Source organism: Lucilia sericata, unplaced genomic scaffold (assembly GCF_015586225.1).
Source record: "Lucilia sericata isolate MDLA Ls3-8-SP2 unplaced genomic scaffold, ASM1558622v1 Contig001496F_arrow, whole genome shotgun sequence".
Lineage (NCBI taxonomy): Eukaryota > Metazoa > Arthropoda > Insecta > Diptera > Calliphoridae > Lucilia > Lucilia sericata.
In genome coordinates this window covers 1-102,500 of record NW_023995424.1, presented here as the reverse complement: position 1 = coordinate 102,500, position 102,500 = coordinate 1, and the positions used below count along the sequence as shown (strand labels likewise).

General features: G+C 29.6%; 2 protein-coding genes and 2 pseudogenes across 2 annotated transcripts; 2 read left to right on the top strand and 2 right to left on the bottom strand.

The window, feature by feature from the left end:
* Window positions 1-4,659, bottom strand: part of LOC119611622 — a 5,919-nt pseudogene extending 1,260 nt beyond the window's left edge.
* Window positions 4,660-11,291: 6,632 nt separating this feature from the next.
* Window positions 11,292-19,384, top strand: LOC119611624 (annotated as a pseudogene).
* Window positions 19,385-26,621: 7,237 nt separating this feature from the next.
* Window positions 26,622-29,639, top strand: LOC119611623 (larval cuticle protein A3A-like). The gene is made up of 3 exons (XM_037967256.1): window positions 26,622-26,851; window positions 28,471-28,603; window positions 28,660-29,639. Exons 1-3 carry the CDS (start codon window positions 26,837-26,839, stop codon window positions 29,148-29,150), a joined length of 639 nt encoding a protein of 212 aa, XP_037823184.1. The 5' UTR covers window positions 26,622-26,836; the 3' UTR covers window positions 29,151-29,639.
* Window positions 29,640-38,008: 8,369 nt separating this feature from the next.
* On the bottom strand, window positions 38,009-66,894 carry LOC119611619 (dystrophin-like). The gene is given in 14 exon segments (XM_037967253.1): window positions 38,009-38,247; window positions 41,836-42,156; window positions 44,549-44,819; window positions 44,881-45,441; window positions 45,518-45,673; window positions 45,833-45,963; window positions 48,576-48,672; window positions 48,744-48,872; window positions 48,933-49,296; window positions 50,363-50,563; window positions 50,637-50,896; window positions 65,604-66,227; window positions 66,230-66,669; window positions 66,717-66,894. Coding segments are annotated over 14 exon segments (3,939 nt in total). The 3' UTR covers window positions 38,009-38,041.
* Window positions 66,895-102,500: the final 35,606 nt, after the last annotated feature.

The window sequence follows — 102,500 nt, the reverse complement described above, 5'->3', positions numbered from 1 at the left end:
TTAATTATACATGAGCACAAAAAATGTATCCGTTGCTAGGCCGCAAATAAAACGGGTCAAAGCAAACAGTTCTACTGAGTTGACAAAAGAAGATAAAAAATCTCCCAAACCACCGGTAATAGTAGTCAAACAAATGGAAGGTAAACGACCTATGCGATCAGCCAAGACCCCAAATGAAATGGTACCAATAACAGCACCCAAAAAATAAATGATTGACCCACAGCCGACTTATAGGCTGAGCCACAAACTAAATTTAACTAAAACAATGAGACACAATAACTTTACTTTCCACATAGGTTCCAAATTTCGTGAAAGCTCACCTCAGTAGTTATACTTTCGTAACCATTTTCTTTCATATAAAACCATTTACGACACTCTCCCACCTCTGCTGGCTCAAAAACACCCTCATTATAGTCCAATAAAGTGCAATGAGGTTTTGAGAAATTCTTATAAATATCGTTCAAATCCTTAAAGGATTTATTCTCCAATTTCTCATGATAACACCAATGATCGGGTGTAAATGTTATGAGAGTTTGTGAATAATAATGCATGGAGGCCATAAAATTGGTAAAACCATATAGAAGAAGGACCACAAATTGAAAACGTCCATAATTACCGCACTTTTCTAAAGCGCGATCGAAATCCATTCTGATTTTTTATTTTATTCGACTATAAAGCTGCTGTCTTTAATGTTATTGCGGGATTTACTCCCAATCAACTGATTTCATATTAAAAGTCAAATGTTAATGTTAGGTAAAGTACTTTGATTTTAAGTAGATTTTTAACAAGTTTTTTTATCCTGTTATGATTTTACGATCATTTAAGAATAAAGAGTAGATGGGGGAGGTTTGTTGTCTGTGTAATTCTTTGAAATGTGAATGTTTTCTTTGAATTGTTGATTGATTGCATACAAATTATTTCGTTTGCAGCATTTTTGATGCAATAAATACGTAAATTGTTATAAAAACACGTGTTTTGGTTTAATGTTAATTAACCCATTAGGGGAAGTACAAGTTTATTTAAAAATAAAAGCAACATGTCTAATTTTCAATATAAAGAAAAATAATGATTTCTTAAATTTTATGGAAATTTTTTAGTTTACATTAAAATTACATTCTTTACACAATGTCAACAATGTAAATTTTGGAGTTTAGCAAATATTTTGTTAAATATTGGCTAATTTTACCAAGAATTTGTATTGTTTACGTAAAATATACATTGTTTACACAATGACAACAATTTAAATTTTTGATAAAATTTAAGAAATTACATAAATTTATTATAATTTAAATGATTTTATGTTATTTACACATAAAATAAATTGTTTACATAATGTCAACAATGAACATTTTTGTAAATCCAAAGAAAGCTTTTAAAATCTTTAATTTTATGCAAATTTTGTTTAATTTACATTAAAATCATATTGTTTACACAGCGTCAATAATGTAAATTTTGGATTTTAAGAAGTATTTTGCTAAAAATTTACTGGTTTTACCAAGAAATTTTATTGTTTACATACAAATACATTGTTTACATAATGTCAACAATTGAAATTTCTAATAAAATTAATTAAATTACTAAAATTTATTATAATCTAAATGGTTTTATGTTATTTACACATAAAATACATTGTTTACATAATGTCAATAATGAAAATTTTGTGAAAATCTAAATCTTTAAATTTAAGGTAATTCTGTTTTATTTACATAAAATTACATTATTTACATAATGTCAACAATGTAAATTTTGTAGTTTAACAAATATTTTGTTAAATACTGACTGATTTTACCAACAATTTGTATTCTTTACTTAAAAAATCATTGTTTACATAATGTCAACAATTACAATTTCTTATAAAATAAAGGAAATTACCAAAGATGGAACTACTTTAAATAATTTCATAAGTTTTACACTCAAAATACATTGTTTACATAATGTCAGCAATGGCATTTTTTGCAGATGTAAAGAAAAACTGTATAAAATCTTGAATTTTAAGCAAATTTTGTTTAATTTACCTTAAATTTACATTCTTACATTATGTCAACAATGTCAATTTAAATATTTATTTAAATATTGACTGATTTTACCAAGAATTTGTATTATTTACTTTAAAATACTTTGTTTACATAATGTCAACAATTAAAATTTCTTACAAAATTAAGGATATTACCAAAGAAGGAACTACTTTAAATGATTTCACATGTTTTACTCTTTAAATACATTGTTTAAATAGTGTCAACAATGGCATTTTTTGCAGATATAAAGAAAAACTGAATAAAATCTTGATTTTTAAGCAAATTTTGTTTAATTTACATTCTTTACACTTTGTCAACAATATCAATTTTGAAGTTTAATAAATATTTTGTTAAATATTGACAGATTTTACCAAGAATTTGTATTGTTTACTTAAAAAGTACATTGTTTACGTCATGTCAAAAATTGATTTTTCTTATAAAATTAAGGATATTACCAAAAATGGAATCGCTTTTAATGATTTCACATGTTTTACACTCAAAATACATTGTTTACATAATGTCAACAATGGCATATTTTGCAGATATAAAAAAACTGAATAAAATTTTAAATTTTAAGCACATTTTGTTTAATTTACATTAAATTTACACTTTTTACACAACAATGTCAATTTTTTGAAGTTTAATAATATTTTGTTAAATATTGACTGATTTTACCAAGAATTTGTATTATTTACTTAAAAAATACATTGTTTACATAATGTCAACAATTGATTTTTCTTATAAAATTAAGGATATAACCAAAAATGGAACCACTTTAAACGATTTCACATGTTTTACACTTTAAATACATTGTTTACATAATGTCAACAATGACATTTTGCAGATATAAAGAAAAACTGAATAAAATCTAATATTTCAAGCAAATTTTATCCAATTTATATTAAAATTAGATTTTTTACATAATGTCAATAATGTAAATATTAAAGTTTTTAAAAAATTTCTATTGTTTCCTTAAAAAATACATTGTTTACATCATGTCAACAATTGAAATTTTTTAAAAAATTATGAAAATTACAAAAATTTTGTTAAATTATGTCAAAATTTCATTGTTTACATAATGTCAACAATTGAAATTTGCAGTCAAATTATACAAAATCTATAATATTATATAGATTTTACATGTTTTACACAAAAAATTCATTATTTACATAATGTCAACAATGTAATTTTTCTAGTTATTACACATATTTTGCCAAATTTTTAAGAATATATAATATTTTTTCATAAAAATACATTATTTACATAATGTCAACAATGAAAATTTCTTTTAAAACTAAAGAATTTCTCAAAATTTTTATGATTTTTGTTATTGCTTTTTAAATGGGTTAATTGCAAAACAAAGACTTTGTCTAGATTAGTTCAGAAATGAACTGATCATAAGTTCATTACTTGTTTGGGGAGAAATGATCAACAAGATTTAAAATTGACATGCTTTTTAAATTGTTACCAACTGGTCTTGTCTGTGGCATCTTGCATAGATTAGCAAATCATTAATAATTCCCATAAAAAAAGTAATACTTAATTTGAAAAGAAATCGGTTAAGGGGGATAAATATTAAGAAACCGGTAGTTTTTTTTTTTTAAATATAAAAACTAGATTTGTTTTTCAAATAAATTCCAGCAAAAGATTTTAATTAGCAAAAGTTAATAAGACATGAATAATTAAAACAAACAATATTTAAATTGCAAACAAAACCATGAAAATATGCGTCGTCTTGGCTGACAGACATTTTTGTAAAAACAAAATAAACGCACATGTAGAATATTTTAGAGAAAAGACACACACACACACACATACAAACACTAAGAATGATCTCTACTTACTCAGTATATACATAAGCATTAGAAAGGTATCCGTTGCTAAGCCGGAATAAAACGGGTCACAGCAAACATTTCCACACTGTAGACAAACGAGGATAAAAAGTCTCCCCAAACCTCCAGCAAAAGTAGTCAAACAAATGGCCGGTAAACGGCCAATACGATCAGCCAAAACACCAAAAGAATGGTACCAACAACAGCTCCCAAAAAATAAAAAGATTGACTGACAGCCGACTTATAAGTTGAGTCGCAGACCAAGTTAAGCTTAAACAAAATAATTAATTTAACAATTAGTTTCTTACAGTGTATTTACTGTTAGTTATTCCCAAAAGTATAGCACACTTTAAGGAATTTTTTAATTTGCTTTACACTCACTTCGGTGGTAACAGTTTCATAACCATTTTCTTTTTTATAAAACCACTTACGGCACTTTCCCACTTCCGCTTTCTCAAACGCACCATCATTATACTCCAGCAGAGTGCAATGAGGATTTGAAAAATTCTTATAGATTTCATTAATTTCCTCAAATGTTTTATTTTCCAATTGCTCATGATAGCACCAGTGTTCGGGTGTAAATGAGATCAGTGTCTGTGAGTAATAGTGTAGGGAAGACATAAAATTGGTGTAACCAAATAGCAAAAGCACCACGAGTTGATAAGGACCATAATTGCCACACTTTTCTAAAGCTTTATCGAAATCCATATTGCAGATCTATTATCACTTCACTTTTCTTTTTAAACTATTTTTTTTAATTTAATTTTTTATTTAGAATTTATGACTTTTTTATCTCGTTTTCAATGTTGCTGCTAGCCTTTCCCCGTCTGTACTAATTTCTCAAAAAATATCAAAAGTTTATTTCGACTAAAAAAAGTCTTCACAAAGTAGTTTTAATTTTAAACACGTTTTTTTTCGAACTTGTTTTAAATTTCTAATTAATTTCTAATAATGTCAAAACTAGACGTCTTTAAATAGAATCTGTTTTGTTTATAGTAAAGAGACAACCGATCGTATTAGCATAAATTCAAATATTTTCAATTTCTTCATTTCATTTCAATGTTTACATAATGTCAACAAATACATATTTCTCTCCCTTATTTCTTTACACTTTTTTCTGCTAAAATTAATAAAAGCAACAAAGAATGTTCTATTTTAATAGATTTTATATTATTATTTAGAAATTATTAAGAAAACCTAATAAAACATTTAATTTTGTGTTTTTTACCCTAAAATTACATTATTTACATAATGTCAACTATGTAAATTAATAAGTTTAACAAACATTTTTCTAAATATTGAGTAAATTTACTAAACATTTTATAGTTTACTTGAAAAAATACATTGTTTACATAATGTCAACAATTGAAACTTTTCACAGTATTAAGAAAGTTATAAATATAGTTAAGGTTTAAAAGATTTACATTATTTACTAACAAAACCTTTAATTAGTACTCTAACCTAGTAGATGTTCTAAGCTATTTGCTTTGATTTAATACATTGTCAACAATAGAATTAATACTCATAAATTTCTCTCATAACAATATTAAAACAAACAGAATCGCTAAAAACCGGTAGTTTAAAAACAAATAAAAAATTGTTTGTTAAACATGCATATAATTTATAATATTTATAATAAATTATGTACTGCTAATCGATTAAATAGCTTTGTTTATTATATTGTACCAGAGATGGAAAACTCAGTACTTTTTGCAAACGAAAAACACCGATCTTATGACACTTTAAATCGTGTTTTGTAGGAATTTTGAATAAAAACCTAAAATTAAATAATTAATATCTTTGTGAATACGAGGCTAAGTTCAATAAACTAGCAAACAGTTAATCATTAGTCTAGTCAATAGTTTAGCCAATTGAAAAGTTAAATAGAAATGAACTAGAACTGAACTAAAACTGAACTAGAACTGAACTAGAACTGAACTAGAACTGAACTAGAACTGAACTAGAACTGAACTAGAACTGAACTAGAACTGAACTAGAACTGAACTAGAACTGAACTAGAACTGAACTAGAACTGAACTAGAACTGAACTAGAACTGAACTAGAACTGAACTAGAACTGAACTAGAACTGAACTAGAACTGAACTAGAACTGAACTAGAACTGAACTAGAACTGAACTAGAACTGAACTAGAACTGAACTAGAACTGAACTAGAACTGAACTAGAACTGAACTAGAACTGAACTAGAACTGAACTAGAACTGAACTAGAACTGAACTAGAACTGAACTAGAACTGAACTAGAACTGAACTAGAACTGAACTAGAACTGAACTAGAACTGAACTAGAACTGAACTAGAACTGAACTAGAACTGAACTAGAACTGAACTAGAACTGAACTAGAACTGAACTAGAACTGAACTAGAACTGAACTGAACTAGAACTGAACTAGAACTGAACTAGAACTGAACTAGAACTGAACTAGAACTGAACTAGAACTGAACTAGAACTGAACTAGAACTGAACTAGAACTGAACTAGAACTGAACTAGAACTGAACTAGAACTGAACTAGAACTGAACTAGAACTGAACTAGAACTGAACTAGAACTGAACTAGAACTGAACTAGAACTGAACTAGAACTGAACTAGAACTGAACTAGAACTGAACTAGAACTGAACTAGAACTGAACTAGAACTGAACTAGAACTGAACTAGAACTGAACTAGAACTGAACTAGAACTGAACTAGAACTGAACTAGAACTGAACTAGAACTGAACTAGAACTGAACTAGAACTGAACTAGAACTGAACTAGAACTGAACTAGAACTGAACTAGAACTGAACTAGAACTGAACTAGAACTGAACTAGAACTGAACTAGAACTGAACTAGAACTGAACTAGAACTGAACTAGAACTGAACTAGATCTGAACTAGATCTGAACTAGAACTGAACTAGAACCTAACTAGAACTGAACTAGAACTGAACTAGAACTGAACTAGAACTGAACTAGAACTGAACTAGAACTGAACTAGAACTGAACTAGATCTGGACAAGAATTGAACTAGAACTGAACTAGAACTGAACTGAAAACTAGAACTGAACTAGAACTGAACTAGAACTGAACTAGAACTGAACTAGAACTGAACTAGAACTGAACTAGAACTGACTAGAACTGAACTAGAACTGAACTAGAACTGAATAGAACTGAACTAGAACTGAACTAGAACTGAACTAGAACTGAACTAGAACTGAACTAGAACTGACTAGAACTGAACTAGAACTGAACTAGAACTGAACTAGAACTGAACTAGAACTGAACTAGAACTGAACTAGAACTGAACTAGAACTGAACTAGAACTGAACTAGAACTGAACTAGAACTGAACTAGAACTGAACTAGAACTGAACTAGAACTGAACTAGAACTGAACTAGAACTGAACTAGAACTGAACTAGAACTGAACTAGAACTGAACTAGAACTGAACTAGAACTGAACTAGAACTGAACTAGAACTGAACTAGAACTGAACTAGAACTGAACTAGAACTGAACTAGAACTGAACTAGAACTGAACTAGAACTGAACTAGAACTGAACTAGAACTGAACTAGAACTGAACTAGAACTGAACTAGAACGAACTAGAACTGAACTAGAACTGAACTAGAACTGAACTAGAACTGAACTAGAACTGAACTAGAACTGAACTAGAACTGAACTAGAACTGAACTAGAACTGAACTAGAACTGAACTAGAACTGAACTAGAACTGAACTAGAACTGAACTAGAGCTGGACAAGAATTGAACTAGAACTGAACTAGAGCTGGACAAGAATTGAACTAGAACTGAACTAGAACTGAACTAGAACTGAACTAGAACTGAACTAGAACTGAACTAGAACTGAACTAGAACTGAACTAGAACTGAACTAGAACTGAACTAGAACTGAACTAGAACTGAACTAGAACTGAACTAGAACTGAACTAGAACTGAACTAGAACTGAACTAGAACTGAACTAGAACTGAACTAGAACTGAACTAGAACTGAACTAGAACTGAACTAGAACTGAACTAGAACTGAACTAGAACTGAACTAGAACTGAACTAGAACTGAACTAGAACTGAACTAGAACTGAACTAGAACTGAACTAGATTTTAGTTTTTAATTTAAATACATTTTTGTGGGAAAAAGGAAGGGGTCACTCTTGAATATTTATTTTAGAGTTTTCCTGTAAAAATCCACTTTTGATCATTAGCTTGTCAATGGAACGTTTCTTTATTTTCGATTTTTGAAATTGAAATAGTTTCCAATGAGAAAACGAAATTGATCATTGATTCTCAGTATTTCGAATATGAAAATGATCGTAAATTTTTGTTATGTTTTCAATCCGCGCGGTGAGACAGTTTCAAGTATAAAACATTTGATACATTTTTTTTTGTTTTCTTAATTGGACTCATCTATATGTTTAGTCACAATTTTTGGCGTTTCATTGTCTAGGTCTTTTGTTTAAAGCGTAAATTTAAAATCGTGTAATATTAAAATCAATATATATTATTAGTTATATGTAGATAGAAAATCGTATATTCTTCTAATTTTAGAATGTGTGCTCAAAAATATATAAATACAAATTAAGTTAAAAAGTTGTGACTTTTATACAACGAATTGCAAGTGCACCGTACACTAAACTTTTTAGTAAAAGAAAATTTCTCTAGTTTTAAGGCTTATGCTCTATTTGGAGAAAAATACCTATAACTAAACTATTTAGGGAAATATCGCTTAATTAACTTAGAAATGTTTAAGGAAAATATAGTGAATTTTTAAAAAAGTCTGTATTGCATCTCTTTACTAACTAATATGACAGTTATTTCTATTTTAACTTCCCCCTATAGGCACAGACCACAAATTATAATGCATTACAATGGAAACAATAAAAACTATAATAAAATCGCGTGCAACTGTTTTCAAATATTTATTGGTTTTTGGTATTAAAAAAAAATACAAAAAAATCTTAAACTACTAATTTATAAATTTTTATTGTTTAGATCATTTTCTAATAAACAAAATACAACAACAATTTTCAAAAATACTTAGTTTAAGTTTAAACCTGAAGGCAGTGAAAAACATTTCTTAGAAAAGTGAAAATAATTAAAAAAAATATATAAAATAAATCTTATAAATTGGAAGTGAATATTGTGATAATTGGAATGGATTAAAATTATAATTGAAAGAAAAATTGATTTATAAAAATTCCGCCAAATAGATATTAGGGAAATCTTAAGTCAATCTCAATAACGTCTTTTGTATAATCTCAACCTTGAACAAGTTAGATTTTCAGAAGTTAACCTTATATAAGAGCTAAGACAACTTATGGACCGGTCCGAAAAAATTCCGTTTAATATACCAAATACACATTTATGTCAAATTTATACCTATGTATAAAATGTACGTTTAAGTAATTTTCAGAAATGGTCCTTATATTGGAGTGTGACCAATTATGCACCGATCAGGAACAATTTCGTATAATAATTTATATGCAGAAAAAGATCAAGTTTAATATTACTCCAATAGCTTTATTAATCAATGCAATATGTGCGTTTAGGTGATTATGGCAAGTGGACTTTATATAGGAGCTATGAGCAATTAAGGGCCTATCTGGAAAGGTTTCGCAGACTGATTCATATGTACACAAAACATATTTTATCAAGATATCTTTATTTGATATTGAAATATGTGCGTTTAAGGGATTTTTTGAAGTGGACCTTATATAGGAGCTATTACCAAATATGGACCGATCCAGAAAAAATTTGGTAGAACTTTTTATGCCTATCCGGAAAAATTTCGTAGAGTGATTTATGTAAAGACAAAACATATTAGTGTCGAATTTTCTCAAGATAACTTTATTTGACAATGAAATATGTACGTTTAAGTGATTCTCAGAAGTGGACCTTATATTAGAGCTATGAGCAATAATGGACCGATCCGAGAGAAAAGTGGTAATAGAATGATTTATATGTACACAAAACTTATTCAAGTCGAATTTCACCCCTATAGCTTTAGAATTTAATGAAATATATGCGAGTAAGTGATTTTCGGAAGTGGACCTTATATGGGAACTATGACCAATTATGGGCCTATTCGGGAAAAATTTCGCAAAGTGATTCATATTTGGACAAAACAGTTTGTGTCGAATTTTATCAAGATAGCTTTATATAATGAAGTATGTGCTTTTAAGTGATTTTCGTATGTGGGCCTTATATGGGAGTTATGACCAATAATGGACCGATCCGTAAAAATTTTTGTAAAATGATTTGTACGTACACAAAACATATTTGTGCCGACTTTTATCCCAATAGCTTTAGAATTCTATGAAATATATGCGTTTAGGTGGTTTTCGGAACTATACCTTATATGGGAGCTATGACCAATTGTGGACCGACTGAGATCTACGTTGACAGTATGATTTCTGTTCGTATTATATTCGTATGTACAAAATTTGGTATTGATACCGATATATTTGAAGGAGTTATTAACGATAAACTAATTTCCGGGAATATATACCTTTGTATGGGGGCTATGGGAAATATTGGATCGATTGTAAAGATTTTGAACAGAATTGATCACTGCCCTGAAAAATAAAGTGTGACAAAATTCATCGCAATATTTTTGGTAGTTTCTGAGAAAATTTCAAAATAATTACGAAAAAAACGTCATTTTTTTCGTGGTAGTCTGAAATTTTTACTCATAACTTTTAACGTTGTGAACCGATTTTGCTGATTTTCAATACCAAACTGCTTTTTGGTAAATTTGGTTTATTTCTTTTGCTTAGTTTTAACGTGAGCGTGTTCTAGGCAGACAGACAGACAGACGGACAGACGGACATAGCTAAATCGACTCAGAATTTCATAAGGATCAAGAATATATATACTTTGTTGGGTCTCAGATGAATATTTCTAGGTGTTACATACGGAATGACAAACTTATATATACCCTCTATTACCACTGATGGTGGTGGAGGGTTATAAAAACATTTGTTCTTCTTCTTGAATTATTTTTGTTAAAAAATATGTTTCTTTTGCATTGTAAATAAATAAACATTTAATTTTGTATTTGTCTTTAGTCGCCAGTTTTTTTTCAATTTTCTATTTAATTTCAACAAATAATTGCACATTTTTTTTTTTTTTTTGCAAAATTTTCAATTTAATAAAAAGACATTCATCCCATTTCTTGCGCATTTAAAAACAAAATAAAAAGAATTGTCTTTGAAAAGAAGAAAAAACACAGTCAACGGACGGTCATTGTCTTAAGAAAATTTTTCGAATGCAGTTTGTTGTCGACCAAAAGCGGCAGATGCGTTTTAAAATAAATTTTATAAAAATATAAAAAAATATAATAAATTCACCCAAAAAAGTGTGATAATGAACTTAAAATTTTTAATATAAAAAAAAATAAATTATTGCCTAAAAAATTTAAATTTATTTAGTAAAATTTACCTAAAGATTTAATTTTGTTTACCTAAAATCTTATCTTTTTGGTTCTTTTCTTTTTGTCTAAAAATATATGTAAATTTATTTAATAGACAAGTAAAGCATATTATGCTAAATAAAATTGTGTCAAATTTTTGTGAGTAACGAGTGAAAAATGTGTAAATAATTTAAATTATTTGTTAAAGATTAAATTTTTTTTTTTGAAAATTTATCACGTATATGCAGTTTTATGTTTATTATTAAGTTATTAAGTAAAGTGTTTATTTAAGTGTTGAATTTCGCTCACATGTTGTATTTTTTTATGATGACGAAAGAATTAAATTGTAATCGGATTTATACTTACGCACGCAGTTTGTTAAATCATTCATTTTATAAAAAAATTCTTAGTCCTTATTAAACTAAAATTTTTACTAAAGAATTCTAGAAAAAATTTCCAATATTTGCTCAACTTAGAAAATATTCGCGAATAATTCCAGAAATTCCCTTATATACAACTACACTACATTATAGACTACACTAAAAATAATCCATGTCTTGTTGAAGAAAATGCTTGGTCATTTCGCAAGGGTTATATTAAATAATATTTCGTATTATATACGAAATTTTCGTAAACATTACGAAAAAAATATAATCGCGAACGTCACATAATAAGCGAGATATTCGTAAAAACAGATTTTTGTGACCTTTGACCGCCACTATTTGGTGCCTTTCCATGACATTGAATCCAGTATATAAAACTCCGCAGCAAAACCCTTATTTTCCCGGTTTAATATTTTTTGCACATTATTATTATATTCGTGTTTTAGACCGTTATTTTTTTGTCAATATTTTAATATCAAAAATTTATACAATATATTGATGTATTTGTCGCTAATGTTCCTAAAACATGCAATAATTAAAAAAAAATTTAAATTTTTCGGCACCTTTTTATACAAAGCGTGCAAAAAATCTAAATTTAATCTAAAATCGCCATTTTTAGCTTAATTTGAGGTGCAAAAACACCATTATTCGGAAACAACGAAAATGTATGATCATGATTGACATATCATTCAATGGCCCTACGTAGGAGCGTTCATATGATACCCAGACTATAGACTAGAGTATAGACTAGACTATAGAATAGACTATAGACTAGTGTATAGACTAGACTATAGACTAGACTAGACTATAGACTAGACTATAGACTAGACTATAGACTAGACTATAGACCAGACTATAGACTAGACTATAGACTAGACTATAGACTAGACTATAGACTAGACTATAGACTAGACTATAGACTAGACTATAGACTAGACTATAGACTAGACTATAGACTAGACTATAGACTAGACTATAGACTAGACTATAGACTAGACTATAGACTAGACTATAGACTAGACTATAGACTAGACTATAGACTCGACTATAGACTAGACTATAGACTAGACTATAGACTAGACTATAGACTAGACTATAGACTAGACTATAGTCTAGACTATAGACTAGACTATAGACTAGACTATAGACTAGACTATAGACTAGACTATAGACTAGACTATAGACTAGACTATAGACTAGACTATAGACTAGACTATAGACTAGACTATAGACTAGACTATAGACTAGGACTATAGACTAGACTATAGACTAGACTATAGACTAGACTATAGACTAGACTATAGACTAGACTATAGACTAGACTATAGACTAGACTATAGAATAGACTATGACTAGACTATAGACTAGACTATAGACTAGACTATAGATAGACTATAGACTAGACTATAGACTAGACTATAGACTAGACTATAGACTAGGACTATAGACTAGACTATAGACTAGACTATAGACTAGACTATAGACTAGACTATAGACTAGACTATAGACTAGGACTATAGACTAGACTATAGACTAGACTATAGACTAGACTATAGACTAGACTATAGACTCGGACTATAGACTAGACTATACTAGACTAGCTAGACTATAGACTAGACTATAGACTAGACTATAGACTAGACTATAGACTAGACTATAGACTAGACTATAGACTATACTATAGACTAGACTATAGACTAGACTCTAGACTAGCTAGACTAGACTAGACTACACTATAGACTAGATAATAGACTACACTATAGACTAGACTATAGACTACACTATAGGCTAGACTATAGACTAGAATAGACTATAGACTAGACTAGACTATAGACTACACTATAGACTAGATAATAGACTACACTATAGACTAGACTATAGACTACACTATAGACTAGACTATAGACTAGGACTATTGACTAGTCTATAGACTAGACTAAAGGCTCGACTATTGACTAGTCTATAGGCAAGACTATAGACTAGAGTATTGACTAGAGTATAGACTCGACTATAGACTAGACTAATGACTCAACTATTGAATAGTCTATAGACTATAGTCTAGACTATAGACTAGACTATAGATTAGACTATAGACTAGAGTATAGACTAGACTATAGACTCGACTATAGACTAGACTATAGACTAAAGTATAGTCTCGAATAAAGACTTGACTATTGACTAGTCTATAGTCCAGACATTAGTCTATTTTGCGGTCATAGACTAGTTTACAGAGTGTGGTCTAGTCAATAAACTAGACTATAGACATGACTATAGGTTACACTATATGTAGTTATGCAGTTCTTGAGTTATATATGGTAAACTTTTATGATATGATTTTGATAGATCTATAGTCTAGTCTATAGACTAAAGACTAGACCATAAACTAGACTATAGACTAGACTGCAGACTCTACTATTGAGGATACTATAGACTAGACTATAAACTATACTACATCTAGTCATATAAGTAGTTCTTCAGTTATATATAAGTACATAGTAAAATTTGATGACAAACTGATATGATTTTTACAGATTTTAATTATTTTCGAAATTTTACAGAATGTTTTTCATTAATTTCAGCATTTCGAGAATTATTTTCTTATTTATTCTCTTCTCTTCCCGGTGTCTAACATTCTGTCTGTTTGTCTGTATTTACTTTAATAAATCTTATTGTTATTAATTTTTCTACTCACGCCTACACTAATTTAATTTGTTGCAAAATAAATTATATATTAAATACAAACAAATTATACCCCTTGACAAAGTTCATGTTCATGCTTTGCATCATCTATTTAACCACATCATTGTGACCCAAGCAAATACAAAATCAAAAAACAAATTCATACAAAAGAAAAACACAAAAAGCGATTCATATCTATAAATCAAAATAAATCAAAAAACTGTTTTACTAAAGTACGACAACAACAAAAGCAACAAAATAATTTACTAACTCTATTCAACAGATGTTTTTTTTTTCTATTATTATTTTTTCTAAAATTCATAATTTTGCTTTTGTTTACATTTTTTTTGTTTTAAAGTGACGTTTTAATTAGATGTGACGACAACATATCTAAATGATAGAACAACAACAAAAACTTTACTTTAACGGAATAGCTACGGCAACAATAACATTAAGCAAATAATAAATACCGGCAAAATTAAAAAAAAATCCACAACAACAGCAAAAACACTAAACAAAATCACCGCAATATGTTAGAAATTGATAAGATTTTAGAAAAATGTGGCGATTGTCATCGTTTGCAGGCCTTGATGTTGTGTTATTTTGTGCATTATTTGCTCTCTTCGATGCATTATTACTCACAGACAATAATCAGTTTGACACCGAAAGAGGAGAAAGGGGAGAGGGAAGGACGAACGAACGAACGAAGAACGAACGAAACGAAACGAACGAACGAACGAACGAACGAACACGAACGAACGAACGAACGAACGAACGAACGACGAACGAACGAACGAACGAAGACAACGAAGGAACGAACGAAGCACGAACGAACGAACGAACGAACGAACGAACGAAACGAACGACGAACGAACGAACGAACGAACGAACGAACGAAAAGAACGAACGAACGAACGAACGAACGAAACGAACGAACGAACGAACGAACGAACGACGAACGAACGAACGAACGAACGAACGAACGAACGAACGAACGAAAGAACGACGAACGAACGAACGAACACGAACGAACGAACGAACTAACGAACAAACGAACGAACAACGAACGAACGAACGAACGAACGAAGAACGAACGAACGAACGAACGAACAACGAACGAAAAACGAACGAAGAACGAACGAACGAAGAAACGAACGAACGAACGAAAGAACGAACGAACGACGAACGAACGAACGAAGAACGAAGAACGAACGAACGAACGAAAGAGACGAACGAACGAACGAACGAACGAACGAACGAACGAACGAACGAACGAACGAACGAACAAACGAACGAACGAACGAAACGAACGAACGAACGAACGAACGAACGAACGAACGAACGAACGAACAACGAAAGAAACGAACGAACGAAGAACGAACGAACGAACGAACGACGAAAACGAAGAACGAAACGAACGAACGAACGAACGAACGAAACGAACGAACGAACGAAACGAACGAACGAACGAACGAACGACGAACGAACGAACGAACGAACGAACGAACGAAGAACGAACGAAGAACGAACGAACGAACGAACGAACGAACGAAGAACGAACGAACGAACGAACGAACGAACGAACACCGAACGAACGAACGAACGAAAACGAACGAACGAACTAACGAACGAACGAAGAACGAACGAACGAACGAACGAACGAACGAACGAACGAACGAAACGAACGAACGAACGAAGAACGAACGAAACGAACAAACGAAAGAACGAACGAACGAAATCGAACGAACGAACGAACGAACGAAACTACGACGAACGAACGAACGAACGAACGAACGAACGAACGAACGAACGAACTAACGAACGAACGAACGAAACGAACGAACGAAACGAACGAACGAACGAACGAACGAACGAACGAACGAACGAACGAACGAACGAACGAACGAACGAACGAACGAAACAAGAAACGAACGAACGAACGAACGAACGAACGAACGAACGAACGAACGAACGAACGAACGAACGAACGAACGAACGAACGAACGAACGAAGAACGAACGAACGAGACGAACGAACGAACGAACGAACGAACTGAAGAACGAACGAACGAACGAACGAACAACGAACGAACGAACGAACGAACGAACGAACGAACGAACGAACGAACGAACGAACGAACGAACGAACGAACGAACGAACGAACGGAACGAACGAACGAACGAACGAACGAACGAACGAACAACGAACGAACGAACGAACGAAGAACGAACGAACGAACGAACGAACGAACGAACGAACGAACGAACGAACGAACGAACGAACGAACGAACGAACGAACGAACGAACAACGAACGAACGAAACGAACGAACGAACGAACGAACGAACGAACGAACGAACGAACGAACGGACGAACGAACGAACGAACGTAACGACGAACGAACGAACGAACGAAGAACGAACGAACGAACGAACGAACGAACGAACGAAGAACGAACGAACGAACGAACGAACGAACGAAACTAAGAACGAACGAACGAAACGAACTAACGAACGAACGAACGAACTAACGAAACGAACGAACTAACTAACTAACGAACGAACGAAACGAACGAACTAACGAACGAACTAACTAAACTAACTAACGAACGAACTAACGAACAAACTAACTAACTAACGAAAACGAACTAACGAAACGAACGAACGAACGAACTAAACTAAAACTAACGAACCTAACGAACGAACGAAACTAACGAACTAACTAACTAACTAACTAACTAAACTAACAACGAACTAAACTAAAACTAACTAAACTAACGAACTAACTAACTAACGAACTAAACTAACTAAAAAAACTAACTAACTAACTAACTAACTAACTAACAACTAACTAACTAACTAACTAACTAACTAACTAACTAACTAACTACTAACTAACTAAACTAACTAACTAACTAAAACTGAGAAATTTTCTATTGAAAGACAATTTTAGGAAATTGGCTTCTATAGCGAAAAAACTTTTAAAGAAAATTTTGATAGAATGAACATTTCAAGAAACTTTTAACAAATGCATCTAGTTTATCTCTCCATCTGCTCTTAATATATTTATTCCATTATCCTAACTTCTCTATTTGCCTTAATTAGGTGTGCTACCGATACCTTAGAAAATGAGACTTTTACCATCCAAGCTCCCCTAACATCTTCATGTTTACCCATAGAAAATGCCAATACAAACTCCTGTTCCAGCTACAATTATGAATTGTATATGGGTTATGAAAGTTTTACCAGTGAATTGGATTGGATCTGTGATAATGCCTGGAAATTAACATTGGGTCAAAGTATGTTCTTTGTGGGGTCGGTAGTGGGTTCTTTGGTATTTGGTATCTTGGCCGATATAGTGGGTGAGTGCAAGTTAAAATTAATACAAAAATGTCATTAATATTTTTCTTTGAAGGACGTTTACCCATTCTAATAGTGGCTAATATGGTGGCCATGATGGGTAATATTTTGACTATATTCGGTACGAGTTGGTAACATTTTCGCTATGTCGGTTTTTATCGGGCTTGGCCACCGATAGTAATTTTGTAATGATGTATATATTGGGTAAGTTGTATGGAATTTGAAAATTAGGAGTCTAGACAACTGATTATAAAGTTTTACTTTTTAGTTATGGAATATCTGAGACCCTCATTGCGCACTGTAGGCCTTAGTATCTGTATAGGTTTCTTTTATTGCCTGGGCTCTATGGCGGCACCCTGGATAGCAGTGTTAATGCAAAGTTGGCGGGGTTTTCTAATGGCCACCTCAATACCTCTAATCACAGTGCCCCTCTTCTATTTTGTGGTGCCCGAAAGTGTTCAATGGCTGATATCGAAACAGAAATATGACAAAGCGGTAGAGTGTTTGAAAAGAGTGGCCAAAATAAATGGCAAAGTTGTGGATGAATCAAGTTATATTGAATTCATTGAAGAATGTAAACGCAACCAGTTGCATACAAAAGTTGCGCCCAATTTATGGGGACTCTTTGCCACACCACGTCTAAGGCGCAATACATTGATATTGTTTTTTTAAATCGTAAGTTGTACTGTGTCTGTGGCTGTAACAGACACTAATGAGTTTGTTATTAATGTTCAATTAATGTGGCATTTTGTTCATTTGTTCTTTCGGCTTTTTTTGGTTGGATTTGGTTGCATATTGTTCCTCCTTGGTCTGACTGCATAGAATGGTAATTACTTTGTGCTACGATTGCAGTTTCACGTAACGTACAAGGTCTTGGCATTTCCCCATTTGTCATGTTTACTTTGAGTGCCACTAGCATATTGCCAGCTTGTTTGCTTCTAATTGCTTTGCAAGATCGTATCGGTCGCAAAGCCATGGCATCAATGTCTTTGCTACTGAGTGGCATATTTATATCATGCACCGGAATTATACTCTTTACAAATGTGGGAAAGTTCAACGGATCAAAGTAAATTTAAATAAATAAATATTTAATTTAAATAATTGTTAAAATATCCTCCCCCCTGTAGGCGTTGCTGTGTGGTGGCTCTCTCGGTTATAGGTCGTTTTGGTGTTACGGTGGCCTATAATTCTGGCGCCCAGTACGCCACCGAATTAATACCCACCTGTGTGCGTGGCCAGGGTGTGGCTGCTGTGCATGTCATGGGTTATGCTTTTACTTTTTTCAGTTCCTACATTCTTCATACGCGCCAATATTTTTCACCTTTACCCGAAATTATTTTGGGTTTAATTTCTCTTTTAGGTGGTGGTTATGTCTGCTGCTGCCCGAAACCTTAAGTCGGTAGGTTCTTATAAAAAATTTCAAAGAGAATGATACAATTTTCAAAATTCCCTTTTTCAGCACTTACCCACCTCCCTGGAGGATGGCGAGAATTTTGGCAAAAATGAACGTTGGTTTATGTTTAGCTTTATGGAAAGACGCTCCCAATCGGTGGATACTCTGGCTCCCTCCACCTCTACAAATCTACATCCAGATAGTGCTTCCTATTTTTAATATCTTTGTTTTTGTATTGAAATAATTATCGAATTTTTATATGTTTAAGTATTATTTTTAAGGTTTTAGGGTAATTTTGCATTTGGAGTTACATAAGTAGTTTTTTTTTTTCAAAATAGTTCCTTGTTTTCCATGTGATTTTTGAACATTTTACCAAAGAAATATATTAACAACTAATTTAAACTAAAATTCCCCAAAAATGGAATATGTATTTGTAATAAAATCGGGAATTTCGGCCCCTAAGAAAAAAATTCTATTATATATTCCAAAAATTTTCCTGTGATATTTCCATTAATAACTTCCGAGTTTAAAATTAATCTACTAGAACAGAACTAGAACTGAAAGAGAACTGAACTAGAACTATAGAACTGAACTAGAACTGAACTAGAACTGAACTAGAATGAACTAGAACTTAACTAGAACTGAACTAGAAGAACTGAACTGAACTGAACTAGAACTGAACTAGAACTGAACTAGAACTGAACTAGAACTGAACTAGAACTGAACTAGAACTGAACTAGAACTGAACTAGAACTGAACTAGAACTGCACTAGAACTGAACTAGAACTGAACTAGAACTGAACTAGAACTGAACTAGAACTGAACTAGAACTGAACTAGAACTGAACTAGAACTGAACTAGAACTGAACTAGAACTGAACTAGAACTGAACTAGACTGAACTAGAACTGAACTAGAACTGAACTAGAACTGAACTAGAACTGAACTAGAACTGAACTAGAACTGAACTAGAAACTGAACTAGAACTGAACTAGAACTGAACTAGAACTGAACTAGAACTGAACTAGAACTGAACTAGAACTGAACTAGAACTGAACTAGAACTGAACTAGAACTGAACTAGAACTGAACTAGAACTGAACTAGAACTGAACTAGAACTGAACTAGAACTGAACTAGAACTGAACTAGAACTGAACTAGAACTGAACTAGAACTGAACTAGAACTGAACTAGAATGAACTAGAACTGAACTAGAACTGAACTAGAACTGAACTAGAACTGAACTAGAACTGAACTAAACTGAACTAGAACTGAACTGAAGAACTGAACTAGAACTGAACTAGAACTGAACTAGAACTGAACTAGAACTGAACTAGAACTGAACTAGAACTGACTAGAACTGAACTAGAACTGAACTAGAACTGAACTAGAAACTGAACTAGAACTGAACTAGAACTGAAACTGAACTGAACTAGAACTGAACTAGAACTGAACTAGAACTGAACTAGAACTGAACTAGAACTGAACTAGAATGAACTAGAACTGAACTAGAACTGAACTAGAACTGAACTAGAACTGAACTAGAAGAACTGAACTGAACTAGAACTGAACTAGAACTGAACTAGAACTGAACTAGAACTGAACTAGAACTGAACTAGAACTGAACTAGAACTGAACTAGAACTGAACTAGAACTGAACTAGAACTGAACAAACTGAACTAGAACTGAACTAGAACTGAATAGAACTGAACTAGAAATGAACTAGAACTGAACTAGAACTGAACTAGAACTGAACTAGAACTGAACTAGAACTGAACTAGAACTGAACTAGAACTGAACTAGAACTGAACTAGAACTGAACGAGAACTGAACGAACTGAACTAGAACTGAACTAGAACTGAACTAGAACTGAACTAGAACTGAACTAGAACTGAACTAGAACTGAACTAGAACTGAACTAGAGAAGAATTAGAACTGAATTAGAACTGAACTAGAACTGAACTAGAACTGAACTAGAGAAGAATTAGAACTGAATTAGAACTGAACTAGAACTGAACTAGAACTGAACTAGAACTGAACTAGAACTGAACTAGAACTGAACTGGAACTGAACTAGAACTGAACTAGAACTGAACTAGAACTGAACTAGAACTGAACTAGAACTGAACTAGAACTAGAACTGAACTAGAACTGAACTAGAACTGAACTAGAACTGAACTAGAACTGAACTAGAACTGAACTAGAACTGAACTAGAACTGAACTAGAACTGAACTAGAACTGAACTAGAACTGAACTAGAACTGAACTAGAACTGAACTAGAACTAGAATGAACTAGAACTGAACTAGAACTGAACTAGAACTGAACTAGAACTGAACTAGAACTGAACTAGAACTGAACTAGAACTGAACTAGAACTGAACTAGAACTGAACTAGAACTGAACTAGAACTGAACTAGAACTGAACTAGAACTGAACTAGAACTGAACTAGAACTGAACTAGAACTGAACTAGAACTGAACTAGAACTGAACTAGAACTGAACTAGAACTGAACTAGAACTGAACTAGAACTGAACTAGAACTGAACTAGAACTGAACTAGAACTGAACTAGAACTGAACTAGAACTGAACTAGAACTGAACTAGAACTGAACTAGAACTGAACTAGAACTGAACTAGGACTGAACTAGAACTGAACTAGAACTGAACTAGAACTGAACTAGAACTGAACTAGAACTGAACTAGAACTGAACTAGAACTGAACTAGAACTGAACTAGAACTGAACTAGAACTGAACTAGAACTGAACTAGAACTGAACTAGAACTGAACTGGAACTGAACTGGAACTGAACTAGAACTGAACTAGAACTGAACTAGAACTGAACTAGAACTGAACTAGAACTGAACTAGAACTGAACTAGAACTGAACTAGAACTGAACTAGAACTGAACTAGAACTGAACTAGAACTGAACTAGAACTGAACTAGAACTGAACTAGAACTGAACTAGAACTGAACTAGAACTGAACTAGAACTGAACTAGAACTGAACTAGAACTGAACTAGAACTGAACTAGAACTGAACTAGAACTGAACTAGAACTGAACTAGAACTGAACTAGAACTGAACTAGAACTGAACTAGAACTGAACTAGAACTGAACTAGAACTGAACTAGAACTGAACTAGAACTGAACTAGAACTGAACTAGAACTGAACTAGAACTGAACTAGAACTGAACTAGAACTGAACTAGAACTGAACTAGAACTGAACTAGAACTGAACTAGAACTGAACTAGAACTGAACTAGAACTGAACTAGAACGAACTAGAACTGAACTAGAACTGAACTAGAACTGAACTAGAACTGAACTAGAACTGAACTAGAACTGAACTAGAGAAGAATTAGAACTGAATTAGAACTGAACTAGAGAAGAATTAGAACTGAACTAGAACTGAACTGGAACTAAACCATTTATAAACAAATAGTTGTGTTACTTTGCCTACATTTTATCTTATTTGAAAACTTTCAGGATCTTAAATATTTCTTAACTGATCTATTTTTAGCATCACGAAATTGTTACAATATTCGTGCATTAAAATAAGATTTAATTCAATATGTATGTTCTTTCTGCTTGTCACTTGACAATTTGGTCTCCTTTTATGAACCACTTCTATGCATAGATTGTTGTTCCGTGAACTGTTTTAAAATTAACAATTTTGCTGAATCACTAACATTTAGCACCTGTGCTTAAACATACATTTAAGGCAATAAATTTACGAAACTAAAATTGTTAGCAAAAACTAAATGACAGATAGTTAACAATAGAATATGAGAATACAATTACCATTGGCTGACTTCAATTGGTAGAGCCAGGTTGTTGGTACCTAAAAAAAGCGTGTTTTAAATAATGTTCTGTTATTTTTATTAGACCATAAAAACGAAAAGGTTACTTACAAAACACATTGAAATTGTATTACAACGATCCATTTAAAGTTCCCCAAAAAAAACTTTTTTTTTTCTTTTAAAAAGACTTGAATTAAAGTCATAGAGTAGTGAAAAAATAACAACAAAAAACGACGCATATCTACGATTAAAAATGCAATACATGTCAATAAATGTTTAATACGAATAATAGAGCTTTTTTCGTCTGTACACATGAATACATTTAAATGAAAATCGAATTAGAATTGGAACGACAAGCGGCAAATCATATTGTCATACTTGCTTGCGAAGTAGCAGAATACGGAAATCATACTGAGTGTTATTTGAAAGATACACAGACGCACAAGTATGAACTAGTTCCTGCTTGGGTGTTGTTGTTCTTAAAAGCAAAAAACTAGAGAGATTCTGCTTGATTGTAGTTAAACGCTTTAATTCTAATTCTAATTCCACTTACATTACATTTGATCATGTTAGAAAAGGTCAAGCAAGCAGCAGCATTAGTTCTCTAAAACGTTTAATATTTTTCCTATTAAAATTGAGATTGTAAACGTTTAACATTATGATCACATAAACATTTATTCATTCATATGTTTTCTTGGCTAAAGACAATCAAATTCAACTCCGTCTGTATGTCTTAAACTCTAAGTTTATTATGCAAAATCCAACAAAAAAAATATATATTTTTCATTCAATTTTATAATTTAATTTATTTGCCATCAACTAATGCATGTGATGAAAAAAAAAAACTTAAGTAAATGGAAACGTTGACATGTCTCACATCAGAATCTATAAAAAGAAATAAGTTTTAATCGCGAAATGATCTTGTATATAGAAACAAAAAAAAAAAAACAACTAACTTTTCAATACATTTCAGCTGGAATTCAGCTTCACTATGATGAAGTCTGAAAAGCCTGAAGACAACAATGAAGACATACAAAATACGTTTCGCTTGTTATTTCGCGCAGTCGTATTATCATAAGGTTAAGAGATGTAAATCAATGACAATTACAAGACAATTGAAAGTTTAAAGTTGGTGTTTTTCTTTGGTTTCAATTTTTTCTAGGAAATTGCAAAAAAAGTTGTTGATTTTTTTTTGTTCATTTTGACTTTTTTGTATTATTGACCCAAAGACCAATTTTGTGTTTTTTCTTTTGCGAAATGTGGGCAAAGTCACTCTACTTTCATTAAGAAAAAATTCAAAGGAAGTCAAATGTTTGAGATGTTATAAAATTTATCTTAAACAATCTTCTCTCAGAAATTTGTAATGTTGAAATATTCTATAAGATATAGTGTTATTCGAAAAAAGTTCTATAAGAAATTTCAATGCTCGAAAAATGTTTTATCTAAAATTTTTAATGTTGAAATTTTTTACTATACAATTTTTTGTAAAAAACTTAAATGTTCGAAAATTTTCTTATAAAATTTTAATGTTCGAAAAATGTTTATGTAAATAAAAGTTCAAAAATTTGATTTTCGAAAGTTTTTCTATAAAAAATTTTAAGAATTAAGAAATTCCTATAAAGAAATTTTATATTTGAAAATTGTATATAAGAAAATTTGATGTTGAACAGAAATAGAGCAGAATAAGAACAGATATAAAAATGACTAGAACCGAACTAGAAGTGAACAGAAACTGAACTAGAACTGAACTAGAACTGACTAGAACTGAAACTAGAACTGAACTAGAACTGAACTAGAACTGACTAGAACTGAACTAGAAACTGAACTAGAACTGAACTAGAACTGAACTAGAACTGAACTAGAACTGAACTAGAACTGACTGAACTAGAACTGAACTAGAACTGAACTAGAACTGCCTAGAACTGAACTAGAACTGAACTAGAAACTGAACTAGACTTACTAGAACTGAACTAGAACTGAACTAGAACTGAACTAGAACTGAACTAGAACTGAACTAGAACTGAACTAGAACTGAACTAGAACTGAACTAGAACTGACTAGAACTGAACTAGAACTGAACTAGACTGAACTAGAACTGAACTAGAACTGAACTAGAACTGAACTAGAACTGACTAGAACTGAACGAGAACTGAACTAGAACTGAACTAGAACTGAAACTAGACTGAACTATAACTGAACTAGAACTAGAACTGAACTAGAACTGAACTAGAACTGAACTAGAACTGAACTAGAACTGAACTAGAACTGAACTAAACTGAACTAGAACTGAACTAGAACTGAACTAGAACTGAACTAGAACTGAACTAGAACTGAACTAGAACTGAACTAGAACTGAACTAGACTAACTAACTGAACTAGAACTGAACTAGAACTGAACTAGAACTGAACTAGAACTGAACTAGAACTGAACTAGAACTGAACTAGAACTGAACTAGAACTGAACTAGAACTGAACTAGAACTGAACTAGAACTGAACTAGAATTGACTAGACTGAACTAGAACTGAACTAGAACTGAACTAGAACTGAACTAGAACTGAACTAGAACTGAACTAGAACTGAACTAGAACGGAACTAGAACTGAACTAGATCTGTTTTCTGTAGAGAAAACTTTTAGAGAAACTTTTTGAAAGCTTTTTGAAACAAAGTTTTCAATTAGTAAAGCTTTCCATATTAATGATTGTTTTAAAAGTTATCAGTAAAGAAGCATTCGAAAAGCTTCTTAAACTTTATAGTGGATTTTATTGACGCTTTAAAACGCTATTATTTTCTATTTGCCTTCGAGTTTGTCTGTAATTTTTAACAAGTTTTAACAATTGTATAACTTAAATTGAAGTCACACCAAAACTTAAATTAAAAAGAAAAAAACAAGAAATAGCCCTTTTACCTACATTTTTTAAAATTTGGCGGAAAACTAACCTTTTGCTATTTAATAGCTTTTTTGTGTATTTTTTCCAAATAATTTTAAACAAATGTTCACTTACAAATAATGTTTAAATCCCTAAAGAGTTTGAAGAAAAATTTCTTTCTACACACATGCACAACATCAAATAAACAGACACAGGTTGGACAGACACTCAATACAATTGAAATATTGCAGACAAAGTTTAAGACAACAAGACAAGATTTAAGTTGCACTTAAATTGGTGATTATTTCTATTAAAGTTTTTTTTTTAATTTTGGCCAATTTGTTGCATGTGTGTGTGAGTGTTTTTTGAAGTTTTAAATTAGCGCATTGTTTTTTTATTTATTTTTTTTTTTTTTGCCTTAAAAAACAACTTAAAATTCCAGTAAAAAACATTTGTTCAATAGAAAACTAACAATGTTCCTCTAATAAACAAAACTTTATACCCAATACAACAAATATAAAGTGTTCGCTGTTCATTCAATAAAAGCCAAACTTTATGCCCCTCATTGTAATATGTTCGAAATATTGTAAGATGTTTTGTTATTGTTTTTTGTTAGTATTTTGTGGCACATTGTTGTTGTTGCATTAATAGAAGTTTGTATTGAGGAGCTGCTGGATCGCTAGTGGTCGTTGTTGTCGTCGTGCTGGTTGCATGTGAAGCTGGCGACATTTAAACAGTTTTGTGATTTAAACTTCTTTCAGCGTTTATTTTATTTTATTCAATTTTTTTCTTTCAATTTCATTTGCTGTCTTTGTAATGCTGCTTTTTTTTCCACCATCATCATCATCAGTTTCCATTTCTAAGCTTGTTTGTTGTTGTTTAGACTATAAAAGTTAAGAATTGTTCAGGCATCTGTCTCAGTAATTGTTAACGCTTCGCAAAGTGTCGTTGTTCGCCAAATCAATTAAACGGTTTTAAGTTTCTTTTTACGAAAATTTCAAAGGGAAGTCGCGTTTTAAGGCGACATTTAAATTGGTGTGAATATTTCCCTTAAATAAAGGATCTAGATAAAAGGATTGTGCTTATTAAAGGGATATGTTAATGTTAAAGGTGTGTTAAAGAAAATGCAAAAAGAAAACATCCTGTGGGAAATTTAAGTTAAAAAAAGAAACATTTTAAATTGAAAATTGTGCAAAAAAAAGTATTACATTCGAAAGAAATCAAATTGTGAATGTATTAGACATGTCCTGGCTGTTCAATATCGTATTTAAAAGGACTAGTTTGTAAACAATATCCGAAGCATCTCAATCTACTCAATTTTCATAAAAAAATAATAAAAAATAAAAATTTGGAACATTTTGTTTAAAAGTTTCTTTTAAAAAAACTATGTTATTAAAAGGATTTCTTAGAATTTTTTCTAACTTTTTTTAAAAAAATAGTTTTTGAAAGAGTTTCCTTAAGAAAATTCTGTTATCGGAAGAATTTCTTTAAACAAATTGTGTTATCGAACAAGTTTCTATAAGAAATATTGTTATCAAACAAGTTTCTTTAAGAAAATTTTGTTATCGAATAATTTTCTATAAGAAACTTTTGTTATCGAACAAGTTTCTTCAAGAAAATTTTGTTATCGAACAAGTTTCTTTAAGAAAGTTTTATTTTCAAATAAATTCCTTTAAGAAAATTTTGTTAACGAACAATTTTCTTTAAGAAAATTTTGTTATAAAGCAATTTTCTATAAGAAAATATTGTTATCAAATAAGTTTCTCTAAGAAAATATTGTTATCGAACCATTTTCTTTAAGAAAATTTTGTTATCAAACTAGTTTCTATAAGAAAATATTGTTATCGAAAATTTTGTTATAAAGCAAGTTTCTATAAGAAAATATTGTTATCGAATAAGTTTCTCTAAGAAAATATTGTTATCGAACCATTTTCTTTAAGAAAATTTTGTTATCAAACTAGTTTCTATAAGAAAATATTGTTATCGAATAAGTTAATCTTGTTATCGAACAAGTTTCTATAAGAAAATATTGTTATCGAACAAGTTTCTTAAAAAAATTTGTTATCGAACAAGTTTCTCTAAGAAAATATTGTTATCGAACAAGTTTCTCTAAGAAAATATTGTTATCGAATAATTTTCTTTAAGAAAATTTTGTTATCAAACAATTTTCTATAAGAAAATATTGTTACCGAACAAGTTTCCTTAAGAAAATTTTGTTATAGAACAACTTTCTTTAAAAAAGTTTTGTTAGCGAACAAGTTTCTATAAGAAAATTTTATGTTCAAATAAGTTTCTTTAAGAAAATTTTGTTATCGAAAGTTTTCTATAAGTAAATTTTGTTATCGAAAATTTTCTATAAGTAAATTTTGTTATCGAAGAAGTGGCTTAAAGAAAATTTTGTTATCGAACAAGTTTTTCTAAGAAAATATTGTTATCGAATAAATTTCCTTAAGAAAATATTGTTATCGAGCAAGTTTCTCTAAGAAAATAGTGTTATAGAACAATTTTCTTTAAGTAAATTTTGTCATCGGACAAGATTCTATAAGAAAATTTTGTTATCGAAAAAGTTTCTATAAGAAAATTTTCTTATCAAACAAGTTTCTTAAGAACAAAACATTGTTATCGAATAAGTTTCTTAAAGAAAATTTTGTTTTCAAAAATTTTCTTTGAGAACATTTTGTTATCGAATAAACTTCTATAAAGAAATGTATTTTTCTCTTAAATTACAGATACTCTTTTTCATAGTTTACATAGCTTTGGCTAATTGTGGTGTTATAGGTCCCTATGGACCCCATTATGCCCACGAGGGTCCATTACACTATGGACCATATGCACCTCATGCTCCTGTAGCATATGCCCCTGGTAAGTTAAACATGTTTTACTAAAATATAAACAATTGAAAAACTTGCCTTCATTAGCTCCCAAACCAGCTGCCCCGGAACCTTATGATCCCGCTCCTAAATACAGTTTCGGTTATGATATACAAGATGGCTATACAGGCGACTCAAAGAGTCAACACGAAACTCGTCATGGTGATGTAGTCAAAGGCAGTTATTCGGTGGTAGATCCTGATGGTACTAAACGTACTGTTGATTATACTGCCGATCCTCATAATGGTTTTAATGCTGTGGTGCGTAAAGAACCATTGGCTTATAAGGCTCATGCTCCGGTATCAGTAGTACCAGTACCGGCTCCTGCTCCTCCCTTACCACCAGTGCCTAAAGCTCCTGCCCACATACCGGTTGCTCTGCCAGTACCAGCACATTATGGTCCAGCTCCCGCACCAGCTCCAGCACCCGGTCCCTTGCCAGGACCTCATTATGCTGCTTATCCAGCCTTGCACTATGGTCCCTATGGCCCTGGTCCAGGGCCAGATGGTCATCATTTGGGTGCCTATTATCATAAGTGAATATATTTTATATTCTCTCGACGTTAAACAGCATACGGCGACTTTTTTCAAATACTTTTTTTCACTCAGTTTTTTTTTTTCAAATCTAGTGCTTGAACTCTAGTTTCCAGTCTAAACTTTCTGTATAAAGCTCTTAAACTTTTACTGTTATTTAGCCTTTTGTTATTTTCCTTATTTATGTGTATCTTTAATTGCTAGTTTATGTTCTATTTTATCTTACTACCTCTTTTAGGGTTGTTTTGCTTTACAACTTTTTGCCTATAAATCGCGTTTCCTGTTTCGCGTAAAAGCCTTTTCCGTTTATATGGTTCATTCAGTTCAGTGTGTAAGTTGTGCTTTTGTATTTAATATTTCCTTCTTGTCTTATTTCCCTCTTTAATTTAATTTCCTTTTAAAAAACTGCTGCTTACTTGTACTTATTTCTAGCAAAAAACTTTTTGTATAAAACAAAAAATATTTTTAATTTAATAAAGACAATGTGTGTGTTGTTGTTTTCAAAAAAGAAAGTTAATATTTGGTAAAAAAATTTTTTAAAATGGGTAAGTTTGGACATGCCAAATTAAATTTTTTCGAATATGCAGACTTTTATAAGAAATTTTTTCGTTATCGAAGGGTTCCGTAAGAAAATTTTGTTATGAAACAAGTTTCTTTAGGAAAACTTTGTTATCGAACAAGTTTCTTTAAGTAAATTTTGTTATCGAACATGTTTCCTGAAGAAAATTTTGTTATCGAACAAGTCTCTTTAAGAAAATTTTGTTATCGAACAAATTTTATTAAAAAAAATTATTATCGAAGAAGTTTCTTTATGAAGAATATGTTATAGAAGAAGTTATCGAACATGTCTCTTAAAGATTTTTTTGTTATTGAAGATGTTTCTTTAAGAAAATGTTATCGAGCAAGTTTTTTTAAGCCAATTTTGTTATCGAACAGTCTTTTTTTAAGAAAATTTTGTTATCAAACAAGTTTCTTTAGGAAAATGTTTATTTATTGAGAAAATTTTGTTATAGTACGATTTTCTTAAATAAAATTTTGTTATCGAACAAGTTTCTTTAAGAAAATTTTGTTATCGAACAAATTTTATTAAAAAATTATTATCGAAGAAGTTTCTTTATGAAAAATATATTATAGAAGAAGTTATCGAACATGTCTCTTAAAGATTTTTTTGATATTGAAGATGTTTCTTTAAGAAAATGTTATCGAGCAAGTTTTTTTAAGCCAATTTTGTTATCGAACAGTTTTTTTTAAGAAAATTTTGTTATCAAACAAGTTTCTTTAGGAAAATGTTGTTATCGAACAAGTTTCTTTAAGAAAATTTTTTTATCGAACAAGTTGCTTTAGAAAATTCTGTTATAGATAAAGTTTCTTGTAGAAAATTTTGTTATTGAACAAGTTTCTTTACGAAAATTTTGTTATTGAACAAGTTTCTTTAGCAAAATTTTGTTATCGAACAAGTTTCTTTAAGTAAATTTTGTTATCGAACAAGTTTTTTAAGAAAATTTTGTTATTGAATAAGTTTTTTTAGAAAATTTTTTTTATCAAATAAGTTTCTTTCAGTAAATTTTGTTATCAAACAAGTTTTTTTTAAGAAAATTTTGTTATCGAACAACTTTCTTTAAGAAAATGTAGTTATTGAACAAGTTTCTTTAAGAAAATTTTGTTATGGAACAAGTTTCTTTAGGAAAATTTTGCCCGTCTTAAAGAACATTTTGTTATCGAACAAGTTTCTTTAGAAAAATTTCGTTATCGAACAAGTTTCTTTATGAAAATTTTGTTATCGAACAAGTTTCTTTAGGAAAATTTTGTTATCGAACAATTTTCTCTATTAAAATTTGTTTATTGAACAAGTTTCTTTAGGAAAATTTTATCCGTACATGTTTCTTAAAAAACATTTTGTTATCGAACAAGTTTTATTAAGATAATTTTGTTATCGAACAAGTTTCTTTAGAAAAATGTTGTTATCGAACAAGTTTCTTTAAAAAAATTTTGTTATCGAACAATTTTCTTTAAGAAAATTTTGTTATTGAACAAGTTTCTTTAAGAAACTGTTGTTATTGAACAAGTTTCTCTAAGAAAATATGTTCTCGAATAAGTTTCAGTAAGTAAATTTTGTTATCGCACAAGTTTCTTTAATAAAATTTAGTTATCGAAGAAGTTTATTTAAAAAAAATTTGTTATCGAACAAGTTGCTTTAGAAAATTTTGTTATCGAAAAAATTTCTTTAAGAAAATTTTGTTATTGAACAAGTTTCTTTAGCAAAATTTTGTTATCGAATAAGTTTCTTTAGGAAAATGTTGTTATCGAACAAGTTTCTTTAAGTAAATTTAGTTATCGAATAAGTTTCTTTAAGAAGCTGTTTTTATTGAACAAGTTTCATTAAGAAAATTTTGTTATCAAACTAGTTTCTTTAAGTAAATTTTGTCATAGAATGAAATTCCTTAAAACAAACTATGTTATCGAAGAAGTTCCTTTTAGGAAATTTTATTATCGAACAATTTCCCTTAAAAAATGTCTATTTGTTTCTTTGATATCCTTTTATTTGTAATAAATAAAACTCCTTTTTGCTTTCTTTTTAATATTTAACGATTTTTTATTATATTTTTATTGTATAAACTTTTTTTGTATTTATTTATTTTTTATTATATTTTTATTTGATATAATCATATAGTAAATTATATATTTATATATATATTTTTATTTAATATATGAAAGGATTATTTAATATATTGTTTATTTTTTTTGTTTAATATAATTTTAGAATTTTTATATATATATTTTTGTATTTGTTGTAATTATTTAGACGATATGATTAATATATAAATATGTATGAATTTCGTTAATAATTTGTTTGAAATGTTTTTTCTTTATTTTTTTGACTAATTTAACCCATTTTTTAAATTATATGTGGATGATTAACCTAAATTTGTAAGTTGTTTGTATAAATATATGTATAGGTATATTATGTAATAATTTAGTTAATTTAATTTAATTTGTTTATAGTTAAATCATATACAATTAGCAGAAATTAGGAAAGAAATAAAGGTTTGCAAATTTAAAGGTTTAGTAAGGAAATATACATAATTAAAGAGAGTAGTAGTAAGCTTTTAATTTAGTATAATTTTTTATTATAAAATAGGTGGTCTTATTTTAACATAAAGCCTTTTTTTGTAAAAAAATTGATCAGATATTAGTTTTTTTTTATTAATTTAACTAAAGGACTACATTAAGTGGTCGGGAGTATATTTTGTTTATTTTAATTGATTAATTGTTTTATTTTATGTTTATTCTTTAATATAAAGCTTAAAAGCTAATAATGGTTTTTTTCTCTTTTTGTTTTTGTTATTCATGCAAAACATATAAAAAGAACTTACAAAAGAAATTTGTTATTGTTTTTACTTTTATTACAGCAAAAGCAAAGCTGTGTTTACGTTTTTTTTTAAGTGAGAGTTTTGAAGTTGAGCTTAAAAACGTGAAAGAGAGAGTAAGAGAGAGAGAGAGAGAGAGAGAAGGATCATGCAAAATATGTAATTTGCTAAGCTCTCTGTTTACAGTAAAAGAAATTTGTTATTGTTTTTGCTTTCATTACATCAAAAGCAAAGTTTTGTGTTTTATTTTGAAGAAAGGAGAGTAAGTGTAAGCTTTTTTAATATGCAGGATCTCTGCTTTGGTTTTTTTCCTGTTATTAATTGATTTGCTTCTTGTGTTTGTTATTTTGAGTGTTTTTTTTGCGAGTATCGAAACAAAACTGAACATGTTTTTAATCAGAATTTGATTTGTATGATTTTATTTGATTTATTTCTCTGTTTAATTAGTCTTTATTAAGAAGTCGTGAAAGGAGTTTGTCGTGGTTTTGAATTCGAGTGCGTGGTTGTTTGTTTTTTAATAAAATAAAAAAGTGATTTATTGTTGTGTTTTAATACTCAGCCAATATTTAATGAAAATGTGGAAAAATTCTTGAAAAAAAATTTACAATAATTTTGAAACCGATATTTTTCTTATAAAGTGCGAAATTTTTTTTTAATAAAAAAGTGTTTAGTTAAAAAAGGGGCTAATGTGCAATTTGCTTAAAAAAGAGTCAAATAAAAAATTTTGAAAATGATTGGAAAATTTGTCGAAACAAAAAGCCCCCTTTTATTTTAACCCAAATTAAATTCTCTAAAACCATTTAAAACATCCTTCATTAGTGTTAAAAGTGTGCTATGTCCTATAAATTTGTTATCAATATTTTAATTTTGCTTTAGCTACATTTAACAATTAAGGTAAGTGTATTAAAATTTATTATATTTATTTTCTTTAAATTTAATTTTAATATTTTTTAAATTTTCTTTTAAAAAAATCGTTGTAAGAAGACTATTTTGTTCTTTTTTTCATTTGGGGGATATGTTTTAAGTTCCATATTATGGCAATTATTTTGAATAAATTTCTTGTTTTCAGTTGGCAGTTAAATAAGGAATATCATTTTAATTTTGTTGTCTTTAAATCAAATAATAATAAAAAAATTAAGCTTTTGAAAAAATTTGTAAAAATTTTTCTATAAATGATATCATTTAATTGTTTTTAGTTTAAATATTTATTTTAGATATGTTTATTCTATATAAGTTCTATATAAATATGTAATTATTATTGGTAATTGTTGAAACATTCCAAATATGTTTTTTAAATTTTTCAATATTTTGTCTTATTTTTTCTCGGTTTAAATTCGTTTTTATCTAATTTTTCAATGCATTTTATTTAAATTTGTGTTTTAATTTATCTAAAAAAATTTATTATTATATTGTCACCATGTTTAGTTTTAATATTTTTATTAATTTTATTTTATGGGGATATTTTTTGTAATAAAACATTTAATTAGTTTTCTTTAATTTTGCTTTTTTATGATTCTTGTGCCAGATCAATAGGTTTTCATGTTTGGTTTTGTTTGTTTTTATCAACATGTTTGATTTTGTCCTGTTGTTTATGCTCTTAATAAAAGATCAGCAATTTCCAGCTCTCTTTGTTTTCATTCATTCGCTGTTGTTCTCTCACTGAAAACTTTGATAGAATCAGGGTGGCCAGACTGTTACAAATTTATGTTTGTTGAAATTAAGACAAAACTGAACTAGAACTGAACTAGAACTGAACTAGAATTGAACTAGAATTGAACTAGAACTGAACTAGAACTGAACTAGAACTAGAACTGAACTGAACTAGAACTGAACTAGAACTGAACTAGAACTGAACTAGAACTAAACTAGAACTAAACTAGAACTGAACTAGAACTGAACTAGAACTGAACTAGAACTGAACTAGAACTGAACTAGAACTGAACTAGAACTGAACTAGAACTGAACTAGAACTGAACTAGAACTGAACTAGAACTGAACTAGAACTGAACTAGAACTGAACTAGAACTGAACTAGAACTGAACTAGAACTGAACTAGAACTAAACTAGAACTGAACTAGAACTGAACTAGAACTGAACTAGAACTGAACTAGAACTGAACTAGAACTGAACTAGAACTGAACTAGAACTGAACTAGAACTGAACTGAACTAGAACTGAACTAGAACTGAACTAGAACTGAACTTCTAGAACTGAACTAGAACTGAACTAGAACTGAACTAGAACTGAACTAGAACTGAACTAGAACTGAACTAGAACTGAACTAGAACCGAACTAGAACTAAACTATAACTAGAACTGAAAAAATTTCGAAACATTTCTTATTCGAATTTTCAAAACAGATTTTTTATTGAAAAATTTGGAATTGTAGTTTGAATGAAAACTTCTAATTCGATATTTATTTCTAAGTATTAAGGACCCTTGAATCAAACCTATTAATCTCAAGCAGATAGATGTTGTTTTTTATTATTTGTTGTTTTTGTATCTAATAAGTAGACAACTATAAAATTTGTATTTTTAATACTTTTTAAATTTTGTGGTAATATTTTAGACAGGATATATAATTTGAAGTTATTATTCATTTAATATTTTTTATCAATGAGCAATTAATTATTCATTTATTTTTAGGTTATAAATATTTTTGAGTTATTTTTGCATTTATTAAATTTTGGAATAACTTTGATATGATTACTATTTATGTATGTGTTTGTGTTAATTACTATTATTAAAGATTTGAAAAAGATTTTCTTTTTATTGTTGTTATTTTATTATTATTTGTATGCTGTATTATTTAATATTATTTATAATTTGTTTAAGAAAAAAATTGTTTTAAATTAGTTTCTATAGTAGATTTATTTAATTTAATTGTTTTTTTTTGTAAGTAGAAAAAGGTGGTCCATTTAATGATCGTTTTCGTCAGCGTATTGATTTGAGTTTTTTTATTTTTTTTTTTAATTTTTGTTACTTTCTTTGAAATTAATATATTTTCTTTTTGTTTTAGTTTTATTATAGGATTTTTTTTCTTGTAGGTTTGAAAATTAAATTTTATATAGTAGGTTTGGTTTTAGGTTAGATTAGGTTTAGGTTTGTGATATGGTTAGGAAAATAATTGAATATGTTTAAAATTTTAGAAAAATGTTTTAAAATAATAATTAAACTTTTCTTTAAATTAAATTATTTCGATGCAAAAAATAAAAATCGGAAAAAATTAAATCTTTTCTATGAATTTTGATCTGAATTCAGTCTAGTCTATATTCCAGTCTATAGTATAGTATATAGTCTAGTCTATAGACGAGTCTATAGTCGAGTCTATAGTCTAGTCAACAGTCTAGTCTATAGTCTTGTCTATAGTCTAGTCTATAGTCTTCTCTATAGTCTAGTCTATAGTCTAGCCTATAGTCTAGTCTATAGTCTAGTCTATAGTCTAGTCTATAATCTAGTCTATATTCTAGTCTTTAGTCTGGTCTATAGTCTAGTCTATAGTAAAGTCTATAGCCTAGTCTATAGTACAGTCTATAGTCTAGCCTATAGTCTGGTCTATAGTCTAGCCTATAGTTTGGCCTATAGTCTGGCCTGGTTTGTAGTCTAGTCTATGGTTAAGTCTTTAGTCTAGTCTATAGTCTAGTCTATAGTCTAGTCTATAGTCTAGTCTAGTCTAGTCTATAGTCTAGTCTATAGTCTAGTCTATAGTCTAGTTATAGTCTAGTCTATAGTCTAGTCTATAGTCTAGTCTATAGTCTAGTCTATAGTCTAGTCTATAGTCTAGTCTATAGTCTAGTCTATAGTCTAGTCTATAGTCTAGTCTATAGTCTAGTCTATAGTCTATAGTCTAGTCTATAGTCTAGTCTATAGTCTAGTCTATAGTCTAGTCTATAGCCTAGTCTATAGTCTAGTCTATAGTCTAGTCTATAGTCTAGTCTATAGTCTAGTCTATAGTCTAGTCTATAGTCTAGTCTATAGTCTAGTCTATAGTCTAGTCTATAGTCTAGTCTATAGTCTAGTCTATAGTCTAGTCTATAGTCTAGTCTATAGTCTAGTCTATAGTCTAGTCTATAGTCTAGTCTATAGTCTAGTCTATAGTCTAGTCTATAGTCTAGTCTATAGTCTAGTCTATAGTCTAGTCTATAGTCTAGTCTATAGTCTAGTCTATAGTCTAGTCTATAGTCTAGTCTATAGTCTAGTCTATAGTTAGTCTAGTCTAGTCTATAGTTTAGTCTATAGTCTAGGCCTATAGTGTAGTCTATAGTCTAGTCTATAGTCTAGTCTATAGTCTAGTCTATAGTCTAGTCTATAGCCTAGTCTATAGTTTAGTCTATAGTCTAGTCTTTAGTCTAGTCTATTGTCTAGTCTATAGTATAGTTATAGTCTAGGCTATAGTCTAGAGTATAGTATAGTCTATAGTATAGACTATAGTCTAGTCTATAGTATAGACTATAGTCTAACCTAGTTTATTGAATAGTCTGTAATAATTTCTATAGTCTGGTTAGTAGTAGAGACTATAGTCTAGAATATAGATATATAGTATGAGCTGCATTTTCTATATTCTAGACTATGGTCTAGTCTATATTTCATATTATTGTCTAGTCAGTAATCCTGTCAATAGGCTATACTTTTATAATCTGAACTGTTGTAGTCTGTGGTCTGCACTATTATGGACTAGTCTATGGTGTGGATTTATATTTTGAAGGCTTTAAAAATCGAAATTAAAAATATAAATAAAAATCAATCAAGTTTTTTTTCTGGTAAAATTAAATTAAAAACTTTATTTAAAACTTAAAATTTAATAAAAAATAATATGTTTTTTTTTTTATTTTAAAGAAAAAAATTACAACTACAATTTGTGTGTTTTTTGTTTATAAATTTTAAAGATATACAAATATAAAGAATAAAGAAGAAAAACAATAAAATAATATTTAAAAATGTGGAGTAGAGGAAAGAGAGGATAAAATAATATTTTGTTAAAAAAACTTAAGACTTAAGAACTAAAATTAGAATTCAATTCTTATTTTGTTGATTTAAATTGTTTAACATATTTATATGTATTAAAGTTAAAAATTAAAAAAAAGTTTATTTGTGTGTAAATGTTAATGATATTTTTTGTTTTATATTTAATTTTTTTTTTTAATTTAAGATATTTTATTTTTCATATTTTTCAAAATTGCTTATTTCATAAATATTGCAAACTTGTTTTGTTTTTTTTAATTTCTGTTTTTTTTTAGATTTTTGTTTAAGAATTATTACACAATTTTCAGTTTCTTTTTTTATACAACAAATATTGATTATGTTTTTAGGTTTTCTTTTGTTTTTAATATAAAATACAAATACAAGTACTTTTTTTATCTCAATTTATAATTATTGATTGATATTTTTGAATTTTTTCTGTTTTTAGTTAAAAAATTATATTTCGTTCTCGTTTTTTTCTAATATTTTGAAAGATGTATCGGTGTTAATCGGAACTTGGTTTTTGTTTCAAAGAAAGATTTTTTTCTTTTTCTTAAAGAAAAAACATTTATTTATTTATTATAACCATATGGTGTCGATGTGGCATTGGGTGTTTTTATCGCTTTATTTGTGTTTATAGAAGTTGTGGTTTCATTTGCTGTTTGTTCTTGCTCTATCTGATTCTCCTCTTCCTCCTCTAGATCTTGTTCTAAAGTTTGCTCGATTTCTTGTTCCGTTATAACTGTTACCAATTCCTCCATTGCCTTGCCTATGGCCGCTATATTAAAACAATTAAAGAAAATTTTGAAATTAGTACAAGTTTTATATACAATTTTCTAAAAAACCATAAAATAATTTCATTACAAAAGCCAAAACATTTTCTTTTAAACAACATTAAACAACATGCCTTTAAATTTTTCTGGTAAACCAAGAAAAATACTAAAAAATAACAAAAAAATACTTTTTTTACAACACCAATATTTTTTGTAAATAATTGAAATTCAAGTTACCCTTTATTTAAAATTCAAGTAAATTTCCTTTATTTTATTTGTTTGCTGATTTTTCGTTTTCTTAATTATGATCTAATGTATGGAATTATTTTTTTTGATCCAGTTTTTAGCGTAAATGGTAAAAAATGAAAAAACAAAGAAGAAATTTTTTTTATTAATTTAGTTTAGCAATATTTTTAAATTAGCAAAATCAATAACATTCAAAAATTCTAGCACTAAAAAATTTTAACAAAAGTTGCAAAAAACTTAAAGCAGCCACTTTTTAAATAAAAAATGAATATATTTTTAAAATTGTCAGAGTTAGAAGTCAAAATATCTCCTTCCAAGTGTCTAATTACTTAACTGATCTTTTGTACAGCAACAATAGAACCATTGATTACTTTACTTATTCCAGGTTAACTAACAAGTAAACAATTCCCAATTCAATGCCATTAGAGTGTAATTTCTAATTGCACTACTAGTCAATATCTTAGTCTGTAGTCTGACATATATACTAGTCTACAAGTTGGATTAAAGTTTAGTAATCTAATTCGTAGTCTAGTATATAATAGGGGTTGATCAATTGTCCGGCCTATATTCTCTTCTCTAATCTAAACTGTAGTTTACTTTAAGGCCTTTAGTATAGATTATGAGCTGATATGTATATAGTCTTGTCTATAGTTTGCACTATAGTCTAGAATCAAGACAATAGTATAATAATCTGATCTATTAACTGAATTGGAGTCTGATCTATAGTATATAGACAGGACTATATTCTAGTCTATATTCTATATAACAGTTTAGTCTATATTCTTTACAACAGCATAGTCTAGTCCACAACAGTTTGGACTATGGTCTGAACTATAAATAAAGTATATAGTTTAGTCTCTAGTCTAGTCTATAGTCTAGTCTATAGTCTAGTCTCTAGTCTAGTCTCTAGTCTAGTCTATAGTGTAGTCTATAGTCTAGTCTATAGTCTAGTCTATAGTCTAGTCTATAGTCTAGTCTATAGTCTAGTCTATAGTCTAGTCTATAGTCTAGTCTACAGTCTAGTCTATAGTCTAGTCTATAGTGTAGTCTATAGTCTAGTCTATAGTCTAGTCTATAGTCTAGTCTAAAGTCTATAGTCTAGTCTATAGTCTAGTCTATAGTCTAGTCTATAGTCTAGTCTATAGTCTAGTCTATAGTCTAGGCTATAGTCTAGTCTATAGTCTAGTCTATAGTCTAGTCTATAGTCTAGTCTATAGTCTAGTCTATAGTCTAGTCTATAGTCTAGTCTATAGTCTAGTCTATAGTCTAGTCTATAGTCTAGTCTATAGTCTAGTCTATAGTCTAGTCTATAGTCTAGTCTATAGTCTAGTCTATAGTCTAGTTTATAGTCTAGTCTATAGTCTAGTCTATAGTCTAGTCTATAGTCTAGTCTATAGTCTAGTCTATAGTCTAGTCTATAGTCTAGTCTATAGTCTAGTCTATAGTCTAGTCTATAGTCTAGTCTATAGTCTAGTCTATAGTCTAGTCTATAGTCTAGTCTATAGTCTAGTCTATAGTCTAGTCTATAGTCTAGTCTATAGTCTAGTCTCTAGTCTAGTCTCTAGTCTAGTCTATAGTGTAGTCTATAGTCTAGTCTATAGTCTAGTCTATAGTCTAGTCTATAGTCTAGTCTATAGTCTAGTCTATAGTCTAGTCTATAGTCTAGTCTATAGTCTAGTCTATAGTCTAGTCTATAGTCTAGTCTATAGTCTAGTCTATAGTCTAGTCTATAGTCTAGTCTATAGTCTAGTCTATAGTCTAGTCTATAGTCTAGTCTGTAGTCTAGTCTATAGTCTAGCCTATAGTCTAGTCTATAGTCTAGTCTATAGTCTAGTCTATAGTCTAGTCTATAGTCTAGTCTAAAGTCTATAGTCTAGTCTATAGTCTAGTCTATAGTCTAGTCTATAGTCTAGTCTATAGTCTAGTCTATAGTCTAGTCTATAGTCTAGTCTATAGTCTAGTCTATAGTCTAGTCTATAGTCTAGTCTATAGTCTAGTCTATAGTCTAGTCTATAGTCTAGTCTATAGTCTAGTCTATAGTCTAGTCTATAGTCTAGTCTATAGTCTAGTCTATAGTCTAGTCTATAGTCTAGTCTATAGTCTAGTCTAGTCTAGTCTATAGTCTAGTCTATAGTCTAGTCTATAGTCTAGTCTATAGTCTAGTCTATAGTCTAGTCTATAGTCTAGTCTATAGTCTAGTCTATAGTCTAGTCTATAGTCTAGTCTTAGTCTAGTCTATAGTCTAGTCTATAGTCTAGTCTATAGTCTAGTCTATAGTCTAGTCTATAGTCTAGTCTAGTCTAGTCTAGTCTAGTCTATAGTCTAGTCTATAGTCTAGTCTATAGTCTAGTCTATAGTCTAGTCTATAGTCTAGTCTATAGTCTAGTCTATAGTCTAGTCTATAGTCTAGTCTATAGTCTAGTCTATGTCTAGTCTATAGTCTAGTCTATAGTCTAGTCTATAGTCTAGTCTATAGTCTAGTCTATAGTCTAGTCTATAGTCTAGTCTACAGTCTAGTCTATAGTCTAGTCTATAGTCTAGTCTACAGTCTAGTCTATAGTCTAGTCTAGTCTATAGTCTAGTCTAGTCTAGTCTAGTCTAGTCTAGTCTATAGTCTAGTCTATAGTCTAGTCTATAGTCTAGTCTATAGTCTATAGTCTAGTCTCTAGTCTAGTCTATAGTCTAGTCTATAGTCTAGTCTATAGTCTAGTCTATAGTCTAGTCTATAGTCTAGTCTATAGTCTAGTCTATAGTCTAGTCTAGTCTATAGTCTAGTCTATAGTCTAGTCTATAGTCTAGTCTATAGTCTAGTCTATAGTCTAGTCTATAGTCTAGTCTATAGTCTAGTCTATAGTCTAGTCTATAGTCTAGTCTATAGTCTAGTCTATAGTCTAGTCTATAGTCTAGTCTATAGTCTAGTCTATAGTCTAGTCTAGTCTAGTCTAGTCTACAGTCTAGTCTATAGTCTAGTCTATAGTCTAGTCTATAGTCTAGTCTATAGTCTAGTCTATAGTCTAGTCTATAGTCTAGTCTATAGTATATTCTACAGTCTAGTCTATAAACTAGTCTGTAATCTAGTTAATCTAGTTATCATTGTCAGTATATTATTCAAAATTATAAATACCGAGATTTGTTGCCAATAATTCGTTTTTTCCGAACCATTATCAACGCTTTTTTTACAACAAAATTTTCTTAAAACAAAAGCTTAAAAATTCATTTCAAAACAGAAGAAAAAACTCTTTAAAACAAAAGAAACGAAACGAAAACAAGAGAAAAATAAAACCAAAATTTTATTGTCTCAAAAACCATTAATTCGTTCATTCATTGCATTGCAATCATATTCCTACCACTTTGATTATGTTGTTGCAACATCATGCTGTTGTGAGGTGGTGGTGGTGGCCTACCATCATCCGTTAAATATGCACTCATTAAACCTCCAGGATTTCCGGTTGCCGTTTGCATATCCATGCCACCATTGCCACTTAATATATTACGTTGATGTTGTTGTTGTTGCTGATGCTGCTGCTGTTGCAAACTATGTAAATTAGCTGCAGGATTACCGGCATTACCCATTAAATGATGCTTTCCTAAAACACCGCCGCCGGCGCCAACAGCTGCTGCTGCAGCAGCCGCATGATGATCATTCATACCGGGCAACATTAGACCCACTTTTGGAGGGGCATTTATGGTTGTTGTTGTTTTTTTTGGGGTTTTTCATTTAAATGAATGATGTTTTTTTTGTTTTAGTTTTAATGATGTGGTTTGGTGGTGGTGGTGGATATGATAAATAAGGACGAAGGAGTTGAACGTTGATGTAAAATACACATGTTTGCAATTAAAATTACAAATAGTAGGTGGAAGATAGAATACAAAAAAGGAGAAATACAACACAAAATTGTTGTTTTTTTAATAAGCGATTTTTTTTATATATTTGAAATAAAAATAATATTTTCGAAAAAACTGAGATTTTTTAGCGATTTTGATATAAAAAGCTTTTTTCTTAATTAAAATGTAAAAAAAAACTTTTGAATTAATTTAAAAAAAGTGAATTTATTCAAGCTTTCTTTACACTAGCTGAGCAAAAAAATGTTCTTGAAACAAAATTTACTATTTCCTAAAGTTTTTAAATCATTATATTATTTGTACTTGATCAAGGTCTTGAGAACTTTTGGAGCAAATCTATATATATATTAATTTTTTTTTTAAATTTGATTTAAAATCTTTTTTATAACTTAAAAAAACTAAAATTTTTGATTTTTTAAAAATGTTGGAAAAAAATACATACGATTTTAAACAAATATGGATGTTTGATGGAAATGACAACATGACACATCAACATACAATCTAACACACACTTTTTTTAACACTTTTGATATCCAAGTGGTTTTATGGATTCATTAATTGATTTATATTACGAACAATTTTACAAAATTCCAATTCAATGATAACTGCCAATGTTTTGGATTCAATATAAACGAAGTTTGTTTTTTTTTTTTTTGGAATAAAAGTAAAGAAAAATTCCAACAATAATAATAGTTGACCTCTGTGCATTTTCTTCGTTTTAGGAGTAGATCCAGTAGCAAGAGTTACATTAAAAATTTTCCATTATTCTGGACTATAACATAGTCTATAGTCAGAACCGTAAGCCAGTCTTTTTTGTTTTCTAGTCTGGACTATAATCTAGCCTATAGTCTGGACTACACTCTAGTCTATAGTATGGGCTATAGTCTAGTCTATGTCTGGGCAATAGTCTAGTCTATATCTGGACAATAGTCTAGTCTATTGTCTCCTCTCTAGTTTAGTTTATAGTCTGGACTATAGTCTAGTCTATAGTCTGGACTACACTCTAGTATATAGTATGGACAATAGTCTAGTCTATGTCTGGACAATAGTCTAGTCTATGTCTGGACAATAGTCTAATCTATTGTCAGATTTATAGTCTAGTCTATATCTGGACAATAGTCTAGTCTATTGTCTCCTCTCTAGTTTAGTTTATAGTCTGGACTATAGTCTAGTCTATAGTCTGGACTACACTCTAGTATAGTGTATGGACAATAGTCTAGTCTATGTCTGGACAATAGTCTAGTCTATGTCTGGACAATAGTCTAGTCTATGTCTGGACAATAGTCTAATCTATTGTCAGATTTATAGTCTAGTCTATATCTGGACAATAGTCTAGTCTATTGTCTCCTCTCTAGTTTAGTTTATAGTCTGGACTATAGTCTAGTCTATAGTCTGGACTATTGTCTAGTCTATAGTCTGCACTATAGTCTAGTCTATAGTCTGGACTATAGTCTAATCTATAGTCTGGACTATAGTCTAATCTATAGTCTGGACTATAGTCTAGTCTATAGTCTGGACTATAGTCTGCACTATAGTATAGTCTATAGTCTGGAGTATAGTCTAGTTTATAGTCTGGACTATAGTCTAGTCTATTGTCTGGACTACACTCTAGTCTATAGTCTGTTCTACACTCTAGTCTATAGTATGGACTATAGTCTAGTCTATGTCTGGACAATAGTCTAATATATTGTCAGGTTTATAGTCTAGTCTAAAGTCTGGACTATAGTCTAGTCTATAGTCTGGATTATAGTTTAGTCTAAAGTCTGAACTTATTCTAGTCTATGTCCTGGTCTATAGTGCAGTCCTTAGTCTGGACTTCAGTCTAGTGTTTAGTCTGGACTACAGCCTAGTCTATACTCTGGACTATAGTCTAGTCTATAGTCAGGACTATAGTCTAGTCTATAATATGTCCTGGACTATAGTGTAGTCCTTAGTCTGGACTACAGCCTATTCTATAGTCTGCACTACAGCCTATTCTATAGTCTAGTCTACAGTCTGGACTATAGATCAATCTATAGTCAAGACTATTTTCTAGCTAGAGTCTGGACTATAGTCTACTCCATAGTCTGGACTGTAGTCTAGTCTATAGTCTGGACTGTTTTATAGTCTAGACTATAGTCTAGTGTAGTCTATAATCTATAGACTAGTCTACTCTTGCTACTAAATCCATCATGGGCTAACAATTTTAATCCATTATTCTAAAATTTGTATACTCACTCGAGTTCTGGTCATAATGGCCATTTTGTTGATTCATTTTAGCCGGCGAATCGGTATTAAGTTGTGAAGCAGTCACTGAACGGGTTTGTAAAGTATTCGGTTTTGAATTTAAAGCCGAACCGGGGGTAGCACCATTATTAGGATCATTAAGCAATTGGCGTAAACGTTGTAATTGAGCCTCCAATTGACGATTATGATCCTCTAGGATTTGCATGCGTGACTCTAAACGGCCTTTGTGTTGTCTCAGCAATTTAGCCTCGGCCATCATGTCCTTAAAGGGAAAATTTTCCGTTAAATTTTATTTTAAAGGGATATTGTAAAAAAAAACTTACTTGACCATGTTCTCCCTGAGCATTGGCACCCTGCGCTAAACCACCCACAGATGAATTGGAATGTTGCATACCACTGCTCTCATCGGGTGTTGTACTCTGTTTCGTTAATAATTGTTGATATTCGGCCTGTAAACTAGAATTTTCTTCTTCTAAATCCCGAATAATGGCTTCCAGTTCCTCGCGTTGTTCGGCATCCATGGCAGCCATTACTTGCACGGGAGATTTGGGAGCAGCACCATTATTTGTAGGCAAAGCCATACAATATTGAGCTATCAGTTGATGTTCATCATCACTATCGGGAGTAGAGTTGGAACCAGTGCCACCACCATATTCCACTTGAGCCAAACGTGTAGCATACATTTCCAGTCTTGAGTGCATATCATTTTGCAGAGTATGTGTAGTATGTTGGGGACTGGGTGCAGGTGATTCTAAGGCATCACCCTCTAAAACACTTTGTACGGGTAAATAGCCCACACGTGGATGTTTTTTGAAATATTTGCGTGATTTGAATTTGTTCTTCAAGGCACGCGTAAAGTCTCTAACATCTTCAGTGGAAGTGGTCTAGAAGATTAAACATTTTTAAATTATATAAGAAACTGGTCACCTTATTTGTTTTTTATTGGAAAAAAACACTTACCGTTGTACAGTATTCATGCATGGGATGACTAAGTTTATGATTTTTGGCATTACGTCCAAAGAAGAAACACTTTTGGCACATGTCGAAATTGAAACACTTAAGGCAGCGATAACGGAAGCCAACAATGGGATACTCTTTGCAAATGTTACACTTCGCCTGTTAAATACATAAACAATTGTATTTAAAATGGTTTTTAGAAAAAAAGTGTTAATTAAGTGCCAAGTTAACAGTGAGACGAGACACAAATTATTAGCAGTTGTGTGCCAGTTTAATTTGTTCTTTTTTTTTTTCATTTTCTTGGCTTTCACTACTTACCTGATGTTTAGCTGCCTCAGCAGCTGCCAAACGATGTAATACTGGTAGCCACACTAAACTTTGTGGTTCATGTTGTAGCCAAGCAAGGAAGTGATGTAATTCAATCGTAAGTTCTTGATTAGAATCAATTGCTGCAAAAGAGAAATGGATAATAAGTAAAAAATATTGCAGACTCAAGATTTACGTACAACTTAAGTAAGGGATAATAAAATGTAATTAGTAGTTAAGTGTTAAATCTTTGGTTTTTGTTTACAAGTTGGAGTTTGGGTAAATTTAATTCAAAGTTCAAATGAGGATGTTTAAACATTAAGGGAACTAACAACAATTATTCAATTTCAAACACTTTTGGTCAAAGGTCATGATATTCATAAAAACATTGTATTTTTTTACTATTGAAAGATCTATATAATCTAAAGTCTGTATTGTAATCTCTTATTGAAACTAGAACATAGTCTGGACTATAATCTATATTGGGGACAGTAGTTTAGTTTATATTATAACTAATAATAGTCTAGTACATATATAGTATAGTCAGTAGTCTGGTCAATAGTCTAGTCGATAGTCTAGTCTATAGTCTAGTCTATTGTCAAGTCTACTGTCTAGTCTATTGTATAGTCTATAATCTAGTCTATAGTCTAGTCTATGATATAGTCTGTAGTCTAGTCTATAGTCCAGTATATAGTCTAGTCTATAGTCTAGTCTATAGTCTAGTCTATAGTCTAGTTTATAGTCTAGTCTATAGTCTAGTCTATAGTCTAGTCTATAGTCTAGTTTATAGTCTAGTCTATAGTCTAGTCTATAGTCTAGTCTATAGTTTAGTCAATAGTCTAGTCAGTCTAGTCTGGTCTATAGTAGAGTTTAGTCTATAGTCTAGTTTATAGTCTAATCTATAGTCTAGTCTACAGTCTAGTCTATAGTCTAGTCTATAGTCTAGTCTATAGTCTAGTCTATAGTCTAGTCTATAGTCTAGTCTATAGTCTAGTCTATAGTCTAGTCTATAGTCTAGTCTATAGTCTAGTCTATAGTCTAGTCTATATTCTAGTCTATATTCTAGTCTCTAGTCTAGTCTATTGTCTTGTCTATAGTCTAGTCTACAGTCTAGTCTATAGTCTAGTCTATAGTCTAGTCTATAGTCTAGTCTATAGTCTAGTCTATAGTCTAGTCTATAGTCTAGTCTATAGTCTAGTCTATAGTCTAGTCTATAGTCTAGTCTATAGTCTAGTCTATAGTCTAGTCTATAGTCTAGTCTATAGTCTAGTCTATAGTCTAGTCTATAGTCTAGTCTATAGTCTAGTCTATAGTCTAGTCTATAGTCTAGTCTATAGTCTAGTCTATAGTCTAGTCTATAGTCTAGTCTATAGTCTAGTCTATAGTCTAGTCTAGTCTATAGTCTAGTCTATAGTCTAGTCTATAGTCTAGTCTATAGTCTAGTCTATAGTCTAGTCTATAGTCTAGTCTATAGTCTAGTCTATAGTCTAGTCTATAGTCTAGTCTATAGTCTAGTCTATAGTCTAGTCTATAGTCTAGTCTATAGTCTAGTCTATAGTCTAGTCTATAGTCTAGTCTATAGTCTAGTCTATAGTCTAGTCTATAGTCTATAGTCTAGTCTATAGTCTAGTCTAGTCTATAGTCTAGTCTATAGTCTAGTCTGGTCTATAGTCTAGTCTATAGTCTAGTCTAGTCTAGTCTATAGTCTAGTCTATAGTCTAGTCTATAGTCTAGTCTATAGTCTAGTCTATAGTCTAGTCTATAGTCTAGTCTATAGTCTAGTCTAGTCTATAGTCTAGTCTATAGTCTAGTCTATAGTCTAGTCTAGTCTATAGTCTAGTCTATAGTCTAGTCTATAGTCTAGTCTATAGTCTAGTCTATAGTCTAGTCTATAGTCTAGTCTATAGTCTAGTCTATAGTCTAGTCTATAGTCTAGTCTATAGTCTAGTCTATAGTCTAGTCTAGTCTATAGTCTAGTCTATAGTCTAGTCTAGTCCTATAGTCTAGTCTATAGTCTAGTCTATAGTCTAGTCTATAGTCTAGTCTATAGTCTAGTCTATAGTCTAGTCTATAGTTTAGTCTAGTCTATAGTCTAGTCTATAGTCTAGTCTAGTCTATAGTCTAGTCTATAGTCTAGTCTATAGTCTAGTCTATAGTCTAGTCTATAGACTAGTCTATAGTCTGGTCTATAGTCTAGTATAAAGTCTAGTCTATAGTCTAGCCTATAGTCTAGTCTATAGTCTAGTCTATAGTCTAGTCTATAGTCTAGTCTATAGTCTAGTCTATAGTCTAGTCTATAGTCTAGTCTATATTCTAGTCCATAGTCTAGTCTATAGACTAGTCTATAGTCTGGTCTATAGTCTAGTATATAGTCTAGTCTATAGTCTAGTCTATAGTCTAGTCTATAGTCTAGTCTATAGTCTAGTCTATAGTCTAGTATATAGTCTAGTCTATAGTCTAGTCTAGTCTATAGTCTAGTCTACTCTAGTCTACTCTAGTCTAGTCTATAGTTTAGTCTAAATCTAGTCTATAATGAAGTCTATTATATAGTTCACTCTATAGTCTGGACTATAGTCGAGTCTGTAGTTTCAACTATATACTCTAGTCAAGACTTGTCTAATAAGTACTGTAGTCTAGTTTATAGAATAGTCTATAGTCAGGACTAGTCTATAGTTTGGTCTAGTCTATATATTCGACTATAGTTTATATTAAGGATTATATAATAGTCCCATTTGCTCGTTTATTTTCAAATTACCTTCTTGAGAAATACCAGCTCTCTCTAAGCAGGAACGAACAGAAGGTTCAATATTAGATCCACCAAAAGCTGCCACCTCACCCAATTGACGGGGAACCTTGAAATCGAAAAAAAAACAATTAAATATATTTCAGATAAATATCAAATACAAAATAAATCAAAACTTACCTGTATACAATCATGTAATAACAAGCCCAATTTTCTTTGATCAACTTTACGTTCTGGATCCGCTACCAAACGGAATAAATAACGATATTTTTCCTCTAAATGGCCGCGACATAATAAAACCAAACCCACCTAAAAAATTACAAGAAATTTGTAATAATCTTGTAACAATTTTAAACATTTAGAACACACCTTAAAACTCAACACCCTTATCTGTCCCGTGCGCTGTGAATCATATACATTCAATATCCAATTAATCGCTAGATCTAAGGATTTTGTCAAATCGATTTTATCCAAAGTCACATAGAGTGAATGTAAAACGGTGGTCATATCGGGTATATCAATTAGTTTATCATTTTGTGCCCTTAAACCATGATTATCGAAAGATTCTATAGCTGCCGACATAGGGATACGATCTAAACCTAAAGATTTTTGTACAGATCTCAATTTCATGGCAGTACGATAGGCTGAAAAGCGTATTTCGTTAAGATCGGCTAAGCTCTTCATTAGTTCGATCATATCGGGATGATCCCAGTGGGTGGTTTCACGTTCATGGCTGGAAGAAAGGGGAGATTTAAGTTAGAGTGAGCTGATTTTCTAAAGATTTTTAAAAGTTTTTTTTTTTTTTTTTTATAGAACTCCTGTTTAATGGTTTTCTATAAAAAGTTTTTTTATGTTTTTCTATAAAAGTTATTCTAAAGCTTTTCTATATTTTTTTTTTATGATTTTTATAAAGATTTTTCAAAAGCACGATTTATTAAATATTCTATAACAAACAGCTTTTTTATGCTCTGTCTCCAAAAAGCATTTTAAAGCATTTTATAATTTGTTTTTACCTTTTCTATAAAAAGTTTTTAAAAGTTTTTCCATAAAAAAGTGTTTAAAGCTTTTCTATAAAAAGCTTTTTAAAGCTTTTATATAAAAAATTTGTTTAAAGCTTTTATATAAAGAACTTTTTAATGCTTTTCTACAAAAAACCATTTTAAGCTTTTATATAAAAAGTTTTCCTATGAAAATAATGTTATAGCTTTTCAAAAACAAAAGTTTTATAGCTTTTCTATAAAACATTTTTTAATATAAAAGCTTTTGAAAAGATTCTATAAAATCCAATTTTGAAACTTTTCCATAATAATCATTTTTAAAGCTTTTCTATTATTTAAGATTTTTGGAAAAAGAGTGTTTGTGCTTTTTTAATAAAAAGTGTTTAAAAGCTCTTTAGCGTTTCCATTAAATGTTTCTTAAAGCTTTTCTAAAAAAGCTTTTTAAAGCATTTTTAAATTTGTTTTTACAAATGATTTCTAAAGCTTTCTTATAAAGAGCTGTTTAGAGCTTTTCTATAAAAAGTATGTTAAAGCTTTTTATGTTTGTTCTATAACAAGCTTTTTGAAATCTTTTCTTTAAAAGCTTTTTAATGCATTTCTATAAAAAGCATTTTAAAGCTTTTCTTTAAAAAACAATTTTAAAGCTTTACTATAAAAAGTGCTCCAAAAAAAACTTTTCTACAAAAACTTTGTTATAGGTTATAGGTTGTTTTCCATAAAAACTTTATAAAGCTTTCTAGGAAATCTTTTCGAAAAGCTTTCTTAAATTAGGTTTTTCGTAGCCAGTTTGTTTTGACTTACTCTATATAATAAGGCACATTAGCTGCTGTTGTAGCTCTTTCCCATGGTGGTTTAACACTTTGTCCTAGATTTGGTATTGGGCCAATTGTGCCACTATTCGAAGTACAACGACCATCTTCACCATTCTCCAACGATTGATTGCCGCCAGCATTTAACAAAACTTTTTGTCTTTCATCCATAGCAATTTGTAAGAGTTTCATTCTAATTGTAAAAAAAATAGAAAAAATTGTTTTAAATAAAATTTAATTTGTAATAATAAAAAACATCCTCCTACCTAGTATTCAAATCTTCCAATTTGGATAGACAATTAGCTGGCACCAACACCTGATTGGCGGTGAAGAATGACTGCTGTTCATTACAATCATCTAACAATGCACCGGCAGTGGTCATTTTATCTCTGAGACGTTGTAGATGCTGTAATTGTTCACTGGCTTCCGAACTAGTGGGTGGTACAACCCAGGAATTTGTGGTAGCTTCAGCTGAGGCTACGCGAGAACTTAAATCTTCCAATACTTTTTGGAATTGACGCATTTTCTGTAAGGAATAGGAAATAGTTAAAGAAAAAATTAGTGTGGGTTAAATTGAAATGGATAAAAGCTTTAAATACAGAGTTTGCAAATTTCTTAAATATAGTTTTATGTTTAAACTAACAATAGAGGGAGGAAGTTTTTTTGTTAAAAACACATTTTAAATTATGTTTATTGCATAATTTAAATAAAATTACACTTGATTAAACATAAAAACCACAATTTCAATGAATAGCATTCAGTCATTCATTTATTACTTTATATAGTTAAGGGGCGTTGTTGTAAGTACTTTGTGCGTTCCACCTCCTACTCGGGTTCGCTTTCTGCCTTTTAAATATTATTGATGCAGCAGCTAGCACGCTTCTTTTATTGAAGTGCCAAAGTAAATATACATAAACTGACAATAATTTATTACATTTACATGTAATTTAAATGCCAGGAAAAAAGTCATAATTGTATAAATTTTATATTACAATATTACAGAAATAAAAATGGGAAATTCATATTTCATTGTGTGCCAAGTAGAGGAGTCGTCCATTTAATAATAAGCCCACACTAACGCTCAAAGCAATAAATTTCCCCATAGTTTAGGGTGTTGATTATGTTCAACTCATTTTAATTTTAAGCTATTGTAAAAAGCTTTTTGTTAAAAACTTTACAAAAAGTAAAGCTTTTTATAGAAAAACTTTTTTGTAAAAGCTTTTTACAATAGCTTTTACCAAAAAGCTTTTTTATAAAAATCATTAAGCAAGAAGCTTTTTTTAAATTTATATCAAAAAGCTGTTTACAAAAAACTTTACCAAAAAGCTTTTTTAAAGTTTTTAGCCAAAAACAAAAACTTTATTATAAAGCTTTCACCTAAAAGCTATTTATAAAACTTTTTCCAAAAATAAGCTTTTTATAAATCTGTTATCAAAAAGCTTTTTATATAAAACTTTTACCAAAAAGCTTTTTTTTATAAAAATCATTAAGCAAGAAGCTTTTTAAAAATTATATCAAAAAGCTTTTTATAAAGACTACCAAAAAGCTTTTTTAAAGTTTTTAGACAAAAAATTCCCTTAAAAGCTATTTATAAAACTTTTTCCCCAAATAAGCTTTTTATAAATCTGTTATCAAAAAGCTTTTTATATAAAACTTTTACCAAAAAGCTTTTTTAAAGTTTTTAGCCAAAAACTTTATTATAAAGCTTTCCCCAAAAAGTTATTTATAAAACTTTTTCCAAAAATAAGCTTTTTATAAATCTGTTATCAAAAAACTTTTTATAAAGCTTTTATTAAACAATTATATTAAGCTATTGCGAAAAAAAGCTTTTCTATAAAAAGCTTTATTTTTTTGTAAAATTTTTTAACAAAAAGCTTTTTATATAAAACTTTTACCAAAAAGCTTTTTTATAAAAACCATTAAGCAAGCCTTTTAAAAAAATTTATATCAAAAAGATTTTTATAAAGACTTTACCAAAAAACTTTTTTAAAGTTTTTAGCCAAAAACTTCCCATAAAAGCTATTTATAAAACTTTTTCCAAAAATAAACTTTTTATAAATCTGTTATCAAAAAGCTTCTTATGTATAAAACTTTTACCAAAAAGCTTTTTTAAAGTTTTTAGCCAAAAACCTTATTATAATGTTTCCCCCAAAAAGCTATTTATAAAACTTTTTCCAAAAATAAACTTTTTATAAATCTGTTATCAAAACGTTTTTACCAAACAACTCTATATAAAGTTTTCCCCAAAAAGCTATTTATAAAACTTTTTCCAAAAATAAGCATTTTATAAATCTGTAATCAAAAAGCTTTTTATAAAGCTTTTACGAAACAATTCTATATAAAGCTTTTTTATAAAAAATAGCTAGCAAAAAGTTTTTGTAGGAGCTTTTTTCATATATGAGATCAAGTACAAAATAAGCTTTTGACTCCTTGTAAAACTGTTGGGTTGCTGACACACACACACACTCCATTGTGAGAACAATAAACACATTGTTGCAATTGTGTAACTGTCACTTAATAATAAAACTCTGCCAGAGTCTGTATTTTATTTTTTCATTTTATTACATATTATTTTACCAACTTTTTTTTATTATTATATAAAATATAACTGGGAGAATAAAAGCTCAAACAATAAATATAAAACTGTAACTCAATTCTTATGTTATTTACTCATATGCGTCGTTTTTGTTTAAATAGACAATTTGCAACAATACAAATTTACAACTCCAGCTTAAAATACAAAAAAAAAAAACATAATTAAGTCCAGAGTATAGTAGTTTTTATGGAGTTAAGTGGGGAGGAAATCCCCCTGTCCCTTCTTCTCTTTATGTATTTGTACACTTAATACATACTTCAAATTTATTATGAAAATCCTTGTTTTACACTTATGTCAACAATGAAGTTTTTTTTCGTTTTATTGTAAAAAACACGAGATAAATTGCATCCACAAACAAAGGCTTGTCAATTTTGTTTATAATAATGAACAAAAAAATATATAGTTAATGATAATTGTGTTTTAAAGCCTGTAGTAAAATATAATTGCAGAGAAACTTTAATTTTTTTAGCTCGAAGTCATGTTATATTAATTTACCCTATAAAAAAACTTTATGACATTAAAAGCTTTTTTTATAAAAATTTTGTCTATACATTTTTTAAAAGTATTTTTTTCTAATATATAGAATATTTTTTATTAAAGGATTAAGAAAGAAGCTTTTCCATAAAAGCTAAAGATTTTCTAAAATTTTCTCTTAAAAGCTTTTTTCGTAACAGCTTGTCTTAAAAATGCTGTTTTGCAAAAAATTTTCTATAAAAACGCCCTTTTGCCAAAGCTATTCTGCAAATAAAGCTTTTTTGCTAAAACTTTTCTATAATTTTTTCCAAAAGATTTTCTATTAAAAACTTTTTCACAAAAACGTTTCTAAAAAAATAAATTTTTTCGAAAAGCTGTTCTATAAGAATAAAATATATTTATAGGAGATTTTTATTAAAAGCTTTTTTTTTTGCAAAAGCTTGTCTGTAAAAATATCGCTTTTTTACCAAATTTTTTCTAGAAATAAAGGTTCTTTGCAAAAGCTTTTCTATAGAGTTTGTTTGCGAAAGATTTTCTGTTAAAAGCCGTTTTTACAAAAACGGTTCATAAAATTAATTCTTTGAAAAAGCTTATCTATAAGAAAGATTTTTCAGAGAGCTTTTCTATACAAAGCTCATTCTTAAAAGATTGTTTATTGCTAAAGCTTTTCTATAAATAGTTTTTTGTAGTGTCTGTTAAAAGAATTTTTTCTCAAAAACATTTCTATAAAATGTATTTTTTCGAAAAGCCTTTCTGTAACATCGTCTCTACTAAAAAGCTTTTCTTTAAAAAGCTACTTCCGGAAAGTTTTTTTATAGAAAATTTTGTATTAATATTTTTTTTCGCAAAATTTATCCATAAATAGTTTTGTTTGCAAAAGCTTTTATATAAAAAAGCTTTTTTGCTAGAGTTTTTCTTTGAAAAAGAAAAAATTTTCTTCTGGAACTGCTTTTTTGTAAATGTTTTTCAATGAAAAACATGTATGAAAAAGCTTTTTATGGAAAGATTTTTTGCAAAAGCTTTTATATAAAAAAGCTTTTTTGATAAAGTTTCTCTATGAATAAGAAAACTATTTCTATGGAAATTCTTTTTTGTAAAGCTATGAAAAAGGTTTTTTGCAAAAGCTTTTCTATGTAAAAGCTTTTTTGAAAAACATTTTCCAGAAAAAGCTTTTTCCTAGGCTTTTTTCGTGTTTCTAAAAAAGTATATTAAAAGCTTTTTACTTAAAGCCTTTCTAAAGAAATCATTTTTTTCCAAAGCTCTTACTTAAAAAAGTTAATTTTCAAAAAGCTTTTCTATAACGAACTTTTTCCTATATAAGTATTATTCCGAAAGTTATCGTAAAAACTTGTGATTAGAACTTTTTTGAGTTGAGTTTTATAGCTTTTTTCATAAAAACTTTTAATTAATCAAAATCTCAATTAAAGCTTTCTTTTTAAAAAATCATAGCTTAAATCATCAATAAGTCATGCTTTAAGCTATAATCAATTAATCATGATGCAGCTTGTTATTTCTCCAAATGGTTCTTAATGTTTAAATGTCTAGTTAATCAAGTGTAGCGTACACACTTACTTAAACATTGTAATTCAAAATTATACGAATACAAGAGAACAATGGATAAATTAACAACGGATGACTGGAATAAAATGAAGATGAACACAAATTGTATGAATAAAAAATATATAAAGTTACAAATTTAATGATATTATTTAACTTATATATGCATGTTTTATTTAAAATATGAAGTAGCAAGTAGGAAAAGTTACAAAAAAGCTTTTAATGAACTCATATTAAAAAAATAGTTGAACATTTTATTAATTTTAAAATTTTGAAAACTATGAAGCTTTTTTGAAGCTTAAGTATTGTAAGTTAAAAATTTATCATTTCTATTTTAATGATGTCCTATTTTTATAATAAAAGGATGGATTTGATTGATTTTAAACAAAAATGCTTTACAATAATTCAATTGCAGCTTATTGTCTTTCTAAGTAGACTCGATATGAGTTTTTCTAGATTTTGAAATTGTATACAATTTGCATTTAAACTTTGCATTATAAAGCGATTACCCTTAAATACATTATTAGCTTTATGCATGTTTTCCACCCCACTGCACCCAGTTCAACCACTACCACCCCCTAACTTATTTAGATTGTGGAATTTAATACTTAAAAAAACAACAACTAAACAACAGCTAAAGTCCTCCTCCCTTATAGTTTTATCTCTGCAGTTTACAATTTGCAACGACTAAACATAAAGTTTATCCTCTTGATAAGACTACAACAAAGTAAAATACAGAAATAGTTTTATGGTATCCCATTCAAACAGCCAACCAACCAGGTAAAATTCTACTCTGCTTCTTCATTTAAGTATCTATTGAGCAAAACTCTAAACAACAGACATAATAATATAGCAGTAGAAAGCTTATTAAAAACTTTTTTTACATGTTACGAAAAAAAACGAAAGAAATACTGTTACAAGGTTTATCTTTGGTTTTGTAGACAAAAACACAATATTCACAACTTTAGCTATACGGTGCAAGGTGTAGCTCTAAAAATATAGTTATTAGAAATTTTATATTTCAAAGAGTCAACAAAAAAACATTAAAAATAAACCCGAAACCTAAAATAGAGAAGGCTTCTTTTTATTTTACTGCAGCAGTTGAAAATCCTTGCAATTTGAAACCACAACAGAAAAACACACGAAACAAGTAGAGCTTAACAGCAACGACTGCATAAGTAATATTAACCGCTACCACATAACATAGTTAAAAGTTATAGTTAATATATATTTTAATAATAGTTATTAGATAGAAGAGAGGAAGACAAAAAGAGCTTTTGGAAATAAAAGACTTGTATGTGAAAGAAAATTAAAGCGAAATGTTTAACAGGATTTAAAATGATTAAGAAATTATAAAATCTATGGAAAACTATAGTCTAAACTATTGTATAGTCAAGACAATAGACTAGACTAAAGTTCTAACTACAGACTTGACTTTAGTTTAGACTAGACTTAAGTCCGGACTGTTAACTAGACTAAAGTTCATCTATAGCCAATACTATAGAATAGACTACAGACAAGACTATAGTCCAGAATATAGAGTGAACTGTAGTCCAGACTATAGACTAGATTATAGACTAAACTATAGACTAAACTTTAGACTATAGACTAGACTATAGACTAGACTATAGATTAAACTATAAGCTATAGACGACACTAGTGACTAGAATATAGACTAGACTAGTGACTGGACTATAGACTAGAGTATAGTCAAGACTATAGACTAGACTATAGGCTAGACTATAGACTAGACTATAGACTAGACTATAGACTAGACTATAGACTAGACTATAGACTAGACTATAGACTAGACTATAGACTAGACTATAGACTAGACTATAGACTAGACTATAGACTAGACTATAGACTAGACTAAAGACTAGACTTTAGACTAGACTATAGGCAAGACTATAGACTAGACTATAGACTGGACTATAGACTAGATTATAGACTAGACTATAGACTAGACTATAGACTAGACTATAGACTGGACTATAGACTAGACTATAGACTAGACTATAGACTAGACTATAGACTGGACTATAGACTAGATTATAGACTAGACTATAGACTAGACTATAGACTAGACTATAGACTAGACTATAGACTAGACTATAGAATAGACTATAGACTAGACTATAGACTAGACTATAGACTAGACTATAGACTAGACTATAGACTGGACTATAGACTAGACTATAGACTAGACTATAGACTAGACTATAGACTACACTATAGACTAGACTATAGACTAGACTATAGACTAGACTATAGACTAGACTATAGACTAGACTATAGACTAGACTATAGACTAGACTATAGACTAGACTATAGACTAGACTATAGACTAGACTATAGACTAGACTATAGACTAGACTATAGACTAGACTATAGACTAGACTATAGACTAGACTATAGACTGACTATAGACTAGACTATAGACTAGACTATAGACTAGACTATAGACTAGACTATAGACTAGACTATAGACTAGACTATAGACTAGACTATAGACTAGACATAGACTAGACTATAGACTAGACTATAAGCTATAGACGAGACTAGTGACTATAATACAGACTAGACAAGTGACTGGACTATAGACTAGACTATAGACTAGACTATAGACTAGACTATAGACTAGACTATAGACTAGACTATAGACTAGACTATAGACTAGACTATAGACTAGACTATAGACTAGCCTATAGACTAGACTATAGACTAGACTATAGACTAGACTATAGACTAGGACTATAGACTAAGACTATAGACTAGACTATAGACTAGACTATAGACTAGACTATAGACTAGACTATAGACTAGACTATAGACTAGACTATAGACTAGACTATAGACTAGACTATAGACTAGACTATAGACTAGACTATAGACTAGACTATTGACTAGACTATGACTAGACTATAGACTAGACTATAGACTAGACTATAGACTAGACTATAGACTAGACTATAGACTAGACTATAGACTAGACTATAGACTAGACTATAGACTAGACTATAGACTAGACTATAGACTAGACTATAGACTAGACTATAGACTAGACTATAGACTAGACTATAGACTAGACTATAGACTAGACTATAGACTAGACTATAGACTAGACTATAGACTAGACTATAGACTAGACTATAGACTAGACTATAGACTAGACTATAGACTAGACTATAGACTAGACTATAGACTAGACTATAGACTAGACTATAGACTAGACTATAGACTAGACTATAGACTAGACTATAGACTAGACTATAGACTAGACTATAGACTAGACTATAGACTAGACTATAGACTAGACTATAGACTAGACTATAGACTAGACTATAGACTAGACTATAGACTATAGACTAGACTATAGACTAGACTATAGACTAGACTATAGACTAGACTAGACTATAGACTAGACTATAGACTAGACTAGACTATAGACTAGACTATAGACTAGACTATAGACTAGACTATAGACTAGACTATAGACTAGGCTATAGACTAGACTATAGACTAGACTATAGACTAGACTGTAGACTAGACTATAGACTAGACTATAGTCTAGATTATAGACTGGACTATATACTAGACTATAGTCTAGATTATAGACTTAAACTATAAACTATAGACGAGACTTGTGACTAGAATATAGACTAGACTAGCGACTAGACTATAGACTAAAGTATAATCCAGACTATAGACTAGAATATAGTCCAGACTATAGTCTAGAATATATTCCAAACTGTAGACTAGAGTATAGTCCAGACTATAAACTAGACTATAGTCCTTACTATAGAACTTTTCTTTAAGCTTTAAATTTTCCACTATTACTGTTAAACAATTTCCTTAAATATTTTCTTCGTTATTGATGTAAAAAATCCTTTTTTTTCTTAATATTCTCTTCCAAGAAACTAATTAGACATACAAAGGCTTCATTCATAGTACACTTTACCTTTTGTGTTACACTATTAAGGATATTTTTTGTCTCTCCTGTTTTTTTTCTAGTTTCTTTCCTTTCAGTTGCAAGCATTTTGCAAGTAGTTTTTCATAAATATTTATGTTGTGTTTTTTTTGGCTATTGTTGCAACATTGAGAATTTGTTGTCAAGTTTGAAATACTTTTGAACATGTAAAATGAGATTTGTTTGTTTGTTTGTGTTTTTAAACTTTCTGTTAAAGGTTTAGTTAGTAGTAAGACTGCTGCAGAAACATTAAAAATGCTAATTAGTTAAGAAAATAACAAGTTACTTTAACATACACATAAATAACTACTGCTATTGCTGTGCTGAGCAAGTTGCATATATGAATTTTTTATATGTTAAACAAATATAAAATTTATGCAAGTTTTGTTTAAAGAATAGTTAGTTTTTTGGAAAGGTTTAAGAAACTTGTGTAAAGTTTTTCTATAAGGGAGAGAAACATTTCTAAAAGTAACTTAAACATAATGTTTTAAATTAAAAGTAAATGAAGGAAATAAGAAAGTTTTTTTTAACAGTTTTTGGTTTTATGTTTACTTTTTTTTATAACTTGTAATATAATTTTAATTATTTCCTTTATATTCTGTCCGCAAAAAATTCTTTTAATTTATCTTTAATTTATTCCTTCATTTCTTAGCTTTTCAATCCTTAAAATAATATTCATGAAAAATTATTTCTAAATGCAATTTTTTTCTTTGTTATACTTTGGCAAAGATAAAGTCATTTCATTTAAGCATTTCATTACAAAAACTCTGCCAAAACCCCCTCCTCCTTTTGCCTTTAACTCTATTTTATTTGAAGAAAATTAATAAAAGAATAGAAACTAAGACAACTATGAGACATTAAAAAGACACTGCTCAACTAATTATATAAAATGCAAATAGACCTTAGAGCAAAAGAGAGGGAAAAGAGAAACGTTGAAGTGAGAAAACTAGTAAAGTAAATATCTTTCACATTTACTTAACCACCATCACCAGCAGCAGCAGCGACAACGGCAGCAGCAGCAACACTTGTTTATGTATCCTGCCAAATGACGGGAAAGGATCATATGCTTAGTTTTGCCTTTAGTTTACAACATTATTTAACGGAATTTAACTTTCAGCCAGAGAAAATGTTTTTTTTTTCCTTTTGGTGGGAAGAGAAGAGCAAAAACTTTTTCTCTTTCCCAAACTTTAGCCATGTTTATATGCGGTTATACAGTCTATTAATTAGTGCAAAACTTTTTAAAGTTTTAACTTTGAGGAGAATGCTCATTTTGTCGTTTTAGGGTATTTTTTGACTTGTACTATTTGTAGTTTTATTTTCAAGTAATATATATATTTTTTTAAACTATTTCTGTTGTTATTATCTTAAGCAACAGCCTGCAGTTATAAACACTAGAAAACTTTATAGTTTTGCTCTTGTTAAAAGGATTGTGGTGCTTTTAATAAGGAAATGCGTTGAATTCAAGAACAATGTAGAAAAAAACAATACTAAAATGTAAATTAAATGTTCTTGTAGATTTATATAATTTTTTTTCTAGTTTTGTTTTGTTTGCTGCATGCTCTAGACAAGCTGCATATTATTATAATATTTTTATTATTTGTCTTTAGCCACTCAAGTTAAACAATTGTTTTTTATGATAAATGTTTCTATTATGTTTTTTTTTTCTGTAATAAAAACAAGCATTTTCATGAATTTAATTATTTTATGGGGTGAATGAAAGTGGTAGAAATACAGTAATGCAGGGTAAAACTTAAAACAAGGTTTATAATTGAAGATAAATAAGGGAGAACTATTGGAATATTAGTTTGTTTCATTTACCTAAGAGATGAATATAAATAAAAAAAGCAACAATAAAGGGAAAAAACGGCTGACCTTAATCTAGCCTAAACTCTAGTCTGTGGTCTATTATATAGTCTGCTATATGGTATAGTCTGTAGTCTGAATTATAGTCAAGTTGTAGTCAGAACTATAGTCTAGTGTGAGGTCTGTTCTCTATATTCTGTTTCATAGTCTAGTCTATAGTCTAGTCTATAGTCTAGTCTATAGTCTAGTCTATAGTCTAGTCTATAGTCTAGTCTATAGTCTAGTCTATAGTCTAGTCTATAGTCTAGTCTATAGTCTAGTCTATAGTCTAGTCTATAGTCTAGTCTATAGTCTAGTCTATAGTCTAGTCTATAGTCTAGTCTATAGTCTAGTCTATAGTCTAGTCTATAGTCTAGTCTATAGTCTAGTCTATAGTCTAGTCTATAGTCTAGTCTATAGTCTAGTCTATAGTCTAGTCTATAGTCTAGTCTATAGTCTAGTCTATAGTCTAGTCTATAGTCTAGTCTATAGTCTAGTCTATAGTCTAGTCTATAGTCTAGTCTATAGTCTAGTCTATAGTCTAGTCTATAGTCTAGTCTATAGTCTAGTCTATAGTCTAGTCTATAGTCTAGTCTATAGTCTAGTCTACAATCTAGTCTATAGTCTAGTCTATAGTCCAGTCTAAAGTCTAGTCTATAGTCTAGTCTATAGTGTAGTCTATAGTATAGTCTATAGTATATTATTATAATATTTTTAAGTATTTTTATTATTTGTCTTTAGCCACTCGAGTTAAACAATTGTTTTTTATGATAAATGTTTCTATTATGTTTTTTTTCTGTAATAAAAACAAGCATTTTCATGAATTAAATTATTTTATGGGGTGAATGAAAATAGTAGAAATACAGTAATGCAGGGTAAAACTTAAAACAAGGCTTATAATTGAAGATAAATAAGGGAAAACTATTGAAATATTAGTTTGTTTCATTTACCTAAGATATGAATATAAATAAAAAAAGCAACAATTAAAGGGAAAAAAACGGCAGACCTTAATCTAGCCTAAACTCTAGTCTGTGGTCTATTCTATAGTCTGCTATATGGTATAGTCTGTAGTCTGAATTATAGTCAAGTTGTAGTCAGAACTATAGTCTAGTGTGAGGTCTGTTCTCTATATTCTGTTTCATAGTCTAGTCTATAGTCTAGTCTATAGTCTAGTCTATAGTCTAGTCTATAGTCTAGTCTAGTCTAGTCTATAGTCTAGTCTATAGTCTAGTTTATAGTCTAGTCTATAGTCTAGTCTATAGTCTAGTCTATAGTCTAGTCTATAGTCTAGTCTATAGTCTAGTCTATAGTCTAGTCTATAGTCTAGTCTATAGTCTAGTCTATAGTCTTGTCTATAGTCTAGTCTATAGTTTAGTCTATAGTCTAGTCTATAGTCTAGTCTATAGTCTAGTCTATAGTCTAGTCTATAGTCTAGTCTATAGTCTAGTCTATAGTCTAGTCTATAGTCTAGTCTATAGTCTAGTCTATAGTCTAGTCTATAGTATAGTCTAGTCTATAGTCTAGTCTATAGTCTAGTCTATAGTCTAGTCTATAGTCTAGTCTATAGTCTAGTCTATAGTCTAGTCTATAGTCTAGTCTATAGTCTAGTCTATAGTCTAGTCTATAGTCTAGTCTATAGTCTAGTCTATAGTTTAGTCTATAGTCTAGTCTATAGTCTAGTCTATAGTCTAGTCTATAGTCTAGTCTATAGTCTAGTCTATAGTCTAGTCTATAGTCTAGTCTATAGTCTAGTCTATAGTCTAGTCTATAGTCTAGTCTATAGTCTAGTCTATAGTCTAGTCTATAGTCTAGTCTATAGTCTAGTCTATAGTCTAGTCTACAATCTAGTCTATAGTCTAGTCTATAGTCCAGTCTAAAGTCTAGTCTATAGTCTAGTCTATAGTGTAGTCTATAGTATAGTCTATAGTATAGTCTATAGTATAGTCTATAGTATAGTCTATAATCTCGTCGATAATTTAGTCTACAGTCTGGACTATACTCTAGTATAGAGTCTGGTGAATATTCTAGTCAATAATCTGGCTATAGTCTAGTATATTGTCTAGTCTATAATCTAGTCTACAGTTTAGTCTATAGTTAGGCTATAATCTAGTCGATAATCTAGTCTATAATCTAGTATATATTCTAGTCTATAATAATCTAGTTTATAGTCTAGTCTATAGTCTAATCTATAATCTAGTCTATAATATAATCTATAGTCTAATTTATAATCTAGTCTATAATATGGTATATAATCTAGTCTATAGTCTAGTCCATATTTGGAAAATATTAATTTGTTTCAACAGATTTTTTCTTAAATTACAAAATGCATTAAGAATTTATTTCCTTAGTCTATAATTTTAATTATATTAAAAAAACTTCTGACACATAAAAATGCTGAAAAAAACACTATCGTCATCAGCAGAAACTCTCATAAACTACACACAGGTAGCAAGAGCAGCCAACAAATAAAATTAAAAAATACTACAGACTTTTGTTAAAATATTCTAGAGGAAGTTGTGAAACATATAGAAAATTAAAAAAAATAACATTTTGCAGCAACCCCCTCCCTTGGCACTCACTACAGACTCCAAAACAACTTTTGCCATGTTAAACAAGGCTAAAGTTTCTATATGAAAAAAGAAAACTGAAAAAATAATCAGCGAAAAAAACTGTAGATGCCAACTGATTAATGTAAAATGCAAATAGTTCAATCATAAAATTGAACGAAAGAAATGCAACAATTTTATTTTTTCTCTTTTCTGTGAAAAACTCTTTACAAAAGTTACAAAAACTCGAAAACAATATAGTTGAAAAAAGAAAAATGAAGCAAAATGTTTTTTTTTTTGTTCAAAACTTTGTTTTAACAAAATTTAATTAAATCTGACGATTAATTGAAAGTTTTTAAGAGAATTTGGAGATTTATGCAGGAAACAATAACGACAAAAAAACAAACTATGTATTGATTACGGAAAATAAAAAATAACAAATTTAAAGTTTATGAAAAAGTTGTTGAGAGTTTTCTATTGAATTGATATGGCAAGGCTACAATTTTTAATTGTAAATAGTGATAAAGTTTTTGACATAAATTTATTCGTAGTTAAAGTAAAACATTAAAAAAAAAGAATTGAACAGCAGCAAATTTTCTGAAAATGTATTCCTATAGTCTAATATGCAGTCTAGTCTAGTGTATAGTCTAGTCTATAGTCTAGTCTATAGTCTAGTCTATAGTCTAGTCTATAGTCTAGTCTATAGTCTAGTCTATAGTCTAGTCTATAGTCTAGTCTATAGTCTAGTCTATAGTCTAGTCTATAGTCTAGTCTATAGTCTAGTCTATAGTCTAGTCTATAGTCTAGTCTATAGTCTAGTCTATAGTCTAGTCTATAGTCTAGTCTATAGTCTAGTCCATAGTCTAGTCTATAGTCTAGTCTATAGTCTAGTCTATAGTCTAGTCTATAGTCTAGTCTATAGTCTAGTCTATAGTCTAGTCTATAGTCTAGTCTATAGTCTAGTCTATAGTCTAGTCTATAGTCTAGTCTATAGTCTAGTCTATAGTCTAGTCTATAGTCTAGTCTATAGTCTAGTCTATAGTCTAGTCTATAGTCTAGTCTATAGTCTAGTCTATAGTCTAGTCTATAGTCTAGTCTATAGTCTAGTCTATAGTCTAGTCTATAGTCTAGTCTATAGTCTAGTCTATAGTCTAGTAGTCATATAGTCTAGTCTATAGTCTAGTCTATAGTCTAGTCTATAGTCTGTCTATAGTCTAGTCTATAGTCTAGTCTATAGTCTAGTCTATAGTCTAGTCTATAGTCTAGTCTATAGTCTAGTCTATAGTCTAGTCTATAGTCTAGTCTATAGTCTAGTCTATAGTCTAGTCTATAGTCTAGTCTATAGTCTAGTCTATAGTCTAGTCTATAGTCTAGTCTATAGTCTAGTCTATAGTCTAGTCTAGTCTAGTCTAGTCTATAGTCTAGTCTATAGTCTAGTCTATAGTCTAGTCTATCGTCCTAGTCTATAGTCTAGTCTATAGTCTAGTCTATAGTCTAGTCTATAGTCTAGTCTATAGTCTAGTCTTAGTCTAGTCTTAGTCTAGGTCTATAGTCTAGTCTATAGTCTAGTCTATAGTCTAGTCTATAGTCTAGTCTATAGTCTAGTCTATAGTCTAGTCTATAGTCTAGTCTATAGTCTAGTATCTAGTCTAGTCTAGTCTATAGTCTAGTCTATAGTCTAGTCTATAGTCTAGTCTATAGTCTAGTCTATAGTCTAGTCTATAGTCTAGTCTACAGTCTAGTCTATAGTCTAGTCTATAGTCTAGTCTACAGTCTAGTCTATAGTCTAGTCTATAGTCTAGTCTACAGTCTAGTCTATAGTCTAGTCTATAGTCTAGTCTATAGTCTAGTCTATAGTCTAGTCTATAGTCTAGTCTATAGTCTAGTCTATAGGCTAGTCTATAGTCTAGTCTATAGTCTAGTCTATAGTCTAGTCTATAGGCTAGTCTATAGTCTAGTCTATAGTCTAGTCTATAGTCTAGTCTATAGTCTAGTCTATAGTCTAGTCTATAGTCTAGTCTATAGTCTAGTCTATAGTCTAGTCTAGTCTATAATGTAGTCTATAGTCTAGTTTATATTTTAGTCTATATTCTAGTCTACAGTCTAGTTTATAATCAGGTCTGTAGTCCAGTCTACAGTCAGGTCTGTAGTCTAGTCTTGTGTTCTACAGTTCATAAATGAACCTTCTTCAGGATTCATGTTGTTGCTGGAAATTTTACTTTAAAATCTATTTCGCATAAAATCTTACCTCCTTTTCATCCCTTAATATGCCCACCACTTGTAAAAACATGCGTTCAGCATCATTTTCAGGATCATAATTTGAGTAGGTGTCATCCACCAAAGTTATGTTGCCACAATAAAAATCATCTGAAGAAAATACTGAATCTCTATAATGAGGATGTTGTAGTTGTTGTTGTGACGACTGATCTTGCTGTTGATCAACACTAACAAGTTTATTGTTAACAGAATCAACACATTCCCCTGCCGCTCCTCTTACGGTATTTTGAAATTCTTGATCACGACTATGTAGTAATGTATCAGCATCAACTACAACATGTTGATAATCATTAACAACATGTTGCTTATTCAACAGTTCAATGTCATTGTGATCATGATGATCACGACCATGATCGTGTATATGTTGATTATGATGATCATCAATGTGTATGGAAACATTTGAGTGTGAACGTGGTGTGTGACTCATTTTTGATTGTTTCGAGAGACTGTGAGTACTCGAGGAAGAGGAGGCACTACTCAATTGTGAATAACTCAAACTGAGTTGACTACTCTCCGCAGCCGAGGTACGACTACAATCTTGTTCAAGTTCAGTGCCACCCGTGCCACTGTCACCACTCTGTGAACTGGCTGAATTGCCAAGTGTTTGTTGGTGGTTTTAAGACAATTTATGTTTGAGTTGGATTTTTGATGTTCCATTATGTGGTGTTGCATGGGTCCGGGTAGTTTAAGAGGTGGTAGCATGAGATTGAAATTTACCTCGCGGGAATCACAATGAGAACGACTGCCACTGCTGCTTATACTGCTGCGACTGCGTCTTTTCATAGAGACAAAGGGAGAGAGTAGACGTCTGCGTTGGGTGGAGAGTGATGGTGTTAGAGTTCTTCTAGCGGCTGCATAAATTTCCTCTTCATCATCACCATCTGCATCGTGGGGATCAAGGGCAGCTGCTGCTGCCGCCGCTAGAGTATGAGGTGGTTTGGCATAACGTTCCAACGACCTTGATTTATATTCCTCATTATGACGTTCACCAGCCTGGCGTTCTCTGCCTCTAGTTGATGCCTCAAAATTATTGGTTTATGTTTTTTATTACTGCCACTCGTCGATGAAGCCGACGAAGAGGTACGATACATTTTTCCATTTGTCTGTGGAGCATTTTTGCTTAGATCTCGGCGCATAATGTGTGTGTTTTCTATGATATTACTGCCCTGATCCATGGCATGTTGCATGTTGTTCTTGGCTATAATGGCATTTGCATGTTCTGTTGCTGCTGCCGAAGAGTGTTGTGAGGAAAACAGACGCATTGTGTCATAAGGTGGGGGTTTTTAGTTTTTTCTACTTTTTTTACTAAAATAAAAAAACTCCTGCTGATGATGATGACTTTTATGATGTTGGCCTTAAGCAGAGTTGTTGTTGTTTTTTATTTTTGTTTGTTTCTACTGATGAGTTGTTTTAATTTTTTGTTATTACCACTTCTGCTGTATTTTTTTAATATTTTTTTATTTTTTTGGTTTTAATCACTGTATTTATTATTCTTTTTTTTATTATTATGTTTATGTGCTGTATTTTGCTATTATTTATTAGGACCCTTTAGGCAAATGTTGTTGTGGCAGCACAAGTTTAAAACACTTCTTTTTTCCAACTTTTAAATGTTTAATCATTGGGGGGTTTTCTTTCATAGACAAGTTATAATTTTTCAATTTTAATTTTAAAACTACTGGTTTTTAAAGTTTAAAAAATTCTGTTTAAAAGATCAGATAATAGTTATTAAACATTTACGATGGCCAGGAAGTGGTTAAACAACCTGTTTAACCACTTCCAATATTACAATATTTAAAAAAAGGCTTTTGAATGGTTTCATATTTTTTAAACTGTTTGAAAGTTCTGCATATTTTGTTTTCCACTGAGAATTTCTTTTTACGTTTTTTGACAAAATTATTTTTTTGGATTTAGTTTTGAAGAAAGATTAAAAATATAAATTTTTTTGCTAAATTTTTGTAAAATAAAAAATTTTGTAAAATTTTCTTAAAATTTTCTAAAAACCAAAATATACTAAAAGTAGCAGATTTTAGGAGAATTAACTAAAAATAGCAAATCGTTTCGAAAATTCACTAAAAATAACAAATCGTTCCGAAAATTTACTAAAAATAGCAAATCGTTCCGAAAATTCGCTAAAAATAGCAAATCGTTCCGAAAATTCATTAAAAATAGAACATTTGTTAGGAAATTTACTGAAATAGCAAGATATTCCGAAAATTTATTAAAAATAGTAAATTGTTTCCGAAAACTTATTAAAAATAGCAAATCGTTCCGAAAATAGCAAATTGGTTAGAAAATATACTAAAAATACCTAAATATTCCGAAAATTTCCTAAAATTGGTTAGAAAATTTACTAAAAACAGCAAAGATTCAGAAAATTTACTAAAAATAGCAAATTGTTTCAAAAATTTACTTAAAATAGCAAAATGTCCCGAAATATACTAAAAATAGCAAAATGTCGCGAAATTTACTAAAAATAGCAAAATGTCCCGAAATTTACTAAAAATAGCAAAATGTCCCGAAATTTACCAAAAATAGCAAAATGTCCCGAAATTTATTAAAAATAGCAAAATGTCCCGAAATTTATTAAAAATAGCAAAATGTCCCGAAATTTACTAAAAATAGCAAATTTTCAGAAAAATAGCAAATTTTCAGAAAATTTACTAAAAATAGCAAATTTTCAGAAAATTTACTAAAAATACCAAATTAAAAAAAAGAAAATTTTCTAAAAATACCACATTTTCAAAAAAAAATTCTAAAAAAAGTTTCAAAATTTTGAAAGGCTTTGATAAGTTCCCAAATCTCCCTTAAAAATAATTTAAATATTTTGTTTACAACTAATAATTCTGAATGAGTTTACTGACCCTTAACTCACTCGTTTTATTTATTAGTGTTATAATTTCATTTAAATGTTGTTACTGTTGCCTGCTCGATAATTATAAAATTTTATTTGTAAAATTTTTTAATTTTTCATTTAAAATTCCTTTAAGCACACACACACTTCATTTCATTTCATATAAATTTTTAATTTATATTCCATTTAAGTTTTACTATACTTGTCTTTATTTTCTTACTTTTTTTTTGTAAATTTTATCTACTTTGAAAATCTTTATTTAAACTACGTTTTCTTAATGTCATTTTAAATTCAATTATAGTTTTTGCATACAAAAATATATAATTTATCAACACAGAAAAGAAAAAAATATATATATTCTACTCGTGTTTCCGACAACTTTATCTTTTATTTTTAAACTTTTTCTTTACATTTCTCTCTTGTCTTTGGTAAAATGAAAGTGAAATATTCGTTTTAATTTTTTTTTTTGGTAAAATTATAAAAACAAAAACTATATTTAAGAAATTTTAAATATTTTTGGCACGTTTTTTTCTGTTTTCAACAATATCATGTAATTGTTAATAAATATCAATGTTGCAATTTAGTTGAAATGCAAAAAAATATTAATGATAAAAATATACATATTTTCTGAGAATTAAATGAAATAAATTATAAATTTTAGCAAAAATAACTAAATTTCTGAAAAATTATGAAAACAAGACAAATTTTCAGAAAATTTACTAAAAATAGTTTTCAGTAAATTAACAATATTTCAGTTTTTATTCAAGACTGTAAATAAAAATGTCAAAGTTTTCTTTAAAATTAAAAATGTCATATCAAAACAGCTTACAACATTTTAAATTTGTCATTGAGTTCATGAAAAAGGTACATATATACCTTTTAAATAAAAGTACTAATTTGCCTACTTATGTCAGTTTTAAAATACTCTGTCATAACTCTACATTTTTAAACTTATTAAAGGCAGAGTACAAAAGTCAATTACTTATTACAACTTTATTGTCTGTCATTAACACAAAAACAAAAAAACAAAATATATTTCAATTTTTAATACGCAGTCTTCGAAACAAAAAATGTTTCAAACTAAACGTACGAAACAGAAAAAAAATGTCACAAATAATACAACTCTGCATATTTAATGAGTTACATTGTTTAAAAATTAAGTAATTCGTTTTATTATTTTGTATTGTTGTTGTTGTTATTGTTATTGTTAATGTTGACATGTTCCATTATACTTTTACATTCTGAAAACATAAGAAACTGGGAGTTTAACATGAAAAACAACAGAAAGTCACAAAAACACTTAAAGAATTTCTTATGTAAATAAAATGTAAAAATATTTCACAAATTTTTCTTCTTTTCACATTATAAGGAGTAAAACCAAAATTTAAGAAAAAAAATTTATTGTTGAAAATAAATATTTACATGCGACGACGTCAACGACGAGTAAGTATGTTGCATTATGTGTGTTAATGAGTTTGTCAGGTTGTCTTCACCATTCGAGAGATTGACAGTCAAACAGGCAGAGTTTTACTCACATTAATGTTTTGCTTGTTGTTTTTAGTTTGTCATTTTAAAAAGGTGCTAGTTGCTTGCTTACACTTCTCTCACTCACTCTGACTGCTTGATTGTTTGTTTTTATTTTATAATGACATCTGTCAAAAAGTTATAAATGTTATTGTTGTTGTTGTGTTAGAATGTAAATATATTTTTGGGTACTTTTTGTTTAAGTTACATAGAAGAAGGATATTAAAAGTTTTTTTTTTCTTTTCTCTCCCAAAAGTTGGATATTTACGTTTAAGTTTCGAAAAGCTAACAAAAAAATGGCAACTGTAGAGTTTTTTGTAATTTTTATCAAATACTTTGAAACAAAAGGGCGGATATAAAGGTAGTAATTGATGAAAAATGCCAAATTTATAGAAAATTTATTGAAAATAAGTTAATTTTCATAAAAGTTACTAAAAGTAGCAAGCAATTTGGAAAATTTACTAAAAATAGCAAATCTTTTAGAAAACATGCTGAAAATGGCAAATCTTTGAAAAAATTCACAAAAAATAAATCTTTTAGAAAATTTACTAAAATTAGCAAGTCTTTTAGAAAATTTACTAAAATTAGCAAGTCTTTTAGAAAATTTACTAAAAATAGCGAATCTTTTAAATAATTTACTAATAATAACAAATCTTTTGGAAAATGTACTAAAATTAGCAATTCTTTTAGAAAATTTTCTAAAAATTGCAAATAGTTTTAAAAATTGACTAAAAATAGCAAATCTTTTAGAAAATTTGCTAAAAATAGCAAATCTTCTAGAAAATTTACTAAAAATAGCAAATCGTTTAGGGAGTTCATTAAAAATAGCAAATCTTTTTAAAAATTTACTAGAAACAGCAAATCTTTTTAAAAATTTACTAAAAATAGCAAATTTTTTAGAAAATTTACTAAAATTAGCAAATCTTTTAAAAAATTTACTAAAAATAGCAAATCTTTTAGAAAATTTACTAAAATAGCTGATCTTTTTGAAAATTTACTAAAAATAGCAAATCTTTTTGAAAATGTACTAAAAATAGCAAATGTTTTAAAAAATATCCTAAAAATAGCAAATCTTTTAGAAAATTTACTAAAAATGGCAAATATTTTTAACAATTTACTAAAAATAGCAACGCTTTTAGAAAATTTACTAAAAATTGCAAATCTTTTAGAAAACATGCTGAAAATAGCAAATCTTTTAAAAATTCACTAAAACAGCAAATCTTTTAAAAAACATGCTGGAAATAGCAAATCTTTTAAAAAATTCACTAAAAATAGCAAATCTTTTAGAAAATGTACTGAAAATAGCAAATCGTCTAGGAAATTCACTAAAAATAGCAAATTTTTTAGAAAATTTACTAAAATTAGCAAATCTTTTAGAAAATTTACTAAAAATGGCAAATCTTTTAAAATATTTACTAAAAATAGCAAATCTTTTAAGAAATTGACTAAAAATCTCAAATCTTTTAAAAAAGTTTCAAAAATTAATTAGTTATAATCTTTTAGAAAATTTAAAAAAAATAGCAAAGCTTTTAAAAATTTTTCTAAAAATAGCATGTCTTTTAGAATGTTTACTAAAAATAGCAAATCTTTTAGAAAATTTTTCAAAAATTCACTTAAAATAGCAAATTTATAGAAAAAATAATAAAAATTGTAGAATTTTACTAAAAATAGTAACTTTTCAGAAAATCAGTTTGCTTCACATGCCAAGCATTTATAGCTTTTATTATAGTTCAGTTAACCACTCTATTAAAATAATCTTTAGACATTTAATTTATTCCACAGAATTTAAATTGAAAATCTATAAAATTTATTAAAAAAATGCTAAATAAGTAAGTGAAATAATAATAAATAAAAAACATATAAACGAGTCAATAAACAACATTGTGAAGTAATTTAATGGTTTTAATAACATAAATTTAACGAGTTTTATTGTGTCCACCATAAAAGCGTGCTTTTTTTTTGTATGATTTTTCCTATTTCGATAAAATCGAGAATAGAAGACAGATTCATAAATTACTGTTTTTTTCTTTCATATACTCATATCTAACAAACATTTGAAACGTTTATGTTGGTTGATCTTTTTTCTTGTGGTGTTTAGTGGTGGAATGGGGGATTTCTTTCTAATCTGCTTTTATTTTGCATCCGAATCATGCGTGCGTGCGTGACCGCATTTAATCATTATCTTACGTTTGTGTATAAGTAACTCTAGTGAGTGAGCGAGTGTGTGGAGTATGGGTTTGAGCTTATTTTTACACACTTTTTTTTATTCAATAATACTTAATTTTAAATCTATTTTACTGTTTTTCTTTCACTAGATTTTGGGTTTATATAAAATTGGTTTTTTGTTGTTGTTTTTGCTGATTTCATTCTATAGAAAATATATAAATGAGAGGGTATAGATGCTGATCACTAGAGAAAAAAAAAAACAACTAAAATCGGCAAAAAAAATAATTACAACAATGTCACGTTTTAACACAAAATATACGTGAGCAAATAAATTACAAACACTGTTTTCATAATGTCTGTCTGTCCAACTGTCTGTCCGTCCATTACTCTAAATGTTGATTGTTATTTTTATAATCATATTCTCAACCATTTTAAGCCACAGAATAAAAAATGTGACAATGTGTTTTTTGTTTTTTTATTTATTAAACCTAAAAATATTTCATGTTTTAATAACCTTTAGATCGTATTAAAAATTAGGGCAAAAAAAGTGATTTAAAACAAAATCACAATAAAAGAAAATAAAATCGTAAGAAAAAAACTCTGTATTACCCCCTACTAATTCATGTTTAGGGGATTAAAGATAAATTGAAAATTAAATTTAGAATTTTTTTTGTTAAGTGTTGAAATCTTGTTAAAAAATAATAGTCATTAATATCGCCACATGAGGCCGCCTTATGTAGTTAAAATTAAAAATTAATATGAAATCAGTTACACATTTGAGAAATGAGAGCTATTCTGGAAAAAATCAGCAAAAAAAAACTAAATCCAGTTCAAAAATCTGCTCTATTCCTGAAAAACTAATTAAGGAAATTTACAAAAAATATTAATATTAGATAGATAGATAGATAGATAGATAGATAGATAGATAGATAGATAGATAGATAGATAGATAGATAGATAGATAGATAGATAGATAGCTATATAGATAGATAGATAGATATAGATAGATAGATAGATAGATAGATAGATAGATAGATAGATAGATAGATAGATAGATAGATAGATAGATAGATAGAATAGATAGATAGATAGATAGATAGATAGATAGATAGATAGATAGATAGATAGATAGATAGATAGATAGATAGATAGATAAGATAGATAGATAGATAGATAGATAGATAGATAGATAGATAGATAGATAGATAGATAGATAGATAGATAGATAGTAGATAGATAGATAGATAGATAGATAGATAGATAGATAGATAGATAGATAGATAGATAGATAGATAGATTAGATAGATAGATAGATAGATAGATAGATAGATAGATAGATAGATAGATAGCTAGATAGATAGATAGATAGATAGATAGATAGATAGATAGATAGCTAGATAGATAGATAGATAGATAGATAGATAGATAGATAGATAGATAGATAGATAGGATAGATAGATAGATAGATAGATAGATAGATAGATAGATAGATAGATAGATAGATAGATAGATAGATAGATAGATAGATAGATAGATAGATAGATAGATAGATAGATAGATAGATAGATAGATAGATAGATAGATAGATAGATAGATAGATAGATAGATAGATAGATAGATAGATAGATAGATAGATAGATAGTAGATAGATAGATAGATAGATAGATAGATAGATAGATAGATAGATAGATAGATAGATAGATAGATAGATAGATAGATAGATAGATAGATAGATAGATAGATAGATAGATAGATAGATAGATAGATAGATAGATAGATAGATAGATAGATAGATAGATAGATAGATAGATAGATAGATAGATAGATAGATAGATAGATAGATAGATAGATAGATAGATAGATAGATAGATAGATAGATAGATAGATAGATAGATAGATAGATAGATAGATAGATAGATAGATAGATAGATAGATAGATAGATAGATAGATAGATAGATAGATAGATAGATAGATAGATAGATAGAGAGACAGACAGATAGACAGACAGACAGACAGTATTAAATTAGCAAGTTTTCCAATAATTTATAATATAAAATTTCTTAGAAAATTTATTAAAAATAGTACATTTTTAATAAGAGAAGTAGATAGACAGACATATAGACGGACGGACAGATAGACGAACATGAATCGGAGTCGTATACAAATCAGTCGCACATTTTGAAACAGGAGCTATTATCAAAAAAACTAAACTTTCATTATCCATTCAAAAAAAATTTCATTTTTGTCTAAATTTTAAAATCATTCAACCTAATCTACTCTAATAACCTTTTAATAACAACTTTGGCTTCCATTTCATAGAATAGACTATAATTCTCTCTTTTTCCACTTATATACTTTTAATAATAATCTCTTTATGTCATTAATTAAGTTTTGTGAAGACTCTTGAATTGAATACTTGAAAATGACAAACAACTTTTATTTATTATCATTATCATCATCGTCATCAAACATCAACATAATTATTCACACATTGTTGAAACACGACTCCAAAACTACACAGCAGACAGACGGACAGAAACAAACAAACATTAAGTAGAGCTGGCTGCCTCAAAATGTTGTTAATATTTATGGCCAAAAGCAAACTGTGGTAGTAGTCATGGTTCACCAATATTTGTTAAATAATAAACAATTTTTTTTTTAATTTCTTTAAATAAAATTTATTTTTCTCATTGTCATCATCTTAATCAGCTTAACTTAAAGACACTTTTCTTATGGTTTTTCAATAATCATAGACATTTCTTATAAAAAATTGATTTTGGGTTTATTTATTTAAAAAATTTACAATAATTTCTGGAAATTGTTTATCTATAACAAAATAAATTGAATTTTTTTTACAAAGAAATTTCCTGTATCGTTTAATGTTAAATAATACTTAATTAATTGTTCATTGCTGACTTGTTTAATTAACAAATTAGTGTAATTTTGGATGTTTTCTTTTTAGTGAAGTGTGAAAAAACGTTGATCATTTTGTTAATTTCTTGAGTAAATAAGCTTAAGACGACTTAAGGCGACAATTACCAAAATTCAATTATGTGTTAATTCATATTAGAAAAAACAGCTGAATAGTTAGGGTTTAAAAGGTGTTAATGTAAAACCTTTAATTTATTCATTTTATGTTCTAGTTTAAAAACTTTCTTTATGTTAATTGGACATTGGACATGTTTTTGTAAAGAAAAGTCGTGAAATGGGGGAGTAAACTAAATTAAATATTTGTAGTTGTTATTTAACTAAATATTTATGGGAAATTTCTGGAATATTTTTCAATTAAGAAAGAATATTTGTTCAAAGTTTGTTATCTGTAGAAAAAGATTTCTGAAAATTTACTATTTCTAGGAGATTTTGTGAAAAATTTGCTATTTTTAGTAACTTTTTTTGGAAAATTTGTTATTTTTAGTAAATTTTCTGAAACTTTGATATTCTTAGTAAATTTTCTGAAACTTTGCTATTTTTGGTAAATTTTCTGAAAATTGATATTTTTAGTAAATTTTCTGAAAATTTGCTATTTTTAGTAAATTTTCTGAAAATTTGCTATTTTTAGTAAATTTTCTGAAAATTTGCTATTTTTAGTAAATTTTCTGAAAATTTGCTATTTTTAGTAAATTTTCTGAAAATTTGCTATTTTTAGTAAATTTTCTGAAAATTTGCTATTTTTAGTAAATTTTTTGAAAATTTGCTATTTTTAGTAAATTTTCTGAAACTTTGCAATTTTTAGTAAATTTTCTGAAACTTTGCAATTTTTAGTAAATTTTCTGAAACTTTGCAATTTTTAGTAAATTTTCTGAAACTTTTTTAGTAAATTTTTTTGAAACTTTGCTATTTTTAGTAAATTTTTTTGAAACTTTGCTATTTTTAGTAAATTTTTTTGAAACTTTGCTATTTTTAGTAAATTTTTTTGAAACTTTGCTATTTTTAGTAAATTTTTTTGAAACTTTGCTATTTTTAGTAAATTTTTTTGGAACTTTGCTATTTTTAGTAAATTATTTTGAAACTTTGCTATTTTTAGTAATTTTTTTTGAAACTTTGCTGTTTTTAGTAAATTTTTTGGAAACTTTGCTATTTTTAGTAATTTTTTCTAAAAATTTGATATTTTTAGCAAATTTTCCGATACTTTGCTATTTCTAGTAAATTTTTTGAAAATTTTCTATTTTTAGTAAATTTTCTGCTAATTTGCTATTTTTAGTAAATTTGCTGAAACTTTGCTATTTTTAGTAAATTTTCTGAAAATTCTGTAAATTTTTTTTTTTCTGAAATTTTCCATTAAATATTTATAACTCAACTTTACTAAATTTATTTTTATTTGGTTGTAACAATTCAATAATAGATTTTCTCCTCCGCCTCCCCTTAACCCATAAAAGATCACGAACATAAATACGTGTAGGAATTTTAAAATTCTTAAACTACTAACCATGTAAGCGCCATTAAGCCTGTTTTATTAACAAACATACAAACACATATTTACATGTAGAAAACTCTAAAAAAGGGGGTAAACAATTTTTAAAAATGTCTATCAGTTATTTGGATTCTATAGCTTGGTTAGCAAGCAACATGTTTTTACTGGTAACTCCACTTAAATTCTAGAGAACTGTTTTTTTTTATTTCTCTATAACTGACCTTCCTTGTGTATTCTAGCAGAACGAACATATCGATAATTTTTGCTATGTTCATGAAGTTTTTTCTTTTCAATACTGTGTGTATTCCACATCTTTTTAAGATGCGCTAAAATAACTCGTTTTTTTTTCTGTGCAGTAACGATTTTTACACGTTTTTTTGAAAACTGATTTTGTTTTTTTTTTGTCGTCGTCTTTTTTTTTCGTTTTTGCAAGTTTATTTGCCGTTTGCCTCTAGTAACTTACTTGTAACTGAACACTCTGCACTCTAAACACACAGAGAGCACTTGAAAAATCAACTGAACAGAAAATATTTAGAAAAAAAAGATGAAAAAGAAAAAAAAGTTTTAGTTACAAACATACTCGTAACATAATCATGTTACAACATATTGAGGCACGTTTTTTTTGGTTGGCTTTGCTTAGAGTTTTATGTATATTTGCTTTTTTTCTATATTTTTCTTGTTTGTTTTTTGTTGTTGTTGTGGTGGTTTTAATGCATTTTACATGGCCTTTTGTACAAAAAAAAGTAAGACAAGTTGTAGGAAAATAATCTAAATAAGGTGAACTAAAGTGATCAATTGATAGCACTACCAGGAAATTTTTATAAAATTTTAAATTTGGTTTTGCTTTTTTTTAGTACATTTGTGGGAAAATTTACTAATTTTAGTAAATTTTGCGCAAAATTTTTTTTCGAAAATTTTTACATTTTTATTAAATTTTCGAAAAATTTCCTATTTTTAGTAAATTTTGTGAAGAATTTGCTATTTTCAGTAAATTTTCTGAAATTTTTTTATTTTTGGTAAATTTTCCAAAAGATTGCTACATTACTATTTAGTAAATTTTCTAAAAAATTTGCTATTATTAGTAAATTTCTTTAAATATGTGCTATTTTTATTAAATTTTCTAAAAGATTTGCTATTTCTAGCAAATTGACTAAAAGATTAGCTATTTTTAGTAAATTTTCTAAAAGATTAGCTATTTTTAGTAAATTTTGTAAATGATTTGCTATTTTTAGTAGATTTTATAAAAGATTTACTATTTTTAGTAAATTTTCAAAAAGATTTGCTATTTTTAGTTAATTTTCTAAAAGATTTGCTATTTTTAGTTAATTGTCTAAAAAATATGCTATTTTCAGTAAATTTTCTAAAAGATTAGCTATTTTTAGTATATTTTCAAAAAGATTTGCTATTTTTAGTACCTTTTTCTAAAATATTTGTTATTTTAAGTAATTTGACTAAAAAATTTGCTATTTTTAGTAAATTTTCTTTAAATATGTGCTATTTTTAGTTAATTTTCTAAAAGATTTGTTTTTTTTACTATATTTTCAAAAACATTTGCTATTTATAGCAAATTTTCCAAAAGCTTTGCTATCTATAGTAAATTGTCTAAAAAATAAGCTATTTTTAGTAAATTTTCAAAAAGATTTTCTATTTTTAGTAAATTTTCTAAATGATTTGCTATTTTTAGTAGATTTTATAAAAGATTTACTATTTTTAGTAAATTTTCTTTAAAAATGAGCTATTTTTAGTACATTTTCTAAAAGATTTTCTATTTTTAGTACATTTTCTAAAAGATTTGCTATTTTTACTAAATTTTCAAAAAGATTTGCTATTTATAGTAAATTGTCTAAAAGATGTGCTATTTTTCGTAAATTTTCTTCAAAGATGTGCTATTTTTAGTATATATTTTTAAAGATGTGCTATTTTTAGTAAATTTTTCTAAAAGATTTGCTATTTTTAGTAAATTTTTTAAGTGATTTGCTATTTTTAGTAGATTTTATAAAATATTTACTATTTTTAGTACATTTTCTAAAAGATTTGCTATTTTTACAAAATTTTCTAAACGATTTGCTATTTTTAGTAGATTTTATAAAATATTTACTATTTTTAGTAAATTTTCAAAACAATTTGCTATTTTTAGTAAATTTTCTAAAAGATTTGCTATTTTTAGTTAATTGTCTAAAAATATGCTATTTTTAGTACATTTTCTTAAAGATTTGCTATTTTTAGTACCTTTTTCAAAAATATTTGCTATTTTAAGTAATTTTCCATAAAGATTTGCTATTTTTAGTGCATTTTCGAAAAATATTCAATTTTTAGTAACTTTTTGTAAAAATTTGCTATTTTTAGTAAAATTTCAGAAAATTAACAATTGATATTAATGTGAGTTATAAAGACTGACTGTAGCGTATTGAGTTGCAAGAAAAAAATGCAAACATTATTACAAGTTCAACTTAAAAGCTTAAAGCATATTATAAGCCAGAGTTTTTGTCTTATGGAGTCTGCTATTTGTATTTTTCTCTCCTTTTTTGTTGCTGCATATTTAAGTCAAGAATGTAAAATGCTATAAATAGTATTTTCTACTCATGCTGGCTTTAATACGGTCATTTAAGTTGAAATATTAGACTACAGTTTTGAATGCGTCAAGAGGAAAAGGTGTGTATGTATGACTTTGCTATGATGATCTTTAGCAAGATCTGATGACAATCAAGTCTGGCATGAAATATTTATAGCAGATACATTACACTGACTAAATAAATGCAACATAATTTGCCTACTCATTAAGTTTTATTTGCGTTTTTTCTTCTTTCACATATGAGGTTTTGTAGAAAAAAAACCTTTTTTAAAATGAAAAGGAAATTATTTTTTTTTTTTAAGAAGATACTGTAAAATAATATTAAAAGCTTAAAGATAAGTTAATTAAAATTTTAAATACAGAAAAGGAGATTAATTAAAGTGTTATGGTAAAGTTTTAAATAAACACTTGATGCAGTCTAGCACGCACTTTTCAAAACGTGACTTTAAAACCATAAAATTTATATTTCATAAACTTAAACTAATGATTAGTCATTAAAGTGTGTTTTTTTTAAATTAATTTCTTAGCCCTCACTCTATAAAAGTTTTTGTTACTATTTTTTTATTATATAACTTATTAGCATAATAATTCAATTATTTTATTTTTACTTTTTATTTTTTGTATAAAAAATAAATTAATTTTTATGTTGTAACCAACAAAAAATTGAAATCAACAGTTAATAAACAAATATAAAACACATGCTCAATGACAGAAAAATAGTAAATGACAACAAATAATGAATTGAAATATTATTAAAATAACAATATCTGCACATAACAATGAACAAAAAAAGTTTTTAAAAAATTATCAGAGCATGATTATTTAAATATTTTATTTTTGTTTAGGTCACTGTAATAATAAGCAGAAAATATAATTTTAATAGAGAAATTCATAATTTTAATTTGAAAAGTTTTCACAAAAATAATAAATAATTAAAATTTTGCATTACTAAAAAAAATTCTTAGAAATCTGTATTCTATCAAATATTTACCAAAAATGAATGAATATTTATTAAAAATGGCAAACTTTCTCGAAAATTTAGCTATAGTCAGGTTTATAGTTTGGGCTTCAGTCAGGACTATTCTAGAGTCTAGTCTGTTGTCTGGTTTATTTATTGTCTTGGCTATAGTCTGGTCTTTAGACTCGTCTAAAGTCTCGACTATAGTCTGGTTAAAGGTCTGGTCTATAGACTCGTCAAATGTCTCGACTATAGTCTTGTCAATATTTTGGTCTATAGCCCAGTTCAAAATCTGGTCTGTTATCTCTATAGTCTGGTCTAAAGTCTTGACTATAGTCTGATCGATAGTTTGGTCTATTGTCTGTTTAAAAGTCTTGATTGTAATCTGGTCTTTAGTCTTTACTGCAGTCTAGCCTATATTCTTGACCACAGTCTGATATAAAGTCTGATTTAAGGCTTTGACTACAATCCGTTCCGTTCCATAACATTGACTATAGTCTGATCGATAGTCTGGTCTATTGTCTGTTTAAAAGTCTTGACTATAGTTTGGCCTTTAGTCTTTACTGCAGTCTAACCTACATTCTTGACCACAGTCCGATCTAAAGTCTTGACTGTAGTCTAGTCTCTATTATTGACTACAGTCTGATATAAAGTCTGATCTTTGACTATAGTCTGGTTTTTTGTCTGATATGATAGATAGTCTGGTCTATTGTCTGTTTCAAAATCTTGACTATATGCTCTTGACCACAGTCTAGTCTAAAATCCTTACTACAATCTCTATTATTGGCAACAGTCTGATCTATGGCTTTGACAACAGTCTAGTCTATAGTCTTCACTGTAGTTTAATATAGCAACATGGTCTTTACTATAGTCTGGTCAATATTCTGGGGATCAGTCTTGACCATAGTCTGTTGTAAAGTCTTAACAATAGACTGGTCAATAGTTTGGTCTATAGTCTCGCTTAAAGTCTCGATTATAGCCTTGGCTATATTCTGGTCTATAACCCAGTTCAAAATGTGGTATATTGTCTCTATAGTCAGGTCTATTGTCTCAATAGTCTGGTCTAAAGACTTGACTACAGTATGATCGATAGTCTGGTCTATTGTCCGTTATAGATAGAATAGATAGTCTGATGTATTGTCTGTTTCAAAGTCTTGACTATATGCTCTTGACCACAGTCAGGTCTAAAGTCTTTACTGCAGTCTAGTCTCTATTATTGACCACAGTCTTATCTATGGCTTTGACAATAGTCTGTATATTTTTATTTTCAAATTTAAGGAAACTTCCCTAAAAATATAAAATTGTTGTGGAATATTTCCCATAAATTTAGTCTCTAAAATGTTGGTTAAACTCTTCGTTTAAAAGTAAACCTGTACTAAATATCTCTTTATTAAAGTAACACATATAAATATTTCAATACTTTAGCATTATAATAGGCCTTTAATATAAACCCATCATTTATGCCGACATGCCAGACAAACAAGACAAGTGATTTATGAATAAAAAATAATAATTGCTTAAATCAAGTACGAGAGAATACAAGGAAAAAAAGTATGAAAATAAATAACAAAATATGCAGGAAATTGTTGCAATAAAATTACAAGTAAATAAATCAATTTATAAGTAGTTTATATAGTTAAGGTAACTAGCAAAAATAAATATTATGTAAGCTGAACAATTTTAAAACGTTAAACATGATTTAAATATTTAATCTCTTTATATAAGTAGGAGCTATAAAACTGTTAAAGTATTTAAAAGATTTTTAAAGGAAAAATTATAAAATATAAACAGTTTATAAGAGAAAATATTCAAATATTTAAAAAAATAATTAATTTTGTAACTAATTTTGTTTAACAAATCTTTGTGTTTTTGTTATAAGTTATAAAGTTTAAAAAAAAACTTTAAGTGTTAACTTTAATAAACATTTTATAACATGTTTCTATGTTTTATATCAAGAAAGTTATTAACAATTTATTAAATTTTGCTAAGAATTAATATCAATCATACGTTTAGGGGTACTGAATTGAATGTAATTATTTAATTGCTGATTATTACCAATCTAATTATGTGATTGGAAAAAGTTATGGAGATTATTATAAGCTTTAAGAATAGTTTAACTTTAAGCCGATGATTTATATACCAGTCGAGCTGTAGCTGGTCAAAGTTTACTAATTGCAAATTTTTAAAACTTACATTTTATTTAACTATGTATATAAATGTAAACGGATTTGTGTGAGTTTGAATTTATTTCTTTCGTTTTAAGTTTGTTTTATAAGTTTTAATGCTTTTTTATTTAAAATGGAAAATTTTTGATTTTTTGGTTCGAAATATTTTTCTGAAAAAATTAAAATTTTCAGTTTTTTCAACATTTCAGTTACAGTTTTTTGTTACTAATTGGTAGCTTTTTATAGTTAGCAAACAAACTTAACAAGTTTTCTTCAATTTTCCTAAATTTTTCAAACAAATTTTGAAAATTTCTGAAAAAAGGTCTTCAGTACGTATGATTAATATTAATTATGATTTATTTCACTAAAACTGCTGTAACTTGCATAATATTTAAACGATTTTAAAAATTTAAATTAATAAAGAAACACAACACTTAAATCTTTAAAAACTTAAAAATTTCTTTAATAAAATATATATGTTAAAGTTATATTATTCTATAACAAAATACAAAAAACTTATTTGTTGCAATAAACTAATATTCTTCTTTCTCATTTTATAATCTTATCATATAAACTATAGCTACATGTTGTATTCGTATAAACATTTCGAACATGAAATTTTACCTTGTAACTATTTTTTTTTTTTTGCTAAAGAGCAATAATGTATGAATATTGTTTTTTACATGTTTGTAAAAGTTCTTGTGTAGCAAAACAACAAATTTGTTACAAATGCATTTCTCAACAACAAGAACAACCCACCCACTCAAACAAATTTTTCCATTTCTAACTGTAGATTTGTGCGTTTTATACAAATGTATATATTACACTCAAAAATGATATACAAATTACATTTCCTATGCTTACAACGAACGACTACAAGGCAATATCAAATTTACAACATTTTATTATAATTTTTTTTCCTTTTTTTGTCGATTATGTTTTTTTGTTATTTTTTGGGGGTGTTTTGTAGTATTGTGTTAGCATTTATTGTATTTATTGTGGTACATAGATAGTTATGTTTGTAGCATGTTATAAAATATATAACAATGTAAAATTTCCACATTAAACGCACTTTATTGTGTATTTCCAAGTAGTAGATGGTTGCTGAGAAATAGTATTGATGTAAAAGAGTTGGAATATGAGAATTGAAATTGAAAACTTAACAATATTTGGCGGTAAATACATCAAAGATAGCAGAATGTAAAAATATTAAATGAAATTTTAAATAAAGTTGTAGTAAAGTAATAAGTATAACTGTTTTAAAAATGAGAGAAAAAGTGAGAACTTTTGTTTAAAGCAGTAGTAGAAAGTAGTTGATCCCTAAACTATATATACATACATATATAAGTGATAAATTAGAGGCCTTATTTAACTAGAACTTAGGGTTTTATTACAAAAGAAACTATCAAAAATTTGTTGAAATCGTTCAACAACTGTAGAATTTATAGACATTTTAATAAAATAAGTCATAATTATTATTAATCATACGCACTGTAGTCCTTTTAAGCATTTTTTATGATTTGAATTAAAACTAATAAAATAAATCAAAAAAAAAAAAAGCTATAACTTCTTACAAAATAATGCAGAGCATTACTTTTTATACACATTTTCTTTGAAATATTGTTAAAACTTAAAATAGTGTGTTTTTATTTTTTTTTTTCAAAATAATTTTTTAAAATTTTTAAAGTTTTAAAATTACTTTTTAAACAAAATTACTTGTTAATTTGCTTTAATGTGTCTAGTTTTAATTTAATTTTAATTTTATAAAACGCTTAAAAACTTTAGAATTTAAAAACATTTTAGTAAAATAAGTAATAATTAATAGTAATCATACGTACTGGAGGCTTTTCAAGCATGTTTGAGCATTTTAGTTAAAATAAAACATAATAGAAACTTGAAAATGTACAAATTTGTTAGAGAATTATAAAAGACTTTAACTTATAACACAATTTTTTTTTGTAAAATATTTTTAGAATTTAAAAAAAAATCAAGAAAAAAATAAAAAACAATTTTTTTTATTAAAATTTTTTTAAATTTTGAAAAACACTGAATAGTTTTTAAAGCGAAAACATAAAGTAGTTGAGCTTGATCTATTAAGTTTTTTAAAATTATCCAATATTCTCAAAAATTAAATAAAATCGGGGAAAAATATAAAGGAAAAAACATTTTTCATAATATTTTTAAATTTAAAAAAGTATTGAATAGATTTTTTTAAAACAAAAGTACATGGTTGTTTAGCTTGATTTGTCTAGTTTTAAAATCCATTAAAATTTTGCAAAACGCTTAAAAACTTTAGAATTTATAAACATTTAAGTAAAATAAGTCATAATTAATATTAATCATACGTACTGTAGACCTTTAAATGATCATTTACGATTTAAATGAAAACTAAATCAGAAAAATCTATAAATTGGTTGGAAAATAAAGGAAAATTCTTGTTGTTTCCTTTGCCTTAAACTTTTCATACAACCCTCCTCTTCTCTTTAATATTAAGCATATACTGCCTTGGTTACAAAATGAACGAAGTAAAGAATGAATATGAATGAATGAATGAATAAACGAAAAGTGTGCTAGAGAAACAGCTTAACTTTCACAGAAAGGAAAAAAAGTGAAAAAAAATTGAACATACTTAACTAGTAATAGGAGCTGTAAGCTTGCTGCTGCATGCAACATATATATTATATGCAACAAGACAACAACAACAAGCAAACTCTCTAGGTAACTCACTTCATAGATGAAGGCAAAAGAAAAAAAAAGAAGACAAGTTGTTGGAAATATAAAATAAAAATTAAATTACATACAAATTTCCTTTAGCTGAAATTTGATCAAATGTTCTCTACACGTTATTTTTTACATGATGTTTTCTTTTTTTTGTTAAAATGTTTTTACATTTTCTAAAGGCGGTAGGAAAAACCCCAGGAAATAGAGTGTGCTAAGTGAAATCAATTGTTGTAAATTTTTCACAGCACATTAATATACAAAAAAAACTTAAGTTGTTGTTAGTTTTTCCTAGCATTAATTTAGTTTCCGTTTTTTGAAAGGATGTAAGAATGCCGTGCATTTTTGTTATATTAAAGTTAACAAAGGATACAGGTGATTCGGGGAAAATTTTATTATTCAAAACACAGTCTTTAGAAAATGCAGTTGTTAAATTTCAAGTTTTAGCTGTTTTTAACTAAGTTTCCTATTAAAAGTAAACTAGTTAGTTAGCTTTTAGTAAGAAGTTACTTTTAATTTAGTTAAAATTTTGAAATATTTTAATATATTCTGCGAAAATTGTCTATGTCTCTATTTAAAATTTAAAACATTTTTAGTTTTTATAATTAAAATATTAAGATTTTCTTACTAATTTTGTTTTCTTTTTCAGTTTTTTTCTTTTTGGCAGTTTCAGTGAAATATTCAAAAAGGTAAGTGATTTTTTTTTTTTTTTTTTTAATTTTAAATTATCGTTAATTAAAAACTTTAAGAGAAATCATAAAATTACTTCTATTCCTTAAAAAAGCTGTAAATGTTTCATTTTATTTGTTATATAAATTTTGTTGCTACGATTACTACAACCAAAGTTATAAGCCTATAACCAAAGTTACTTCTATAATAATATCAATCATACGTCACCATTAACAGATATTAACAGATATTAAATAATCGAGAATTATTTCCATATTCTTACAAAATTACTTTAAAATTATAACTCAAAATGTATAATTACAAAAAGCTATTTCCTTAAAATAACATTTCATCATCACCCTTTTACTCATCTATTATTTGTTTCATTGAAAGTTATTAATTAAAAAAAATGTAATAATTTATTCTCTTAAAAATAATGCAAATGAAACAAAAACGAAAGGAGAAAGAAAAGGAAAATTCTGGGCAGAACTTTTGTTGCAAACAGTAATAAGTTTTTCGCCATATTAAATTATTTAATAACTTTAACCGACCACCAGCAACAACGTAATATCTGCTTGAATTATTCCAATTATGAAAAAAAATATATATAAATTTTCTTACCCTACCAATTGCAAATAAGAAACAGTGTAAAACAAAAATTTAACTTATGTCAATTATTAAAAAATTATTGTAATCTTTTTCACATATTTAACTGACACTGTTATCTCTTAACTGAAAAATCAAGGCAAGTAAAAACAGCAACTGATGCACATTAAACATGATAATGGTCAAACACGAAAGTATGTTTATTCCGGCGAAAAAGTACAAGAACGAAAACAAATTGGGAAACAAAAACAAACTTTTCCACATTAACCATTAGTAGTCAGCAGCAGTATCAATGTCTTTAACAACAACATCATCACCATCATTCCCTTTGGCCCTGCAAGCAGCAGTTTGGCACTGACAGTTGCAGTGAAACCAGCAACATTCAAAATAAAGTGAATGTTGCACATCAGGCTTGGGTAATTGGAATTTTAAAATAGTAGCTAACTCAAATCAAAAATATAGGATAAACTATAGATCAGACTATAGACTAGACTATAGACTAGACTATAGACTAGACTTTAGACTAGACTTTAGACTAGACTTTAGACTAGACTTATAGAAGACTATAGACTAGACTATAGACTAGACTATAGACTAGACTATAGACTAGACTATAGACTAGACTATATACTAGACTATAGACTAGACTATAGACTAGACATATAACTAGACTATAGACTAGACTATAGACTAGACTATAGACTAGACTATAGACTAGACTATAGACTAGACTATAGACTAGACTATAGACTAGACTATAGACTAATACTATAGACTAGACTATAGACTAGACCTATAGACTAGACTATAGACTAGCTATAGACTAGACGATAGGACTAGACTATAGAACTAGACGATAGACTAGACTATAGACTAGACTATAGACAAGACAAGACTAGAACTATAGACTAGACTAGACTAGACTATAGACTAGACTATAGACTAGACTATAGAACTAGAACTATAGACTAGACTATAGACATGACTATAGACTACGACTATAGACTAGACTAAAGACTAGACACTATAGATCTAGACTATAGACTAAGACTATAGACTAGACTATAGACTAGACTATAGACTATACTATAGACTAGACTATAGACTAGACTATAGACTAGACTATAACTAGACTATAGACTAGACCTATAGACTAGACTTAGAACTAGACTATAAGACTAGACTATAGACTAGACTATAGACTAGACTATAGACTAGACTATAGACTAGACTATAGACTAGACTATAGACTAGACTATAGACTAGACTATAGACTAGACTATAGACTAGACTATAGACTAACGATAGACTAGACTATAGACTAGACTATAGACTAGAACTATAGACTAGACTATAGACTAGACTATAGACTAACTAGACTACTATAGACTAGACTATTAGACTAGACTATAGACTAATAGACTAACTATAGACTAGACTATAGACTAGACTATAGACTAGACTATAGCTATAGACTAGACTTAGACTAGACTATAGACTAGACTATAGACTAGACATAGACTAGACTATAGACTACACTATAGACTAGACTATAGACTAGACTATAGACTAGACTATAGACTAGACTATAGACTAGACTATAGACTAGACTATAGACTAGACTATAGACTAGACTATAGACTAGACTATAGACTAGACTATAGACTAGACTATAGACTAGACTATAGACTAGACTATAGACTAGACTATAGACTAGACTATAGACTAGACTATAGACTAGACTATAGACTAGACTATAGACTAGACTATAGACTAGACTATAGACTAGACTATAGACTAGACTATAGACTAGACTATAGACTAGACTATAGACTAGACTATAGACTAGACTATAGACTAGACTATAGACTAGACTATAGACTAGACTATAGACTAGACTATAGACTAGACTATAGACTAGACTATAGACTAGACTATAGACTAGACTATAGACTAGACTATAGACTAGACTATAGACTAGACTATAGACTAGACTATAGACTAGACTATAGACTAGACTATAGACTAGACTATAGACTAGACTATAGACTAGACTATAGACTAGACTATAGACTAGACTATAGACTAGACTATAGACTAGACTATAGACTAGACTATAGACTAGACTATAGACTAGACTATAGACTAGACTATAGACTAGACTATAGACTAGACTATAGACTAGACTATAGACTAGACTATAGACTAGACTATAGACTAGACTATAGACAAGACTATAGACTAGACTGTAGACTAGACTATAGACTAGACTATAGACTAGACTGTAGACTAGACTATAGACTAGACTATAGACTAGACTATTCACAAGATTATAAAAAAAACTATTTTGCTGAATTTTCCATCCCTGTTCCATATAGAAATGTTGTTGTTGGTGGTTAACGTCGAGTATTTTTCGTATTTTTCGCATAAAAATGAATCCTTAACTTTACACTCCGTTTGTGAAATAAGAGATCAAGTCATATTTTCACTACTTCCTCTGGTTATTTTTTAGTGTTTTTTACCATAAATTTTTACTTCGTTTGTTGCATGCAAATGTTCAGGGGGTGGTTGTAAATGATGATGCATTTATATACATTTTTACAATATTTACATACAACATTTCCAACTTGTTACTGTGTTATAAATATAAAGTTGTTATTATTTCCACTTGTGTCTCCACTTCTCTGAATACTCCCCTATAAATTTTTTTATCATAAATGATATGTTTGTGCTGTAATAACATCAACATTCCTTTCATATTTTTTCTTCATTCTTTTCAATTATTATTTGATGTTTTACGTATTTTGCAACCATTTCTTTTTGTAACTTTTGGGGGGAAAGTAGTTTAAGTTTAAGTTTATGTTTCTTTTTCTTGTTAGTTTCCTTATATTCTTTTTGTTTTTGTTGTATTTGTGTTAAATTGTTAAACCACAAAAAATTGTATTTGTAAGTGAGATGACAGAAAATGAAGTTGTAATAAAATTGTGGAAATTATATTTTGCATTTTAAACAAATTAATATGCAAACTGCTGGTGGTTAAGAGATGTCAAATTGTGGTTACAAGAGTATTGTTAAAATGTTAAATGCAAAAGCAAATACATAATGACAATTTTGTAGTCAATAGTTAATGCTACAATGGTTTTTGAAAGGTACATTTAATTTTAGGGAAATGTAATTTTTTATAATTATATATTGCAAGAAAATAAAGTATTTGGTATTTTCTGAAATATAAACATTTTAGTAATTTAAAAAGCTTTAAATGTAAGCTTCAAAGTTATTTTTAAACTTTGTGTTTAGCTTTAGTAAAACCAAAGTTATAGATACCTTTATAAGTATACTTTATTTATACTTATTAATATCAATCACACGCCACATCTTACTAAAATAGAAAATTTAAAATTTTTGTAGATTAAACTATGGACTAGACTATACTATAGACTAGACTATGGAAAAGACTACAGACCAGACTATGGACTAAACTATAGACTAGATTGTAAACTAGACTAGAGACTAGACTATGGACTAGACAATAGGCTAGACTTCTGACTCGACTATAGACTAGACTAGACTATGGACTATACTGTGGACTAGACTATGGGTTAGACCATGGACTAGACCATGGACTAGACTAAGGTCTAGACTATAGACTAGACATGGATTAAGCTATGAACTATAATAGACTATAGACTAGACTATGAATTAGACAATAGACTAGACCATGAACTAGACTCTAGACTAGGCTATGGGCTAGACTATAGACTAGACTATAGACTAGACTATAGATTAGACTATAGACTAGACTATAGACTAGACTATAGACTAGACTATAGACTAGACTATAGACTAGACTATAGACTAGACTATAGACTAGACTATAGACTAGACTATAGACTAGACTATAGACTAGACTATAGGCTAGACTATAGACTAGACTATAGACTAGACTATAGATTAGACTACAGACTAGACTATAGACTAGACTATATACTAGACTATAGACTAGACTATAGACTAGACTATAGATTAGACTATAGATTAGACTATAGACTAGACTAGACTATAGACTAGACTATAGACTAGACTATAGACTAGACTATAGACTAGACTATAGACTAGACTATAGACTAGACTATAGACTAGACTATAGACTAGACTATAGACTAGACTATAGACTAGACTATAGACTAGACTATATACTAGACTATAGATTAGACTATGGTTTAGACAATAAACTAGACTATAGACTAGACTATAGACTAGACTATAGACTAGACTATAGACTAGACTATAGACTAGACTATAGACTAGACTATAGACTATACTATGGACTAGACTATAGACTAGACTATAGACTAGACTATAGACTAGACTAGACTATAGACTAGACTATATACTAGACTATAGACTAGACTATAGACTAGACTATAGACTAGACTATAGACTAGACTATAGACTAGACTATAGATTAGACTATAGACTAGACTATAGACTAGACTATAGACTAGACTATAGATTAGACTATAGATTAGACTATAGACTAGACTATGGATTAGACAATAGACTAGACCATGAACTAGACTATAGACCACACTATGACTAGACTAAGGACTAGACTATGGACTAGACTATGGACTAGACTGAACAATATTACTATGGACTAGACTATGAGACTAGACTATAGCCTAGACTATTAGACTAGACTACTAGGACTAGACTTATAGACTAGACTATAGACATAGACTAGAGACTAGCCTATAGACGTAGACTATAGACTAGACTATCGACTAGACCCATAGACTAGACTATAGACTAGACTATAGACTAGACTATAGACTTAGACTCTAAGGACTAGACTATAGACTAGACTATAGACTAGAACCATAGACTAGACTATCGACTAGACTATAGGACTAGACCATCGGACTAGACTATAGACTAGACTATAGACTAGACTATAGACTAGACTATAGACGAGACTATTATGACATGACTATAGACTAGACTATAGACTAGACTATAGACTAGACTATAGGACTAGACTATAGACTAGGACTATAGACTAGACTATAGACTAGACTATAGACTAGTACTATAGACTAGGACTATAGACTAGACTATAGACTAGACTATAGACTAGACTATAGACTAGACTATAGACTAGACTATAGACTAGACTATAGACTAGACTATAGACTAGACTATAGACTAGACTATAGACTAGACTATAGACTAGACTATAGACTAGACTATAGACTAGACTATAGACTAGACTATAGACTAGACTAAGACTAGACTATAGACTAGAGCTATAGACTAGACTATAGACTAGACTATAGACTAGACTATAGACCTAGACTATAGACTAGACTATAGACTAGACTATAGACTAGACTATAGACTAGACTATAGACTAGACTATAGACTAGACTATAGACTAGACTATAGACTAGACTATAGACTAGACTATAGACTAGACTATAGACTAGACTATAGACTAGACTATAGACTAGACTATAGACTAGACAAGACTAGACTATAGACTAGACTATAGACTAGACTATAGACTAGACTATAGACTAGACTATAGACTATAGACTACTATAGACTAGACTATAGACTAGACTATAGACTAGACTATAGACTAGACTATAGACTACTAGACTATAGACTAGACTATAGACTAGACTATAGACTAGACTATAGACTAGACTATAGACTAGACTATAGACTAGACTATAGACTAGACTATAGACTAGACTATAGACTAGACTATAGACTAGACTATAGACTAGACTATAGACTAGACTATAGACTAGACTATAGACTAGACTATAGACTAGACTATAGACTAGACTATAGACTAGACTATAGACTAGACTATAGACTAGACTATAGACTAGATAGACTAGACTATAGACTAGACTATAGACTAGACTATAGACTAGACTATAGACTAGACTATAGACTAAACTATAGACTAACTATAGACTAGACTATAGACTAGACTATAGACTAGACTATAGACTAGACTATAGACTAGACTATAGACTAGACTATAGACTAGACTATAGACTAGACTATAGACTAGACTATAGACTAGACTATATAGACTAGACTATAAACTAGACTATAAACTAGACTATAGACTAGACTATAGACTAGACTATAGACTAGACTATAGACTAGACTATAGACTAGACTATAGACTAGACTATAGACTAGACTATAGACTAGACTATAGACTAGACTATAGACTAGACTATAGACTAGACTATAGACGACTATAGACTAGACTATAGACTAGACTATAGACTAGACTATAGACTAGACTATAGACTAGACTATAGACTAGACTATAGACTAGACTATAGACTAGACTATAGACTAGACTATAGACTAGACTATAGACTAGACTATAGACTAGACTATAGACTAGACTATAGACTAGACTATAGACTAGACTATAGACTAGACTATAGACTAGACTATAGACTAGACTATAGACTAGACTATAGACTAGACTATAGACTAGACTAGACTATGGACTAGACTATGGACTAGACAATAGACTTCACTATGGACTAGACTGTAGACCATGGACTATACTAAACTATGGACTATACTATACACTATTTACTAGACTATGGACTAGACTATACATTAGACTATATATTAGAATATAGACTATACTATAGACTATACTATAGACTATACTATAGACTAGACTATCGACTAGACTAGACTGTAGACTAAACTATAGGTTAGACTATAGACTAAACTACAGACTAGAGTATAGATTAGGCTATAGACTAGTATATTCATTCAATAGTCTAGTTTATAGTCTCGACTCAGCAAACCAAACCTCCTATTAATATCAATCATACGCCACCCTTAGTAAAGCACAAACGTTTAAATTTTCTTAAAACTATAGTAGATTTATGAAATGTTTTTGCTTATTACCTTTATACTTAAAAAAACACCTGTCTTATTTAAACAAACTAAAACTATAATGAATATTTATTTAACTTTCATTAAATGAACATTTTCCATTTAATCAATTTACAATTTCTATTTAACTTTTCCATTTAATTTATGTAAATTATGTTTACATTACAAAAAGGTATTTGTAAAATGAAAACACTTGTTTCCATTTAACCCAAACCAACAGGTAATAAGTCCCCTTAATTTCTTACCCTCTTTTTGTAGTCATTATTGTTCTAGGCCACAAGACCAGAACATTATACAAAAAACGATTTGTTACAATTCATTGAACACGTCGGACTGACTAACTAACTGACGGTGTAAATGGCTGTATAGATGGTTGCTGTTTTTGTTTTCCTATTTTTTTTAATTTAAATACATTTTCAATATTAAAGTTTGTGATAACTATTGGCTGGAAAATAAAACACATGTTGCCGTGTCGGCGCAAAAAAGAAATCTATGCTTATAGAAATTTTCATATATTTATAGTAACACGCCCTTTTCGGTATAAATTTCAAATTATTCATGCATGTTAAAAAAAATATAGAAAAATATATGAAAATAATTTTAGGATGAATTGTATTTATTTTTTTGTAAATTAAGTGAAAAAAAGCTAAATATATTTATTACAATTTAAAAGCAGCAGAAAAAGTGGCAAACAACGTTTTTGTTTAAAAGCTAGACTTTAACAGTCATTGATGCATAATACCGGTGTGCTAAATTTTTCGTATTTTATTTTTCTTGATTTTTTTCTTATTTTTTTTTAATTTTATGCTGTTTAAATCACAATACAGAAATTTTATTATTTAAACCATATTTGGTCATAATTTTACTTCGGTTAAGACACACCCTCTCCCACAAAGTTGACATTTGTATAACAAAGTTTTGTTTTTTTTAATATTTTTTGTTCAACTTTAATGCGTAAATATGAGTCATTTTGTAGAAAAGAAAACAATTCAGGCTTAAGATATTCAGGGTATAACTTAGCGAAGCCGAGAATTTACTAAAAATAGCAAATTTTCCATAAAAATCTAAAAATTGCAAAATAAGACTATAGTCTAGTGACTAGACTCTAGTCTAGTCTATAGTCTAGTCTATAGTCTAGTCTATAGTCTAGTCTATAGTCTAGTCTATAGTCTAGTCTATAGTCTAGTCTATAGTCTATAGTCTAGTCTATAGTCTAGTCTATAGTCTAGTCTATAGTCTAGTCTATAGTCTAGTCTATAGTCTAGTCTATAGTCTAGTCTATAGTCTAGTCTATAGTCTAGTCTATAGTCTAGTCTATAGTCTAGTCTATAGTCTAGTCTATAGTCTAGTCTATAGTCTAGTCTATAGTCTAGTCTATAGTCTAGTCTATAGTCTAGTCTATAGTCTAGTCTATAGTCTAGTCTATAGTCTAGTCTATAGTCTAGTCTATAGTCTAGTCTATAGTCTAGTCTATAGTCTATAGTCTAGTCTATAGTCTAGTCTATAGTCTAGTCTATAGTCTAGTCTATAGTCTAGTCTATAGTCTAGTCTATAGTCTAGTCTATAGTCTAGTCTATAGTCTAGTCTATAGTCTAGTCTATAGTCTAGTCTATAGTCTAGTCTATAGTCTAGTCTATAGTCTAGTCTATAGTCTAGTCTATAGTCTAGTCTATAGTCTAGTCTATAGTCTAGTCTATAGTCTAGTCTATAGTCTAGTCTATCTAGTCTAGTCTATAGTCTAGTCTATAGTCTAGTCTATAGTTAGTCTATAGTCTAGTCTATAGTCTAGTCTATAGTCTAGTCTATAGTCTAGTCTATAGTCTAGTCTATAGTCTAGTCTATAGTCTAGTCTATAGTCTAGTCTATAGTCTAGTCTATAGTCTAGTCTATAGTCTAGTCTATAGTCTAGTCTATAGTCTAGTCTATAGTCTTAGTCTATAGTCTAGTCTATAGTCTAGTCTATAGTCTAGTCTATAGTCTAGTCTATAGTCTAGTCTATAGTCTAGTCTATAGTCTAGTCTATAGTCTAGTCTATAGTCTAGTCTATAGTCTAGTCTATAGTCTAGTCTATAGTCTAGTCTATAGTCTAGTCTATAGTCTAGTCTATAGTCTAGTCTATAGTCTAGTCTATAGTCTAGTCTAGTCTATAGTCTAGTCTATAGTCTAGTCTAGTCTATAGTCTAGTCTATAGTCTAGTCTATAGTCTAGTCTATAGTCTAGTCTATAGTCTAGTCTATAGTCTAGTCTATAGTCTAGTCTATAGTCTAGTCTATAGTCTAGTCTATAGTCTAGTCTATAGTCTAGTCTATAGTCTAGTCTATAGTCTAGTCTATAGTCTAGTCTAGTCTAGTCTATAGTCTAGTCTATCTAGTCTAGTCTATAGTCTAGTCTATAGTCTAGTCTATAGTCTAGTCTATAGTCTAGTCTATAGTCTAGTCTATAGTCTAGTCTATAGTCTAGTCTATAGTCTAGTCTATTGTCTAGTCTATAGTTGAATCTATAGTCGAATCTATAGTCTAGTCTAGTTTATAGTCTAATCTATAGTCTTGCCTTTGCTTTAAAATTCCTCAATTGATATTCTTAAATCTTCTGTGATAATAGATAACATTTAATATCTTCACATTTCGCACCCCTTTACGTATGATTAATATTAATTCGGTGTAAATTTGCTAAAACTGTTGTAATTTCTTTAATTAGTTAGCAATATTGAAAATTTCTCTTGGGTTTTAACTAATACACTTTTAACTTCTGCCATATAAAACAATTACTTACCTATAAACACAAAACACTTTAGTTTTATTCATTTTAAAAAATAACCAATTACAAGTATTAACAATTTGTTTAAAAAAGATAAACTTTTAGCTTATCCCTATAGATTAATATAGAGCATAAAATAAAACCAAGAATGCTCTAGTTACCGAGCAAAAGTTTAAACTATATTTTCCATACTCTAGAGAAAATTTTATAAGCAATTACTGGTTGGGGGATTTTTGTTTTACAAACAAATTTTCTTTGCACCTTTAACGATATATATTTTTTGTTCATTTTTGCCAGCAGCCACAAGAACAATAAATATGGTTAAAAACATTTTATGGCTGGAACAAGAGCAACAAATGTAAAAAAATAAGGCCACATAAATCCATAAATAGTTAAGAGTACAACAACAGTATGGTGACCTAAATGTTGGTAAAAATTTTCTATAAAAATAAATATAATAATAATAAAAAGTAAAAGTGTAAAAAACCCAGTCAGCAACCAATTAAAACAGCAGCTATTCTTTGGCCTATTTTTGTTTATTGTTGTTTTTCTTTTGAGCGGTATGAGTTAACTTGACTTGTTAACCACAAGCCAAAAAACGAAGTAACAAAGACTTTAGCTGCCTCCCTGTTGCTAAAGGTTCTGGATTTTCATTTCTTTTGTAATACTCCAAAATAACAACAACACTTAATAAGTCATTAAAATAATTATGCCACAATATGTTAAACATTGCTTTGTTGCTTTTGGCTTTGTTTGTTTTTAGCTTAAACAGGCTTTTAAACTAACCGTCTTGTTTTGTTCTTTTCATCTAGCCAAATACCTACATTATTTGCTCCAATTCTGTTTATTCTGCGAAAAGGGGTTTCAAACCCCCTTAAGGTTAGGGGAAAGTATTTTTTCCTTGTAGACGAACGAGACGACGTGTTGCAAAAACCAAAAGGCAATTAAGATCATTGGCAATGTTATATTTAAGGGTGTTAATATAATACTTTTGATTTTTTGCCGTTTGCTAATGATGTTTCTGATTACATCTAACTTATGTATATTGTGTTTGCAATGGAAAGTATGAAATTTTCCTAAAATTGGCTTAAAGCCAAATATAATTGTCTACTTGGTGTAAAAGGTTAATGCATAAGGTTTTAAGTGTTAAATGTGATTGTCTTTAGAGAGTATAAATTATTAAAAGCTAATTTTAGAATTTTTTTTTTTCATTCAAAAGTATAAAATGAATAGTGTTTTGCTACAAACTTAAAGTAGATATTGACTTCAAAGTCTTTAGCGTTTTCTTTAAGATGCCATTTAAATTTTTCAAATCGTTGTAGAATTTAAAAAGTTATTAGTGTTTTTCTTAAGTTATCTAGTAATTAATATTAATCATACGTCGTGGTGTATTGATATTTAAATTCTGTTGATTTTCGCTAATTTTGAGCTCAAATTTTAGGAAAATTTGCTATATTTTTCAAAAATTTCGGAAAAATTCTGTTATTCTAAGTAAATATTCGGAAAATTTGCTTTTTTAAAGTAAAATTTTGATAAAAATGGAAAATTTCTCAAAATTTGCAATTTTTAGTAAATTTTTGGAACATTTTGTTATTTTTAACACTTTTTCGAAATAAATTGCTATTTTTAGTAAATTTTTAAAACATTAGTAAATTTTTGGAATTTTCGAAACATTCTGGAAAATTTACTAAAAATAGTAAATATTTTTAGTAAATTTTCGGAATATTTTTATTAGATTTTTAAAACATTTTGTTATTTTTAGTAAATTTTCGAAATAATTTACTATTTTTAGTAAATTTTTAAAACATTAGGAAATTTTCGGAATTATTTGCTATTTTCGGATAATTTTGCTATTTTTAGTAAATTTTCGGAACATTTGCTATTTTGCTAAAAACATTTTCGGAACATTTTGCAAGTTTTAAAAAAAATTTCTGAAAAAATTATATTTTTAGTAAATTTTCTGAATATTTGCTATTTTCAGTAAATTTTGAGAACAATTTGCTATTTTTAGTAAATTTTCAGAACATTTGCTATTTTTAGTAAATTTGTGTACTAAAAACATTTTCGGAACATTTTGCTATTTTTAGTAAATTTTCGGAAAATTTGCTATTTTTTGTAAATTTTCGGAACATTTGCTATTTTTTTAGTAAATTTTCGGAACATTTGCTATTTTTTTAGTAAATTTTTGGAACATTTTCTATTTTTAGTAAATTTTCTTGAAATTTGCTAATTTAAGTATATTTTCCTGAAATTTGCTATTTTTAGTAAATTTTCCTGAAATTTGCTATTATTAGTAAATTTTCCTTAAATTAGATATTTTTGTTATTTATAGTAAATTTTCCTGAAATTTGCTATTTTTAGTAAATTTTTTAAGAATTTGCTATTTTTAGTAAATTTTCCTGAAATTTGCTATGTTTAGCAAATTTTCTAAGAATTTGCTATTTTTAGTAAATTTACCTGAAATTTGCTATTTTTAGTAAATTTTCCTGAAATTTGCTATTGTTAGTTAATTGTCTTAGAATTTGCTATTTTTAGTACATTTTCTTAGAATTTGCTTTTTTTAGTAAATTTTCCTGAAATTTGCTGTTTTTAGCAAATTTTCTAAGAATTTTTATTTTTTTTTTTTTTAGTAAATTTACCTGAAATTTGCTATTTTTACCAAATTTTTCTGAAATTTGCTATTGTTAGTAAATTGTCTTAGAATTTGCTATTTTTAGTACATTTTCTTAGAATTTGCTATTTTTAGTAAATTTTCCTGAAATTTGCTATTTTTAGTAAATTTTCCTGAAATTTGCTATTTTTAGTACATTTTCTTGAAATTTTCTATTTTTAGTAAATTTTCTTGAAATTTGCTGTTTTTAGTAAATTTTCTTGAAATTTTCTATTTTTTGTAAATTTTCTTAAAATTTGCTAATATTAGTAAATCTTCCTGAAATTTGCTATTTTTAGTAAATTTTCTTTAAATTTTTTTATTTTTAGTAATTTTTCGCAAAAATAGCTTTTTAGTAAAATTTCTCAAAATATTTGTTATAAAAAATTTCTATAAATAAAAAATACGCTTAATTGAGTTGCAATTAAACAATAGCTCTGCCCACATTGCAACAGCGTCCACTTAAATTATCAATCGCCTTTCAATTAAGTCCAGTTCAAAGTACTTAAATAATAAAAGAACTAAATTTTCAAATAAAATTTAATTGTAACGATTTATATCTTTTGAAAATAATAAACACAAATCCACTACCACAAAATTTTTACCACTTAGACAAAAAACAACAATTTCTACATAAAACCCATAATGCAACAGCAATTTATTGTATTGACATGTGTTGCCATTTCACAAAACATTTGTTGGTCTTATTTTTATATTTACACAAGAAGTTTTAAAGTTTTCTCCCTCCCTTCCCCTCTTGCTCTCTCCTCGTTGTTTTAAATCTAGATTGAATTGAATTGTAATATAATATATCTTCCTTAATATTTGATCTTATCTCCTACGCTTCATAAATTAATTGAAAATGAAATTGTAACATTTTACAGCTTGAAGGCAACTTGAATGAAAAATGAAAAACAAAAATTGAGCAAAAATAACTAGAGTTTAAACAAATTATTGAATGTGTATGGAGGATTTGCTACAGTTTGAAAGATATGTACTTGTGTATGGAAAAAAATTGAGAAATTTATTTATATGTTGTTTTATTTTTTTTTCTACTTTAGTTTTTGTATTTGGTGTAATGAACAATTTTCCTGTTTGCAACATATTTAAACATGTAAAATGTCCGTCCGTCCATTTTCACAAGCGGGAGTTTGCTAAATTTATTTTTTTTTACTTTTTTAATATTTTTAAAAGCTTTCAAATTGCTGTGGTGCCTGTAGTGTAGTGTGTGCTTTAATTTTTATTTTATTTTTGGTTTTACAGATTTTAGATTTATTTTTTTTTTAATTTTTTATACTGCTGCTATGCCTGATTGGTTTGTTTCGTTTGTGTGTGTATTTGTCTGGTTTCCGATCTGGTTATTTTTGCACTTTGATTTAGGAAAACTAATACTGCTGACTGTAAATGGAAAAAAGAAAAACACCTAAAATGTAGTCATGGTATTCAAATCATATTTCTTTTTTTTTTCTTTCATTTGGCATTGTACCGTTTGTCTGTTGCAAGTTTAGTTTTGGGGTTTCCATTGTGTATTTCGTATTTCAAACATTAATACTCTCTACAATGGAAAATTTTTCACAATTTTAATCTGATGATGTCAATGTGTCACTGGGTTAATGGTTTGATTTAGATTTTTAAAATTCAATACTTTTGGGAAACAAAAAAGAGAATTTGGAAAATCAAATCTAATGAAATTAAATTGATTATTGATAAATAAAATGTGGAAATTCTATAATAAAACAATTGAATTTTATTAAGGAAAAAAAGTTGTTATTGTAATAATAGTAATTACAAGAAGGGGAAGTAACCATATTACATTACAATGTTTTGTGGAATGCTTAAACAGATTCTCGTTCTCTCTCTCTCATTGGATATTTAGGGAGGGAACGAGAGAGAGGAGAGAAGGGGCAGAGAGGACGAAACGAGCGAGCGAGCGAGGAGCGAGGACAGCGAGAGCGAGGAGCGAGCGAGCTAGCGAGAGAGCGGAGAGCGAGCGAGCGAGCGAGCGAGAGAGCGAGCGAGCGAGGAGGAGCGAGGAGCGAGCGAGCGAGCGACGAGCGCGAGCGAGCGAGCGAGCGAGAGAGCGAGCGAGCGAGGAGAGAGAGAGCGAGCGAGCAGGGCGAGCGAGGAGGAGCGAGCGAGGAAGGAGCGAGCGAGCGAGCGAGACGAGCGACGAGCGAGCGAGCAGAGAGCGAGCGAGCGAGCGAGCGCGAGGCGAGACGAGGCGAGCGGCGAGCGAGCGAGCGAGCGAGCGAGCGAGCGAGCGAGCGAGCGAGCGAGCGAGGAGCGAGCGAGCGAGCGAGCACGAGCGAGCGAGCGAGCGAGCGAGCAGCGAGCGAGAGCGAGCGAGCGAGCGAGAGAGCGAGCGAGCGAGCGAGCGAGCGAGCGAGCGAGCGAGCGAGCGAGCGAGCGAGGAGCGAGCGAGCGAGGAGCGAGCGAGCGGAGCGAGCGAGCGAGCGAGCGAGCGAGCGAGCGAGCGAGCGAGCGAGCGAGCGAGCGAGCGAGCGAGCGAGCGAGGAGCGAGCGAGCGAGGCGAGCGAGCGAGCGAGCGAGCAGCGAGCGAGCGAGCGAGCGAGCGAGGAGCGAGCGAGCGAGCGAGCGAGCGAGCGAGCGAGCGAGCGAGCAGGAGCGAGCGAGCGAGCGAGCGAGCGAGCGAGCGAGCGAGCGAGCGAGCGAGGAGCGAGCGAGCGAGCGAGCGAGCGAGCGAGCGAGCGAGCGAGCGAGCGAGCGAGCGAGCGAGCGAGCGAGCGAGAGAGCGAGGAGCGAGCGAGCGAGCGAGCGAGCGAGCGAGCGAGCGAGCGAGCGAGCGAGCGAGCGAGCGAGGAGAGAGCGAGCGAGAGAGCGAGCGAGCGAGCGAGCGAGCGAGCGAGCGAGCGAGACGAGCGAGCGAGCGAGCGAGCGAGCGAGCGAGCAGCGAGCGAGCGAGCGAGCGAGAGAGCGAGCGAGCGAGCGAGCGAGCGAGCGAGCGAGCGAGCGAGCGAGCGAGCGAGCGAGCGAGCGAGCGAGCGAGCGAGCGAGCGAGCGAGCGAGCGAGCGAGCGAGCGAGCGAGCGAGCGAGCGAGCGAGCGAGCGAGCGAGCGAGCGAGCGAGCGAGCGAGCGAGCGAGCGAGGAGCGAGCGAGCGAGCGAGAGCGAGCGAGCGAGCGAGCGAGCGAGCGAGCGAGCGAGCGAGCGAGCGAGCGAGCGAGCGAGCGAGCGAGCGAGCGAGCGAGCGAGCGAGCGAGCGAGCGAGCGAGCGAGCGAGCGAGCGAGCGAGCGAGCGCGAGCGAGCGAGCGAGCGAGCGAGCGAGCGAGCGAGCGAGCGAGCGAGCGAGCGAGCGAGCGAGCGAGCGAGCGAGGAGAGCGAGCGAGCGAGCGAGCGAGCGAGCAGCGAGCGAGCGAGCGAGCGAGCGAGCGAGCGAGAGCGAGCGAGCGAGCGAGCGAGCGAGCGAGAGAGCGAGCGAGCGAGCGAGCGAGAGAGCGAGCGAGCGAGCGAGCGAGGAGCGAGCGAGCGAGCGAGCGAGCGAGTCTAGAGAGCGAGCGAGCGAGCTAGCGGCGAGGAGGAGCGAGCGAGCGAGAGAGCGAGCGAAGAGAGGAGAGAGGAGCGAGCGAGCGAGCGAGCGAGGAGCCGAGCGAGCGAGCGAGCGAGCGAGCTAGGAGCGAGCGAGCGAGGAGCGAGCGAGCGAGCGAGCGAGCGAGCGAGCGAGCGCGCGAGCGAGCGAGCGAGCGAGCGAGCGAGCGAGCGAGCGAGGAGCGAGCGAGCGAGCGAGCGAGCGAGCGAGCGAGGAGCGAGCGAGCGAGCGAGCGAGCGAGCGAGCGAGCGAGCGAGCGAGCGAGCGAGCGAGCGAGCGAGCGAGCGAGCGAGCGAGAGCGAGCGAGCGAGCGAGCGAGCGAGCG

Bases quoted from the DNA above. Each gene is read 5' to 3' on its own strand.
- LOC119611623 (XM_037967256.1), top strand. The intron at 28,604-28,659 runs GTAAGTTAAACA...TGCCTTCATTAG, and splicing joins TCCTGTAGCATATGCCCCTG to CTCCCAAACCAGCTGCCCCG.